The sequence below is a fragment of the Lobosporangium transversale genome, assembly GCF_002105155.1.
Source record: "Lobosporangium transversale strain NRRL 3116 chromosome Unknown BCR41scaffold_42, whole genome shotgun sequence".
Lineage (NCBI taxonomy): Eukaryota > Fungi > Mortierellomycota > Mortierellomycetes > Mortierellales > Mortierellaceae > Lobosporangium > Lobosporangium transversale.
In genome coordinates, this window is record NW_019029020.1 from 255,443 (window position 1) to 377,492 (window position 122,050).

Below are 122,050 nucleotides of genomic sequence, written 5' to 3' on the forward strand. Positions count from 1 at the left end.
GCACGCTTGTTACATTTGGACTTTGACAAACATAAAAGCATGCATCGCTGAATCAATAAACAAAAATACTGGCGCTTAAGAAAATGGAATATAAAAAGCACAGGTTCTGTTCGCGTCATGAAGCATTTAATAACCTTCCATGCAACTCAAGATGGAATACAAAGTACGATTCCTCCTAAACATCTTGCCTACATTACATGCATTACACACTTGTCAAATATAACAAATACACACCTTAAAAAATAAAAACCACCTCCCTGTTTCGATTGATCCCTGCTATGTCTTTTTCACAAACTTGTCTAATTTTTTTTTTGTTTTTTGTGCGTGTGTCTGTGTGTTGTCTTCATCCTTGATTTGATTCGACATTTGCTTAATAACTCCTGTGTGTCCATTACCGCCACCGCACCACATTGCTCTTGTTGCTCTCGCTACTTCCCTATACCTGCGTCTTTATTGACAATCTATCCCTTCCCTACCCTTCTCTTGCCTTTGTCCTTCCTTTCCTCCTTTTCTCTTTCTCTCATTCTTACTTTCTGTGCACAAGTGCAGAGAAGCCCACTGCATGCATGCAGTAACACCACCTGCTTGCATCCACTCTGTCCGCAATCCTATTACTACTTCTGCGACTGTTTCATCATTGTGTTTTCTTCAATTTTGCTTGATTTACTTCTTTATCCCTACCCATCCTCCTATTTTCGCCCATTGTTCATTCTTTTTTACCCCTCACTCTCTCGCGCATCCTCTTTTCTCTTTTCCTTTTTTTATATTTTTTAATTTTTATTTGTTCACCTCACTCGTCCTCATCTCTTTTTCCCTATCGTTCTCATTCTTCTAGTCATCAGGGTAACATCTATAATACACTATTCTTAGCCAAATAACTGTTAAAACAACCATCGCCTCGTACCCCATCTTTCCTCTTCTAGTCTCTCTTTTTTTTTCTTTTGTTTACTGCATCTCATTTTCATTAAACTTCATCCAAAGCACACATCGGTCGCCCCTTCCTAAGCATCATGTCAGTAACACCAAAGCCAAAACCGAAACTTTCGTACAAAGCACAAAGTTATCCATCTATCGATAAGCCTTTTGAGTGCACGGTAAATCACCATTTACACCAATGAGTCTTATTAGCAAACCCTTGTCTCGCGGCGTGATAGTTTACTCATCTTTTTTTGCTTCTCTCCCTCGCGACTTTACATTCATTCGCAATATATGGATCCTTGGTCTACGTAGGCCTGCCAGTTGTATTTTAGGCGTCTTCATGATCTGAAACGCCATGAGCGTCTGCATACTGGTGAAAGGCCGTATTGCTGTAACAATGTAAGTCTTTTCTATTCCCAGTTTGCTGTTGTTGAATAAAAGAAAGAAACAAATAAAAAAAGTCTGCTCATCATTGTGTATTTACTTGCTCAAAAAAAAAAAAAAAAAAAAGTGCCGTAGGACTTTTGCTCGGCTTGACGCGCTCAAACGACATCTGAGTGCAGAATCCAACGTCCATTGCTCAGAATGGACTTACCAACCGGGGCTTATATCTACTGTCAGCAGGCCTGCAGCGCGACATCATAGGAGTGTCTCACTCCCACATGTGCAGGGATCAGACGTTCAGACCGCCTTTCATGACCAGTTTGATAGTGTGGAACGAACACTCACCACACCTACTCTTAAGGACCGTCCACCGTCTCATTATCATTACCACCACCATGAGCACTCTTCGCCCGAGTCAACTATCCATGGCCACCATCCTGAGGACAAGCCTAATGATTATTATCAGGAAAATGCTACTCCTCACGCCTTCGCTGTTACTGAAGAGCAACGCCGTCAATGCCTATCAGTGTGGGAAATTCACTCAAAAAGATCATCTCCGGAGCATGGCGGACGACTATCGCCCTCAGACGCGACCATTGACGAAGATACAACAGTGATTGATCAGCCCAGACCGCGCGCACATACTTCCTCATTCGACTCAATGCAGCTCTCGTCCGCACATCAGCCGTATCCACACGCTTATTCCCGCCAGCATACACGTTCATATTCACATCAACAAAATTCATACTTAGATCCACACCCTCAACACCCCCTCTCCCTCTTTGATAGATCACAACCTCAACAGCGTCACGAGAGCTACCCTGTCTCTCCTTCCAGATCAACTCTCTCTCCATCCCCTCCTCCAGGACTATCACCATCAATGTCTGCATCGTCTTTGTCCAGTCCCACAAATGTATGGTCATATTCAAGAGGCTATGATGGCAATGAAACGACTGCGCCCAAAAGAATAGGCAGTAATGCCTTCAGCCATTATGATAGTCGTTCACAATTCAAGTCAGAGCCCACATCGATCTCAGCACGGATGAGCAGTAGCGCTTATCGGGAGCCTTCGCCATACCAAGAGGATGATACCAGTCAGGGGTGTCGTTCACCACGGGAGCTCGAGCATCGTCAAGGTCCGTCTTCGTTAGCCTTAATTTTGAACAATCCACCCGTCAGTAATTTTACTATTACTGCTAATCAGGCCTCTTCTCCGCCTCCCGTCCCAGCATTATCATCGCGGCCAGTGCAGCCTCACTCTTCACACTCGCAATCTCACCCATATTCGCTTCCACAACAGCCACAGCAGCCTCACCATCGCTATGTCCAACAATGTTCATCTCAACAGGAGCATGAACACAGTTGTGATGCGATGGCTGAGATCCAAAAATTGCGCCAGGAACTTCGCTTGGTGACTATGCGATGTCATTCACTTGAAAAGGAAAGAACTCGCCAGACGAATATTAACGGTATTAGCGGCAATAGCACTGGAATGAATGGTGGCGACAGCCGAGATGATAGATCGGTTATGTCTGTTTGAAATAGGTATTTTAGCACTAAATCAAAAGGAATAAAATGAAAATAGAGAGCACTCAACTTGATTGCGCGTCGCGCTCAAATAATTCCTCTTTTAATTATTACTTTGTTTGATGGGATTGGAGCAATTGGGCAATTGGACAATCCCAAGCATGAGAGTGTGATAAGCAAGTGTTCTCTTCTTTCTTTTCTTCTGTTCCTGTTTCTTTATCTCTTTTTTTTCTTTTTATTTTTGTTTTTGCTTCTCATATCTCCTCATCACTTATTTCTCATTATTGTTGTCGATCCCTTACCCCTTCTTACCCCCTCTCTCCCTTCCTCCTTATCCCTTAGTTCACGCTTTTCATTTCTTTCATCCACCTGCAGCCAGCAGCAATTATGATGCTGAGAAAGTTAAACTTAATCACCATTTTATTCTGGTGCCTGAATTTCCTCAAATATATCGAAGCATCGCCTTTGAGCAAGACCAATTCGTCACTCGCACTTACCGCCAGAGACACACACCGTTTACAAGCTAGGGGCACACTCCAGAAGCGTTATGACGCCTGTGACAGTTATTACGGTACCAAGTAAGGTTAATTGTCTCTCATACTCCACCATTCTATAATTCAGGTCCAGATTTATTCTTTTACATTTCTTCATCTCTCATCACTTTCATTCCACCCAGTTCTCAAATATTGGAGACTTTTTTTTTTTTTTTTTTTTTTTTGTTGTTGTTAATTGAAAAGAGGACTGGAATGTAATATTCTGTGCTCAGACCTTGACAAATTCTCCTTCGCCAAACTTTAAGAAATGACATGTCTTCGCCACTGCTCACAAAAATGAATGAATGCATACTTTCATTTTATTTTTTTGTCCAACGTATAGTTTTTTTTGCTACTATACCAAATACATCCTGATCATGTTCGGTATCGGCCTCATCGCAACCTTGACCTACTATTGGTTTTGTTGCCGCGCTATTACCTCCATAAGAACCAGCGATGATTATAGCATCAGAACTGCTACGACCACGACTATGGCCATGACTCGAGTATACCCCATTACAACCCCGAGCGACTCCCATATACTCTTAAACGAGACCATTTCCAATGTCCATAGCCCAGAGTCACGGTCAACTCGGGTGCCGCAAGTAGTAATAACATCGCATGACCAACGGCGGCCACAAAGACCACAAGGACAGCAACACTCAGTGGATCCGCCTCCTTACTTATCTGTCTCTGATTTTACTCCTTATACTCAAGAGAGAGACACTCAAGAGGAAAGAGACATTCTAGCAGCAGCAGTAGTAGTAGTAGTAGCGGAAGCATTAGAGATAGTGGAGGCGCTAGAAACAATGGAGGCAACAGAGGCACAAGAAGCACTAGAAGCAGTGAGAGCACTAGAGGCAGCAGAAGCAGCAGAAACAGCAGAAACAGCAGAAACAGCAGAAACATTAGAAAATGATCTTAACCTGCAGGGGAAGGCATATCAGCTATATCGGCAGAAACACAACTTTGGGCGGAAACAACAGGAGCAATTAAAGGCAACACATGATGGGGACAACACAGATTTATCGTCCAGAAGTTCATCAGCCTCAGCCTCCGCCTCTTCATCTCGAACCCTTCAGGACAAAGATATTACCACGTTTCATCCACTAAAGTAATAGCATAAATATTAGTAGGATTAATCTAATTGGCAACTCAGGTGCCAAATATCATTTGGCAGCTCATACTAAATGTAGTAAATTTTGCTATTATTTGGGAGTCTATTTTTTGGGGTTGCCACTTAACCTCTCACACTTGGGTAGCAACTGGGCTGCCAAATAATGAAGTTACTTGCACAGGTTATTATTTCAGTCTTTCAATTAAAACTCGCCTCTAATTGGTGGGCTTCCTCAATAAAAATACCATTAGGTAGGAAACATGAAGAAACATTGTTTTTATCAACTTCATCACATTCCGCAAAAAAAATAAAAAAGTACAAAACAATACACCCTTTGCCGAATCTTTTTCTTCCATCTTAATCGCATCAAAATGCCTAAACAGCAACCAAAGTGCACTCTTTCGTCGTGTGAATATGGACATAATCACCGCCTCAGATGACAGAAGTATCCAAGACCATATTAGAAATTACCATAAAAGTTCCTATAAATGTCATGTTGGAGACGCCATTGTCAAGTATATTCGAACCAATGAAGGACTGTTTGTGTGCGAATGCCGACCGAAATGGACGTGTAAACGGGGAGATACATTGCGCTACCATGCCAACAAATGTGAGGTTATTAGAATATTGGTCGACGCCGTCGTCAGGACTTTGGAGCCTTTAGTAGATGCCCACCTAAAAATCTTAGTACCCAAAGAGCTGCGGTCCAGTAAAAAAGATAGAAAACGAAATGAGGAAGAGGCGAATGAAAAAAACAGCTATTGTGGTAACAATCACCATCTTAGCAACAACTACTACCTTGACAACAAACCAAGCTTGATCCTACAGCAGTACAATAGGCTCGTACAACATGCCTACCCAACAAAAAGAGGATGGGTTCCAAGAAAGGGGAAAGAGGTAGTTGAAGAGGATGGCAGTTCAGAGTCAAATGAGAGTGAAGACTATAAGAGTCAGGAGGAGGAGATGAATGTTAGCTACAACAAGGTTCACCTACAGCAGCTACCGCGCCTACAGCATTTAGAGGACAACAGTAAGACGGAAGAGACCATATTGGCAAGATTACAACAGCTCTTAGAGGAAAGGGACAAACGTTTAGAAGAAAGGGGCAAACTTTTGGAAAAACATTCAGGGGAAAAGGAAAAACGCTCGAGGAAAGGGAAAAACGCTCGAGGAAAGGGAAATGCGTGCAGAGCAAAGAGTAATTCAGATGGAAGAGGTGGTCAGAGCCATATCAAACAAGACAGCCGTCTTGGAAGACGAGATGAAGAAGAATAGCGCAGATGCCGAAAAAAAGGCGGCCGCCTGGCAAGGCAAGATTGAGAAGCTTAACGCAATTGTCGAAAGTATGTAAAGAATGTCAAAGCAAAAACAAAAGAAAATGTAAAACAAAAAAAAAAAAAAAAAAAAAAAAAACTAATCTGGATTTAATCAATAATAGAGGAAGTGGTTCGGGTAGATCATTTGCAGGAGCTTCTGGCATCATTATTAATGTCAAAAGCACAGCTTCCATCATCATCATCATCATCCAAGAAGCCGTACAACCCTTATCAAAAAAGGAAGATAAACGCAAGCATAAACCAATCGATTTCGACCTATTTCAAGCGTCGTAGACCAGAGAATAATAAGGACAGTAAGTTAGAGGACGATAACTCAGAGGACGGCAGCCCAGAGGATGACAGCCCAGAGAAAGACAACCCAGAGAACGGCAACCGAGAGAACAAGAAAGATAACCCAGAGAACGATAACCCAAGTTCCGAATAACACTGTGTTCTGTTGCGGTTTTTATGGTCTAAGCATAATTTAGTCTCCATGAATAGTTTATGACCATGTTCGTTCTCTTTTTCTCTAAAATACTAAATAAAACGAAGAGGATGTCCAATGCCTTTCTAAATGAAATTGGGAACATAGGGTTATACGTTAGGGCAAGTAGATAAAGTATAGATAACAGCGCAAAACTCACCCGTAACGAGTAAGGTCACTACTTTCGTTACCATTTACCTTCATTAGTTAATAGTTTTACTGAAAAGACTATCATGTTTTCTCGTGCTTCCACGACATGGCATTTTGAGGTGTATGCCTAGGAGAAATAGCTGTTCTTCTGTAAAGCGAAAGTTACCAGGATCATAATATGAAAAGAAGATGTGCGTATGGCGCTATGATTCAGAATCTTTCCTTCAATAGAAATAGTATAAATATCTTGGCTTTAGTGAAAACCCATACGAAATGACCGCTCAGCGCAGCATCTGGCTCAGGAAGCGGTAAAAAATGACAGTTCTCAGTAAACTTGGTCGAAATGGGGTTTCAATCTACTCACAAATGGTTTGATAAAAAGAAAGAGGAGTCTGACTTCTTTATTCATGATGAGAGACAATACGATATATGCTCATGTACAAAAGATTACGATTGGTTCCTTCTCGCTGAAAAAAAAATGGTGACAAAATTGAAGAATGGACGAGAATACATGCGTAATGGAAATAGTACTTTGCTGTCCATTAGTGCTTCACTCTCACATTCCTCTTTATTTTAACCAGTTCGTTTGCACTATTTTAATTTTCTTTGTCAACATTTTCCGTATACAATGACTTTGTAATAAGACAAACTGTCGAAATAGGATTCCTGTAGATAGTGACAGGCAATGGAGCCAAAAAATGGTTTATTTAGCTGTAACTTAGTGAACTAGAACTATTTATTCTAATAATTAATGCTAGGTTTGGGCTCCGGTGTCTTGTCACCTGGGATATGCGTGATAGTTGAGCCATCAGAGATTTGGGCTCCAGTGTCGCATGACATTTTTAAAATTCCATACGCTCCGTAGGAGGCAAAGGAGGCATAATCTGGCAGTGTTTTGAGGCAACAAGGGCCCCACGAGCAATAACAGGGCTTTAGAGATAACCATTCTAATATGTTGACAATTTCAAATACTTATATACCCCATGGGGGGGTGGACCTACATCTTATTCTCACTTACTTGACTACTTACCAACTTATCTGCCATATCTGTCGCATAACTTTTCATACTTTCCAACATGTCAAACAAAGCTTTACACATCTCATTGGTCGATTCTCCTACCATGCCACCTAATGCACCTATTGATACCTCCTTCTGTTTTGGTAGAGACTGGTGTGATCAGAAGACTTGCGAAGTGGCGACCTCAAATTCTGAAATTCAGTGCCGAACCGTTGCTTCTGATCGACAAGGAGTCTGAAACAATCCTGTCGCCCTCAAAGTTCTATCTCCTCCCTACATCCCAACCCAGGCTGAATTTGACAGAGCCAAAAAAAGCATGGATATGAGAAAGGCTCCGTGCTGGGCCTTAATTGACAATGCTGGACTCGATTGCTCCACGTTCATGCTAATATCACAAGTCATTGGAGCTGCGGAATTTGTCGACAAGCTCCACCTAATGGAAGAATGGCTAGAAAGAGAAGTACCCATATGTAATCCTAAATTTGGGACATCATTCAAGCCCGACTTAGCTCATATACATGGACGCATCATTTCACTTCCTACGGAGCATCGGTCCCCATACATGACGTTCTCCCATTGGCTGGTACCCAATGGCTAAATGATGGAACCTTAGATGGTATCTTGATGATATTTCGGTCCCGCTTCAAGGAGTTCCTTTTTATTCCGCAACATCAAATATTATGCTGGGGAATCTCAAATCTCAGAGCAAGTGACGACTGCGGTGAAGGCTGGAAGCAAGCGGAAACTATGTCGGGCCGGTATAGAAAAGCGTATGCCTTTATACACATTGGAAACCACTGGGGTGCGCTTTCTATCGACTTCAAACGTTATGAGATACACTATCATGCAAAACTGATTCAATAATTCATTCCCATGTGCATTTCTTTTTTTCATTCCTAGAAGCCGTATATGCATACACCACTCATACTTTGGTTTAATAAAGCTCCCGTCTTCTTCTACATCATAGTGATGCGTTGTGACATTAGCTTGTCTCATTTGAATAGCTAATGACTTTTTTTGTTCATGCAGGTCATTGAATCAGTTTCACATGTGCCCATTCGGTGGCCAAAGATCTTTATTCTTTTGTGAGGCATAACCTTACATCAATAGATAGTATTCCAACCATGGGCATCACTGACAGCTTGGAGTCTCTTATGGATACCTATGACGAGTTTGCGGCAGAAGTCCACTGGGATCCTGTACCATTCAACCGATATTCGCTCCCATAGTTCATCACAACTCTTAGCTCGCTCCGGATACCTAGAGAGCCGCCTATCCAATTCTGCCCACATGTGTTCAATAGGGTTGAGGTCAGGGGATTGTGCTGGCCACTCTAGAAGTGTACCTTCCTCTTCTGTCAGATGTACTGACTCCAAATACTTCCTAACAATCTTCGCCGTGTGCTTCGAGTCATTGTCGTGGTGAAAGACGATATCGCTTTTAGTTAGGCCCCAGTCATCAAGCGACATCTGTAGATCCTCCTGCAGTAGTTTGATGTAAAGTTGTGCGTCCATATTATTGTCAATCTTTGCAATGTATCCAGGTCCGTACCATGAGAAGCATGACCACACTTTAACATTACCACCCCCAAACTTGACAGTGCCTTGCACCGACCTGCGAGTGAGGCGTCCCGGATTGTCGTCCCAGATCCACTGCACGCCATCAGAGCAGATTCGGTTTATTTTCGATTCATCTGACCAAATAACCTTTTTCCAATCCTCCACAGTCCATTCCTTATACTTATTGATAAAATGCAAACGAGCTTTAATATGTTGTCGACGTAAAGCTGGCTTATGTACACGCCTCTTTGCTGTCAATCCTAACTCCTTGAGCCGTCGTCTAACGGTGGTCTCAGAAACAGCCGCTGGTATGAGCTGGTTGGCTCTGACGGTGGCCTCAACTGCAGACTTGAGTGTACCTCGTTTCATGTTCACCTTAAGATACTGCATGACACCTCTAGGTACTTTCCTTGGTCGACCCCCTTTATTGACAGGCATGTACTCCTTATTATGTGCATAGATCCTGGTGGCCGTCGCTATTGATATACCAACACTGGCAGCAGTTTCTCTAGTAGACATGCCTCCCATCATTAACCTCCTGGCTTCGTTGACTTTCCTTTGTGGAGTGGGTCTCGTATTCTGTGAAGGTATAGTTAAGAGAGAGTTAAGCAAGTGTTCATAAAGGAAAGAGAGAAAAGTCCTTTTTTTACTGGCATTAAATGACGTCCAAAAGTTGTCATGGGCAACATTTTAGACCACATGTGAAACTGATTCAATGACCTGCATGAACAAAAAAAGTCATTAGCTATTCAAATGAGACAAGCTAATGTCACAACGCATCACTATGATGTAGAAGAAGACGGGAGCTTTATTAAACCAAAGTATGAGTGGTGTATGCATATACGGTTTCTAGGAATGAAAAAAAGAAATGCACATGGGAATGAATTATTGAATCAGTTTTGCATGATAGTGTAAGTTTTGGGGATTCCTTGAACTATGCCACGCCTCTTGAAGCAATCGATGGCGTCCACCGATGGCTAATGATGTGCTTCGATAGCGAGGGTGCGTAAGAATGGGACAAACCTGTTGCAAAGATGTTTGTACACCCACAAATAGATCAAGGTTCATGTGGCATCTATGCAGCGCACGCGATCGAGTACGATATTCTCAAGACTCTCAACATTGAAGACAAATTATTCAACCGTTGGGACCTCATGCAAGCGACAATGCTAGGAATCAATTGTTACACCAACAATGATAAATTTATCAACTATACCTTAAACCGACAACCTGGCAAATTTGCCATTATAAATGGGCTTAAAATCCAGCAATTCATGGGCATTGCCTTGAAATTTTATTTCGATGTCGAAATAAATGACCGAAAACTAAACTGTCATGGAGCTATCCTGGCTTCTTTATCTGTGCCAATAAAAAACTCTTGAAGGCTTTCGCATGACACTAGCATCCTCTTGTGGGCCCATTGTGTTGTTTATTTATTGACTGGTGTAATAGAAGTGATAATATTCGCTGAGATGTTTTTCAGATGTTAGAAGTCAAGGAGATCAAAAGTTGTTTTTATTATTGTCAAACGAGAGCCTTTTATCAAGGACTCTCTATGACCGTCACATGATATTCTGACCTTATGAATAAAAATGGAAGTGCACCTGAGGTGCACTCCCAAGCCTCGGTACGTAACAACTCCCCCCCAGATTTTAAGGTAAGGTTATTGCCGTTATAACTCGAGGTAAGAGGAAAAAATAGAAAAACCTCTGAATGCTAGAGAAAACTATGAGGAAAAATGGACTAAAAACCTCTCTATGAGCTACACTGTAATTGATTGGAGGAAAAAATAAACCTCTTAGAGGGTAAAAAAATTTAAACCTCACGTGAGACCTACTAAGGTCTGCTATAACAACCTGTCTTTCTTTTTCTCTTGTAAAGATTAAAGAGACAAATACATCATGGAAACCATAGTCAGCGAATGAGTCATGGAGCCTCTACAACGTTGTGTAATTTAGAGCAGCCATTGGATAAGGATATGTTTTGCGGGGAATGCAGGCGGTTAATTGTATAGCATGTCAAAATGTAGAAATCTCATTGGACCTTTTTGTCAAACAGAGATCACAAAAGATCACGCCATCTGCCTCCCCCAGAAGGACGAATGAGGTTTCTCAAAGCGAATGATGAGGAGCAAGGAAATGAAATTAGAAATCGTCAAACGATTGCTCATTCCTTCATTCCTCATTTCAACTTTAGACACTCTCAAACGCCTTCTTACACAAACAAATATACCTTGCAATTCAGACCACAGCCTTTTGTAAATCATTATCATTATGTCTTCTAACAGCACCCCTTCTTCTCCATCGTCTGGTGCCTCAACGCTTTTTGAGCGTGAGGACTATGAATTCATTCCAGCGGAACTTTCTTCAACTTCGTCTTCGCCCGTATTGGTAGAGGCTTCAGACGTGGAGGGTGTCAGCAACTCCGAAGAAGATAAGGAGGACGAGAGCAGCTACGACGCTGAGGACGACGAATATGATTACGAGTGTGAGGAGGATCTGTGGGATAGCGACGAGGGAGTTCGTGCCTGGAAAAAGGCACATCACCAGTTTTACCACCCAGAGTCACGGAGCCGCTCAGCCTCTCTGGAGATCCCAGGACCTCGTCCTAGCAGGAAGCGAAAGGAGCCCTCTAGCGATGAAGAATCATCAAGCAGCGAAAGCAGCGAGGCAGAATTGTCAAGCTGCGGAGTATGCACGACTCTCGGGAAGAGAAGACGTTTGATGGTGGAGAGTGGCGATGATTCCGCTAAGAGTCGCCTTCAAAGAGAATTTGCATGGGCTAAGAGGTATGAACGCCTCTATAAGAAATATATGGTGCGTGCCAAAACTGATGCAATAATTTTCATTTTTTAATATTCATTCCTCATTCTCCTTTTCCTTTCTAATGATCTTCCCTACCATCACCGCTTCTCATTCTCATTTGTCTCACCTTCGTGGACTGTCATCGCTGTTCTCATCAATGACGCAATTAGCGAATAATCGCCATTTGTATAGTCATGTCTCATTGCATCAGTTTTGGTAAAAAGTACATCTCAGGTTTGTCCATCCCTTACTTCTTTCTTATTCTTTATTCTTTCTTTATAGCACCATCACCACTGATACACCAAGCGACACTCTACATATCTGCCATATCTTTATCATAACATGAAATCATTATCCAAATCAACTATCCAAAATGCAACTGCTCTACTTCATCAGGGAAAGTCTTCCAGAGAAGTGTCAAAGAGTTTAGGGATATCTGTTACCTCAGCTCAAAGGATTAGGAAAAGAGGCAAAGAAAGTATTCCAGTGCTGAGAGGGGGCCGACCCTGCAAAGTTACTAAGAAAACGAAACAGCTTTTATCAAGATTTTTTGACATGGGTGTATTGGAGACCCTAAAAGATGGCCAACAACTTGTTCAATTGAGGGAAGGAGTGCAGGTTAGTAAATCGAGCATCAGGAGGTTCCTTATGCAGGATGATATGGGGGCATATGTAAAACAGAAGCAGCCTGGTCTGACGAAGAAGCAAATCTATGCTCGATATAATTTTGCAAAGGATCACTTGGACAGGACTCTAGAAGACTGGAAGAACGTCATGTTCTCAGATGAGACCATCTTTAGCAGAGTTGGGTCCTGCGGAAGAAAGTACTACTACAAGCATCGATGGGATAAAGCTCTACGAGCACATCATATCAAAAAGACAAGGCAAGGCGGTGGAGGCAAAATGATGTTCTGGGGTTGTATAACTTACTACGGACCAGGCGATGGCTGCTGGCTCCAAGAGAAGGTGGATTCGGTAACATACGTCGACGTTCTCAAGGATTATATCTTTAAGTCCAGGGATTACTACTTGATGGATAAGGACAAATTTATATTTCAGCAGGACAATGCTAGGATTCATACCGGAAGAATAGCAATGACCTATATCCAAAAGTCTAAGATAGCTCACATGGAATGGCCAGCAAACTCTCCTGACATCAACCCAATAGAAAACATATGGGCATACATGAAGGTGCAGTTGGATCATTATCCAGACAAGGCAAAGAATATGGAGGATCTCTGGGAGAGAGTCCAAGACGTATGGACACATATCCCTCCTGAATTCTTACACAAACTATACTGCGGTATGCCGAAGAGGATGAGGGAGTTATATAAGGCTAAAGGAGGGAACATCGTTAGGGGAAAGGAGAAGTAACAGGAATAAATAAAAACAAGAAGTTGTTAATTGCCATAATAGATGCAATGAGATGCTGAAAGCAAATTGCAATTAAATGCTAATTAGGCCACTGATGGCGATGACGATGAGACTCCATGGAGGTGAGACAAATGAGAATGAGAAACGGTGGTGGCAGGGAAGATCATAAAGAGGAAGAAGGAGAATGAGGAATGAATGTTGAAAAATGCAATTTATTGCATCAGTTTTGGCACGCACTATACTAAGCTGCGCAGGCAAGCAGAGAAGTATAAAACTATGCGAATGCGTGTAGAGAAGGTTGTGGACTCTCTTAGCTCTCAATTACCATCGCATCCAGTCGCTAGTTGCGATTGCTGCAAAGGAAAGAATAAAGCTGATGGTTGCTGAGTAGGTTGTAGAAAAAAAAAATAATAAAAAAAATAAAAAAAAAAAAAAAAAATTATTGCTATGAGGACATGTATCTATTCTTTTGTCGTCATCTTGGAGAAAATTTATTTGCACAAAAACTCCATTGCTACACGCAGTGTATACTTCCGCGTAGTCTTTTATTTATTGCATGCGTTTGCTTTTGGACCTAGTGTTTCTGGTTCTAGATTGTGCTGGCTGTCTAATCAGATTTTTGTCTTTGAGCTTTTGGATTCTTGCTTGAGCCCTTTTCACTTTATCGTCTTGTTTAGCACGAATGTGAGGGTTGCTTTGATTGAGACGTTTCCAGTACTGTCTGATGATTAGATCAGAATCGAAGTCTTCATACGTTAACTGCGAGTTTTCTGAGGAGTCATATCCTTTCCACTTCACAGTGTACTTCACTTCCCCTGATGTGAAATCGTGGTCAACTATAGATTCGACTTCATAGGACTCATCACTTGGAACATCAAGTGCCTGTGTGACTAATTTGAGTTGCTCAGGGGCAAAGTTGCGTAATAATTGACTATTGGTGGCATCTAGTAAAGTATAGCTACCATTTTCTGTTCTAGCCATTACTTTGTATGGTCCATGATATTTAGGCGCAAGCTTGCCTTCCGCTAATGGATCCCTCGTCATGACAAATGACCCTGGAGGAAAATCATAATGCGGTGGGTGCGATTAAATTTGGAGATCATTTTACGTTGTGTGTCTGCACTCTTTTCAGCGATGGCTGGATAAACCAAATTGGTTAAATAATCCAATCGATCATTAAGCTCCTTGTCAGACAAAAGATGGGACTCAGCTGATGAAAAGTCCGTCAGACCCGCAAATGATCTGCCATAAAATAATGAGAATGGTGTAGAGCCATGTAGGCTGGCGGCCTTGACGTTTAATTGTAGTTGAGTCATGGGTAAATATTTGTCCCATTCTTCCTCATGGCCTTCAAGCTGCTTCTGGATATTCCCCTTGAGAGCTCGAACAAACCTTTCGGCTACACCATTCGATCTGGGATGGTATGGAGTAGATAGTCTGTGATCTATCTTTAGCTTGTCATTCATGAGTTTGGAAAGTCCATTGACAAATTCAGTGCCATTATCGCTTTGGATGATCTTGGGGAACCCAATCATGCAAAATAACGAGAACAATCGTGCAGCAACTGTACTTGGCTCTTTGTTCGGTAATGCCTCTAGTATGACGAATCTTGTACAAACGTCTACCATCACTAACGCGAAATTGTTGCCCTTCGTGCTGGTTTTAAAAGATGCCAAATCAATGGCGATGTGTTCTCCTGGTAGATTCGCATGAATGGCTTTCAGGGGATGATACCCTTTGCGTACAATATTAAAATGCTGACATTTTCTGCACTGACTAACCCATTTAAGACAATCGTCTCTCAGTTTGGGCCAAGTGAACCCTTGCTCATGAATTGCTTTGACCATTGCATTTCCTCCTAGGTGGCCAAATTCATGTACTTTTTGAAGACATGCTACTCTTTTTTCTGCATCTAGGATGGTGTGCATGGGAGTATCCTCATTTTGAATGACATGAATATAGGAAGGCTCTGGACCGGATTGGGGTTGGGATATTTCTGCTACGACTTCACTTAAGTTATGTCTTCTGGCCGCTGCAATCGAGGGACTATTACTACCACTAGAAGCAATTAAATCAGATTGATTTTGCCATGGTTCCTCAGGGAATGCACGCGACAGAGCATCAGGGATCACATTTAATAGGCCGGGTCGATATACACATTCGAAATCATAATTGAACAGAGTTTCTTTCCAATTTGTTAATATCTGGGGTAACTCTTTTTGTTCATGAATGTACGTCAAAGGCCTGTGATCTGTATAGAGAGTGAATCTTCTTCCCCAAATATACTGATGAAACTTCATTAAGGCGAACACTATGCCTAAAAGCTCCTTTTTGTACGCGGGGTAATTCTTCTCCGATTTATGTAACGCTCTTGCCTGAAATGAAATGTAGTTGACTTTAGAATGGTCATCCCTGCCCATCGGTAACTGATAGAGCACTGCACCAATGCCTACGTTGGACGCATCTGTTGCAATATAGAATGGTGCCTCAAAATCAGGGAATGATAATACTGGTGCTGAGGCTATGAGGTTTCTTATTGCATCAAAGCTTCTCCTCTGTAAATCATTTAGCTCGAATGTACCTCTCGCATTACGTAGCTGATCAAGAGGAGCGGTGACAGTACTATAGAGAGGAATGTACTCTCTGAAATAATTAAAGAGACCAAGATATCGTTGAATCATCTTTTTGTTTGTAGGGTATGCCCATGATTGCACATTGGCTAATTTTTCCATGTTGACACCCCTGCCATGTTCGTTAACGACAAAACCCAACAACACCACTTCTGTACTCAGAAATTTACTCTTTTCTCGATTGATGATGAGCTTTACTTCAGTCAGTCTGTTTAGAACGACTTTGACATGTGCAAGATGCTCATCTACTGTTTTGGAGAAAATAATGATATCATCTACATAGACTCCACAATAGTGAAGATCACCTAGTAAATGAGACATTCCTCTTTGGAAGATGCTGGTGAGAGGCTTAAGCCCAAAAGGGGCTCTAGCGAACATGTATTGATTACCATTGTAGGTAAAAGCCGTGAGTGGCTGACTCTGTTCAGCTACAGGCATGCGATGATACGCTTGGGAAAGGTCAATGGCAGAAAAGAATTTATGACCAGCTACCTTTTGTTGAACCTCAGTGACTAAAGGTAGAGGGAAGTTATCTGTATCCAATAGCTGCCTATTCAGCGTTCTTGGATCAAGACATACTCTATACTTCATAATATTGCCTTCTAGATCCCTCCTAGCTGCCATCGTTAGATGCAAAAATCAAGGTAGTGTTCTAGGGGGATCTAAGGGTGCAATAAAGGTATCTTTATTCAGGGGGAACCATGCTACAGAACTAGATAGAAAAGTAGACCTATTTATACTAGTTAATATCCTGTTGCAAGGAATGCTCTAGAAATATGGGCGAAATACAATGTTGCACAAAATTATTATAGTGATTTCGCTTGCATTAGAGAACTGTTGTATGGATTACCCTTTGGAGCAGGTACAATAACTCCTGTATCCCACCATTTCTGCACTGTTTTATCGACCTCATCTTTTTCGATTTGTGCATGAAACGGTCTAGATCTTTCTTGAATGACGCAGTCAGACTTCACTTTGAGGATCACCATCATGGAATCAAGCGTGCAGTATGATCTCGGGTCTACATTGGCATTTGCTTGAAGACATGGCTCAATAGCGTCCATGAATTTTTGTTTGATATCTAAAAACCCTTGTGTTGTCTCACTGGTAGGTGCTTCTTTAGGGATTACTGTAGGTTTCTCATCATTTGGAACCCAAGGAAAATCCTCTGTGATAGCTTGTGGTTGAGTTATCCCCGTGATAGCAAAGCCAAATCGGCTGAAAAGATCCATACCAATGATAAAATCGTAGTACTCTATGTCCATGACATATAGCTGACTCTCGGTTGATCTACCATTGCATGATAACTGCACCTTGTCACACGTAATGACACTTGCAGTATCTAAACCCTTTCTGATCATTGCGATTTTGGAGTTAGACAATTTACCACATCTGATATTGAGATCGTCTGCTACCTCTAATGCGATGAGCGATATAGTAGCACCCGGGTCTAGCAGGGCTGTACATTGCTGCCCCATGATATAAATAGGAACAGCTATGCGATTGTCACCCTTTGCAGGTCCTTTGAATGCATACACATCATTACTACTAAGTTTGGGAATCAAAGAATACTGTGAAAAGAACATGGTCTCTTTATTGTCACTGGAGCTAGCTAAATGAACTTCATCGGTAATGCGGGAGAAAGCACCAACTGTTTTGTTGAAGCTGTTCCCCTCACTCCTGCCTTTAAAGATGCCATTGCCTGTATTGGGCTGGCTCTTCGGGCCGTTCTTCTTTTCGTCCATTCTTTTATACCAGCATTGACGAGGGTCATGCTTCTTTTGCATCTCTTCACAGCGCTTGGTGTAGGTACATGGCTTGAAAGTCAGCTTTTGTTTCTTGCTGCTGTCCTCTTCGCCCTTCGAGTCATGTACATAACCACGCTTAATTTTGGAACTTCGTCTCTCGACTTGTTCCATCTTGCCAAGGTTAAGCATCTTGTCTGCGGTAGGTTTACCACAGAACCTCTTGATAATTCTCAGACTGTGGTTGGTTTTCGTACCTGGCCACGCGCCTGGAACCGATTGGAGGTATTCCAGATACTTCTTGATGGAACCCACGTTCCGAAAGGACTTGTACTTCGATTTGATGGCTTGATAGCCAACATCAGACAAGCAATAAGCTATGCGCCCTGCAAGCAAGGTACACATATCATCCGACAAATCTAGTGATTCAATCAAGGGTAGAACTCGTGCTGCAAAATCAGGGATTGTTTCACCATCTTTGAGACGTACCTCTAACAGCTCGTTCACAAGATCGAGCTCGATCTTGTCAAACTCAAGAGTTCTATAGACGCAATCCTTGACGCGATCCCATGTTCTCTCAGATTGAGGAAACTTCTGGATACGCTCCTCGTAGTCTAGCGTGGCCCTGTCTACTTTGCTCAACGACAAGGACATATATATCCAAGCCATCTTCTCAAATAGGATGCCTGGTAAGCTACGTTGGTAGAACGATTGAAAGGTTTTGAGAAAATACCTGACTTTCCTAGCCAATTCCTTCATTATGTCCTCTCGAGCGGTCCTTGACAAATCTAACTCAAGAACTGGGTAGTCCTTGAACTTCGAGCCGTTGATCTGACTGTAGTCGACATCCTTGGATTTAGGGTCAAGTGGGATGTACTCCAACTTGAAGGTTTGGTAAATAAGGAAATATTCCTTGTTGTCGGAACTATTCCATTTAACGTGGAATTCTTGTCCACGCGGCTTTGACAGCGCTGGTGGTTCAATTGACGCAATCGGCCTTGAACCACCGTCCAAAAGGGCCAGATCGTGCTTCATGCAATTGATCTCTTCCTTTAGAGGAACGATGTCGGCCTCCAAACTGTCCCATATTTCCTGTCTCTTGTTCTTGAGTCGCATCAAGGCATCGGACTTGAGGTTGGAGTCTATATTAAGACCCCTGATCGTGCTACTAGCATTATGATACCTGGACGCAAGCAACAGCCGGATTGAAAGCAACTTCTTCAATCTTGCTTCATAGCTCCCCAAGACTACAACTGGATCGTCCTGGTCTGGTCCCATGACTACTTCCTCTGAAGTTCTATCGCCAACCTGCTCTTGTATATCGATCATAGCCATGAGCTTGTTCAGTTCTTGCACTTTGTCCTGCAAGTTAGCATCGTGATCAGCGACAGCTTGATCTGTCCCGTGCTGAACAGACTGTCGTGGACTTTGTGCTCCCTCCGAGTAAGCATTGGGCCCTGAAGGATGATCCAAGTTCTGCTCGTTTGAGGAAGAACCGATGTTCGCGAGGCCGGATGGATTCATTTTTTGTTGACAGGGATGGATTTACGACGGATGTTTGAAAAAAAAATTTTTTTGATACAACTCTGTGTAGGACCTTGAAAAAATGAGATGTTTTTCAGATGTTAGAAGTCAAGGAGATCAAAAGTTGTTTTTATTATTGTCAAACGAGAGCCTTTTATCAAGGACTCTCTATGACCGTCACATGATATTCTGACCTTATGAATAAAAATGGAAGTGCACCTGAGGTGCACTCCCAAGCCTCGGTACGTAACATTCGCCATAGTATCGGCTTGAAAGGAGGGCAATCTGAGTTGATTCATTCTACCGCATCATAGAGCTTGCTCGGCAAGACTTGATTTGTCACATCATTTGCTTCCTCGTCTTCTTGATATATCTGGGTTGGTAAACACTGCCAATAGAGTTTGTTGGGCCTGTTGAAACCAGAGGGAACCAGAGGGAACCACAGCAACATATCATACCCAAGATGATACAATATCTCTGTTGGAGTGAGTGGTGACCTGTGTGTGGTTCAGATGTAGTGGACATAAACGACGAAAGAATGCATCGAAAGGATGTGAGAGCAAGGAAGAAGGGGTTGGTATGCCTGTTCAAGTCCTTGGCAAGAGGGCATGAGTAGCAGTTGTGATCACAAGTTGATTTCGGTGAGTCTGCATAACAATGGTAAAGTTTCTAGACCAGTGCTCCTATTCGAACCATTCGAATCGAATTTCACTGATATCGAATTCAATTCGAATGAGGTAAGCTCAAATTCGATTCGAATTCGATTAGATAACAAAATTCGAATGCTATTCGAATGGTTCGAATGATTCGAGCCTTCGATTTATTCGAACTATTGGCACAATAGTAAATGATAATTTTAAAGATTTTTTTTTTTTTTTTTGATTGGGTGTAAAGTACAAGGACCATACTTTCGCTACGCGTAACCAGAGGTCCTATTCTAACCATTCGAACCATTCGAATCGAACCAGGATATGGCTTATTCGAATCGATTCGAATTTATCACGATTCGAATTTATCACGATTCGAATTTATCACGATTCGAATTCGAATCGAATGCATTCGAAGCTATTCGAATTTGATCCGTTCGAATCGAATAGGAGCACTGGTGCGGAGGATGTCGCCTGAGGAACTGGATGCATTAAAGGAGCAATTAGAAGAGCTGCAGAAGAAAGGCTTCATTCGGCCCAGTATTTCCCCTTGGTCAGCGCCCGTTGTATTCGCTAGGAAGAAAGACGGAAGCCTCCGTCTGTGTGTAGACTACCGCGCGCTCAATGCAATTACCGTCAAGAATAAGTACCCTCTGCCACTCATTGATGAATTCTTCGACCGACTCTCAGGTGCAACCGAGTTTTCTAAACTCGATTTGCAATCAGGCTTCAATCAGATTCGAGTTAACCCCAGCGACGTGGAAAAGACCGCTTTTGGTACCCGCTATGGTCACTTTGAATATTTGGTGATGCCTTTTGGTTTGACTAACGCACCTGCGTCCTTCCAGGGGATGATGAATGAAGTTCTGCAAGGCGGTCTAGATAAATTTTGTTTAGTCTTCATGGATGATATCCTAGTATTCAGTCGCAACCCTGAGGACCATAAGGAACATTTGCGTTGGGTACTTGAACGTCTGGCGAAATATCAACTCAAGGTCAAGATGTCCAAATGCGAATTCGGCAAGCCTGAACTCCTCTTCTTAGGCCACGTTGTGAGCGGTGAAGGCTTGAAAGTCGACCCCTCAAAGACAGAAAGCATCCAATCATTGACGGCGCCCACCAATGTTCAAGAGGTTCGTCGATTTTTAGGTATGGCTGGCTACTACCGCAAATTTATTAAAAATTATGCCTCTCGGGCCGCTCCCCTCACAGATCTCACAAAAGAAAAAGACAACAACAAAATCAAGACCAGACCTCTCCCCTCGCCGTGGGGCGAGAGAGAACAAGCTGCCTTCGACGACCTCAAGCAAGCCCTCGCCTCAGCTCCCGTTCTACGCCTTGCCGATTTTTCTCGCCCCTTTTTCATCGAGACTGATGCGTCCCTCACTGCCATTGGTGCCGTCCTGAGTCAGGACTTTGGTTCAAACGGCCGGAAGGAAATGCACCCTATCGCTTTCATGTCGAGGAAATTAGATGAGGGTCAGCAGAAATGGCCAACACATGAGCGCGAATTGTATGCAATTGTGCGCGCTTGCGACGAATGGCGTACTTATATCCAGGGCAGAACAGTCAACATCTTGACCGACAATCACAGTTTGGTGTTCTTAAAACGAAAAAAAGGCATGAGCAGACGCATGGCGGGATGGAGCCAACACATGGAGCAACAAGATCATGTTATCATCTATCGTCCGGGCAAGGATAACCCTGTTGCCGATGCTCTTTCTAGGCCTAATGAGGAGAATACCAAGGACGTCACCTGCAACTTCATGGAACTCGCCAACGGGGAGCTCGGAATAAAAGAGAGTAACCACGACGCAGGTGTTGAGGCGTTCGAGGAGGCATTATTGATGGCCATGGAAGAGGCAGAGTTTGACGAGACATTGGAAGATATGGATTGGCCTCTATTAATGGTCGAGTATAAGGAAACGGGCACCCTCGCTGACCCCGCACACCAGGACTTCCTAGGTTTAATGAGGGAGGAAGAGGATAATTTTGTGGTGGAAGACGGGAAAGTGTTTAGAGTGATGGGTGATACGCAAGTAGAATTTTTAAATTTCGCTCGGCGCGCAGATTACATGGCCAAAATGCATGAAAGTATGGGACACCCCGGTGCGCAAGGCTTATTTGAACGCATCCAGCCTAGACATTGGTGGCCTCGTATGCGTGAGAGCATTCAAGAAGCATGCCGTACTTGCAAGGAATGCCAGCTGACTCGCGGAGGAGCAACGGTCACCGAACCTCTCCACACTTTCTCGGTGGCTAAACCCTTCCAACGCTGGGGTATCGATTTCATCGGACGCTGTCCCAAGACTAAGAATGGAAACATGTGGATAATAGTCGCTGTAGATTACGCCACTAGCTGGACAATAGCCAAAGCTACGCCTGACGCCACTGCCGAGACAGTCTCAAATTTCATTTATGAGGAAATTGTCATGAACTTTGGTTGCCCCGCAGAGCTGATTTCCGATAGAGGCAGTCAGTTCATGTCAGAGGTCCTGCGAGAATATCTTAAGAAGATGAAAGTTAAACACCGGCTCACCTCCGCGTATCACCCGCGCACAAATGGCAAAACCGAACGCACTAATGGCATCCTCGGCGCCGCATTAACAAAATACGTCGGTGATAAGATGAAGCACAAGTGGGACCTCTTTCTAGATCAGGCACTTTTCGCCTGCCGCACCAGAATACATAGCGTATCTAAGAAGTCACCATTCTACCTAGTCTATGGAGTCGAGCCCACGATACCTGGCGACCTCACTCGTCCTTATGTATTCGATGGAGCGGTTTTTACAGAGGTTCAAGCTGCGAGAGAGGCCGAGCTTGAAAGATTGAGACTTGAGAGGCTATCAAACGAGGAGCGGCAACAGGAAGCCGCAAGGCTCATGGAGGAAAGGTATAATGAGAGACATGACATCGACCCCGAAGCTCCGAGGCAAGTGTACGAGATTGGCGACTGGGTTTTAGTAAAAAACATAGCGAAAAGGAAATTTGAATACCCTTGGTATGGACCATTGCGTGTCGAGACGATTACCCCTTTTGGCGCCTACAAGCTTATCTGGCCCAATGGAAAAGCGAAAATGGACCTTGTGCATAAAGACCGTCTGAAACCAGTGAATCTACCCGCGGGTAGTCCAGAACCGACGCGCGCATGGTATAAAACCCGCAACAGTCGCGATGAACTCACCATCCCCATGGAGACCATTCAAGAAGAAGACGAGCGAGGGCCTCAGTCGGAGCCAGAAGTAGGTACAGCAGTGCAACCCATACCCCTCGAAGGTTCATCGCGTACAACGGCCCCATCATCATCAGCAAGGCCCGCAGCTACCGCATCGCCCCCTCCTGCGCGACCACCACGTTCCCTCTCAAGGCCCAATCCAAAGATTGACGCCGCAGGGGCGGCTTGGATTTCTCGTGGGGAGTCTGTCCTAAATCGAGGCAACTTAAGCTCACGTCCTATAACAAGTGACGTCATGGTAGGTATGGTGCGTGCCAAAACTGATGCAATAATTTGCATTTTTTAACATTCATTCCTCATTCTCCTTTTCCTTTCTAATGATCTTCCCTACCATCACCGCTTCTCATTCTCATTTGTCTCACCTTCGTAGACTGTCATCGCTGTTCTCATCAATGACGCAATTAGCGAATAATCGCCATTTGTATAGTCATGTCTCATTGCATCAGTTTTGGTAAAAAGTACATGTCAGGTTTGTCCATCCCTTACTTCTTTCTTATTCTTTATTCTTTCTTTATAGCACCATCACCACTGATACACCAAGCGACACTCTACATATCTGCCATATCTTTATCATAACATGAAATCATTATCCAAATCAACTATCCAAAATGCAACTGCTCTACTTCATCAGGGAAAGCCTTCCAGAGAAGTGTCAAAGAGTTTAGGGATATCTGTTACCTCAGCTCAAAGGATTAGGAAAAGAGGCAAAGAAAGTATTCCAGTGCTGAGAGGGGGCCGACCCTGCAAAGTCACTAAGAAAACGAAACAGCTTTTATCAAGATTTTTTGACATGGGTGTATTGGAGACCCTAAAAGATGGCCAACAACTTGTTCAATTGAGGGAAGGAGTGCAGGTTAGTAAATCGAGCATCAGGAGGTTCCTTATGCAGGATGATATGGGGGCATATGTAAAACAGAAGCAGCCTGATCTGACGAAGAAGCAAATCTATGCTCGATATAATTTTGCAAAGGATCACTTGGACTGGACTCTAGAAGACTGGAAGAACGTCATGTTCTCAGATGAGACCATCTTTAGCAGAGTTGGGTCCTGCGGAAGAAAGTACTACTACAAGCATCGATGGGATAAAACTCTACGAGCACATCATATCAAAAAGACAAGGCAAGGTGGCGGAGGGAAAATGATGTTCTGGGGTTGTATAACTTACTACGGACCAGGCGATGGCTGCTGGCTCCAAGAGAAGGTGGATTCGGTAACATACGTCGACGTTCTCAAGGATTATATCTTTAAGTCCAGGGATTACTACTTGATGGATAAGGACAAATTTATATTTCAGCAGGACAATGCTAGGATTCATACCGGAAGAATAGCAATGACCTATATCCAAAAGTCTAAGATACCTCTCATGGAAGGGCCAGCAAACTCTCCTGACATCAACCCAATAGAAAACATATGGGCATACATGAAGGTGCAGTTGGATCATTATCCAGACAAGGCAAAGAATATGGAGGATCTCTGGGAGAGAGTCCAAGACGTATGGACACATATCCCTCCTGAATTCTTACACAAACTATACTGCGGTATGCCGAAGAGGATGAGGGAGTTATATAAGGCTAAAGGAGGGAACATCGTTAGGGGAAAGGAGAAGTAACAGGAATAAATAAAAACAAGAAGTTGTTAATTGCCATAATAGATGCAATGAGATGCTGAAAGCAAATTGCAATTAAATGCTAATTAGGCCACTGATGGCGATGACGATGAGACTCCATGGAGGTGAGACAAATGAGAATGAGAAACGGTGGTGGCAGGGAAGATCATAAAGAGGAAGGAGAATGAGGAATGAATGTTGAAAAATGCAATTTATTGCATCAGTTTTGGCACGCACTATAGGACCAGAGGTATACCTATAGTGGTACCCTCAAACCCACCCCGTCCTGCCTGGACGTGAGCTCAGCCACCCGATCCTCCCCGCTATAATAAATAGTGGACTCTCCGTCCCTGAAGTGTTCCTTACCTTTATCTTGGTACAACACTTCAGGTATGCAACCTCATTCATCTCAGCACTAGTTACTTGTATAGTATTATATGTATCATAAACTAATAAAGACCTTTATCTTGGTACATTTTTTTTTTCTTTTTTTCCTGTTAACAAGAACCCACAGAGGTGAGGAATTTTATTTCATAATCTCGCTCTAAAGTAATGATATCGCCCTCAACTATGAAACAAGCGAAACTCTCAAAGTTCGCACGGGATGGCTGTGAAGAGCCAATTCGTATCCATGTTTTTCTCTACCAATGTACACCGTGATCGGTACTCGAAGTCCATCCTTCCGATGTGGCCTGTTGCGCCCGTGAAAAGCCGCGGAGGCTGGCGTGCCGACTCTAGCTAAGGACGACTTTTAATTTTTTCTATTCGATCAAATCCACTGGCATGTGGACCCAAAACTTGCGGAATTGGTCTGAAATTTCTACTTTGGACTCCGTCAAACTTTGTGATCATCGCTGTCCTAGTCAAGTGGGTGGATGGGGGGATGTGCTGCCAGATATACCGCTGGTTCGGCTGGGGGGTGGAATATATACCTAAGACATGTGGCCAGCCAGGCGACTTAGGGTAGTGCACCCACGATCTTAGCCTTAGCGGAGAACACTAGGCTGTCTCGGAGAGAAAGTATAAAAACTCAAGCAAATCCCTGACCTGGCACATGTTTGCTTCACTTTATGTGCCTTAACCAGGACTCGAACCCGGCCCCTGGGCTAGACAGGAGGGTGCCCTGACGAGTATACTACTCAGCCATTGGGCCAGACCTTTATCTTGGTACAACACTTCAGTGTGTTCTATGTATTTGCGTCTCGTTGCGGTTTTTAAGGGCATCTCAATATAACCCCCCGGTTCTTAAGACAGTGATTTTTTCAACCCCTCCATCGGAGGCTCGTTTAGCTTAGTCGGTAGAGCGTCGTGCTAATAACGCGAAGGTCGCAGGTTCGATCCCTGCAATGAGCATTTTGTTTGGCTTTAGAAAAAAGATATTTGCACGGGGGCCGTACAAATATTTAAAAAATCTATTTGCACTGCCCCGTACACACCTTATTTACACCGCTCCCCCCGTGCAAATAAATAAAAGTTATTTGCACGGGGGGTCTTTTTTTTTATTTGTACGGGGTCTTTATTTTAGCCCTAAACACCATAACCAGGAAGCCTTCCATGACACAGGCTTAGATCTAGAGTCGCTGCCTAAGCATCAAATACTGACCAGAATATCTTATCAAGTTCGTATGTAGCTCAGAGTAGATGTTGGCATTCTTTATGCGACTGGGACTAAATACAGAATTACAAATGATTTATCTATAGTTGAAATATACTATGCAGCTTTACTTTGCACTTTTGGTGGTTGCATTGTTATGGTTCCCCGATGCTTTCTTTCATTTAACGCGTGCATACATCTTAGGTATTTCCGTACACTATTAAGCACACAACGATGAATTCAGTTATTAGGAATCTCTAACGTGTAGTTTGTGTCGGTAGATGTACAACCAATCATACTACCATACTCATTGCTATGATGCATAGCGCGCCATGTTACTAGTCTCTTTCTTTCCTCTTAGATGTCCTTATCTCTGTCGTCCTTTATTAAGAACTCAAGCGCCCTCGGTACTATTTTGTTTATCAAATTCATCAAAATACAATGGGTAGACCTCAGCTTATTTTGTGGAATATCTATCCTCTTACCCGATATTACTTGTCTTTTGATAGTTGGTGACAGTTCGCACTCAAAGCCGATCGTGCCACAATCACCTATATCTCTATATCTAAGTGGCTAAGATACTTTAATACAGTGGCTTCCAATATTGTCCAAGTGTTTCATTCTTCCAAGGGAAAACTATAAGTGTTCAACAGTGAGCAGCGCATGTGCCCTTGAATCTTAGATGGGAGTAACCTTGAAGATGTACTTTATCTGCTTTAAACCTATTAGCGCTCCTGCTTGTTTCTGATAGCTTTTCACTACTTTGAAATTTTCCTCTCATTTGGACAATTTTTTAACCAGCGGTTTTTTTCACCTATCAAAATCTTGTATTGCCCCCTTTCGCCCTTATGACTGCTAACATCCGCTCAGGCATACTTCTTATCAGATTGCGGCAGACCTCCTTCGGTGTCTCCTCCTCCCATATCTGGCTCACTCTTTCCCAGAGTTCCAGCATGCCTTCTGGAATGGTCCCATGTTCGCGAATTTTTTTTTTAAATGATCCCACAAATGCTCAATAGGGTTTAGGTCTGGTGAATTGGCAGGCCATGTCAGTATTCTACCTGACGCTCTTGTCAATCCAATAGAGGCAAGGTAGGTTGTGACTCTCTTAGCCGGATGCTTAGAATCAATGTCTTGTTGGAAGATAAATTGCTCTGGATCAATGTTGTACCAATTCACAGTATTCAATAGCTCGTCCTGGAGGATACGAATATACAGCTCGGAGTCCAGCGTGGAGTCGATCTTGGCCAAGTAGCCTGGCCCATCCCACGTCATGCAGCCCCAAACCATGATCGAACCACCACCATGTTTGACTGTGGGCGAAACTAACTTTGGGTCAATATCGGCCGCCTTCACCTTTGGTTCTTTATTTGTTTCCACCCAAACATAGCGCATGCCATCAGAAGATGTCCTACAAATTTTGGACTCATCGGACCAAATTACTCGCTTCCAATCAGCTTCGGTCCAGTCTTTGTGCTGGAGAGCAAAGTCCAGTCGAGCTTTCTTTTGACGTTTTGTTAGCCTAGGCTTCTTGACGGCTTTTTTAGCTTCCAGGCCTATATCTCTCAGCGCCCGACGCACCGTATTAGCTGACACCGGATCTTCGTTCTCATCGTTATAGAGTCTGGTAGCATCGACTGATGAGATTATACCACGGTGAAGCAACAATCGAATATAATATGCATTCCGGTAATCGAACTTCCGTGGCCAACCAGCTCTACTTTTACTCCTGGCAGGCCCTAATGTCTTAGAGATATTATGGACTGAGGACTTGGATATGCCTATTTCTGTGGCAACCTGACGGATGGACTTGTGCTGCTCGAGTAAATGGAGAGCATGCTCAACAACGGAAGCTTTGATTGGCTTCATCTTTGGAGTCTTTAGAAAGAGTAACGTAGGCTCCTAGAAGAGTGTAGGTGAAGAGTATCTACTCAAGTGTGTGGGAGATAATTTGAAAAAAATTCAGCAAAGGTGCGTAAAATAAGTGATGGTTATATAATTGTCCAAATGAGATTAAATACTTTTGTCAATTAAAAACCATGATGAATGAGACTAGGGATATTTTAACTGGACCAGTACACTTAACATTGGCATACTTGTTTATTCTGATATAAATAAAAGTGCAAGCAACCATCGCTATTATTCTAATCAAGATGGAAAACATGGGCGTGAAACATGTGGACAATTTTGGAAGCCACTGTATAAGGCTAAAGGAGAGAACATCGTTAGGGGAAAGGAGAAGTAACAGGAATAAATAAAAACAAGAAGTTGTTAATTGCCATAATAGATGCAATGAGATGCTGAAAGCAAACTGCAATTAAATACTAATTAGGCCACTGATGGCGATGACGATGAGACTCCATGGAGATGAGACAAATGAGAATGAGAAACGGTGGTGGCAGGGAAGATCATAAGGAAGAAGAAGGAGAATGAATGAATGTTGAAAAATGTAATTTATTGCATCAGTTTTGGCACGCACTATAGACAGTGCTCCTATTCGATTCGAACGGTTCGAATAAGCCATATTGCAAAAGTCAAGGTAGTGTTCTAGGGGGATCTAAGGGTGCAATAAAGGTATCTTTATTCAGGGGGAACTATGCTACAGAACTAGATAGAAAAGTAGACCTATTTATACTAGTTAATGTCCTGTTGCAAGGAATGCTCTAGAAATATGGGCGAAATACTATGTTGCACAAAATTATTATAGTGATTTCGCTTGCATCCTTCCCGTCATGAAGAAACCTATTATCTTGTTTTTCTTGAAGCCTCAAAGACGGCAAGCGCCTCTTTAGCGTTTGCGAGCGAAGATTTTGTTTCCCAAGTAGCTTCATCTAATGGATAGCCTTTCCAAAGAACGAGCCACTTAGGAGTTTTGCCAAACATTTTGAAGTCAATGATTTTGTCGACTTCATACTCCTCTTCTCCATCTACAAGCTCGGGGGCAGGGCGTGGTGGTGAGCGGTCGCCGAATTCACGAGGTGACTCAATATAGGGGCGAAGCAGATCGGCATTAAAGACTGGATGCTGATGCATGTCAGGCGGTAGTTCCAGCTTGTAGGCATTTTCATTGACCTTCGAAATGATCTTGTAAGGGCCTATGTACTCAGGTTCCAGTTTCTGCGACGGCCTATTTTTATGTCCCGCGACAGAGATGTTTTCCGAGCTTAAGAGCACCATGTCACCCACAGCAAACGTAGCAGGCCTGCGAGTTTTGTCCGCTTGGGCCTTTTGCCTATTCTGCGCTTCGATGATGGCATCCTGAGCTAGCGCCAAATTCATCGACTGGGTTCGAACAAAATCACTGACAGCCGGAACATTGGTATCAGGTGGCTTTAAAAGAGATCCAGGGACTAGTGGATGGTGACCATAGTTCAGAAAGAATGGGGAGAAGCCTGTCGTAGGATTGACAGAGTTGTTGTATGCGAACTCCATCATAGGCAGTAAAAGATCCCAGTCGTTTTGCTTGTACGATATGTAAGAGCGGAGCATTTCTTCTAATGTTCTGTTGGCGCGCTCTGTTTGTCCGTCTGATTGTGGATGGAAGGCAGTAGACATGTTAAGTTTGGTGCCCATGAGCTTCATCAACGTTGTCCAGAACTTGCCGGTGAAACGTGAATCTCTGTCTGACACAATTGTCCGAGGCATGCCGTGCAGTCTAAAAACATTGTCGAAAAAGAGTCGTGCAACATCAGAGGCAGTGTCGGTAGTTCGGCTAGCGCAGAAATGAACTTGCTTGGACAGTTTGTCCACAAAGACCGTGATCGCGTCAAAACCTCTGGCTGTCTTCGGAAGCTTGACAATGAAGTCCATTGTTACAGTATCCCATCGTTGGCTTGGAATTGCCAAAGGTTGGAAAAGCCCTGCAGGAGGCTTTAGTGAAGGCTTGTTACGCTGGCATTGCTCACAGGAAGCAATGTATTTTTTTATATCCCTCGCCATGCGTGGCCAAAAATATGTTCGTCGCATGCTACTGTACGTTTTATCGAATCCCAAGTGGCCTGATATAGGAGCGTCGTGAGCGTCATGCAAGAGTTGTGAACGGAGTCCGTCGTCCTTGGGTATGCAGAGGCGAGGGCCTTGTCCAGCGTTGATCCAGAGTAGACCATCCACCACGAAGTAACGATCCGAGGTAGAGGCATCCTTATACTGATGCACGAGGGGACCTAGAATTGGATCGTGTAGGTAGCAACTGGCTAGTTGTTTTCGAATGCCATGGTCTAGATTGATATCCAAGGAGTTCAAAGTAGTAGGTGTAGCCTCCAAGTCCTTGAGGTCCGGTCTTCGTGAAAGAGCATCAGGGACGACGTTATCTTTACCAGGTTTATACTTGAATACGAAATCATACTCTTGAAGCAACTCCATCCATCTTGCTTGTCTGCGAGTCAAGTTCGACTGGCTAGGAAAATGTTGTAGAGTGGCATGGTCGGTATAAACGACAAAGTGAGAACCATCAAGGTAGTATCGCCATGTCTTCAGAGCATGCACCACAGCCAGCAGTTCTTGTTCGTGTGTAGGATAGTTGCGTTCCGCTGGGTTGAGCTTGCGTGAAGTAAAAGCTACTGGTCGTGATTCACCATTTTGGTCCGTCTGGAACAGGACAGCACCAATTGCAAAGCCTGAAGCGTCTGTTTCGACTGCTGTAGAGAGGGCAGGATCGAATATCCTAAGAACTGGTGCTGAGCTCACTGCTCTTTTCAAAGTCTCAAAGGCGTCTTGTTGAGATTTTCCCCAGTGGAATTCCTTATTGGAGCCTAACAATTGTGTGAGGGGAAGAGCAATATCAGCGTAATGAGAAATGTACTGATGGTAAAAATTAGTCAAACCAAGGAATTGCATCACATGTCGTTGGGTTGTTGGTACTGGCCATTCCCTTATTGCCTTGACAAGTCCGCCATTCGTCTTGAGTCCATCCTTGGAGATGACATGGCCTAGGAACTCAGTCTCTTCCTGCATGAAGGAACACTTGGATAATTTATAATAAAGCCCAGCTTGACGCAAGAGGGAGAGTACTTGTCGGATGTGCTCTAAGTGATCTTTCTCGTTATCGGAGTAAATTAAAATATCATCGAGATACACAACAACACATTTATCAAGAAGTGGATCAAGTACGTTACGCATCATAGTCGAGAACGCTGCAGGTGCATTTGTAAGACCGAAAGGTACGACGTTAAACTCGTAGTGGCCATAGCGAGTTCGGAACGCGGTCTTGTGTTTATCATCAGGATGGACACGCATTTGATGATAGCCCGAGAGTAGATCCAGCTTGGTAAAACATTTAGCTGTTCTGAATCTGTCGATCAATTCATCGATCCGTGGTAAGGGGTACCTGTTTTTCTTTGTGATCTTGTTCAGGCCCCGATAATCAACACACATTCGAAGCGAGCCATCCTTTTTCTTCACAAAGAGGACTGGAGCACCGTATGGTGAGGTGCTCGGTGAGATTAATCCTTTTTGTAAAAGATCAGTTAGCTGCTTCTTCAGTTCATCAAGCTCAGCGATCGACAATCTGATGACAGGTCGGACAGGTGGGTCAGCATAAGGGTCAGTCTCTATACGCATGCTATCACCTCTGTCAGGGGGAAGGCCATCGGGAAGCGTTGTAGGAAAGACATCAGGGAATTCGACTTGAACGATTTGCTTGATAGAGTCCGGTAGTTCAGAACTACTGCTAGAGACAGGTACTGGAACTCGAACTTGGGCGAGGAATACAGAGGCATCAGGTTCCGAGGCAACGGTAAGGAAGTTAAGAGCAGATATGACGGAAGATCGCTGTCTAGGCTCCCTGTCGATGCCAGTGCAAGCCCACAAGACCGGGGTACCTTGGTATTCAAAATGCAGATCATTTGTTCGCCAATTGATGCGAGGGTTGATATCCGTCAGCCATGGTTTACCCAAAATTAGGTCGTATTTGGATAGAGGATAAACAATGGCGTTGATTTTATCCTGATACGCGTTGCGGGCGAGGGTGAACGTGGCTGTGTGCTGAGCAATTGTCTCGGTACCGTTGGGAAGAATGACAGGAATGGGTCTACCCTCAATTAGCGGAACATGTGTGTTCTCGCAGAAAGAGGAACTTATGACATTGCCTTCGGCCCCTCCATCTACAAGAATGCGCGCAGGTCGACCATTCACTGCTCCAATGAAAGTAAGGAGTCGGCGAGAGTTTTTATGTTTGTCATAGGTAAGGCTGAAGGATTGAAGGCGAATTTCGTTACGACAATGGGAGTGGCGATTGGATGAACTAGGGGTAGATGAATGAGTGGAAGTGAGTGAAGTGGAAACAGTGAAAGGATCAGTGGAGGGGAAAATAGGGTCGGAGAGGGGATTGTTTTTTAGCAATGAGGAATGAGTAGGGGAATGGGGATCAGGATGAGGTGAATACTTAGAGAGTAGATGTAAGGAAGTAGATGCAGTGGGAGCAATAGAGTGATCAGAAAGGGGCATGGATGTTATATTTGTGCACAAAGGATTTTTATTTGTAGTCATCAACTGTAACTGACCATGCCCTCTATTATCCAGGGCTTGAAGGCTGGGGCTAGAGGGGGCGAGGCAGGCCTGGTTTACTGCTCGCCCTCCTCTTTTCCCGACTCAGAAAGCGTATGGTCATTGTTTTCTATATTAAAGACAGAGGTGCGTTGGCATTGTTCGGCTCTATGACCTCGGTTCCGGCATCTGAAACAACGCCCCTCACGAACGCAACGTTCTCGTTCAGCTGCTGTGAGCTTGGGTAGCGAGCTTGGCTTGGAGTGGTTTCTGTTTGGTCGTTGCTGATGGAGAGAGGTGTACAGGTTGGCAACCAACATTCTCATGTTATCGAGATCCATTGGTGTAGGGCCAGAATTATTCTCATGATGGGGTGATAAGGCGTTCGGGGCAGCGGATACAGGGGTGGCATCGATGGGATGTAGAATACTGTGGACAATGGTCGCCTGCTCAATGGCATCGTCCAACGTCTCTGGCTGTCTAAGTCTCACCTGCTTGCTTGTTTCAGGCTCAAGGCCTAGCATGTATTTTTGCAAAGCAGAGTCTTTGTCGAGATTTGTAGCCAGACGTAGGTGGCTTCTAAACTTGCTCGTATATTCTGCCACACTCATCCTTCCTTGGCGAAGTTTATCCAACGCTCGGCGAGCTGCATTCGCAGAATCTGGAGGGGTGAACTGACGGAGGAATGCTTTACGGAAGTCAGCCCAAGGTGTATCGAGATTCAACCCGGAATCTCTCCACCATGCCTTGGCTTCGCCATTGAGACTGAGGACAGCGTATCGAACCCATTTGGATGGCGTGAGTGTGACAATAGTGTAATACTCCTCCAGGCTGTCGACAAAGTTTAAGGCTGCAACAGCGTTAATAGCTCCTTCGTAAGGCGTAGGCTTCTGTGGCTTTAGGACCGTGGCGAGGGTTCTGGCTAGGTCATTCTCAGCGGCTTCGTTGGCTTTGGCAGTAGAGAGGGCCTGATTAAAAGCAGTAGCTATGGCTTCGCGAATGTTCAGAGGAAGATCGATGGACGAAAGGGCGTTATTCAAGTGTTCCATGGCGAGGGGTGAAATTCAATGGTAATTGTAGTTCTCTGGGTGTGGTCGTGGTTTCCTTTGCTACCAATGCAAAAGTCAAGGTAGTGTTCTAGGGGGATCTAAGGGTGCAATAAAGGTATCTTTATTCAGGGGGAACTATGCTACAGAACTAGATAGAAAAGTAGACCTATTTATACTAGTTAATGTCCTGTTGCAAGGAATGCTCTAGAAATATGGGCGAAATACTATGTTGCACAAAATTATTATAGTGATTTCGCTTGCACATATCCTGGTTCGATTCGAATGGTTCGAATGGTTCGAATGACGCGGATTATTCGAATAGTTCGAGTGTCGAATGGCTCGAATGATTCGAATAGGAGAGTGGTGGTTTGAATTGCGAAGTGGTATGAGTGATTTAGTTCATAGCCCTGGTTCAGAGTTGTATTGTAAAAAGTTTTATGATTTGCTAGTTTTGAGAAATACTTATACTCTTATTAGAAAACTATATAAGTCTCAATCAAGGCATCTCTTTCAACCAGTGCTCCTATTCGATTCGAATGGTTCGAATGTCGAATGGTTCGAATAGCATTCGAATCCTGATATCTATTCGAATTCGAATCGAAGTTGAACTTACCTTATTCGAATCGAATTCGATATCAGGCAAATTCGATTCGAATGGTTCGAATAGGAGCACTGCCTCGAACTTGTCGGGTTGGGGGTACTTGAAAGCGGGGGTCATCACAGGGTTGTCGGTAGTGAGCGTCATGGAATCAAGGATTAGGGCTAAATCTTCCACAGAGAGCAGGTTGAAAGTAAAATCGAGGAGGTAGGGTGGTGCGGCAGGGGACAGGGGGACAGGGAAACCAGGGTCAGGGAGGCAGGGGACAGGGATGAAGGTCGGGGATCAGAGTAGCTTTGCTACCATGTAATAATTAAGAGAGACAAAAGATGATTTTATTATAATTATTAAAACAAGCCTTTTTATAGGCTTAAGGCTATATACTGTCACATCCTAGGATCCATTCCTCGTCGGAGCCTAGGCAGAGTCGTTTCCCGATTCGGCTTCAACAACCGAAGCATGGATGGTTTTCTTGGTAGGGCAATTCAGGGCAATATGGTTAGCGCCACCACAGTACAGGCAAAGACCCATATCTCTGCGGCGCTTCTTTTCTTCGGGTGTGAGGCGCCGAGCGCGCATAGCATCTACATCCATTGCCATAGATGGAGCTGAGGAGGAGGTTGTTGTAGCAGAAGTAGTCGCTGGGGGAGGGCGACGAGCAGGTTGATGTTGAGACTTGAAGGAATCAAAACGAGGTCGCTGACGACGATGCGAGGACAGATTTCTATACGCATCGATCGCAGCGGTCTGTACCTCGTGCACAGTCTTAAACTTGGACCATTGGGGTAACAGGAGGCCATGGATTTCGCTCGACAGGCCTTTCTTGAAGCGAGCTTTGAGAGCTCAGTCATTCCAACCACTGCGGGCAACAAGGCGGCGGAACTCTGTCACGTACTCGATCATGGAACCTGACTGGCGGATACAGGATAGCTGGTGCTCGACGTCTTCTTGTTCAAGATGATCACCAAAGAATTCTTCAAGGGTTTCGATGAATACCTCATACGAAGTCAAGACACCAGAGACATCCTCAAGTTCTCCATTGATGTATGGAGCGAAGTGCCGAGATGTGTCGCCATCTAGTCACTGGAGGGAATAATTGATTTTATCCTCATCGCTGGACAAGGCATCGGGGAAGCGGGCAAAAACAACTTGGAGGCGGGCACGGAAGTCGGAGAGAGACAGCTCCTCACTGTTGCCCTTGAATTTAGAGGCACTATAGTTTAGAAATGTTTCATCGTCGATTAATCCAAGTTGATGTTGTTTTCTGATATGTTGGAATCGATCAATGTGGCTTGAGACAACATCAGCATACTTAAGGAGTTCTCCCTCAGCTTCTGTGATGAGGTCATAAGCAACCGCATTGTCGAGTTGTGTAGGATTCATAGTGTGTGTAGTAACTAAAGTTGGGTGTCAGAATGTCAATTAAGAATGGATCTCATCGTTGCACCAGTGCTGATTTGTATACATGGATTACACTAGCTTTACCTTTTGTTCTTTCCGCAACAGTAGAAATCATGAGGGCTTGAGACTCAGTAGACTGGAGAGGTTCCTCTTCAGTCGGTTGCGGACGACCCTCTTCCTCGTCTCCGCTTCCTACATCGTCTTTATCGCCTTGTAAGGCTTCCTCGAATTCTTAAAAGTCTAAGGCCTCATGAGGCTGTGGATCATGTTGAATACGACCTTGCTCCAGCTCATGGATGACATCCTGGAAAATACTCTCATCTGTTTCTGTTGCCTTTTCTTCCCAAGGCTTCGCCTTCCTCTTTTCTTCGCGGGTCAACTTGCCCTTCATTGCTTGTTTGGCTGTCTGTGATGGGGCTTTCCAACGGCACCAATGAACCCCGCGTTTGGATCGATGTATTTCTTAACTGTCCGCAGGAAGATAACCTCTTCGAAATACTTCAGCATTTTTGTTGCGCCAACGCTGCAGTCCCCTTCATAGTTGGTCTCGCAGAACACCTATTATTTATTTATATTGTAAAAACAATCAGTCTCATCCGAGAATTTGAAAAATAAACAAACAAACAAAGAACAAAAATAAAAATTTACCAGCCAAAGTTTCAAGTACGTTCTGCACTGCTTCAATGTTTTCGAGGGACTATTGTTGGTCAGAAGAGAATGAAGGACATTGTTAGCGCAGATCTTTCTCTGTTCTTCGATTTCCTCAGCCGAATAAGACGACTGAGGATGGCTAGAAGAGCTACCTGATACTGGGTTTATCACCGTGTCTTGGGAACAGATCCGTTTGCGAGGGGTATGCTCCTCGACGATATCACGGATGTCTACAGGGCAGGCCCTTTTTTTGCCCTCGTGGATCTCCCTCCTTTTTTCTCTTCCATCCCTGATTTCCTTAGCTTTCCGTGCATACCCGCTTCTTCCTTCTTTCCCTTGGTTCACGCTAAATGTAAAGAAGGTGCCGCTTGGATCTGCATTGATGTCATGGCCGTTGCTAGAAGATGATGATGCGGTAGTATTTTTGTGAGGCATGTTGATAGGTTGGTTTGTGCTATTTGTTGAAGTTGTAGATCTACAAAGCGGATATGAGCAAGTGCTGCTGCAATGAGTAGCTACTGCAGTAGTTAATGGCAGTGATATATCACAGAAAGAAATGGAAGAGAGAAATGTAAGTGAGCATGGTTTTATATATTTAGCGGACATTATCAAAAGTAATCGCTATCTTAGTGAGCCAAACACTTGGCTTCTCTTGGACGTGCTTTTTTGCTTTCTTATGGGTAAGGAATGAGGAATCAGGGAATGAGGAATGAAGGAATGAAGAATTAGGCCTAGAGCATTAAACTGATTAGCGCGCGCTTCGCGCATCTAACAAATGAGTTTCTACTTTCCAGATCGATGTAGTGAAAAGACCTGTGCAATTTTTCTATTAATGGGCATACAGTGGAATTTGACTTAATAAACTATTACGGTAATAATTGTTTAAAAAAGGTGTTTCTACAAGTATATAAATGCATGGATGTGCTTTGATCAAGACTTGGTAGAGTTACAGTTACACGGCGGATATTATGCCTAAAGGAAATAAAGAGAGAAGGCAGCTTTTGGTACGATAATTGGATAGTAACTCCAGTAGTGGGGACAACCCATTTATAGAACTAATTCTCTTAATAAGCCCAAATGACCTCTGCGGCCTTAATTGTCGAAAAAAGCTGTTTTTGCTTCAAGTGAAGTCTCAGCTCCAAATGGGCCACAAAGAAAGTGCGTTTAATGACGTTGCTTTCGCGATTTGGGAACCACTTAAAAAAAAAAAAAAAAAAAAAAGAATCAAATCATGTATGTTTGTATGGTGTTTGAGTTCATACTTCGGAAACAAGCATGATTATGTCCAAACTAAAATATAAACTATACATTCATTCTTGCGTTTTGAATTATATGCGTTGTGTTGTATCCTTGATTATGGCTATCTATTGTTATTATTTTTTTACACATACTTATATTTATATTTAACACTAATTTTACCGGAATAAGACTAAAAAAAAAAACATTTTGTTGTCTAGGCCCATTTATCGGGATGTTATTAAAAAAAAGAAAAAGAAAAAAAGGAACATGTATACAATCAACTAAGAGTGGCCCGCGTTTAGTCATTTCCCAATGGTATAGAGCATATATATATTTTTACAGTTTATGAAAGCAGGAAGGAAACTTTAGTTTAATTAAGGTAGGAGGATCCTTCTCGTCGAATTGTGGATTAAGGTAGTTGTAGTTTAGATATAGCAGGGTAGATTCTACATATTAAATAATACATGCAATATGAAAAAAGAACCAAGACTAATCATTGAATCAAAAAACGAAAAGCCTTGATGGTCGTCCAGTAAAAAAAAAAAAAATGAAAAAAAGGATGAGTTTGACCTAGGGAAACGGCCTCCAATCTTTTTTTTTTTTTTTTTTTTTTAGAAAAAAGCATAACCAAGAACAGCGGTCAAGCCCATAGCCCAAGCGCCGACCTGGACAAAGCCAGCAGAATTATCCTGCGTGTTACTGTTGCCTCCAGTAGCGGCCTTGGCAGTGACATCAGCGGTTGCCTCAACAGAGGGGACAGCACCAGAAGTGACGGCGGGGGGAACAGCACCAGAGGTACCATTAATAGGGTTGGAGGCAGCAGAAGGGATAGTGGAGCCAGGAAGGTAGGCAGGCTTACCAACGCATACATCCATAGTGACAAACTTGTAACCCTTGGCGAGAATGGCATCAATAAGGCGCCCGGCCAAGAGATCGACAGAGAACTTATGGATCTCGTGTTCAAGCAAGATGAAAGAGTCAGTAGCAGGGTTGCCTGGGAGGATGACTGAGTTGATCTCGGTCATTGACTTCACAGCAGCGGTTTCAGGAGCCAGTGCCTTGAAGCGCCAGTCGTTGGTGTCAACGTTCCAGTGGGAGATGACCAAACCCATTGACTCCATGACTTTGGTGCAGAGTTCGCCACAGCGACCCTCAGGGGGACGCATGTAAGCAGGGCGGACACCAGCGTTTTGGAACATGATATCGGAGGTCATTTGGATTTCTTTCTTCAGCTGCTCCTCGTTCATGGTATCCATGTTGCTGTGACTGTATGAATGAGAGGCCAACATGTGGCCACCATCAAGGATCTTCTTAAGAGCACCAGCCTGTTGAGGGTTCTCTGCAACCATGGATCCACTATATATTTTTATTCGTAGAGAATGTGACAATAACAAAGGTCAGCAAAAAAAAAAAAAAAAAAAAAAAATGGCAATGATTCCTTGATGATATTTGTACTTGTATTGATTCAAGGACAATGGAAGATGAGAATGTAGATAAACTTACATGACATAGAAGGTTGCCTTGACGCCTTTTTCGGCCAAGAGCTTCAGGAGTTGGTCGTTGTAAGGACCTGGGCCATCATCGAAGGTCAGAGCAACCACACCAGGCATGACACAGGTATCAATTTTATTGGGGAGATCTGGCATGACTGCCGAGGCGACCGAGGCGAGGAAGATGGCGGAGAGAATGGAAGTGAACTTCATGATTATATGTATTGTAGTGAGAGTAAAATGGAGAAGGTGTAGGAAAGATGAAGAAAACACAGGTTAAAAGGGCTGAGACCGTTGGATGAAGTGGAGGGGGACGTGATGAGTGTATCGTTTCAAAGTAGGGGGAGAAGCAGGTGTATTTATATTTGAGAAAGTGGTAGAAAGGTCGTTTGCTGGCTGGTATATGAAAGTGAGTGGACAGAGATAAAAAAGAAACTAAATATATTATACCTATTCCAGGGGGAGCTATTGGGAGCCAGGAAAGTATAACTTGAATAAAAGTATCTATATCTCACACTCTGCTCAGAAAAAAAAAAAGAGCTGGTAAAGCCAGTTAATAAATATAGAGACGACTGATTAAAAAAAGAAAAGAAGTTATATATGTATATAGTATTATATATATATATATATGCGGTATATACCATACTTGCAGCATAGTTTAACGCGCATTTGCTTTTGCTTGCATTTCAGGCAGGTGGAATGGACATGGACTGATTGGGTTATAAAATGATCGTACTATTTCTCCGTCTATTTTAGGGTTCCTCTTTAGCTCTCACTTGGCTTGCATACCGGGAAAGGATTTTTGCTCAAGCATAACCTGTGCTCATAGGATGCACTTATCTTTGTTTTACTGTTGATTACCAGGAATCTAGATTACTCTTTATCACAAACACTTTAATCTTGCAAGTGTCCGTTGGAGTTTTATTTCAGGTACAAATGCTATTCATTAATTTGTTTAGAGAATTTGATGTTTGGGCCACTTGTTTCTTAATTCGGGGATTTTTTTTTTTTTTAAGCTGTATTATTGTCTTACGAAACCCGTGCTATACACAATTCTTTTTACACTCTAATTGGAGTATGTCATACACATGTCGCACCTTGATGTTACAATAATGGAGATCATTTGGAAATTGGTTTAATTGGATGTTTGCACAAAACTTGGATGTACCATTATGTTGCTGATAAAATGTTTTTCGTCATCATAGTATTACATACAAATACTGAAATATCTCTTTTAATAAGCAATGGCTACGGTTAGACTATCCGAGTACGAACAGAAGACTTTATATTGGCTAGAAAAGTAGGTGATATAAATGGTCGGAACAGAGGCTGTGATGCGAATGTAGAGATGAATGGGCGTAAAATTCGAGATGAATGATCAATAGCATCGGTTGTGCAACAACACACTAAATAAAAGACACATGGAGATAAAGAAAGTGCAAGGTATTTGTATGGATGTGAGATAGTGTATGTTATCGAACAATAGCAGCTGAATACTATAAAAAGATTCATCTGTGCGAAATCCCTTCACGCGATTATTTCCTGAAAGGATGCAGAAGGTCAATTATGTAAATAGCGCAACAGAAACGTTTATACGGGATGTTGCATTTTAGTGTTTTATACGACGGACCAACAGCCATGTGCGCTCATGTTGTTGTCTGTCTCTCATCTCCATCTTTCTCCACACAGGAGCTCATTCTATCCCAATCCTCCATTTTTTTTTGTGTTACTTCACCAATTCATGGCAGCAAGCTGGTCTTTGGACAATATGGACGAGAAAGGCGATAAACACTATATATTCCATAAACATCATCCCACTCTCATGTGTACTACAAAGTGTTTGCACGTACGATTGGATCGGTCATACTACGCCTTGTTTACATACTCGCCACGTAATAAAGGACAGCGGTACCATTCGAACATTCGTGTAAATTGGCCTTGGGCGTAGATGTAAGTTTTACAGAAAATATACATGGCTTATTCATTGTTTTTTTTATTTATTTTTCTGAAAAATACAAAGAGACGCCGGTGGGTACTAATATTGATCCAAAAGCCCAAATGGTCAAGTGACTAAAGATCAAGATGGGTGTAGGACCATTTGAGACGTGTATTTACAGGCAAATTAGCTGCTGTAACAGTAGGAAGCGCCGTGGTCAAGTTTACCCAGAATGACGAAAATGCAAGCGGCGCCAGAGGCTCAAGGCTCAGGGTCGAGACTTGTGCTTATTTCATTTATGCCATTAATTGCTCATTGTAGAGTTATAGGGTATCCGCGCCCTTGCCTAGAATCTGTTAAGGTTTATGCAGCGGCAAATATCTTTTCTTTAGTTGCTGCGTTCCATCTTTGACTAATATATTCTTTTTTTTCATTTTTTTCATGTGTGTTAAATGTTTACCTGCTTTTTTTTCGAGGGTATTGATTTTGGCTCCCTCTTTTTTTCGATTCTGTATTGGATATCCCCTGTTATTGTGATCACCGCTCTCCTCCAATACGATCATCATTTTTTACTGTTGGTCCAATAGCCTTTCTCTCACTTCCACAGGCATCGTTTGTTTATATGAACACGGCTCTCTTTCTGCATGTGCTTTCATTTTTTTTATTTTTTTTATTTTTTCTCACTCTTGCTCTTCGATAAACTGAGATGTAAAAAAAAAAAGAAAAAGAAAAAAAAAAAAAAAAGCTGCTGTTCTATTTGTTGATGTTTTTGAATGCTAGACGTGTTTGGTCTGTTTCTGGTGGTTTACAGGCTTTTTTTTTTCTTTGTTTGTGTTCTTGATGGTTTGCATGTTTGCTTGGGTGTCTGTGTCTGTGTGTCTGTGAGTTTGACCATCTGACCAGCTTTTTAATTTTCATGATGAAAATGATAATTTGAAGAGAGATACAATAAAAATGTTTTATTTATATTTTATGATACATAATATATATAATATTGGACAATACAATTCTTATTCAAAGCCACAATTGATCAAAGCCATCTTTGGAAGTTATTCTAAAATGTAACGAATGAATTGTGTCAGTGACCCCAAATGAACCGGTTTTATTTCATATCGATTTTTTCTAAACCTCTGTTCCTTTTTTTTTTTTATTTCTTCACCCCCCCACAAATCCAATCTGTGTTTGAAAAAAAAAAAAGTGCGGCTATTGCATATTAACACAAACACAATTACACAAACTCACACAACATGCGCTTACCTTCACTCTCCTTTCCCATCTCATCCTCATATTTCTCACCCACGTTTTTTTTTTTCCGTTCCACGGTTCTCACTTCTTTTTTATTCTTTTCTCTTTCTCTTTTTATCTTTTTCATCTCATCTTCGCTGGGACATTCGTACTTTTTTCATTGTCCTTGTCTCATTCCATTGGTTTCATCCATCATTCACACACATTCTTCACATTCTTAGTTGCATTGTCTTATTTTCCTTCTCCATAACTACGCCTTCCCTTCTCATACTCCAATATCCAACAACAGTATTAAATACATATTCTTCTTCGACATCACAATGGGGAATGTATCAAGCGCTGACCATGACAAAGTCAATGAACTACTTACTAGAAGAGCAAGGAAGAAGATCGATCGGAATAAAAGGTCGCAACATCATCAGCAGCAACAACAGCAACAACAACAACAACAACAGCAACACCAACCGTATCGAAATTCAGGGGGAGCTGCCAACGGTGCCCATAGCCCCAGCAATATGAATGGTATCCAAGGTACTTTCATGCAACGTCAGAAATCTGGTTCTCGGTCTCAGCATTTGCCCCATCCGCTCGACCAGGCAGAGTTTTATACCTTGGCCTCCAGCACCTCACTTACTGCCACAAACCGTGCTGCAGACCAACCACCCCACAGCCCTGCATCGCCTTCTTTCTCCATCCCTTCCTCGGCCACAACTCCCACGTCTGCTAGTTACCAAGGTGACCTGCCATATCCCACCACTCGATATGATGGTGAAACAATCTCCGCCACCGCCTCACCAACTTCACAACGGCATCCATCTTATTCCAATCCGTCCCTGAATCAACATCACTCTACGCCGATCATCATCTCTCCACAGCGCCATAATTATACGAGTACTAGCAATGATGATAACCAACCCGTCAAAAGTTCTGCTTCCACAAATATGCCCTCTAGACGTGGCTCGGAACACCATCAACATCATCAGCAGCAACAGCAGCAGCCCACATCTGACTTGCACCTACTTGGCACCTCACCCGAGGCAAAGGATTGGCTTAAGCAAAAGCCGACCCGATCTTCGGCTCATATGATCCATCAGTACAACTTTCAGAGCCACCCATATTACCAGCAACCTGGGTCTATTGCCGTCAAAATTGTTAACAACACCTGTCGCAACATGAGTGACTATCCTAACGTACCATCAATACCTAGTCCGGGTACGCGACTATTGGGTAATGGTGTATGCCAAACCCCAACAACAACGTTACTGAATGGCAGTAGTTATCAGAGGAGCAAGAGTATCTCAGCTGTATCGAATAACGAAAACAGTACCTTAGCAGTTAACGGTTCCCGAACATATGTATCGGCGCCCATCCCTAGCTCGCGGTCAAGGGGAATGAGCCAACCTGAGACAATGTCCCCAAGTCAACTTGGGCCCCAGAATGATTCATCGAACGGTCTCTTGCACGCTCAGGGTGTATCATCTCACAAGACTCTTCAGGAACCACGCGTGGGTAAACTTGTCATGTCTCGATCCAAATTGGCTTCACCCCTAGCTACATCGGTCTCTCCAGTGACTACTAGCAATTTAATGATACCATCGCCTCTGGGCTCACCTCTAGAGACATCTTCACCCAACGGTTATTTAACCTCTGAGACAGACAGCTATGCCTCATCAACCCCTTTGGTATCACGGCAGCGTCGACTAAGCTCAACTCTATCCTCTCTCCGATCCTTAATCGGCAATCATCCACAAGGACTTTCATTGATCGATTCATTGGAAGAGGAAGAAGATGACGACTTGGAATCACTTTCTGAAACTGAGACGGGAGATTCTGAGACGGATCTCGTGCAACGAACACAGTCCTTGACTACTGTCGACACCCCCGTCATCGCCGAGCCTACATCCGATAGCTCAGTAACTCCACCAAGTCAAGAGAAGCGGAATGTCCGCAAGAGACCTCCTCCTCGACTTGAATGGATGGCAGACAGAAGACGATTCAGTGTCTCTAGTCTTTCAACTATCAATCGAGATATTCAGGACAGGTACATATCATACAGCATTTGATTTTTTTAAACTTTTTTTTTTTTTTTTTTTTTTTTCTTCTTTGGGGCGTATGGCATGATAATTGGGATTGATGACTAAAGTTTTATTGAATGTTGTACACCTTCTTGGTTTTTATTTTATTTTATTTTATATACTTTATTTCCTTCAGCCAAAAAGGGCAGCATGCATTATGGAAGTATATTGGTGGCGGTAATTCACATGCGCCTCTTCGATTTGATATCGATCGCATTCTGGATTCTGGCTGTGGCCTGGGAGAATGGACTATGGTAAGCTGGGTCTCAATGTTGGTAATGGGGCGAGGATTTCTTTTGCCTACCATTTTTTTTTTTTTTTTTTTTTTTTTGAACAGCAAAGAAAAGGGCTCACATCCCACAAATATTATATATATACCATTTATCCCACACCGACACGTGGCTACGATGTGTGTTTACTCCACACTAGTTCGCTGCAGAAAGGACGGGGGAGACATGAGACAAGGAAAGATTATCAATTTCATGTGTAACGGTCATGGTCTGACTTGATGCTTTTGTGCCTTTGTTAATTTTTTCACAGGAAATGGCCAAGGAGTTTCCTAACGCAACCGTCTATGGAATCGATATCAACCCAGAGTTGTTTCCTAGTGCACAGCAACCTGTTCCAAGTAACTGTCTTTTCACCCAATCGAATCTCCTTACCCGCCTCTCGTTTCCAAACAAATACTTTGACTTTGTTTACCAACGTTTCCTATACCTTGGACTGACAGTTGACGACTGGCCAGTAGCGCTTAAGGAACTAAAGCGGGTAATGAAGCCCGGGGGCTATATCGAGCTTTTTGAACCCTGTATGAGAGTCCATCGAGCAGGAGCCCGGACGCGAGAAGTGATGCGGTGGTGCTCACGTTTGTTACAGGAGGAGCGCGGATTAGACTTTGACTTTGCAGGAGAAAAGATGAAGCGACTTTGTGAGTCAGAGGAGATTGGTTTCCAGAATGTGCGACTGGAACGCCTCTCGATCCCAGTGGGTGGCTGGGGAGGACGTGTTGGTCAAGCAATGGCAGAGAATATGGTACTGATTTTTCAAAACTTGCAATCAGCTTTAATGCCTGACGATACGACGCAAACACCGAACGGACCCGCACAAAAGGCATTTGACAATATGGTCCAGAGTTGGGTCCGAGAATGCGAAGAAAATAAGTCGTACATTGATTATTATATCCTTGTTGGTCAACGACCCATGGAATAATGTTTTGTAAGCAGTGGCTTGCTTGAGAGAGTAATGTAGATTTTTTTTTTTTTTTTTTTTTTTTTACACTTGTAAATATATTATTAAAACGCGAGAAACTTCTCGCAGTGCATTTGCGCGCATGTTCTGTCTCCAATATTTTAAACGACACATAATTATTTGATGAGCATTGACCATGTTCGATCATGAATGTTTTATTCTTTTATTCATCTCTTCCTTGTATTTTATCAATTAAAAAAAAAAAAAAAAAAAAAAATACAGACTGCCCAGTTAGTGCTCAATAGAAATTGTAGTAAGTAACAAGGTTACACCACAAGGTCCTCGATAAAAAACAACAACCAAATGTGCATAATCATTGATTCGCATCAAGCCTTGTTACACATTATATTCTCTGTTTATGCTTTTTTTCTTCCAGCACTTCCTCCTTTGAAGGAAAATTCAAATCAACAAGATCATAAAAAAAAATAAAAAGAAAAAGAAAAGAAAAGTTTTCTAAAACTTGTTTTGTGTATGGATGAGATATCTTCGATATCGATAAAATCATCTTGCAAAAAAAAAAAAAAAAAAAAAAGATACTTAATGAGAAAAAACAGTTTTTTATTTTATTTTATTTTTTTTATTGCTTCTTTGTTGTTGTTTTTGTTGATGGGAGTTTTGAAGAGTATGATGACTATGCTCTCATATTTGCCATCTGACCCTGCTTCTAGACTATTTTCAAGTGTTAAAGGAAAATAGCAACAACAACAACCATCGTTATTCCTCTGGGTGAGCAAACCGATGGGAGCAAAAGAAGAAAAGAGACAAAGAGAATGATGACAAAAAAAAAAAAAAAAAGAGAGAGAGAGAAAAGAAAATATAGATCGGTCACAAGATAAAAAGGAAAGAGAGCGCTTCAAAGACTTTGAAGAGTTACAGGGAAAAGAAGCGCCCCAACTTTCTTTCTTTTAAGAAGAGAAGTGTTGCTTTGAAATGACAATGACGAAATAAGGTGGTGAGAATTGTTTGCAACAACAACAACAATAAAAAAAAGATCTTATCAGTGAAAAGTTGGGTACACAAAAGTGGCGCCAGTATTTGAGCGTTTCCTTTATTTTATTTTATACTATTTTGTATTTTAATTTATTTTGTTCCCCATATTGTCATCCCTATTTACGTTGTGCAAGAAAACAGTCGATCTAGACAGAGACTTGGCAGAGCGAAGCAAGACGATCAAAAACATATTCAGCCCAAGCTATGTCTCAATAGAATAGCATGCATCCTTCCCAAAAGTTGCTGTATACATAAAAGATGAGTATATTTATTTAACAGTTGTGGCAAAAAAGAGAAGAGAAAAAAGAGGGCAGTAAAAATGTATAGAGATGGTCAAGCATGCACTAAGTCAGATAATACAAAGAATTGAATGACCGATGTTGATAATTGAAATAGTGAGTGGGCTCTGCGTCTGAGATTTGTGCGATGTTTGATAAGATTTGTTATCTGCTGCCAGTCAGAAGCCGCATCGCCCTTTTTTTCATTTTTTTTTTTTTTTTTTTTTTTTGGTCTCATGCTCTCCCAGTTCACACACACACAAAAAAAAAAACGTTATCTCTCTCTTTTTTCTTCCTCTTTTCTTCTTTTCCTCCACATTCTACTTTCTTCTTCTCTTCCCTTCCTCACCTCCTCCCTCAATAACTTCCCTCTTTCGAGCCATTGCTCCTCTTCTAGATTATATCCTCGCTCTCTATCTAGCTTCTCCTTCTTTGTCATCCTTGGTTATCGTCCAACCTCACTCTTCCCCATCCTCACGTACATATAACTTGTATCTTCCCTCCATCCACTCACCCATTCAGATATTTCTATCCTTCCAGACATGATGCAATACCCCGTTGCTTTACAGACATCTCATTTGTCCTCAGCTCCTGCCTCACCAGAGCCACACACACCCATTCCCGATAATGAGCCTAAAGTGATCAAGATTACCAACTGCAAGATCCTCAGGGACCACAAGATTATTGAGAACGATGCCGTCTGGATTCAGGGCGGAAAGATCATCGACCCCCACAAGTTCTTTTGGTACCAGAAGCGTCTACCTGACCAAGTCCTGGATGCTAAGGGTTTGCTTGTTGTCCCTGGTTTCATCGAAGCACAGATTAACGGTAAGAGACAAAGAGAATGAAAGAAAAAAAATAGAGCGAAAAAGAGGGAGGGTAATCGAGACAAGTGGATTCGACTTCTGTTTCTTTTCTTTGTATTTGTTATTCCCCATCTCTTCAACATTCGAGAGCAAATGATGCATGCTTTGAATCATTTCGTTTTTTTTTTTTTTTTTTTTTTTTTGTTTATGGAAAAAAGAGTACATCCGTTTGGAAAAGTATTTAATGTTACACACTTTGCACACTTTTATGATTCATTTAAGATCCTATGATCCTTTGATCCTATGATAAACAATAAGCCCACCTTTTATCGGCCCCTTCAGGACTTATAACGATAGTGTCAGCAACAACAATACAGCTGCTTCGATGCTGGTTTTTATACAGTATGAAGGGAGTCTATGGGTATGAGAGGTTAGCAACAAGGGCTGATCAGATTCATTGTTTTATTGTCTTGATTTTGATTTGTTGTGATTCCTTGAATGATGTCAGTTGCCTTTTTTTTTTTTTTTTTTTTTTTTTTTTTTGGTGCGCCCATCTGTTGTCTCTGACTTCAAAATAATTCCAAATGAAAAGCACGGCGGAAGAACGAGAATGGAAAAGTTCCTCTTCATATTTCTTTATCTTGTTTATCCTGTTAACATCCATGAGGATGAATCATACGGCGGGAAGGGTGGAAGTTGGGCCTGGTACTTTCAATTAGCCTTTTGTGACCCATGGACAGAAAAGATTTTTGACTGACCTTTTTTTTTTTTATGATTTCATAGGTGCCTTCGGTGTTGACTTTTCTGTTCCTTCTGACTATGATACCTATGAGAAGGATCTGTTGAAGGTCAATCGAGGCCTTCTCAAGTATGGAACGACCTCTTACTGCCCTACCATTGTCTCGTCTTCCGCATCAGTATATCACAAGGTAATAAAAAACGTTGTGATACAGTACTAGACATGTGGACACAGAGACAAAAAGGGGATCTATTAAATAGTATACTAACCTCCTTCCCCAAAAAAAAAAAAAAAAAAAAAAAAAACTTGAATTGTTTAGGTTTTGTCTCACTTGAAGCCAAGAGCTGGGTCCGCCAAGACCGGTGCCACTATGCTTGGTGCTCATGTTGAGGGACCTTTCATCAATGAGGCCCGTATTGGTGCCCATGAACTGAAGGTTTTGCAAGCTTCTGCAAAGAACGGTTATAAAGACTTCAAGGACGTATACGGCCTTGAAGGCGAAACCCCTGAGGAACAATATAAACTTACTCAGGAGAATCAGAGCTCGGTTAAGATCATCACTTGTGCTCCAGAGTTGGATGGTGTCATGGATACCATTCCTGACCTTGTCCGCGCTGGTATCACTGTCTCTGTTGGTAATTTTTTATCCCGGTGTTGTTCAATATCTTGTAAGGTACTCTTTTTATTTCTTTCAACTGACACCACCTTTTTAAATTTCCCAACATTTAAAAAAAAAATAGGACATTCAATGGCCAACATTTCTCAAGCAGAGGAAGCTGTTGAAAAAGGAGCAACGTTCATCACCCACTTGTTCAATGCCATGCCACAGTTCCATCACCGTGATCCCGGTGTTATTGGTTTGTTGGGCTCACGTTTTGATCTTCCACGCCCTTATTATGGATTGATCTGTGATGGTATCCACGTCCACCCCAACTCTGCCAAGATTGCATATGACTCGCATCCAGAGGGTGTGATCCTAGTTACGGACGCCATGTCCGCTATGGGCCTTGCTCCTGGTAACTACCAACTTGGTAACATGAATGTCACCAAGGAGGAGGATCGTGTTTATATCGAAGGTACAGATACACTTGCAGGAAGTGTCATCACTTTGGACGCCTGTATCCGCAACTTTATCCAGTTCACATCCTGTACTCTGATCGAGGCTCTCGAAGCCGTCACATTGCATCCAGCAGTACTCTTGGGAATCCAAGAGACCAAGGGTGTCATCAAGCCTGGTGCTGATGCCGATTTGGTCTTCTTGAGCGATGACTTGTATGTAAAACGTGTCTTTGTCGCTGGCGAAGAGGTCGACCTGGATGCAATTGACGTTCAGATCACTGAGAAATTTTAATAAAGCAAAAGAAAAAAAAAAATGGAAAGAAAAAAATGAAAGTTTTGTGTGTTGCGAACCTACAAAGAATTGCTCATATACAAGGATTCACTCTTAGTCATTAACAGCACCAACATGTCTGGATAGCTAATCTTGAGCCAGTCCATGGTCATACTGGACTACTCTGGCTCCGATATTTTGGAGTTATTCGCGAAGGAAACGCACTACAAAATGCTGAATAGATTTCGAAAAAGATGGACAGCCGTCTGACTGTTGCTCATAGAAAATTAGACAAGATGTGACTGAAATGATTACAGTAGAGCGATCACAGGAAGGTCCTGAGGGGATTGCCAACACACTACATTGGATATCTGGACAATTTACATATTCTGATATTTGTTTCTTGAACCATAAAATGGGCAAATTTGCCCATTTAGCTTACATTCATATACAGTGGAATCTCGATAATTGTACACTTTTGTACAATTTTCGAATTTGCTATATTTCTCGGTTATTGATTGGCTAAGAAGCCCACAATTCATGAAAAACTATTCTAAAAATCCTCTGCTGATTCCCCTACTCCAGTTGAGTGTGGGTTTTTTAGAATACTTTTTTTTAAAAGAGTAAGGCTCTTAGCCAACCAATGGCCTAGAAATATATCAAATTTGAAATTTGTACAAAAGTGTACAATTATCGAGATTCCACTGTAAATACTAATGCAAGGAAGCATTTTTTTTAAAAAAAAAATGGAATAAATAAAGGCAAAGTCAGGTGCTTCATTATTCACTTTTTCTGCTCTCTATTTTTATGTCTTTCCTGACTCGTTATGTATTGTGCCTCTATACTATCGTAAATACGCAATGTACTTTTAATCGTGATATGACCGGCGTAGAAAACATTGGTAGAGTGTGCCTTGCGCATGTGTCCTCTCTCAAATGCAACCCGAGGAATTCAAATCCATCACAGCGGCAACACCGACTGCGGGGGGTTTCCTTAGTAGCACCTACGAAGCGCTCGCGACAACAATGGTTGGAGGGGAGATAGATCGACTCTCCTCCTCACATATTTGTAAATGAACCAATCATACTTTTCGTATTCTCGAGATATCGCAGCTATCCGTTCTTTCTGTCCATAGTTATTTAAACTGATTTCGACCTGTTATTAGATCAAGAGATACCCTTCTAGTGCATCATACTGAAAGTAGATCACCTTGAGCGATGGTTTTTAGCGAAGGCTCATTCAGTAACTGCGTCTCATATATTTATTTTTGGGCACTCAGAAGCCTTAGAAGTGTCAAATCCATACAAACATGATATAGCTATGCCGCTTAGTGATTTAAGGATTTAAGGAGCCTGCCATATCTGATAATACACTGAAACAGAAAGATGGCCAGAAAAAAAAAGATAGTGGTTACTCTGCTTCAAGCTGCCTCCTCGTGTCCGATCAAGATTTGGTTAGATACGAATGTTTGAGGCCTTGATCGGTGGGTTGTCAGTGTCACTATACGAAGTACAGTGATCTGTTAAAGGCAAAATTGGGTTGAATGAAGTTGGACATTTCCATTTCAACTACAAGTGTCAAGAGTCAAAATCTTACAAAAGTTCTTTTAAGAATGCCGAGAATGCTGAAATTTACAGCAAAAGCCAATGCTTCGATCAACAAGATCAAGGAACTTTTTGCGGTGAAACAGCCCAAAGGTCTCCCCTCTCACGTCCTATACGATCCTTCAAAAGAAAAGATACAACGCATGGTCAAAGCCTTGGAGTTCTTCCAAAATGATCATATAATATCTTTCAACAGCTCGAACAAGAGAAAAGGCGGAGAGTAAGGACAAGGAGCCGACCACGTTGAGGCGCGTCATGGAATAAGGAAACGCAGAAAGGTACTGGGAAGAGCACAAGGGCTATGATCTTTGGGATCGATTTCTACCTTTCATCGTGTCTTAGAAACTTTTTATTCTAACACTTATATACATATTCAACTTTATTTTCTTCATATTTTTTATTTTTTATTTTTCAATAGAAGCGACATCATCCTACGGAGATAAAAGAAAAAAAAAACAAAATGCATATAGTATTCGTCATGTAGGGAAGATGGGTATAGAGGATTAATGAAAATAAACAGCGATAATGTCGAGCAATGATGTTTTTCGTTTGTGTGTTTGTGTCATCCATAATACAGGTGTGGTTTAGTTCGTTGGATTTAGGCATAGAGGGCCTTAATCTGACTGACATATGCCTGGTTAATCTCCTTGCGCTTCAACTTTTGAGCAGCAGTCAACAAACCACTTTGAGCAGTCCATTCCTCGTGTTCCAAGTACACACCCTGCAATAACTCAGCAGGCTTAAGGCCAGCACGCTTGGCGGTGGCGAGGCAGGCATCGAGAACAGCCTTAACGATGACTTTGTCTTGGCAGAGAGCGGCAAAATCCTTAGTCTGAATACCCTTCGATTTGGCTAATTCTAGAATGCGGGGTTCACTAGCAACAACAATGGCAACAGGCTTTGACTGCATAGAGTCAGCATAGACGCAAATGTTATTGCAGTAGGCTGTGCTCTTGTAGACAGATTCGAGCTTCTCAAGAGCAATGTACTCTCCGTGCGACAGTTTGACCAAATTCTTCTTACGATCAATGATCGAAATGGTGCCATCGGGGTGCCACTCTGCAATATCACCTGTCTTGAGCCAGCGGTCAGCAGTCAATGTTGCGGAAGTTTCCTCTGGGTTCTTGAAGTATCCAGCAGTGATGGAAGGTCCACGAATCCAAACCTCACCACGGGCATTAGGCTTGTCCGTCGAGAAATATCCAGCATCGGGCACATCCACAAGTTTAACTTCTGTGCAGGGTACAGGGGAACCAACACGGCCGTAGTTGAAAACATCGGGGGTCAAGATAGCGCACATTCCACAAGACTCCGTCATGCCGTATCCTTGAAGAATAGGCACCAGGGCAGCGGTCAAGAAGCGCTGAGTTTCCTGAGAGATGGGAGCACCTCCAGAAAGAGCAAAGCGAAGACGTCCTCCGGTCTGTTGCTTGACCTTGTTGAAGACAACAGCATCAAAGATTCCAGTCAATGCATTCAATTTGCGATCCTGGCACCAAGCCTTGGCATTCAAGGCAGCATGGAAGACCTTCTGGACAAGGGGCGATCCCTGGTTAACCTGGGCCAAGATTCCCTTACGGATGGTTTCCCAAACAGCAGGGACACCAGTCATAAGGGTGGGACGAAGCTCCTTAATATCACCTTGGCACTCGCGGACTGAGGCATCAGTCAGAGTACGTACAGTACCGTATCCAAGAGTGACACCCCAGAACAAGCAAACATTCTCGACCAAAAACTCGAGAACGTGAGCAAGAGGCAGATATGCGAGCAGGACATCTCCTTCATGAATATATTTAGTCAGCATCTTGTTGACTCCACCAACTATTAAACATTGATAAAAATAGTAAGTATATGAAATGTGAAGCTAAAAGCATAAAAAAAAAAAAAAAAATATATATATATATATATATACATACTAGCAGCAACCAAGTTTCCGTGGGTCAGTAGCACTCCCTTAGGGTTGCCAGTTGATCCAGAGGTGTACATGATACAGCAGTAATCCTTTGCAGCGGGAGGAGTGGGCTCAACAGGGTTATCAACACCAAGCTGCTTCAACTCCTCGAGGGTGATGAGCTCGAGGTGGGGATGTGCCTCCTTGAGAGCAATGACATCAGATGCCTTTGCATCACCATCGTAGACGATCTTCTTCAAAGTAGGACACTTGCCAGCAACATTCTTGATGGTGTTGAGCAAGTCAGCATTGGTGTAGGCAACAGTGATCTCAGCTTCGTTCATTGAGTGCAAAAGACCATCTTCACCAAGGGTGTCGTAAGCAGTGACAATGGTAATGGACTGGGTGAAGGCACCATGAGCGAGCAAGAGCCAGTTGGCGCTATAGGTAGAATAGAAATAGAAAGTAGGGTGGACGTTAGTCTAATCGCACGATGGTACACTAATTTTCAACGGCAGTTGTCATGTTGACAGAAGTTTCTTTCTCCAGGCCAAAAAGCACATGACTCAACAGGGGCTCTCATCATCCCATCCACAGTTGGTCGCCCAAATGTCTCAGGACATCGCCTAAATTGGTTCTCACGCATATCAATCTCCCCGTTCAGGATGTCTTGCCAAAACTGGCACTCGAGATCTGATACTAGCCATATTGCACCAGATCTCGATTTTTTCGCTTTTCCTGTCATGCACGCCCTTGATACTTGCAGTTTTTTATACAGTCCACACAATTGTCTCGACCCAGACCCTGAACCAATTTTCACTTTTTCATTCATGGGCCCCAATAACCATGCTCTTTGCTCAAAAACCCCTAATAAATTGCTTTGCCATGATGTTCCATACCTTGTAGCACCGAAAACGGTAATCCTGTCCTTGGGTTGAAGACCGAATTTACGGAGACCACAGCCAATGCTATCGACAACCTGTTTAGCGTCTTTGTACGTCAACCAGTGGTAGCCTGACATCTTGAAGAACTTCCAGGTCTTCTTTTCCTTAACTTCTTCGCCTCCGACAATCTTGGTTACTTCCTTTTCCTCTTCAACAATCTTGACGACCTTGCGATAACCAATTGCGTTGAGGTTAGGACGGACCTTGACAGAGTAATTGAGAACATCATAGAGAGTCTTAATTTCGTCTGAAGGTGTGGACATGAGACGCTTGGCTGAGAGGACTGAGCGGCGGATACGGGTCTCGCCCTGGACGTCTGTAGGGCCGACTTCAACGGTAAGGCACTTTGTCATGATGAAAATATGTATGGTATGTCTAAACGGGATGAATGAAATAGATGAAGAGTTCGAATGATGAAATCACAAAGGCGAATGAGGAGAAATGTCGTAGGTGGGGTGAACGGATGATGAGTTGGGAGAGAGGATCTAGTCGAAGAGATAAAAAAAAAAAGAGAGAAAAAGAGAAGAGAATAACGTCTTGACCGGTCTTTATAATGTCAAGAGTTGGGGAGGTAACGCACCAATTGTATTTAGTAGACTGGAAGACGTGGAGTTGTCAGACTATGCTCTTCAAATTAATAAGTATTGAGAAACATGTGCTTTCTGTTCCGTCCTAATTTTTTCCTTTCACAAGGATGTAATGTAAGGTGGTAAGACATGTTTGTTACATATTAAGGTATTTTGTTATGGAGCAATTGCTGAGGATTAAAAAAAGAGCATTAAGTTTGTCCTAATAAATAAATAGAAACTGAACTAATGCACAGAGGAGACTGAATGAAGTGCACCGAAAACACCCAAAGTGGAGGCGGATGAGGGGACGAGAGCACTCAAGCTCTTGCATAAAACGCACACACAACAAACATAAACATATTCTATTTACACAAACATCTTTGACCGGACAATATTTTAATTCATCATGCCCATCCACGAGACCAACGAACCAGTAGACAGATTATCCATCGAAAGCAGCCCCTCGAAGAGGCCGAATAAAAATACATCTTAAAAAAAAAACTAGTAACATGAGCTTGTCCCTATTTCACTAGTCTCACCTTTCATCTCTCCAGGCTCCAAGTTCTATCGGCCCTTGCAAAAAATGAAAAGTAGGAATAGTCGTGTCAGTAGTTTAGTGACCTCGATTTTTTTTTTTTTTTTTTTGGTTGAGCAAGTACTATTAATGCATTGCATCTGAACGTTGCACGACTCGGAGCCGGGTCATATTTTTTTGCGTGGCGGATGTAAGATGGAGGATTTCGAGATAGGAGGACCACTTTTTTCAAATGTCAAATGTCAAATGAGAGCCCAAACGCGAGCATAAGCATTTTTGCACAGATGCATGGGCACATCTTTTTCTTCTCTGGAACCCTCTTTTTCAGATGCACATGAAGCCTTTCTTTCGAAAAAGGTTAACGCCCACTGTCGGTTCTTACTAATAGCGAAGATTGATCAGTATGTAAGTATGTATATAAGTATGCGCAACAAGTCTCTCTTTGTTGGTTACCGTTATTTCACGTGAGGGGTACAAGCAAGTCATTTGGAAGGAAGGTTGTGGAGAGAGAGAGAGCCGGTAAATAAAGAACTATTGGCGCTTGTTAATTGTACTCCATCTTTGACTAATCACATATCCTAACGAACATTCCAAACATGCATGTCTTTTGTTTTCTCGCACGGTTCATCAAGTTACGAATGGACAGTTGAATACGACACATCAAATATATAATTGATATAACGATGTCGTAGTGTTCCGAGACTCCGTTAGTATCTTTTTTTTAACTAGCAAATGGTGCACATGAAAATGCGAACGAAAGAGTCACTTATAACAGTTGATTAGTCTAGCATAATGAACTCTTGTGCTCTCTTCAAGTGTATTGTTGAATAATACAATAGGGTTTCATGATTGTATCGGTAATAAAGTCCACGATCAAAGGAATCTTCGCTAATTTGCACATATTAATACGATGCATAGATCATTGCGAGCGACTATGAGGCTCTCATGGATTTTGCAAACAACGTTCACTCCTGCTATATCTCATCAAGCGGGGTCTGACCGTAGAATAAAAAGAGTTCGAAATCCGTTGGATAGACTTTTAATTTTGCAGCAAATATGGCAAAAAATGAGCACTTTGCGGAAGAAGGAATCAGGCTTTTTGTTCCCAGTTGGTTGACTGGGTCCTGATTTAATTATTTTGTCGGTCACATCACATATCCTTTCATTCTTATCTCCGTTGAAAGAGCCACAAAATGCTTTAAATAGCAGAATTTTTCCCTGCTGAGTTGCCATAACTGGATCCCCCTTTTAACCAATCAGGTGAAGGCCTAGTCTTTCATGGTTGCAATAGTTTATGGTGCCTGAATGGATGCCGGCCTAGTATTTAGGAGAGAAATCCGATTCGTGTGATACTTCGTGTGATACTTTCATCATTCCTCATGTTCCCGGGTCTCCGAATCATTTGGTATTGTCCACGTGAGATCAACTGACATCAAGCTTTTATTCAATGGAGGAATGAGACATAGAGCTGAACAGCTGGAGTCTCTTCACCCGGCTTTCCAGGGAGTTTCTACACCTCGCGTCATGTTACTGTTGAAGTTTTACGCTTGTTTGAAGAAGCCTGTTACAAGGGATGGATTGGGTACCTCTTTGACCATATTTACGTGTCTCTTCATGACAGTGCGTGCAATGGCCTCCAGTGAGTGCTCCAGACAACAGCAACGTGATGAGGTGTGTAGAAGCAGAGACAGTTTCGATTGATTCCATCGAATCCCATCCTTAAACAAAAGAGGGGCTTCCACTGTAGTTTTCTATTTTTCTCAACAAAAACTTAAAAAAAACAACAAAATCAAAAACAGCACACCATTCAGTCATTATTGCTCTTATTCATTCTCATTTACGTATTTCTTTATTTCACAACTTGTTTTGCTACAACCACAGCTTTTAATTACAGTACACGAACATTCTACTCCTCTAATTCAACTACATCATGGGCAAATCGCAATCAAAATTGACTACAGAAGAGCTTAAGGACCTTCAGCGCTGCACTCGCTGTAAGCTTTATTTATTTATCAACGTTTTTTTTTTTTTTTTATTTTTTTTTAGTTATCTTTCACGATGAATGAGTGTCTGTAATAATAATAAAAAAAGACTATTATTAATTAACATGTTGCTTGTCTGTTTTTATTCTTCTATCAAACAGTTGACAAGAAAGAGCTTCAGCAATGGTAAATGTGAGATGCCATCCCAATGCATTCTCTTCGAAACTGAAAATGATAGCAAGAGAGTGGAGCTTATTGTGCTCTGGTCAATTCAACTACATCATTATCATGGCGTCATTGAAGAGTAGAAAGTGTTTTTCTTTATTTTTTTTTTAAACTTTCAACACTTGAATCCTCCATCCCTGTCGATGCATGCACTTTTTTTCTCTCTCTCCTTTTTCCATTTGTATGGGGGTATGAGAAAAGAAGGTGAGTCTGGAGCCAACAATAGTCTACCGACAGGATATGCGGGCGTGAAGAGAGAATTGTCTACAAAAGCGTGAATAATTCTAAAGTGGTTTATGGGCCATGATATGGGTCGTTTATCGTGGAAAGCTTGTGGCTAGGATCACTCTTGAAGCCAACATTCTGTTATGAAGATTTCGGCCATCAGTTTTAACTTGATTAATTTAATACAACAGGTACAAAGGTTTCATTAAAGACTGCCCGAGCGGCGAACTCGACAAGCCAGAATTCCAGAAGATCTATAAGCAATTCTTCCCCTTTGGAGACCCTTCGACCTTTGCAGACTACGTCTTCAATGTCTTTGACTCAAACAAAAATGGAAAGATTGACTTCAAGGAGTTCATTGTTGCCCTGTCCGTTACTTCCCGCGGAGATCTTGAAGACAAGTTGCAATGTAAGCAGACACGTCATTCGACAACACATTACATCGGGCTCTCTATTTCTGGACCAAAAGGTCATTTCTTTAATTTTGCTGCTCTAGAAGCAGCTGAACAACATCAGTGAAGTCATGTATCACTCATTATCGCCGACGTCAAAGTCAAGGCGCTTGCAGTGTCACTTTGATAGACTGATGCAACAATTTTGTGTTGGTATTTCAGCTTGCTTATGTGTAATCTACTCTATTTTTGGATTAGGGGCGTTCCAATTGTATGATATCGATCAGGACCAGTCTATCACATATGATGAGATGCTGAGCATTGTGGACGCCATTTACAAGATGGTTGGCACAATGGTAAAGCTTCCTCCGGATGAGGATACAGCTGAAAAGCGCGTCTCGAAGATTTTTTCACTCATGGACAAGGACAGAGACGGAAGATTGACCTTTGATGAGTTCAAAGAAGGTTCCATGAAGGATCCCACAATTGTACAGGCACTCAGTTTGTATGATGGTCTTGTTTAAGTTGCTATAGCAATAAATTGATTTGACTGCCCATTGTCCATTGACGGCAGCACCATTCAGTCCTTTGCTTTTTTTTATGGTTATCAGAACTTAAATAAAATTCTGTTGTAAAAAATAAAAATTTTGTAGTAGAGTCCTCGCCAAAAAGTCATAAACTGGATATATTTTACAATACTCAATTTGAATTAAAAATTTGAAAAATAAAAATTTACGTACGAAGACAAAAATGCATATATTTTTTGAATAGAAGGAATGAATTAGATGCATGGCCACCAAACCAATTCAATCTTCGTTTTTAATTAGAAATATTAGAATTTGCGAGAAATGGGCAACATCATTCTCAATCTCATTCTCGATCTCATCCTCATTGTCAACCTACTTTATTCGCAATCTTCAGATAGTAAAATGTCTTTCCCTTTTGATATCAATAACCTACTCTCATACAACGATCTTGGTGGTTGGTATAGCGAAGGAAATATCGACCAAATGATTTCAGGCACACCCTTCACTCCGCCTCGAAGATCGCCACAACTGCCCACTGAAGCCGATCTCTCCCCTATTAGGTCTCCTACCGAATATCAATGGATTACTCCTCCCAGAAACGAGCCAAGGAGTTCTACCTCATTAGAGCAATTCGGTGAGCGTCCCAATACCCTCGATTTAAATCCATTCTTGTCAGACAAACAAACTGGAGAGAGAAAAAAGGCATTTACACGCAGTAAAGCGTCCGTTACTAAAGACGAATACGCGATAATAGCTCATACATATAATGCTATAATGAATGCGCCACCAGCAGTCCAAGACTGGTTTAAGAAGACAGACAACAGAGCAATGGACCTTTCTATTCTGATGGGTGTAGGGAGAAACACTTGTGTGGCAGCAATTAAATATGCACAAACAGGCATCGTCGAAATGACAGGGCGAGGAAGAACTGGACGCCCTAAAAAAGAAGCGGACAAGGATTTAAACTCGAAGGTGCTGAATATCATAGTTGAATCAAACAAGAGCGGGACTCCTAATTCTGCGGGTTTAATTGCAAACCAACTGAAAGAAGACTTTGAAATCGACAGATCAGCAAGATCAATCACTCGCGACCTCCGTAAAATGGGACTGTATTGGGGCAAAGGGATCCGACAGAACTTTTTGCACGACTCCAAGGAGAATATTGCCTTCCGAGCTACTTACCTGAAGCGCCGTCTTAAGAATTTAAAACTAGTAGACGGCAGTTGGGTGCCTAGGACTCCAGAGGTCTTCTTGGACGAGTCTTACTGCCACATTGACCATGCTGCAGCAAGACGTTGGGTGCAAAGTGGCGGTGGTGTCATTAACGATGCAGGAAGGAAACCAATCATGGTTATATTTGCAGCCTTCATTGTATATTATGATGAAGCTGCTAAAAAGGTTGAAGGCAAATTCGTTAATGATAGCGTGTATGTTTGGCCATCAAAGGGACCAAAGCCTCAATCAAAAAAAGGCCAAGAGCAGGAGGCTGAACTGTGGGATGACGTACCTGAGGAGATCAGGAATGCAGGGGTCGTGGCAACAGATCACGATTATCATGGAAACTTCAACGCTAGTTTGTTCGATAGTATCTTTAAGCGACTTTGTGAGAATCTCAATAAGATGGGACTTGGCCCTTGTAAAATCCATCTTGATGGCGCTTCATATCACTTTCACAAGAAAAACAGGAAACCAACCAAGAGCGACACTGTGAAAACTATCAAAGAGTGGCTCACGGGCAAGGAGATTGTTATTCCAACAAGGGAAAATGGAAAAGCACTGAACAAAAACGAGCTTATGGAATTGGTTAACGCTCTTCCTGATGAGTCGTATTTCTCTATCAGTAAAATAGCCCAGGAGAATGGTGGACATGAAATCCTCAAGACTCCACCCTACCATTGCGAGCTACAACCTATTGAGAAGATCTGGGCAGTTGTGAAAAACATAATTGCCTCGAGAGCAATGGTGACAATGACATCCATCTTGCTGAAAAAAAGGCTACTAAGCTTGTTTTCCCAGATTCCGTGTAAAGTCTTTTACTCTGTATGGAAGAAGTCTGTGAAAATTGGCATGAGATACTATAACGAGAGGAGTCATGCACAGGAAGAAATAGTCGAAGAGGTTTATCAAGAGGTTTTTGATGAAAACGAGCCTATTGTGGACCTTAGTGACACTTTCAAAGTCGACAATAGTGAGTGGGATGCAGAACTCATTAGAGTACTAAATCAAGAGCGAGCTGAAGCTGTTACCCTAGGCCCTGAGATAGTGGATCTTACACTAGATGCTGGAAGCATGTTTAATGTGATAGAGGATAGCGAGTCTGAGGACGAGCCTCTTATCAATCGAAAACGCTCTCGTAAAAATTAAAATTTTGAGTTTGTACGTATTTTTCCTGCGTCTAAAAGTGGAAGTATTCTATTCAATTTAAAAGCCTGAAAAATATATCCAGTTTATGACTTATTGGTGAGACTCTAGAAAGGATTTGGATCACGTGCTCAATATTCTTAAACGTTTATTGCTCAGCCTTCTAATTATGGTTGTTGCGTCTATTGAATCTAACCAATGCTTGTTTGTGTACGTGTTGTTTGCTTGCTGTGAACCGTGTCTATTATATCCAACAACGTTATTCTCCCTTCTTCCCCTCATCTTACGAGCTCCTACTTGGAACCCTCGATCGCAGCATCCTGTCTTATTCATCTCCTTTATTATATTTCCTATCCTCATCTTTTTTTCCCTGCTTCTTCTTCCTTCTGTCCCTCGCATCTATTCCAATTTTATCATTCTCATATCACGGACAGGTAAATGAGGGGGTGATGTTGAGTATCTTTTTTTTTTTTTTTTTTTTTTTTTGAGCTTGTTGAGTCTCTTCGATTCTATTCTTTTCATCCATCCTCTTTTTATGTCTTTTTTCTTTATTCATTTCCCACGAAGTATCAATAAGATTATGAACTTCTTTACTTTGTATGAAGCGCTTGTTTATCCAGCATCCTCGATTCATCTGCTTTACCGGTAGCTCTGCTCTCCTTTTCATTTCTTTTGTCCTTCTAAGCGCCACCAATTTCTTGCTGCATCAGAGGTGTCATTAGACTATCTGCTTTCATTTGAAAAGAAATTCTTTTTGTCAAAATTGTATAGTCTTACCATATTTGTCTGTAAAAGAGAATTAATTTTGGGTGAAAGTCGACAACTGGCGCAGTCCAAGGGGGTTCAGGGTGCAATGACCTTTTAAAGCATGAATATTCTTGAGAAGAGTTCTTTTTCGTTGGAGCGCATGACCGGCTAGTTTTCCCTTCTGCCCTTGCAAGCATTCATGCAAGCAAATACTATTCGTTGTTTGTCGTCATTGTGAGGGATTGCTTGATTCGGTGGACTCGCACAAATTCCTTCTTGCAGAGGGCCGTGTCTTTTTTTTCTTTTGCAGGAGCTAATGAAGCCTTTTATTATTATCAGGGGTCAGGAGTCATCCTTAGTATTATAGGTTTTAATAATCCCAGGACAGCATTCACAGGTACGTCAATATAAGTAAACTTTTCTTCTTTTTTCTTTTTCTTTTTCTTTTTTCTTTCAAATACGGCTCAGCGATGCTGTTGATGTTGCCTTGCTTCAAATCTTTTCTTGTTCTAACCGCAGTGCTCACGAGCTAGAAGCACACTGACATATATCTGCTACTTGGCTCATTTTTTTGTTATTTCGTCCGCCTCCTAAACTCGATTTACGTACGTCTCTTGACTTCCCTCATCAACTTTTAAGACGCACTGTTAGTTGATCCCTTTCAGAAGAGGTTACATTCCGCTTACTCTTCATTAGTTTCAATACTCTATTTGGTTTATTCGTGCGTCCTATAGCACAGCCCATCTTCCATCCCGCTCACTGAACGCGCGCCTCGGATCCCTGGAGGGCCTCAGTGCTTTAATCACTAATAAAGCCGAGGCAATTTGCAAGCGGCTTTGAATTTTTAGTGTGTCTGGGATCACGCTGGTCCAGCCACATCTGAGGTTTGCTTTCCGTATCATCTGAATCCCTGACTTAAGTCTGACACTATTGACGTGCCCAAGCGCTACTTTACATTAAAATTAAGACCCAAGAGGACCAACTGTCAATATGTCAAACGAAAGCCAGTTTTTCGGATCCTCTATACTGAGATACATGATGCAAGACTTCAGCCAATATCCCCCTCGAAAATCTTCTGCTCTCAGGTTACCGCTATCCGAGGCATTTAAGCCTTCAAGCGAACCTCAGTCGCCAGCACTGGCACAGGCATTAGCCATCCCCGGCTCACCCAAGTATGGAACCAACAGCTTTTTATTCACCGTAAGTAATTTTGTATCATCACCATTGCCGTTCACAAAGTCCTCGATTCCGCAAAGAGAGCATAGCTGACCCTGTGACCAAAATTAGGACAATGAAAAGCATAGCTGGCTGGGATACGGTCAAAGATACAGAGCTGCTTTGAGTAAACACTACTCTGAAAGCATACATAACCAGGCCCCCGGTATCAATGATAACGGAGGGCAAGCTCGTGATAGTGACATTAAAATGTCACTATTGGATCGAAAAGCAAAATCCCACGTACAGGTTGGCCCCCAAGCTAGGAAAAGTTATCTCGCACAGCCCTCGAGTGTTGATCTAGATCACGATGCACAACAGAACCTATTCTTGCCTTGCCTTGCCGCTCAAAGCTTATTTTCGTCAAGAGCTTCTTTACTCGCATCTGAGTTGCTGCCGCGAGCCATAGATGCTGGTGAGGAGAGGTCCTTAATGCCTGGCCCTTTGCTCTTCGGGCCATGCCTCCTTCCAAAGTATAGGTGCGCTCACCCTAGGTTGGTCGCTCCATCAAATGCCTTGAGCGAGCAGCTGTCTGTGCTTATCGTTAAGAAAGGTATACCTATACCAACTCGCTGGCTTCAAGTCTCAAACATTCCTCGAAGCATGCCTATTTGGCGGGCTCGTGCTGCTTTTAAGGTGATTAGATGGCTTTGTTGATGTGAAATGGTATTTTACTATTGTACGAAAGTAGTACTAAAACCAAAAAAAAAAAAAAAAAAAAAAAAAAAAAAAAACGCTTTCATTATTTCAGGGCTATGGGGATTTGAGAGGGATTTTTACAGCCTATTTAAATGGCGAAATGTCCCTATTTATCGAGTTCTTTGACATCAGGAATGCGGTAAAAGCTTCTAGAAACTTATATTCAAGTAAATTGTTTGACATGACAGTCAACAAAGTGCGGTTCTGCCCAAGTGCTGTATTATTTCAAGTAAGCGTAGACCTTAGCTTTCTCAGAGATTACGCTCCTGGTTGTAGCCATATGAACTAAATTAATGATTGTCGAGCTTAGGTCTCAGCGGATTACGCAAAAAACCCAAACCAAGGAGTCCTGAAAATATCACTGCAAGCGCCATTACTTAATGAGAGTGACATGCTGGTAAGCATACAGATGAGCCTGAGTGCCTCATTGCGAAACTATCGCCTTTGCCCAACAGCCCTGTTAGGGTGCTAATAAGTCCTTATTTGGTATCAATATAGCACCTCCTCGGTTCTTATGGTGATATCCGATCGTTTCGAACTGAGTTGACCTGTTGGCCACTTGTAACATTCGTGGAGTACTATGACGCCAGAGACACCGCTACTGCAAAAGCTGGTTTGGAAGAGGCGAGCAACAATGTACGCAATAGGTTTTATGAGATATTGAGATAAGGTTCCTTTATTATAGACTATTAATATAACATAGCATACTAATTTTATTTCCTTTCCAGAAACAAATACTATGCCATGTTCAATTTTGCGACAGGAGCATGGTGGAGCTCGTGGCACGAAGCCAGCCACAGAGCCAATCTAGAGACAGAATAGCGCCGGCAAAATCGACACTACCATTGGAGCGATCTACCGATGTATTAAGCTTGCCTTTGCCTTCTGGTGTCCGGCAAGGAATCAGTGCTAAGAGCTCAAGCTCCCCGACAAACATGGCAAATTCTGAGTTTTATCCGCAACAAAATGAATCCTCATGTCCATTTCAAGGCTTGAGCGATATTAGCCACGCGTTACCGACAGTTGCTTTGAGCGAAGTTATCAGCGATGAACTTTCAACCAAGCCATCCAATGAATGGTCAAATAAGTCACCCTCAGGACCAAATTCGATAGTCCCGCTTCAGAACAGTCATCATGAGGTGAACCCAAGGGCTATGGGACAGCCTAAAAGCACGTTTGAGTCTGTGAATGCTGCTGGCGTAAGCAGTACAAAATCGAATATTGCCGTGGTTTCAAACAGTAAGCACTGTCAAGAGTATTTATAAGGCTTATAGCGGTTTAAAAATTGTGTAGTCTATTCATTTATTAACCCGGAGCATCAGGTTCCGACAAACGCACTACATTCATGATTCGGAACATTCCTAATAAATACACGCAGGTAAGATTATCTCTCTCTCTCCCTTTTTTTTTTTTTTTTTTTTTTTTTCGACATACACTAATGTGAGAGCAACATGCCATTTTGTTCATAGCAAATGCTTCTTGAGTGCATAAACGAAACCCATTTCGGAAAGTTCGATTTTTTATATCTGCGAATGGACTTTAAGAGCAAGTGCAATGTCGGCTATGCATTCATAAACTTTATCAACACTGAGTAAGTTGAGAAGCGCGTTGCTGTTCATTTTTGGTTTTATTCTTTGCATTAACTGTCGTGGATTCCTTTAATATATTTTGCTAGTGTCATTCCATCATTTGTGGAGCAGTATGTGGGTAAGAAGTGGTCTCGCTTTAACTCGGACAAGATTTGCAGCCTTTCATATGCAGTAATTCAAGGCAGAAAGGCTTTGATCGAAAAATTTCGGAATTCATGGTATGAATGCGTCGAGATTTGTTTTTATTTTAGTCTGTTTTATTTAAACGTCGAGCTCATCCACCATTGCGTATCCGACAATAGTGTTATGAATGAAGAGCCACATTATCGCCCCAAGCTCTACTACACTAGTGGAGCAAACAGAGGCCTAGAGGAGCCGTTTCCTGAGCCAACTGCGCACAGGAATGCAGCGCACAGGCCTCTGCGGCGTCGGTCTTCAGGCTGCCGCAAAGGGGCTGCCACCTTTTTTGCGTAGCAGCCTGTGCCTGAGGCAATTGCATCGAACACCTTATTAGGGAAAAAGGTGGGAGACGCTAAAGGGGGATGGGTTGTCTACGAATTCCTTGCCCCCTTAGAATAATTAATGCTTTGCCTCGTTGCGCGATAATAAAGAGCTCGTAAGCTACAACAGAGGAGTGGAAGGATTATCTTGAGTCTTCAACGATCTTTTTATAGTGTGTGTGCTTTTTTTGCAATGAGAAGGATAAACGTGCTTTTAGATTAATTTATTCTTCGTCACAAAGAGTTGTTGTTGGTTGTTTTTTTTTTTTTTTTTTTTTTTTTTTTTCGCTTGTGCTCAAGCCAAGCCAAAGGCAACATCGGAAGGCCCATCGCCCTCCCTCTGCCTACAGATGCTTTAGCAAGACATCTAACAGAAGGCTTCCATCCTCCGAGTTTCAGTTTGTTGACACCAAGATCGGATCACATGGTCATCAATGGCGATCACAGTTCCTACTTGTCACATGCGCTTTTGATGATCAAAGTCACCCAGGGAAAATTTTGTGCGACGATCCAGGTTCAAATGAATATTTGATCTCAAAGCGGATATTTTCTTCTGCGACTTCCTCACGAGCTCCTGCAATTAAGACAAGCCAATTCTCAGCACTTCTGATAACCGTAGCAATAACCAAAAGAAAGGAAGCTATTATCATAGACGCCAAAAATGAAAAAAATGCCAAAGCCTTACATTTCACGACCTTTCAAGTCGCGCTAGACTATCAAATGAGTTGCCATACGCAGTATCGCCTTACTGAACTAAAATGCGTATAAAAAAAGAAATACATTTAAAGATCTATAAGTTAAGAAAAAATTCCATGACTGATGACTGATGTTTTATTTTGGTGTTCTACATCGCTAGAATTATGTAGCCTCGAAGAGGAGTCGAGATAGAAGAACGCAAGACATGTTTCTTAAAAAAAATTAGATGATCAGTAGAGCGTTACTGTGGCTACATGACCATTAAGCATCGCCTCAAACACCGCGCCATCTGTGCCATACAAGGTAGTATGCTTGAATGGGTTTTGGGTACTTGAACCGCGATTAAGGATCAAGCCTTGTTTGTTAGGGATACCGGCGGAAGAAGGTGAACCACCAACAGCACCAGAGGGATCCAGAAGCGCCATAATCGTGGAAATCTTCATATCCGGGAAAATTCCTTTTTCAGGGGACACTGCGGTTAATCCACCACCTAGCTGACGCTGCATATTATTATTGTTAGCCATATCTTGATCTGATCCAAAATTATCCGGCGACCCATGTGGGCTATCTGTTGAGGAATATGAGGCCCGAACGGGGTCCAAAGAATCGGTAACTGATGTAGAAGAGCCTCTTGACTTCTTTCTGGTAGTCTTCATAGCTTCAGGTGTTGATGGAAGTATTTGCATTGTTTGAGAAGGAATTGAGGACAATTTAGCTGTTTCTGCGTCATAGTTTGACGGAGGGGATGTTAGATGTAACACAAACGGACACCTTTTATAACTATTAATTCAAAAAAAAAAAAAAAAAAAAAAAAAAAGAGTTAGCAGAACACTTTTTTAGTAAAAAAAAATCTAAAGCACACTGCCGTACCTTTGAAAGTCAAAATGCCCAGGAATATTGGTATGCATTACAATCTTCTTGCATCGATGCGTACTTCCATCAAACAGAACATCGATACCAAGATGGAAATAGTTGTAAAAATAATCATTTGGTTGATGGGAACCTATTTGATCGTTTGTAAGAAGAGCAGAAAAATTATGAGTGGAACATGGGGCTCCTCAAACACCTAGCAATCCCTTCTGGGAGCATCTCATGTATCATTAGCTTAGCATATACCATCTGCTGGATGGCTGGATCTATCATAGCCTACGTCCTCCATCTCGCCAAGGATACCATCATCCACCTGCTGGGACTGAGGACTGCCATCCGTGTCGTTATGAATCTGCATTTTATCATCCTCCTTATAATATATACTACCTGGTGAACCCAGGTCAGCTAATAAATCCTGAGGCGTTGTGACATGTAATTGAATAAGGCATTTTTGAGACTGCATAGGTCCTGGGAATTGAAGCACTGCGCCATAGTTGATCTTAAAAAAGATAATGAATGGTGATATCAGTAAAAATATCCTGATTTCAATTCGTTAAAAACAAGGAAATGTATATAAGCCATACCCTTGCTACGACCTTCTCAACTTCTGTCCTATTCTCTCCGATGCGACCGTTGTAAAGATTGGGGCTGCTACTGTCCTGGATATTTCTTGCAAGCGTGGTGACAGGAATAGGCGCAGCTGTTATCCAATCAGCTCCGTGGAATATGTACATATGAGTGGCGACAGGTGTGTTACCATCAGGAAATTCTATAGGTAGGTCTGGTAGTACAGATATGTGTAGATGTAGAGATACAGGTGAGCCATCTTAATGCTGGCTCGCTAACATCAAGAGAAGACCGATAAACTCTTCAGAGCTGCCTAGTATTCCTTTATGTGTTACCTGCAGAGGTCTGATATAAGAGAGTGTGTTTTTCAGGGATCGGAAACACCAGCGATAACCCCTATATAGCGATAGTATGGATGACTCATAGGTTACCTCGATCATATCCAATTCAAATTTCAGGTTGTGGTATCGTATCTTAATATATAAAGAAACATCATAGATATTCTTACTGGATAACTCAAAGTATAGAGATTGTTTGAAGAGTCGAATTCTCCTGGGAACGTTGGTCTAAAGACAGTCATGGCAGTAACAAGAGATTCAACATGAATTCCTGTAGACGTATGTCATAATCAAACCCCAGTATTTATAGTAGCATTGAGTGTTGGTGTGTTACCCGATGAGCTGATTGATGAGTAGGAATGTTGGGAGAGCTTTCGATGAGCAGACTTCGCCTCCTTTGTAAGTTAGGCGTAGCCTCGAAAAATCATAAACGTGAATCAATTTCAGCCGCTGTAAATAGGGTTCAAATCGAAGCTCGATTCCATTTGAAGCCAGCTTGAGGACAATATCAGCTGCAAAAGGGTCCTGTAGTAAAGAGAGATACATGAGCTACAATAAGTAATAGTTATAGGTTGATTTACACCCAGGTACCGCAAAATGCTGAGCAAGTAAGAAAAAAAAACTAGTTTTTTTTTTTTCTTTTTTTTTCTTTCGTGCCTCTTCGCTGTATTTAAGTTCAACTGCGGGGATCAGCGCTGCTTGATCGCGAAGAAGACGGATAATGTCCCAAAGAGACATACCTAGAGCAGATGGATTTGGGAGTCAGGCATATATTTCATCTACACATTATCCATTTACGTAGCCTCCAGCATACACTCCATCCTAAAACATCTTCCTACCGAGCCTGAGCCAGCCAAGGTGTTTTCCTGGAGCGATTGATAGGTCTAAACGCTGAGCCATGATGGGTTTTTAGGATTATTTTTTTCAGTACAATATTGTATCTGAGGAAGAATTTTATACAGTGAGCTTGGAGTTTGAGTTTTAGCGTTCAATGCTTTTGAGGATACTTGAGGGTCGCAGGGATTAGAGGGTGATGAACAAAGAGTGGGCCAGAATTATAAGGACGAGAATCAACAAAAGCTTCATGCCCCATCATTTCAAGTTACATGTATGCATGTGTACACCAACATTGTGTTGTGTAGGGTCACGAGAATAATAAGCACGTGTACACCTCCTTTCTCTTTTATTGAGGCAACCTGTTTTGTCGTAGGTGATTTTAAAGGGACCGGTACAAGATGGGCTCACGCTAGATAGTTGTATATTGTCCTAAGGGAAAGCAAAAGGAATATATAGCGTCAGCTTACATTTTGGTAAAAGTAGTGCAGTTGTTCCAATATTCCGACAGGAGCTTGTGCCATTCACAGTTACCTGTCTCCAGGAGCTCTCTCAAGGTATTCTCGGTCGATTAGAGCTTCAATGCGCTTTTTGATCATAGATGGAGCTGGGTTAAAGCGCCCTTGTAGCTGACTTATGACCTCAGTAATCAAGTTATTGTGATCCAAGGATTTGCGGTTCTTCATCACTCTCACAATTGCAGCTTCGGCTATGTGCTTGCGATCTTCATCTACCTTCTCCTGCGTCTCCTTGAGCTCTACTGCCGACTCAACCTTGGATGCAATTGTTTGAATTTTGATACGTAGCTGTCTCTCTGAAAATGCTGCATTGAACTTGAATGTATCTGTTTCTGCAATCTCTCTAGATTTTGGATCCTTTATCAAAACTTTAAATTTCCCGCAGGCTACAGACTGTAGTGTCCGCTTCAAATTCTCTGCAGGGAGTCCAGTCTCCTGTTCGATGGTCGTATAAGAAAGGGATTCACCCTCTGGTACATTATTGAAGAGAAGTAGAACAATGGCAGCCATAGTTGACACATTGAGCTCATGCTTCTTGTTATCGAAAGTTGCTCGCAGATCCACATTGCCCTTTATAAAAGAATCGTAATATAGCGGTATGGTTAGACCGTATTTTTCCCATCCTCATAAATTTAATTGATGTTGTATGGTGAGATACATACCATTGTCATGTGCCATGTTAATTTTCTACCATTATGTCGTGAAGTGTAGAACCTCTCAAAGACTTTAGTGGCAGCCAAAAAGTCCACTGGGAGATTACATGGCACAGGCATTGATGAGATTGGCCAGAACGTAGACGTCAACACTGTGACATTCAGCTCAAACGGTGGAGTATCAGCTACTTTTCCAAGGAATTCTTTGAATGATCCCATGGTATCTGTCGACAAACGCATGTCCGTGAACATTCCTTCAAGTTTGGATGTGAACTGGAAGCCACACTCGATCTTCAATTTAGAGATCATACCACGTTCTGCTTCATCACTAAGGCTCTTTCCATGTAACAGTCGGTTGGACAAATGTTGTTTATAGTATCTCTCAAATACATCCTTATCTGAGAGGAAGCGGAAAAGCGTTGTGGTCTTATTAAGGATCAAATCAACTTCGTCATCTGATTTCTATAAGGCAGATAGGGTAGCGAATGACGTTCAGACAATGTGACAAAGTGGTCAAGAAATAAATCACGCAGCAACACTGAGCCTCAGCAAGTTGAGGATAAAGTAAAACTTACTCCTTTGAAATCTTTCTTAAGTTTGTTGTCAATAAAAAGCGACATGAATTCAGGCGCTTTGAAGTTCAAGTTTATGAAAATTTCGAACGCAGAGTTGATCGCTGTTTCAAACGATTTATCTTTGGAAAAGGCTGAGTTCAAGATGGTGTCGAATTTATCTTTTAAATCAAGAACTTCCTGTACCCATCTCAGCGCCAAAGCTACGCCCAGCGGTATTCCTTTCTCTGTATTTTCAATCGCTGATTCCTTCACATTTGTATTGATTGCTTTGCCACATTCTTTAATGTAGCTAGAAACGCCAGACTGGAGCTCCTTCGCTCCGTTGGGTACTCTTGAAAAAAGCCTGTACATACGATCCAAATCTGCCATGGAAATTAAGATATTAGGTATTTAAGTATATAAAACTAAACATAGATCCACCAATAAACTAATAAAATTCGCCTTCTATACCTTCTAAGCGATTATTGATTAAAAGTTGCTTCAGACCCCAATTTTCCATTTCCATGACTGTTTTGAGATGCTTTGCAATCATCTCTTGCTCAACAATCATGCGAATCTTCGGTTCCGTCTTTTCCGTCAAATAGTGGGAGCAACGCTGCTGTTCTTCATCCAGTCTATTCTCCACCTAGTCGGCAGTCAGAAAAAATATTAACATATTAGTATATGTATAGGACAAGGAAGGGAGCTTAGTGTGAACAGACAACCACACCACTTCATTACCTTGCGCATATACTCAGGCGGGTCAAACCTTCTGACAAGATCATCGCTTTCAATCCGGTAAAACTCGCGGCTCGTCTCCACAAAACGGGTTTCAAAGTCTGACACATAGATCGAGTCTGCTCCGTTGTTCTCCTTCATCTCAAGTAGCATATCTGTGCAAGCCTTAATGGCTCCACGATCAATCATATCTCCTTTTCGCTCTAAGGTTATTTGCTCAAGTAAAACCTTCTGCAAATGTGATTGAATGGGATATTTTTGCGATCGAATAACTGTGTCTCTGAAGAGGTAAAGGCCCATGTCATATGTTCGAGGTAATCTACTCTGAGGCACATAATTCTTGTCCTATTGATATGGTATCCAATAACACTTAATTTCTGACATTATCCAAGGAATCAGGTATCGAATGACGAGGAGATGGAACCAGATTGAGTGTCGCTTCTTTGACCAGTATTATCCTGACTTACCATGTGCACAAGGATATCGCTAATCATTAGAAGGCAAGTCACATGGTGCTTCCAGAGCCTCTGTATTGCTTTTAAGACCTGTACTCCTTCTGAGGGCGATGTATCTGCAATACCCAGTATAGGGACGATCTTGCTTTCGGCTTCTGACATCAAGTGCTTTTCGATCAGCTCCTTAGTGCCATTATAAAGGCGCTCGCCACACTTATGAATAACGAGGTTGTATCCGCATCGGTAGACCTCTTCATAAGACAGAGTATAAGCCTTTTGCTCATGGATAGTCGTAATAGCGTTGGCAAGAGTTGACCAAGTGCTTTCAAAATGCGACTCTGCTGCAGCCTGAAATAAAATAGAAGCATGGGTTGTATTAGTAACTTGTATTATGACTTGGCTAAAGTTGTGCTAGTATGGACTTACCTTTCTCTGGGGAGGCCTTATTTTCCCTCTAACAGGTCTTCTTCCTTGAAGAGAAGCCATTGAAATGTTGAAGGTCTTAGTGGAAGCGTGACGGATTAACGTGCGAACAATGTGAACCGAGGAAGAAAAAAAAAAATGTAGCGAGACGAGTTTAGGAAAGAAAGAAAGTATACCGGGCGATGAGGTTAGGAAAAGATTGGAATCTTGACAAAGTGGTCAAATGAGTGTGTCGATGTGTCAATGGAAAAGCACTGAGGGGAGAAGGGGGTGCAAGTGGGTGACCAAGTGATTGAAGAATAGGTACAATGCACTGTTCACAAAAAAAAAAAAAAGCGGACAGTCACGAGAACGAATATTTGGTGGCACCAAATGACAAAAAAACATGCCTTTCATTCTTTCCGAATCCAGAAGTTGTTTCTCATGAGCCTTCGCATGCGAAAAGAATTACATTTTAAACATTAGCGTTGACCAGACTGTCATTCTAGCGCAAGAGCGTATTATGCACCAATCACTGAAGCATAAGCTGGTAGGACAAGCAGCTGCATTGGAATGGTTTTTCTGAAGGGAGCCCAAGAAAAGTACTATATTAACAGACGTCCTTTGTGCGTCTAATAGGATGCTCCAGAGGACGAGAATTATCGTCCACGGACGCGTAAATCCATAGGCAGGCCTTCGCCTAGTTCTTATCACAATGTAAATGATCCAAAGCAGTCGACGGCCACAGTGCTCCATGATCAACTGACGTCTACTGTGGAATCTGAGCATTTGTCCCTGCGGAACTTAGTGGCGCCCCCTACAGGCTCTATAACATCTCACTCGAATTCGGCAACCTCACGCACCAACCAACGCATAATGAATGCGAAGACATCATTTTCACGACCTGAGCGTAAAACAATGGCTGTATCTCAGGTCTCGAAACACTTCGTCTTCGAAGCAGCTATCTCTGGAAAACCAACCCAAAGTACACAAAGATTTAGCCAATTTTCCATCCGCCCAGCCATAACAGACACTATTCCTGTCTCTCGAGCAACAAGGCGACAATTTGATCCGTCAAAAATCAAGAGGTCATCAGAGTTTGCAAAAAACTTCATCCTCCCAACCCCTAATAACAACGCCACCGCCACAAAAAGCAAAAGGAAGGATAAGTTCAACCCGCCGCTTGTGAGGTATGAGCTGTAGACAAACCTTTTTTTCTTTTATATTGAATTGTGATTCTAGTGTCCACCATCCACTAACTGGGTTTTCGAGTGTTTTCTAGTGGAGGCTATGCAGAAACCCTGGTAAACCTGATGGCATACCATAAATCTGAACACACGATGTGGGCAAATGCAGCATTTAGACAAGGTATGAGAATGATATTTCATTAGAATCAGTGGGGAAAACAGATCTGTCATTAATATATACATACATGTACATGTCCCAAACACTCTGTAGACAAAGTATTTGGATCCACAGAACCGATAGGTATAATTGAAATCACATACATTTCCAAGAATCATAATCTACAATGGGCTCTATGCAAAATTATTCAGAGTAAAAACAGCAAACCACCATTCGATATTACTTTTAATCAGGAGGTACAGGCAGAGTTTCATCAACCAATAGATGCGAGGACCCAACCTATCTGTGAGGGGCAGAAGCAAATGCCCCAGACTGCCGAATATGAATTTGTGAGCTCGGCGCCATCACAAGATCAAAGTAATATCATCGAGGTCGATTCTGACCCATTACAGCTTGAAGAGGAAGACTCAATTAGTGGAATAGACAAAGGAATGCATAAGATGGACGTGTTGTTGAGTTCAAAAAGCCCAGTACTCGATAACAGTTTTGACGTTTTTATGGAGGGTCAGCAAAAAGTTCGAGTGCAGCCTGATTCCAATCTGAACACTATTTGTGAAGAAGAGCCCGACACAGTACATCAGTTGCAATTCTTGATGAGCTCACAAGGCTCGGAAGAAGGAGCTCAGGATGAGAATGAAAATGAGATAGACCAGATACGCAAGGAGTTTATGCAACAACGGCAGTTGCTTTGTGAAGCAAAACATACATTGAAAAGTACTACCATATCGTGCGGAAGTAAAACCAATGTCAACGACGAAATCCGGAATGGTAACGCTGCCTTTAGTAGTGATTGTGCCTTGTCAAAAGCAGCAGAAGCGATTAGCGGTACTTACGATAGGTCATTGAATCTGGGGAATCGATACGTGTCGGAGTCCGTCCAAGATGCTACAGAGAACTCTTCTTCCTTCGTCGAACCTAAGAATCCAGGATCAAGTCTCGTTATCATATTTTCAAATCTTTTTGACTGGTCTGCGCTTAAAGTTAATGATAAAGTTGAGATACATGAGCCTTGTAGAAAAATCGCGATACCTGGCCTCAGTATGGTAGCCTATGGGTCCGCAGTGTGGATTGCTGAGCGGTACAAAGTCATATCGAATCAGCGCTGAGTATGCACATTTTACAGTTATATGTGAACCTCGCATTCATTATTTCATAAAAATTTATGATACATTCATGCCCAACTTTTTGTCCTGTTGCTTCTACATCTTATTATACTTGCATTAACCGCCGTTGTCGAGCGTCCTCTGAATTACTTTTGGATGGTCTCTTTGCCATCTTTCATTTAAAACCGTGTCTGCACAAACGTGTCCAAGCATTAGACCACTATCAACATCATCCTTAGGAAATTCTGGACTTGACATCTATTTTTCTGTGGCATTATTCAAGACCAGAGTGGGCTTGGTCTCAGATAAGAATAGAAGGAGTTTTGAAAATCATCCGCATTGAAATATTTTGATGCTTCTCACCACAATGACAGTTGTTGGTGCAGCTATATTGGTTTCATATTTGTACCTGGTTTGATATCAGCTCATTGGAACCTGAATTGATCCTGACTTTAGTTGATGAGCGAAACATCAACTGGAGTCAAGTCTATCCAAAAAGGAAGCCAACACAAGTTCCTAAATTCTATCCCAGAGTAAACAGAGTCGTCATCAAGGGATAGCTTTATTTAGTTATAAAAAAGAACTATTCATAATATTCACGTATTTGCCATAACAGAAAGGGAAGCCATATCTTTCTGATAGAAAGCAACTTCACATTCTCTAGTAATACTTGAATTACGTCTTGGCAATGAGTTGCGCACGTGGAGCCAATTTGGCCTCTTCCAGCGTTTGTTGCAAAGCCGAGCCCTCATATACCCTAAGTAAAAGGCGGCAGACATCAACGATGTCAAACATGTACAACCTAGTATTCATTAGCGTATAAATACATTGAGCCTATTTCCTTAAATACTTACATCTTTGGAAAATTGGTCATTAATGAGAACCCGGGAGCATTGATTCCTCTAGCGTTCAAGTTGGCCCTGACAAACTCATAGACCTGTTGTAACGTGTGTGAAGGCTCAAAGTCACCACGAACCATGGACCCATCTGGCAATCGAATTTGAATCTGGCAAGCGCCACCTGGTCCATCTACGGTCTCGGTATTTACAAATGGAGTCGCGCCATCGTAGGCGCTGCTACTGCTGCCACTGCTACTGCCGCCCAACGTCTGCCCCACACCTGAGAAAACATTGCCATCGTCGTGCTTCTTGATTAAGGCCTGAATCTGGCCTACATCTGCTCCTACAATTCGCCCAACTTCTGAACCATTCTTCATAAAAACGATTGTGGGCATGGCGGATATTTCATATGATCCAGCGCATTCTTTTGCCTGGTCCACATCCATCTTTGCAAAGATAACTGACTTGTGCTTCTTTTCAAGCTCTTCAAGTATGGGAGCTAGAGTCCTGCATGGTCCACACCATGTTGCAAAAAAGTCGACAACAACCTACCATTTAATGGATACGCCAGTGAAAAGGAAAAAAAAAAAAAAAAAAAAGCAGTGAGCCTTTAGTGAAATGTAGAGTACAAGTGCTTGTAAACGTGTCGAGTTGCCTTTATCCCGAATGTTTTATTTACAAGTTTGCGGCCTGCTGAATTCAACACATTGTTGAGCTCGGATCCCGAGCTAACTTGTTTCATTAGGAAGGATAAAAGACGTAAGAATAGAGGAAATGAAATAGTCGATGATGTAGAAAAAGTGGATGTAAAGGTCCATTTCTAATTCAAGAATATAATGTTATTCGAAGGTCTGTGCGACAGTTGTCCTATTTTGCTTTTTATCCAGTGATTGATGCATCTGATGCACAGAATATTACGAAAACTTTGGTAAACGTGTTCCAGACATTTCTTGGGTAATTAGCTTTATGAAATAAAAACAAGAGGCGAAGAATATAATATACAACGTATCGAGTCAATTAAGTAACTAAACGCACCCAGTAATAAAAAGTTTTGATGGCAGGCCGCGTGTAGACTTATAGCTGATGGATAATATGTTTTTTTTGAAATTATACTCAAGCGATGGATATGATAATAGAAAAGGATTCTACACGGCCATGTCTCTGGAGTCTGCCAGGGACATCCGAGATATGAACCATTCACATTAAAATTTAAACAATATAATCGAACTTAATCTGAGCCAATACAACAAACACTATGTATTTATTTATTATTGTTGCTAATTCGTTGTTCTTGATTCTGCTTTATAAACCTTTTGGGCCTACATAATATTCATCAAAGTTAGGTTAGCGTCTCGTCCCCGCTAGGGATCAGTGAGCCTGTTGACTCTGGTCCAGCCGAAGCCAAGGTCATTGTCGAAGGATTCGCTGAAACCGCTTGTTTGGATTCTTCATCTGCATGTTCCGAGATGTTATCAACTACGCTGTTCGTGTTAAGCGCTCTCGTCTTGTCTTCAGAAACCTTGCGAGATGATGCGCGCGATGAAAAATCATCGATTGCACTAGTAGATTGTGGTCTTGAAAGTGGTTCCGCCCGTTCATTTTTGGGTGTTGTAATTGGTGTGACAGACGCAATTGATCCTGAATCACTGGCTTCTGCTCGATGATAAACCCCTTCTGGCCACTCCCCGGAGGGGCCCATATTACCAATAGATTGTGTGGCTATACCAAGCTCTGCAAGCATGATTGGGAGCACTCCTGAACGTGCATAGAACATTTGTAGTCGAAGACGAAGGCATTCTGAGTATAGGTCCTCAATTGCACGAGATGCATATAGGCCGGCGCGGACGTTCCGAATGAAAATGTAGAACTCACAAACGGCTACCAAACGGTCTCGACAAAATCGATCGATGAACGACCATTCGTCGGAAGTCGCTATGCGATACCGATGGCTTAGGGGTCCTGCGCGTCCACAGGCCTGACAGCCTCCCTTAGGTGCCTGATACATAGCATACTGCGTCTGTAGTCGCTCCCAGAGCATGTTCTTGTTAGAAATGGAATTGCGCGCAGGTGAAGGTGGTTGTTGAGCTGCTAGAATCATACGTTCGTATTCCTTGACTTGCTCTGGCGTCGCTTCCTCGATATAACACGTGTTGGAACAGATGCCTTCTGTAAGTTTCCTAGCTGAAATCCTGGGGTTGTTTCCGAATCGTAGGCACGGTTCTACATCCTCGTCTTGACAATGTCGCATGAAAGGCAAACTATGAATCTTTGCCAAGCGCACTGACGCACTTTGCGTAACAAATTCCTTGAATTCTTGGATTAATTGGCCATCGATAGCTATTGCAGTCTCCGGCCCCGGTGATGCTGGCTGTTCAATCTCCGAGATCCTGCTCAAGCCAAATAATTGAGCAAGATCAACGCTTCCACGGTCTGAAGGATTGGTTGAAGAGCGTTTACTCTGCGGTCGTGACTCCATCATAGACTCCATTTTTGCCTTAAGCTCCTTGAGCTGGGAAGTCTCGGCTGCGAGTCGCTCCTGAGCGTCTTTCAGCTCGAGTTCGAGATGTTTCCGTTTCAACTCAAGTTGATGCCTTGCTCTCGCCTCTGATGCCACCATACCGTTGGCCTCTTCAAATAATGTGCGACTGAGCTCCTCCAACTCATTTTCAACCATTTCTTTGGCATGTTGCATCTCGGCGACTTTCTCGATCTCGTCCACATATTTGTCGTTCAGGATTGCTAGATCGCGCTGAACGTTTGAGTGTTCAGATGTTTTTACAGCGAGTGTATTTTCAAGCTCTTCAACTTTTTGACGGAGCATCCGCGTTTCTGCCGACTCAGACGTAGCTCGTGCCTGTGCCTCCTCCAGATGTTTTTGAGTGCGCTCCTGCTCCTCAAGCAATCGCGCGTGTTCCATCGCTGCTTCCGCCCAAGCAGGGATTGTACGCTGACAAATACCGCAGGTCCCATTGGCGTAAGTCCTGTTTACCCTGTGGCAGGGACAGCCTCCTTCAGTGGGGTTATGCACGCTTCCATTTATGTAACCGGAATTGCCACTAGTACTAGTGTTGGTACTGATGTTGCCCTGCTCGCTATTCACACTGTCGGCATTGATGGCATGCGAATCAGCGGTCGAGTCATCAATTGCAACTGTAGCAGCATCGATTTTGTCAGAGTTCATGACGTGGCAATAAAAAGGCAATTGGGTATGTCTCTGTCCAACCTTTCTATGTTTGTTGCTAGCTGTGCTTGAGTTGGCTCCCTTTCGTTAGTTCTGTGATTGAATGACTGAGAAGTGCGGTATGATTTACAAATTTTTGAATGAAGTCAAGATCCTAATGGCAACAGACCACTTTTGCAGATGGCTGCGCGTGATGGAAGAATCAATCGGGTAAGATTCTGTAGAGGGAGTGAATGGGGGTGATAAAGAGAAATAAAGGCAGGTCGAGTCAACACCCACTCCACAGTCCTCATCCTATTTGGCTCTTTTGAACTTCTGATGCGCTCTACCACACACACACACACGACAGAGCTGCAGATCCATTGCATGAAATCAACTAACCAGAATGCCAATCCCACGTTTGCATGCACGACATGCAAACAAGTAACTTCTTACTGTTAACTTGTCACTGTGCACAGGCGCGTCTTGTCATACCAAAGCATTAAAGACGGTTTTTTATTATTTGCTTAAGTGAACAACTCATTAATGGCGAAATTGCTGGTGCTGAAATACACCCAACTGGCTAGAAAAGTCCTCGGTGTCTCCTGTACCGAATGGAATATCACCTGAATTGACGTCTTCTACCTTCGTTATTGAGGGAGAGTGCGGTTGATTTCCAATAACCGACGCTTGTGGTTGGCAGTATTGTTGTTGTTGCAGGTTTTCAGCAGGGTCCGTTGACGCTAGACTAGTATGCGGAGTGGACATGCTGGAGTATTTCTCTGCTGTTACTCTTGTGCTTATCGCATTAGGAATGTGATCGTTTCCATGAATGCAAGGTGCTTGTAGCTGCTTCAAGTCTGTGGGTGAAGCGGATTGCCTTGTAGTTATGCCTTTCCCCTGATGCACAGCAGATCGACCATTCCTGGGAACGAATTCATCCTCTGATTCAGGCTCGTCCTCAGCGTCTGGTCGCTCCCCCCGACCAAATCGGAGCGGAGGCAAGCCCTGTTCTCCAGCTTGCTCATGTTCCTCTCCTGTAGCGGCTTTAGCGACCGTACTTTGAAGCGAACCTTCTAGTACCGCACCTGGGTTTAGCCATGGAGGTGAGTGAGGAGGCCGAGGTGTAGGAGCCACAATGTCCAATGATTGTTCACCTGATTGAAAGGATGCAGGCATTGTGTTTCTGTACGAGTTATCAAGAACCATCTCCTGCGATGGAGGATAAGGCAACGATGGAGTTCTTCTGGGGGATCCACCTGCTCCATGATGTATAATAGATCCTTGCCTTGGGAGACGGTGTAGATATCTATAAGCAAAAATAAAAAATAAAAAAAAAAAAAAAAAAAATCGAGCATTAACTGACATTGAGATTCCTTAGGATATAATAATCAAAATAGCATTTCTGAGAACTTCGTACCCGTAGCCAACATCACATCCCAGCAATCCTTCTCCGCCCCATTCTTCATTTGGTATGATGACAATCTATAGAATGCAAATAATAACGACATGATTAATATTGAGGCATTATATGCATCCACAAGAAAAACATATCGAGTGGTGCTCTACTTGCCTCTCTGACATGGTCTGTTTCGGAATTATATACATGCAAGCGAAGTGGCTCGCCTATATTGTCCTCGATGAGATCATATAGATCCCCTTCGCCTCGCATAATGCCATAAGGTGTGCCAATAACATAGTCCGTATGCGCGCACAGTCCTGCCTTTTCAGCTGGTGACCCATGAGCAACATCCTATTGAATGACAAAGCGATTTTTGTCGTTAACATATGTGCAACCCACACATGGTACTCACAAGCTGATTAGCATCATTAGTACCAGAATATGCCAGACGACATCATTCGCTGCATCAAACATGCAAAATCGAATGCTACATCCGATCAATCCACCTTTTCCATCCCCCCAGTTCCTTGTAGGGATCATCTCAACTCCTATTTTTGATAAAAACATGGGATCATATATGATCAGTGTACAATGTAGTAGCCGAACAAAAGACAAGGTTTTTCACTAAATCAGCTGCCTACTTCTACCAGCTTGCTCTCGAGTCGAATAAACATCTAGCATGACAGGTCTGCCTTCGTTCGCTTGCATCTGTTCTTGAAGATAGGTACTTTCGGTGTTTAGACGCACACCATTAATTGCCACAATGTAGTCAAAAAAAGGGCGGATGCCTGCCTTGAATGCGGGGGAGCCCTCTTTGACCTTCATGATCAACGAAGAATTGGATATCCAGACAAGTAGTGAGAAACCGAGGTAACGCGTAAGAACGCGCACTAAGTACAAGGCTCGCGTAAGGTGGTCAATAATTCTTTTAACTTGAGATTAAAGTTGTTTTACCCTGAGGACATGATATCCCAGGCGGTGTCGACCCTCCTCCCCAGAAGTTGTGTTTCCCATGTTCCGACGCAGACTCTTGGCTGGTAATGTTTAATGGGTGAGAAAAAATTGTTCTAAATGAGATTACATTCTGTCTGCTTCTTGGGAGCTTCACGTGACCAATGGTATACTCCAAAAGGAGGCAAATGGTAATTCAAGTTCTTGAGAAAAAGGCCCTCATAGATGCAACATGTGCTTGCTCCCCAAGCTATGTGAAAGCACCGCTCCGCCCATGCTTAAAGAAGCTATTAGCAAGTTACCGAGCAATGAAAAGTTCAAGCACTTTTCCCTCTTATTGACGTGGTTGGCGAGAATAATGGATACAACAGTGATTATGATATTAACTATCATATTGCTCTGATGCTATGCTCCATCAGTCTAATAAGCACGATACAGATCGCTTATCTTACCTATAGCCCTCCTTCTAAAGAAGCGGTCGAAATGACAACGAAAAACTAAAGATCAATGGTAGACATAACATGACCTTGTCGTCCATGTGTGTCTCCATTTCAGACAGAAATACATGTTGAGCTTGTTACTGATAGATGAGAGAAAATTTTAAGTATGACAAAATTTGACAGTTGCAACTTCATCTTTTTCTTTGAATCATTATTCATCACATCATCAAAAAAAAGATCCTTCGTGTTAAAAAATGTCATCTACAAGAGTGCCTTTGACTGAAAGGCCAAAAGACCTTGCCATGTTTATTTACTTTGTCACGCATATCCCTACTACTATATTAATGGATATAGTCCCGCTGTACCCAAGCTTCATGAAGCCCTATGTCCAACCGTTGGTTCAGTTCACTGGTAAATATTCAGTGTTTTACTAGACTTTTCTCTGAATCATTTGACATGAACGCTGAAGGACATTTTTTTTTTTTTTTTTTTTTTTTTTTAATTTACCCATACAATTCAACAGAGTATTATGTCGACACCTACAAGGACCCATTTATTGCAGATAGATCTCTCATTTGGTTTAACACGTTTTTGCACATGGAGGGACTTATTCAATTGCCTATCTTTTTCTTTGCTGCTTGGGGCTTATACCACAATAAGAGAAGTATTGCTCTGTGGATCTGCGTTTATGCTGCTCATGTTATCACGACGGTATTGCCTTGCATCGCTACCCTGAACTTTGGCACGGCTAAGGATTTCCCATTCCATATCACGGATAAACAAAAACTGTTTTTGATCAGTCTTTACACGCCATGGTTCTTGTTCCCAGCCTGGATGTTGTATGAATGCTTTCACCGTGTCCGATCTAACGAAAGAAGTATTGTCTCCTCCCAGGCCGACAAAAAACAACAATGACGATGATCCATGACGAGGACGAAAACATTTGTTCTAGATGCTATTAGCTACGCGCATGAATTAAACGAGTAGATAGTTGGCATATCTGTACGTGTGTGTAATTTGATTCTTTTTTGTGCCAAAGCGTGGGTGTTTTTTCTTTTTTGGTGTTTATTGATGCAGGGTGCTTGACTAGCTCAAATATCAAATAAACATCCCAGCTTGTTGGGGCAACACATTCCTTTTTTTTTTTTTTTTTTTTTTTTTTTTTTTCGCACACATTTTATTTTCTCTCTCCACAACCTGTCCACACTTCTGAACATTACATCCACTTCGTTGCTATTCACAATGACCACTGTCAAAAGTAGATTCGACGCTACCTCTACAGGCGCTCAGCAACAAACAGATGATCCTTGGCTATCGACTTATTCACGAGCACTCTGCTCCATTTATCCTAAAGACGAGGAGGACTGTTGGGATTACCTTCTTTCTTCACAACCCACAAGTGTCTTTTCAAAGTCACTTGATGAGTCCACTCAGCCTTCTAGTATCCCGAATAAAGCTGACAGGCCACTGTTAGGCAGTTCAGAGAAGATGAGTAGTTCTCCCTCCAATATGTTATCGCTTTCATCCTCCTCGATTTCACCACACCCAATGGACTCTGGCAGTACAAATTTAAGTAGTAGTAAGGGTATTGATTCACTACTCGCACCTTTGAGTCCTGGAAGCATTCCCCATACGTTATGCAAAATTGGATTTGACTGTATTGACTACTTCACATCCACACAAGACGATCTGGAGTCCGAAGTCCCTAAGCCAACATCCTCACCCAATAATCCCCACATGACCGGTCCAGCATATACAAGTCGTATGCTAGAATGTCTCAATGAAGCTGATTGGAGGACTGATATTGCTGCTGCAGTCTGCGGCAAGCGGACTGCGGCTCTTGAACGAAAACGAGCTCTATCACGGACCACAAGTCAAGAAGATGTCATGGCTACATCTGAAACTTTTGCGAGTGACGATCCCTGGTTACAAACACTTGATCGACTGGCACGGTGGGAGGAGGTAGCCTATCGCTGATTCTTTTAATAAATTTCTCCATAAAGTTATATTGAACTTTGTTCGTGATTTTTATACTCACCTTAAAGGTTGAGTTGCAGAGTTTTTGATGTGCTCTATCAGTTGTATATACTCTCTATGCACCAGCTCTTTCACAACTTATGCCGTTTCATTTAGAAAAATGATTAAGACATAAGTGAATGAACAGTTTTAATTGACTACTATTCAATTCAAGTAATCAACATTATCCAACGCTTGACATAAGGAAAGAGGATATTCAAATTGTTGCTACATCTTAATGAGAGGAGTCATAGAATTAATTCAATTTGAAATGTAGAAATCTTATTATGATATCACTTTGTTCAATACTTGGGCAAAGCCTCGGAAGGTACCCTTAATTTTTTTTTTTTTTTTTTTTTTTTTTTTGCTCCACGTTACTTGTAAACAACGCCTGTGTGAATCTCTACAGTTTGCATCTCTCGCTACCTGAAGTATAAACCATCGTCATGTCAACCTCAGTTAGTGTCTCAGTAAGCTCATGTAAAGGCTCTAGCTCCCGACTACTCGTTTACATTGATTGTAAGCGACCCATGAGGCTCGGTCAAGCGACTGGCAAAAGCGTGCCCTCTTACATGCAACAAAAACGCCTTGGACACACATGGATCTCGGGCCACCCTCATAGTATCCTTTACAAACCTTTTACACCCTGCAATAAGACTGCTGTAGCCGGAAAACGAAATAATATCAGCAAATGTAGCACTGGTACAAGTGAAATCCATGGTTTGAACAACAATGGAAGCTCGTCATCCTTCTCTTCCTTTTTCTTGGACTTTGCTGGAAACAGCCGCTATCAAGCTTATAACCTTGCACGCTTCTCAACATTCTCAGTTGCATCGTCGCCCTCATCACCAGCTTCATCACTAAAAGCTTCATCCTCGATAAAAACGTCCGAGACAAAGGATACCGATGCGACACAGGGCACCGGTGACAAAACTTCTACAGGTTCCAGTACGGAAGGATCTCATTCAAACTCCGCAACGGCCGATTCACAATCACCATCAACTTCAACTTCCACAACTGCATTCAACAATGAACAACACTATGACGATAAGGACGATGCCTGGGCAGTTAACGAAAGTTATTCAGGACACAGTGGCCACAGTTTTTCGTCGTTGTCGACCCCCACAGCAACTGCCCATCCTGATGCGACTTCAGAGTCTTCATCATCAACATCTATTTCGAATGGTACGATATCAAGCAGTGGAGCAAAGGACGAAATTGATGTCGATTATAAAGAGTCTCAGGTGCTGCCACAACCATCAATGTCTTCATTTAAAACTCCTGCTGCTATTCAAGCGTCATGGCACCGCACTTCCGAATCCTTGCCTTCTGTGACTACCCCGAATGGAACTTCAGTCTTATCAAACTCTTCGAGTAAAGCAGGAGGGCTCGATCTGAGTTCCAGTACACTTGTTCAACAAATGCTCTTTAAGGAGCGTGTACCCCACGTAGATAGTTCAGACGATGAGGAAAATAGTTGGAGGAAGTCAAATCAAGGTAATCTAATGGACAGCAGTTATAAATCTCAAGAGCAGCTAAAAAATCCAAACTCACCTATTCAGCATGGCGATGACAGTCATTCGGTCTGGGATGATGTGGATCATTTGCTGGAACAAAAGCGAAGCCATGCCTGAGATATGTACATTTTTGAATAACTCATCAGAGTCACATCGTGCCTATAATTGTTGTGTCTTTGATTGCAAGCACACTACAATAAAATTTTTTATTGGATGTTGTATATGGGACTTGTCAATAGTGCTTTAACATGCTTTTATCCTCTATTACCTAAATACTCTGGTTTGTAGAAAATTTTACAGACAACAATGAACCTGACGAGGGGACTGCCATAACAATGGGTTCTTCTGCTGTGAGTCCTTCATTGACGTCGATGATACTTAATCAAGGCAATAGCGCTGAGCCCCACTTAAGTGATGCAGTAACCGCCATCGTCAAGGATCAAAACAATAAAGCGAAAGCTGAAGATGGATCTAATGAGGAAGATCATATTTCAAAGCTAGATATTAGAGTTGGTATTGTCCGCTCAGTTTCGGCACACCCAGGTGCTGAATCTCTTTACATTGAGCAAGGTTAGAAGATCCAATCATACGTAGCTCTACGATACACGTTGCAGCTGAAAGCAGTAATTGATTTATTTCTTGCTGCCATTTAATTCTCAGTGGATTTAGGCGACAAAGAAGCCGACGTGCCAAAGGAACCTAGAACCATTGTCAGCGGTCTTGTGCGTTATGTCCCCAAGGATTATCTAGAAGGCCGCGCTGTAATTGTAGTTGGAAATATGAAGCCATCCAAGCTACGAGGCGTTGTATCAGAGGGTATGCTTTTATGTGCCATGGAGCAGGACTTGAATGGCGAGGTCATCAAAGTGGGGTTATTAGAGCCTGCAGAAGGGAGCCGGCCAGGAGATAAGATCACTTTCGAGGGATACACTGATGAAGGTCAGTGTTTTTACATGGGATGTGACCACGCTATACTCTTTCAAGTTATTTATTTTTATTTTATCCACGTTATGCTAATTCTGTCCGTGTGTTAACGATTCCAAATAGCCACTATACCAGCAGCTGTACTTACTCCAAAACGCAAATGGTTTGAGAAATCACGTGTGCATTTCTATGTCAAAAATGGTGTCGCATACTACAAGGGGTCTCCTTTTAAATCAGCTCAGGGCCTTGTTCGCTGTAAAACTATTTCTGAAGGACAAATATCGTAGAGTCAGCTCATCTAGTTGATATAGGTTCTTGGCGACACTTTTGTAGAACATGACAACATATTAGACTGAAATTGAAATTGTGAAAATTGTTGGTGGCTCGAGCACCAGGATGCTTGTGATTGGCCCATAATTAGGACTGGTTTAGGATGGCGAAATTTTTTTGATTCATTTCTGATGCGATTGCGCCATCCTATCGCTCAAAAAAATTCGCCCAAACGGAGGCTGTGTGTGGAAGGGACTTGAATCTTGTCCCTGGCATCTGTTTCTCTTCATCATTCTTTTTTTTTTTTTTTTTTTTTTTTTTTTTTTAAAAAAAAATCTCCTTCGTCCATTCTTTTCATGATTTTTCCTTAAAATTACCCCTTCATTATTTTTACACTTTCTTGCTTTCTTACCGACTCTTGCCATATCATTACCATCTCTTCTTATCATTTGTTCCGTCCGCTCTTTCAGTAGACATGAACTACGATTCCCTTCTAGACTCATCCGAGTGGCTAGCTCCTTCGCTCTGCCTCAATGCCGATGCAAATGAAGACCTTGCACCTGTTCAACCTACAAAAGACAATCTATTACCTGCCTCTTTTCCCACTCTCACCTGGTCTAAACAATCCTCTGATATGAACAATGCAGAAAAGGCAGAAAAGCGACTGTGTTATCGGCACAGACCAGATTTGCGGTCTAAGCGAGCAGCGGACGAGATTCAACTCGAGGCATTGCAACAAGTATGTTTGAGTTATGCTTATACTCGTACTTTGTCTTCAACGCAGTATCAATTCGAAAATGCGACTGAATACCCAGTATTAATATTTTACTTTTGTTTTGGCGTCTATAGGATATTGGGCGTCTGCCACAGCAAGATCAACAAATCATTTCTCATATTTGGTCTCTCTTCGGATCTGCACCAGCTGGTCATCGTCAGTTGGTTCTTAGTGGTCTGCTTACCCAATGTTGTGTTCCTCAGCTTTCATTTCTTTCAAATCACCTTCAGCCTTTACTCCGAATCGACTTCCTGACCATCCTTCCAACCGAAATTACACTTCGTATTCTTTCTTACCTTGATGCCAAGTCGCTTTGTCATGCAGCCCAAGTATGCAAGGCATGGAGGCGCTTAGCAGATGATGATGTTGTATGGCATAGAATGTGTGAACAGCATATTGGCCTGAAATGTACAAAGTGTGGTTGGGGCCTACCACTCTTGGAAAAGAAGAAAGTTAGATCAAGGCGTCAATCAGAACAACAACGCCAGCAGCAACAATTTCAAGCAAGTCAGGACAGTCAAGATGAAAGTGATCTAGAGATACACCCGTATGTGGCTCATTCACTGCCATATCAGCCTGCGTCAACCACAGCTTCACTTCCATCCCCCCCGGCATCCCTCTCTCCTACAGAAGAACGAGTATCATATAGCTGGCCTGGCAGGCGGCGTAGGGCATCAAGTGATTTCGAGAATAGGGGACGACTACTGAAGCGTGCTCGCAACGACTTAAGGCCATTATCTCCGGACTCCGATGACATAAGTAGCTGTCCAACGCCCTTATTCCAATCTCCAGAACCGCCAGCTAAACCTTCAGGAGCAACAAAACGGCCATGGAAAGAGATTTATTCAGAACGCCTGATCGTTGAACGCAACTGGAGGAAACGAAATTGCAAAGTGAGGGAGTTCCGTGGCCACACTGATGGAGTCATGTGTCTACAATTCGATGACACTTTCCTTATCACTGGGTCCTATGATAACACGGCCAAAGTCTGGAACATCGAGACTGGCGAGTGCCTTCGCACTTTGAAGGGACATGCTCTTTGTGTGCGAGCACTCCGCTTTGATGAAGCCAAGCTTATTACAGGATCCATGGATCGCACTCTTAAGATTTGGAACTACCACACTGGACAGTGCATTCGCACTTTACAGGGCCATACCGATGGCGTCGTCACACTTGATTTTGACTCACGTATTCTGGCTTCTGGATCGGTAGATTCAACAATCAAAATCTGGAATTTTGCGACCGGAGAGTGTTCAACACTCAAAGGGCATACTGACCTTGTCAACAAGGTACAGATTTATAAGAAGACTATGCTCTTCTCTTGCAGCGACGACACTACTGTTAAGCTTTGGGATATTGCCTCTAGGGCCTGCATTAGAACATTCACTGGTCATGTTGGCCGTGTGCAATCCTTGCAAACCTCAAGGGATGCATTGATCTCTGTTCTCGCAAATAGGCGACATGTCAGGTCGACTAGTGGGGCATTATCGCCAAAACTCCTCGAAAGTGGTCGCCAGTCACCATCCTATGACGGTACCTCATCTGATGGCGAGATGCGGACAATGATGCCTATTGTTGTAACTGGCGGGCTTGACAATACACTCAAGGTTTGGAACGCAGAGACAGGAGAGTGTCTTAATACGCTTTTTGGTCACGAAGAGGGCGTTTGGAGTCTAGCCTTTGACAAACTCCGTGTTGTCTCTGGAAGTCTTGATAAGACAATCAAAGTGTGGGACACAGAAAGCGGTGAGTGTCTGTACACACTACCTGAACCAGAAGGCCCCGTCACTTGTGTGGATCTCGGAGACACTAGAATTGTGGGAGGATCAGCGAATGGCAATGTTCTTATGTGGGATTATGGTGTTCGTTTGTAGTCAGAGTAAATCTTTTATAAAACTGTATTTTATTTGTAAAATAAATTGTATTTCTCCGATTCGTGGAGCATCAAAGTAAAGTTAGTTTAATAATTAATGGGTGGATAGATTATTTCACTACAGATGGCAAAAGAGGGACTGACGCATATTGCCAACCCTGGGCGCCACCGAAAATTGGCTGTTTGTATGAGAGACTGCTGGCATGACAAGCCTGTGCTTATCGGGTCTCTTTTGAAAGAGAACCCGGGTCAAGTAGACACAGGCGATGTTTTCCGCTTCGATCACGTTGCGGCCGAAGCAGATTTGGCAAACTGGGATAGTATTTTGAGCGCGGCTTCGAGGAAGCTGCATTGGGTAGCTCACACTGGTAATCTAATGGCCAAGATATTTTGTTTATTCGAACCGTCGTTGTTATTAACAGTGATGATAATAATACACCATTCAAAATCATCGAATTACCCGCTACATCAAGTGGCGTATATGGATGGAAGCTTGGTAATGGTATTTGAGTTACGCAAACAGCTGCTCATCTAGTATGCGCCACCAAAATTACAAGTGCGGCAATTGTGATATCTCAGCCACACCAAGGAATCTTGTAGCGTGCTCATTTTTGCGAAATCATTAATCCTTCTCATACCTCTCGTATAAAAACACGCACAATGTCTGCCATTCTCAACACTCTGACTAAAGTCGCCATCCCTATTGGAGCTACTGTGTCATTCTTACAGTACAGCATGTACGATGGTAAGCTCTTTTTATACGCAACCAAGCATCAAGACACAATTTGATACAGCTCGGCCTACCTAATCCCGAGAATGCACTGGGAATCCCTACTACTTTCTCTCACACGTTTCTGAAAAAACTGGAATACTGTCCTATCCTTTTCAATTCAACACTTCAACAGTTTCCGCTACTACCTAAGAACCAGGGATCGTATCAACAAGGGTTGTAAGACGACCCACCCTTTAAATGTGGGGCATGACTGCCCTGAAAACGCAAAATTATTGGAGGGCACGTAAACATTGTGGCTTACGAAGACCAATATTTGAGACTAGATTGGCGGCGTATGTAAAACCAACAAAAGTCTGACCATCCTGCAGAAACATTAGAACAATATATTTTTAAGACTGGTGACTGGGATCTATATTTGAAATAGCAGCCGTTTTTTTCACTAGAGAATGATGGCTTTGGCGAATATCTCTTAGACAACTTGCGTTATTAATTTTTTTTTTTTTTTTTTTTTTTTTTTTTTTTTTAAAAAAAAAAAAACAATAATAGTTCAGGGAGGATACCGTGCTGTCATTTTCGACAGGCTAGAGGGAGTTAAGCCCAACCCTGTGGGCGAAGGTACGCATTTTTTGATCCCTTGGCTGCAGCGCGCCATTCAGTTCGACGTCCGCACTAAGCCCCGCAACATTTCTACAACAACCGGGTCCAAGGATATGCAGATGGTGACTTTGACTCTTCGTGTCCTTCACCGCCCTGATCTCAAAAATCTTTCTCAGATCTACCAGGGCCTCGGATTGGACTATGATGAACGTGTTCTACCCTCAATCGGTAACGAAGTCCTGAAGTCAATTGTAGCTCAATTTGATGCTGGTGAATTAATTACTCAGCGCGAACTTGTTTCCTCTAAAATCCGCGAGGACCTCGCCAAGCGCGCAAGAGAGTTCCATATTGAGCTTGAGGACGTTTCGATTGTAGGTATAATGTTCTATTCTTTGACACAAGTCGGATAATCTTAATGTATACGACGACCACTACTAAAAATTATTTTCTGTTTTGTATCTTGTCTGCATAATAGACCACTATGACATTTGGTCGCGATTTCACCAACGCTGTTGAGCAGAAACAGATCGCCCAGCAAGAGGCCGAGCGTGCCAAGTTCATTGTCGAAAAAGCAGAACAAGAGAAAAACGCCTCGATTATTAGAGCCGAGGGTGAAGCGTACGTTAGTTGTAGCCCACCTTATCGTCCAAGCTTGGCTCTCATTTATGACTGTTGCTAATTCCATTTTTTTAAAAATATTTTCCTTCATTCTTCAAGCCATGCTGCTGAGATTATTTCCGCATCTTTGGAGAAGGCTGGTGCCGGATTGATTGAGCTTCGTCGTATTGAGGCCTCCAAGGATATCGCTGGCACCCTGGCCAATGCTAAAAATGTTACCTACCTCCCTAACCAGAAGGGTAACAACATGTTGTTGAATATCCCTGTTTAAACATAGCATGGGGGTTTAGGGACGTCTGGACAGGAGGAGTTGCAGGGCTGCAACCGCCTAAAATTGAATTTTAGAAACATCATTAAAGCCAATCATTTCTTATGAATGTTGTGACAGCTGGTTTGTTTCAGTGTTGAATTAAAAGTGAAATAGAAGGTTGACTATTGCCACGGTATCACCACAGGCTCATCGGTTTGTTCTTGACATTCAACGATCCACATTTCTGGCGTAGTAACAAATAGAAAGTCGTCATGGCGGTTCCGTCGCTTCTCCAACTTGAAGAGGCATGTCACATGGATTAACTCCAGTCATTAAAGATCATGGTTGCCTCTGCAATCCGATTAACAATTGGGACTTTCTTCTTCAGACTATGGATAATACAATGACGTGTTTTCGATGTGGCAAAAAGCTTTCAATGATTTTAACATATTTCGGGTCCAATATAGGTGATCCAACAATTTTATGCGGGTCAGGATTCAGCTTACCAAAAATCGGCACAGGAGTATCTTCATAATTTGCAAAAGGAACCATTTGCTTGGGAACTGGCGCCTCGTCTGCTCTCATCTCAGGTACATTTGACAATCCTACATATAATCATTTTCGTACCTTCACCACGTTTCAGCAACTGAAACTACTTGTAACTCCTTCGAGTAGAGTGAGAACAGTCAGTTTTTTGGTGCACATACCTATCAAGTCAAAATTGCAAGGGATTGGTAAGCTTTTCGGTCAGAAATGAGGCATGTGGTACAGAAAAGGTGCTTCAGGAAGATCTCATCAATAGTCCTTACAAACATTGTTTGCCTCATTACACAGGAAAACAATTCCTGAGGATAGGATTGAATGGGTGCGCGGGGAGCTAATTAGATGGATTGCTCGCTACTCTAATGGGCCAGCTTTCATCCGAACAAAGCTATGCTTGGCAGTAAGTCACTCGTTTGAGTAAAACGTTTGATTAACCCCCAATTGATGTCTATACTCCCTGGCACTGAAAGTTACTTGCCTGATTTATATCAACAAAAAAAAAAAAAAAAAAAAAAAAAATAGCTATCGGCATATGCCATTCGTGCTGTTCCCACATATTGGTCAGACTTCATTCGCAGCTTCTACCAGGACCTTCATGCACATCTCAATCAAAATATTGATGGTGTATTCATGTCACAGCAAGCAATGGAGGCTGCGTTACTTGATTTTATGACAATTGTTGCTGAGGAACTTAGTCGTGCTGAGATTGAACCCATGCAAAGGTTCGAAGACTTTTACTGCAATAATAGATCGTAGTTATAGGCGGTTAGATACCAGGAAATGAAACCGATGTTACTGTGGTTATTGAAATTACTCTTCCCGTTCTTATGTCCTACACGATCGAAAAACAATAGGAGTCGGTTGTCTGGCGAAGTATCGACAGGTATTCCATTGATCATGTCCTTTATTCAGAAAATCCTCGTTGGCAACGATTCCGCATCTAAACAGAAGGCTCTTATATGCTTCAAGAGTTGGGTTCAGTATGGAGTCGCTTTCGAGTAAGTCTATTGCCCAGTATATAATTTGGAAATACCTTCATATCTACGTACTGCTTGAAAGGACCAAACTCTGGTTATTATTCACAAGAAACTCATTGTTGATGTCTTCAATATGTTGGCAGCGTAATTCAGCCTGTTTTGGGTTTGGCATTAAACTCCTTGCTGCATGACGAGACATTCGATGCTGCAGCAGATGTTTGGTCAGAAATCATGTCTTCTACAGCTGCGGCAAAGCACCAAAATACTGTCTGCGAAGGCCTGATGCCGTGCTTTGCAAGCGAGTGGGCGAGGGCTAAACATCTAGAGTCTATTCAGGGTATGTATAGCTGTGTTATTATTAGCATGGTATATTCCAACTGTCTAATCCCTTTTCTTTTCCAATGTTAGCTGAAAATGAAGATATCAGTAAAAGTTTGTGTCAGCTCCTGTCAACGTTCGGGGACAATTTTTCAGATTGGATTGCTGCCAGATTCCTTAGGTCAGATATTGTGGTCTACCTAGAGATGATGATGGGTTTCGCAGGATTCCCTGGATACTACGCCGAAGATGAGACAATTAGTGATTTAACTCTCAATTTCTGGTATATGCTTCAGGAATCCTTAAGTGAGTTACAACCTGATGACGCAGATGATGAAGATCAAGGCGGTATGATGAGTCATGAAAGCTTGGATGATGACCGGCATGTAATCTTGTCAACCATTTCGTCTGCGTCCTCCATCACTGGTCTGAACAAAGAATCCCTGCAAACAATCAAGGAAGCCTCGGTCCATGTTTATACCCGATTAGCAGAAGTTCTCAGGAAAAAGTTGGAATATCCACCACACAAGGAGTGGATATCATGGGCGCGAGACATCAGACAGGAATTTACTGGTCACCGACAAGAGATTGCAGATACTTTGATCAACTCATACCATGTCCTTCATGATCAGATATTGTCGCTACTTATAGACACATGTATCATTCAGCTGGACGAAATTGGAAAAGTCTCAATATCAGGTAGCGACATTAATGAAAACTTACCGCTAGAGACGGCTTTTCTGCATCTGGAAGCGACTCTTTATTGCCTGAAAGCTTTATCAGAGGTGGTACCGCATAGTGAGAACATACAACTGCCTCGCTTCTTCAGTAATCAAGTGTTTGGAAGGCTCCCTACAAATGTCATATGTCGAGCTCGTGAAACTGCTCTGGGCCTTGTTGGTAAAAAATGTCGCGAACTTTTCTGCCGGAGCATAAATCACTAAAATTCATCCAAGAAGTACTTAGTTTGTGATTCGTTCACTCCGTTTTAATAGGCTCCTACGCAGATTGGTTCAAATCCCACCCTCAATTCTTGCTGTCGAGTTTAAACTTTGTCATTCCAGCTCTTGAGGTTCCTCAACTAGCACCATATGCAGCCAAGGCTCTCAAGAATATATGCGATACATGCCGCGAGTTGCTTGTGGAGGCCATTGATGCATTTATGACTGTGTTTGCGAACGTAGAGCGCGCTATCGATCCTGCGATCAAAGGCAGCGTTGTTTTCTCAATCGCGACTGTCATCCAAACTTTGCCTGTGGAACGCAGCATTAACCCACTTGTGGTATGATAGGCGCCTATGTTACTCAAAGATGAAACTGATTTACCAGGCCTTGACCCTAACCAAATGCTTGATGTCTAGGGCCTATTGGGTGACATCTTTACAAGATCAAATGAATGTCTCGAAACTAGGAAGCAGCGTTTAGCAACTGGCGGTAACGAACTTACCGCTACGCATCATCAAGGTGCTAATGGCGAAACAGAATTGGAGCCACTTTCAGCCATGATGTTGCAGCAGCTTGAATTCCTATTGTCATGCTGCCGTGGACTCCAGTCGCCACTTGAAGAAGAGATCCGGACTGAGGACGAAAGAATCCAGATTTATCAAAAATCAATAGAGGATAGGAACAAAGTACTAGCTACAGGAGGCATGGCAGTCGAGTTGACGCGGTCTATGGAGCAAGTTATCCAAGGAACTATCATGGTTTGGCCGCATGAACCGATAATTATTGAGGTAAAAATATAGGGTCGTCTGTAAGAGTTTGTAACTCCATAAACTGCCTATCTACTCACACTGAAATAATTCCATTATGTTGCGCTATTTAGAAGGTGTGCCAAGTCGTGAAGTCCATGATGACAGTATCGCAATTCTCTCCGCTGTATCTTCCGTTTCCCACCTTAATCCATATTGTCGAAACCGGGTTTCGACAGCATGCTTTTCCATGCTGGCTTGATGCAGCTGCTAAGATTGTATCTGTGTATTACTTTGAAACTACTGGAGGTTCATTATTTTCCAAACTTGGGTCTGGTGCTGCTGCGACTAGTTTAAATGAGAGTTCAGCCTCAAGTTTATTTGACCGTAATGGGAAATCATCCATGGTGCAAGTAGTGGATTTGGAAGCCCATTCAAACTCCATTAACATGCCTATTAAAGCAAGAACTCAGGCAGAACTAGAGAGTGAGACTGTGTTCACACATTTTCTATCAGCCCTTGTGAGTCGTACCATGGAAGGAATACAGTCTATGGCGAGTATGTTTTATCCTTGTTTTTATTTATTCTTTCTTTCTTTTGCAGAAAAATGATCTGAAGTCTGACACGAATATTCCAAACAATCTAGACATGGAGGAAAGCCCGGACATTGTTCACTCATTCTTTGCAGTTCTATCGCAGGTATGAGGCCAAATGACTTTGACTCAGTTTGCTGCGATGTAGCTTTGCATTATGCTATTTTAAACTGAATACTTACCATCGTGGTACAGTTCGTTCGCCATGCACCGCTTGCATTCTATAGTATCCCTCCAGAGCAAACAGATAATTTGATGAACTTTGCCATAGCAGGACTTGCCCTCCAGGAACGCCTGGCATTAAAGGCTACATTATTATTCTTGGTAAAGCATGACATTAAAATAACTATGATCATAAATGCTTTTTTAATGCAACTAATTTAGGCTTGTCATATTGTTATCGAGCAGGTAGAGTTCGTTAACCAGAACCATGACTACCCTGCGTTGCAGCAACGAGTAGATGCACTCATGACCCGGATAGGACCTCAGATGATGCGTGGCATTCTGTTTGTGAGTTGTTTTTTCGCGCTCCCTCTATTATGCTATAATAATGAAAGATGACCCGTTAAACTTACCCATCTGTCTTTGCCCTAGGGTATTGGTGGACATGTTCCTAGGAGTATGGTGCCACAGTTGAATGATACGCTATACCCACTCATTGGAAAATATCCTCAGCAATGCCGTAACTGGATGCAGTCCTTACTTGCAGAGGTAGCATAGAGTCCTTTGCTTTGATGCTTATTTGAAAAATGCAAGCAGTCGAACTCACCCTGTTGTTATTTAAACATTAGCCTGGCTTTCCGTCCAAATATGCAGATCAAGCATCCAAAGAAAAGTTCATCAAAGGCATCATGGGGTATGTACATTATTTAAAACCCTGTATTTAAACAGAAAATAATATCATAGATATTTGTATAGTTATCAATTCTTGGCCAATTTTTTCCACACTATGGCCTGCTAGAACTCGGAGCCCCAAACGGTTTAAAGATGAGGTTCATCAATTCTCCAATAAGTGTCGGCAATTAGACGGATCTGTGTTTGGCTCTGCAATTTAATAATTTATAGCATCTTCCTTTTCTGGAGGGACTCGTATCCAACCTACACATGCTTCCCAGCTTTGAAACGGATCATAGCTCCAGCATAATCAGGACACTGCTTATATGAGACTCCTGAATGAAATAAGTAGTTCTGCGTAAAATGGTTATAAAAGGCCTCTTTTCCTTCTTTTCGTTCTTTTGAATTGTTGATTATTTAAGAATCCTTGCTACCACGTCCGGAAATGATTCTAGGATATATGTCGTAGAATTTATTGGTTTTGTAATTGCTGTTGGAGTTACACTATGGTAGAAGTTTGAGGGGATGCTGTCCTCCCATACTGGAAAATGTAATGCCAGCCTTGTTCAGGCCATAAAAAGTCCGGGCGATGACAAATGGGTACTGTCATTTATGGATCTCTTAAGTACGTTATTCATATGTTTAGTGAATCTATTGGTTCTTTTCTAGTTCCTATAGTTTGCTCTGGTGAAGCACAAGACCGCGGGAGATTCTGTCCCCCAAATGACATGTAAATTTGCCACAAAGCAGGGTGAATAGCATCTTTCGTCTTTCAAACATTTATTTTTCTCTTTGGGAATAAAACGAATCTTATCATTAATTACCGTAGCTATTGTTTTTTATCGGCTTCAACTAAGGTTTCGCACAAATGCTATCAAAAAACCTTTTAGTGGTGTAGCCCTTGCTAAAAGACGTATACATCTTTTGTCAGGAAACGGAAAATAATTTACTCAATTTAATATACTTTTGGTGATGACTCAATGTCTTATCCATCGTCATGGCTCTCTTCCATGAACTCGGTTTCAGTATTTCAGGTCTCCTTGATTCTGACATGCCTCTTAACTACCGCTGACCAAAGTTAAGTACTCTTCAGTGCCTATAGCCGTATTAAAGCATCGAAGCAAATGCACTGCCACAAGGTCGTTTCTGGATCCAACTCGCATATTCCAACAAGCTTTATTCGAGCTATGCATCGCTATATAAAAGAGGTATATATTTATCCTTATTCCGCAATCCTTATCATACCTCCACCGCCCCTCCCTTTTTCTCCTCTTTCTGGGAAACACACAGGTGGAGATCACAAATCAAGAATGCTCGCTTTTACTACAGAAACAAGCGCAAGAGCGTGCTCTTGCTCTGGATGAATTGCGGTGACTGATTGCATCGAATCTAAGCCTGGACAATATAGCGGCATGTGCACTCGTCTCGAAGCAATGGCACCAGGACTGGAACCCAAGGTTATGGAGAGATATCCGCACGCATGTGCACTGCGATTTTATACGTCATGGTCACGGTTAGCACCTTAACATGGTCAAGCCTAAGGATTCCCAAGACCGGGGAACCATCATAGGCCACTGTCCTAATCTACAATCCCTCAAATTTGTAGACTATAATCTGACACCTGCAGAGTTTGACTATCGAATATTTGGGATCCAGTCAATTATACTACCATCGCTGCAACAGTCTCTATCCGCTTCCACCACCGAAGGTCAACAAGAAACTTTAGAGCCACCACATCTTGAAACGTCACCTAATCCATTTACAGATGGCTCTCGGGCAATTAACGGCGGCTTTTGACCGATAGTCAATTATTTGAACTCCACTTGCCACCCATTGTTTGTGAGTTTATCTTGCCGCGACTCATTCAGGCCGGTCATGCTGGTTGATATCAAGGGCTAGAATCGTTTTCCATGGGTCGGGCAGTTATGTTCTACACTTGTATCGAAATGCCGCCAGAAAGAACCATTTACGTCAAGCTTTCGAGTTCCCAAAATTAACTAAATGTTCGACTGGTGATATTGAGGTCATTGACGATGTCGGTATTAGCTCTGGAACGACTTTTGAACGAGATAACAACAACCATACGGACACATCTGACTTTCATATCAGCACTCCCCAGTATTCCCTAAAAAGCCTTTCGATTGCACCAGCTACAGGGCCTTTGCTTGAAAGCGTCATTACACATGCACCTTATCTCACATGCCTTACAATCTACAAAGGCAGTGAGCAAGCTTTAACTCGAGCCATCCCAAAGCTTTGTCCGTATCTTATCTCCTTGACTCTAAGATTGGATGGGTATAGATATGATGATCATGTTTGGGACCTTTTATTCCAGGGGCTTCCTCAGCTAAAGGAATTCAACATCACAGACGCAATTTTGTCGACTAACACTCTTATGGTCCTTACTCAGTTTTGCCCAAAGCTCGAGTCCTTTAATACGGACGATGACTGTAAGGTGTCATCTCCAGGCATCTCTTTTATGTTAAAGAAATGTCTTGCACTAAAAAAGCTCAGTCTGGATCAGAGCTACGGTGTCGATCTATTTAAGCCTATTACTATTGCTGCGCCTACAATCAACACTAATAGTAACAATAATGGCAGCGGTGCTATCGAGAAAATTGCTCAGTAACCGTGGAGAGCTCCTCTAGAGTCGCTCCGCATTGATATAATTATCCTGTATGGCGAGGAAGAAAACAACCTATTTCGAGAACGGATGCGACAGCTACTAAAACTTGAAAAGCTTGTCATCACATATGCGTTCAAGATGTCTGGGCGAGCATTTTTCATAGATAGCGCTACTACTATCACCGGAGACAATGGGAATGGTCTACATGTGAACCAAAAGACCGAAGCAGATGGGAAAGATGGCGGTAATAATGTTCTGTGCCGTGGCTATAGTTGCTGTTACCCAGATTTGGAATATTTAAATGTGGGGGGTTTCAGGGATGAACAAACAAAAATGCTTATCAAATTTGCGATAACCATGCCGCGATTGAATACTTTCAGGAAGAAATTGAGCAGATGCGAAAGAAGCATTTATGACGAGGATAAGGAGGACTATTGCCAGGACCTCTTTGGCATGAACGTTGAGATAAAAAAAATGATAATATACGAAATATGGTTTAGAGTAACTTCCTTAGTAAAAATGGCAAGTTATTATTGTTATTACTATCCTTAAAAGAGCTAATTGGGAGAGTATTGAGTTATAATCTAGCTTGTCTGGGAGTCAACACGATGCCTCAGTCTAACGGGCAAGCCATGAGCCATAGGCAAGGTCAATGATGGGTGGTAGGCAGGCTCCTTGTTAGGCTCCACCAGCTCGAATGTAAACTTTTGCATAAGCATCGACATGACTGTAATAGCCTCGATCGTTGCGAACTGTTGCCCCAAACTACATAAATAAATAAGGATAACGCGGTTATAATCATGATATTAGAAAATTGTAAATACATGATAAGACGGTTTAAAATGAAGTAAGGCAAGAGGAATTTTCCTTACCAAGTGCGAGGCCCCAGATGGAAGGCTACAAACTTTGCTTGTGAAGGCTTTTCTCCTGTGAGCCAGCGCTCGGGCTTATAATCGGAAGCATCAGGGCCCCAGATAGAAGTACTACGGCCCATAGCCCACGAGCTCCATGCAACTTTTTCGTTCTTGTAGACTTTGTATCCACCAGGCAAGACATCATCCTCGACACAGGTCTTGATGTTCTTGGGAACGGAAGGATAGAGCCTCAATGCTTCATGAAAACAAGATTCTGCGTACTTCTGCTGCTTCGTGGACTCATATGTAGGAGCCCCACCTTGAAGGATAGTGTCTGTCTCCTCTACCAACTTTTGAACGATATTCCTATTGGCTCCTTGACGGTGTATCAGATAAAAAGTCCAAGACAGTGCCTGTGCGGTGGTATCACGGCCTGCCAAGATAAAGTTGTTGAGGGTATCCTTCAACATTTCGTCTGTCAAAGGTTCGCCATTTTCATCTGCGGTTTCCATAAAGAGCTGCATCAGGTCCTTATGATCTTTTTGGTTGCCATGTTTACGACGGTGACGGATGACACGATATGCAAATTCATTGACGACCTTGGTATCCTTGTCCACTTGATCCAATTCGCCATTCCACCAATCCTTGAGCTTCCAGATAGGGATCATTAGACGTTCTGAGAGCGCATGATTTAGGCGATCGAAGGCCGCAGCAAATGGTACTTCATCGCCGGGTTTAGTGAGAGTCCCGAATGACTGGCCGAACGCGATCTCACCGAATGAATCTTGATAGCAAATGAATAAACATATAAACAAAACAAAACAAAAGCAAAAAAAAAAAAAAAAAAAAAAAAAATCAATGCTTCTATTCAAGTATAATAACAAGCTCGTCATCATGGAATTTTTCAGCATCGTAGTTGACTACTCACCCAAAGTATATTTATAGAACAAGTCTTGTAGGTCAACAACTTCACCGGAATCAGCCTTTTTGGAAAGGTAGTCTATGACCAACTGTGCCTCTTGAACAAAGACTGTGCTGGTGTAGTTACGGAATGCTTTGACGTTAAAGATATGACTTGCAACTTTTCGTTGCCATTTCCAGTGCTATTAAATATGCAAAATTGATGAAATACTGATTAGAGGCACTTATAGAAGGGATTATAGCCTCTAAGACGAGGAAGTGAAAGTCATTTTTACCTCGCCGTCTGCGCCAAAGATTCCTAATATGCCCAAAAAATGTAAAGATTAGATCAATTTATTTCTATACTCCAACACTTTATTTTATTTTATTTTATTTTTTTTACCTCCACCAACCAAGGGTTCCAACGCCATTCTCAGATGAGGACCCTTCTCATATGCCCAAAAGTTGACTCGCAGCACATGGTCAACCATCTCTGGATCCGCGATGTTCAACACACGACCAACACCTGGAACTGTCAAAGCATAGATTTTGCCATAGCGAGCATGATTGGCCGTCTGTCTCTGCAAAAGCTGGTTTCGGGGAAAGAAAATGACTTGAAGCAAATTTCCGATCAAGGGAACAGCGAGTGGGCCAGGAATATCAAACCGGCTGGGTAGGCCATAGACTGAGTTGCGGTATTTGAAGATGATGTAGAGTAAATAAGCGCCAATGGCCTTGGAGACATTGGATCGAGTCAAGAGCTGAGCTAGCAAGCGCTTGATCTGCGAGGTTTGAGTTAATGCAGTGGACATGACTAGAATAAATATACTGTGCCTTTGTATCTGTATAAATGAATATTGTGTATGAGATAAAAGAATGAGAAAGTAAAAAAAAAAGGCGAGCCGAGAAAGTGAACCGGCTGACTTTTTTGTCTGTTTCAGGAAATAAAGATATCAAGGATACTCCACGTTTTTTTTAAATCCGATAAAAGAAAATAGGTGAACAGAAGGGTTGAGTGCTGTGGAATAAACAAGACAAGATAGGAGAGAGATGTGCGTTTAAAGGATGTGTGCTTGGTTTATATATTAGTTGACAAGGCTCTGAGAGCCGACCCATGCGAAACGAAAATTTCGTATTCCGATCGATCACTTTGGCTTTATAAAGCATCATTGCCAGGTTTGTATAATATATAGTGCTGCCTTGACTTCGCAATGGCTCGCATCGCCCTGCTGCGTTGACTTCGCAAGCTCGCATCACCCTGAATGACTTCAACGAAAAAAAAAAAAAAAAAAAAAAAAAAAAAGCTTTCCTCATTTTAATAAGCTTGAATTGTCCAAAAAGGAAATCGTCCTTACACCGGGAAAAATTCAACCGCACTGTATCACTCAGGAAATATCTTATCCCATCGTTCCGTCATTTTGAGGTGTAGTTACAGCAGGTTTTTTTTTAAAAAAACTTGAATGTTGGACAAATGCAGTATTTGTTTTTTAACTGATCAAAGCAAATGCAAGATAATTTTTACCACGCTATCCTTACAACAGCGCCCTTGGAGAAAGGTTGGACAAACCTTCATCCTCCACAATATTAAACACAGTACGAAGAATAGATGATGAAGATGCACGACTGAAAGTAGATCCTGATATCGATAAGATACTCGTCCTTTAAACTCATCACATTCCATGACTAGAACAATTCACAGGGACGTTATTTAAAGTCTAATATACATACATGTATTAAAAAAAAAAAAAAAAAAAAAAGTGGCCATTTTCTAAAGTCCAGGTACGTAAAAGCGAACGAAGATTTAAAATACTGTTAATCAGGGACGCCATATGAAAGAGTCGCTATCCACTTGTAATGTGAGCTAAATGGGATCCCATATTTACTCTCGAAGCAAGCGAGAAAAGAAATGTCCAATGGTATTACCAAGAACTTTATACTCGGCATCAGATAAATTTTTATTTTCAACATTCCATCTCCCCACCCTGTTTTCCATGAAAAGTTGGACCCGCCACCCCAATTCTAGAGTGTATTACAAACACGTGCCGTCTTTTTTTCAGACTTTTCGTAGGTCAAATACGCGTCTACTAGGCAAAGCGTGAAATGTACCAAATGACTAACTTCTACAAGTAAAACGTTTTAATTCCTTATCTAGCATTTAACTGCTTTGCTTAGTAGCTCCTTGACTTTATTCTTTCATGAGAAACATGCAGAGATGGCCAAGGCACCGAAACCTTGACTGGCAACAAATGTTCTGATTTTCTGATTGGCTGATGAAGACAGAAAAAGGAAGGGTTTTCATCCGTGCATCTGAAAGATGCTGTCATTTGTAAAAAGATAACCAAAGGACACAAATCTTTGATCAAATGTGAATATGCCGAACAGTCTGTTTTCAGCATAAAAAGATGGATCTAATGACGACTGCGATGTGTCTGACAGTGAACATTAGCTGCAGAGGTCAGGTTAGGGTGCATGGGTCGCTTGCCGATGTTCTTGAATGAAACAAGTGTCCGAGAGTAGAAAAAGTGGTCCAGTGAGAAGGAAGATTAAAAGAGAGCAAAAAGAATTTTTAAGCTATCAGGCTAGCCTCGGGCAAAAAGATAGATGAAAAATAAGGATGCATGGCATGAATTCAAGGATCACTAAAGACTTAAAACAGCTCAATATCACTATCTCCATTCCTCTTAGCGACCCTTTTTAATTGTTTCTGTTTGTGTCTCTTTTTGGTGTCTGTTCCCCTGGCTCACAGAAACACTTGTTCTCTTTTCTTCTTTTTCCTCGTTTTCAACTATAGAACAGCATGAGCCTTAGCATAGACTGCATTCATCTGTATGTCCAGCATGTCTTGTTGTCGTATTGTCTTTTCTCTCCCCGTCTGTGTCTGAATATATGTGTTTCCGAATGTGTTGCTTCTAAACTGTTGCTTCACAACCTTGATCCATTTTCTTGACATCCCTCTGCCTTTCAAACACCTCAACAAGTAACAATAACAATACACCCTCCAAAGCAAAGCACACGGAGAGTGAGAGCGAGAGAAAAGACAGAGAGTTGTTTCCGATGGTTTCGCACAGGCTTCTGACAAAAGCTTCTTCATTCTCTCTCGTCAAGGATCGTTCATCATTTTTCTACATAAGGATCGCAGCTTCTTCTGCTTTCCTTCTCCTTCCCTCAACGCTTCTCCTGGGACGCAAACCCTAGCCCTTTTTTCTGTCTTTTTTATTGTACATACACACTCCATTAAAATAGAAATCGACCCTATATTCCTCACCACCCTTCTGATAGTCTCCTCTTTCCTGTATATATTTATTTCTCCTCATTTGCTTCCCATTTGCTTCTCATTTGCTCTTCATTGGCTCATTCAACATTTAGTTGCAATCTATTGAAGAGAAGAAAATTTAGACCCTGCAGTAAGTCAATGTGCTCCCAAAATAAATAGTCCGTGAGCACAAAATAAAAAGAAACTCATTGTTGATCTCTATCTTCATTGTCTTCAGTATGGTGTTAGAAAAACACACAAACGTGACCTGGTTCACTCCTTTGACAGCTATCACGACAAAGGCGAGTGCTTCGTTGAGGCTCAACAATGATTCCCTTCTTAATACTCCATATGAATCTGAGCCTTCCAATGGAATCTCAAAGTCAGTCATTGATCTGTCTAAAGATCTACACTGTCCTTCACAACAAAATCAGAGCCTGACTGTGTATGGCCCTGTGTTCAACGCCAATAATACACGAGCAGGACATACTATCGCCATGTGGCCTGTGTCTGAGTCTACGGCCACTTCCAATAGCCAGCAAGAATTAGCCTATCCCGACGATTCAATCCTGGTCCCAGTCAAAAAAAGATGCGGCTCTTACGCTTGCAAACCAGAAGACGAGAATTCGTTGTTATGTGACGAATCAAATGGCTCAAATGACTATGAATATGGCCACTATAATGTTTACAGTATGTACTCTGCTACAAATATACCTTTGGAGCTATTAAATAGCATCTTCTTAAACCTACTGTATGTCCCAAGCGACAACCTCAAACGACTGGCTGAAGAAAGGGATCGTGCCAGAGTCATGGCTGGCAAGCGATCTTACTGCCATACCGGGCTTATGTCGCTGTCACATCATCTCCAGCCGTACCTCATGGATATCGATTGGCCTCACAATGACTATATTGCTGCTAAATACACTAGGCAGGTGTTAAACGAGCAATACCCCCATCAATACCACTCATGCCAGTGCTATTCGCCCCATCAAAATGAGAATAGATTGTACAGCTGTACTTTTTATGACCACTACCATCAACAGCAGTTAACAAGTAATCAAAGCCCCTTTTGGCCTGCTCCATCCACCTCTGGTAAGGTGGACCTCCACGATCATGCCAATCAAGGGTTCGAATACGGCGACGAAGACTCCGAAGAGTATGAGGATTCGGAAACTCACAGCGGTGACGGAGCCAGTCAAAGTAGATCTCAGGACAAGGAGCCAACTCTAAATAACATGATGTCAGACCTTACTGTCGAGCATCAGAATAGTGTGGCTGGTTGGGAAACAGATCACAGCGAAGACAGCGATAGTCTTGGCTATTCGAGCTCAGAAAGCCAAAACACTCGATTTGAGCTCCAAAGGATAAGTTCAACTAGCTCTTACTCGAATGAATCCGAGCCTGAGGACAGCAGTAGAACTCCCAGTGAAGGTGGGAACACAACTGATACGGAAAGCTTTCTTTCGGATTCGTCAACAACTATTGCTAGTCCGTGCAGCAGTAGCAGTAATGCAGAAACAATCACACAAACCTACTATTCTCGTCGCATCCACGATAGTTCCTTCATTGGATCCGCTTTCTGTACAAATCTGCCATTCCTATCCGTACCTCATAGGCGAGGTATTAACAGAGTAGATGATGATCTAGGACAAGAAGAGATGATTTACCAGCTTCACCGTGACCAATACTTTCATCCCACAACACACACATCCTTGCGATCCGATCTATACATTTGTTCTCTAGTGAATCGTCAGTGGAGAATTGCAGCACTGCAGCTTCTTTGGCAGAGTATCGTTTTAGATTCGGAAAGCTGCCGCATAGAGCCCTCAGACCCCTGTTTCTGTTGCGGAACATTCGAACAATCAAGGTAATTTAAACAGATCATAAGCCGAAATGTAGTTTTTATGTCAGAATACCATACGCATTTTTAATGACTTTTTCAGTTGAGTGTATTCACTTTATGCACTGTTTCTTCCCTCTATATCTTAATATCCTTATCTTCCTAAACAGAGCTGCTCGGACGCGTCTCGAGGCAATGTTGGATAGTTATTTAGAAGTTTATAGCCTAGACCTTGCAAAGTGCGTTCAAACCGTAGAGCTTGATTTACGTGTGTTAATTGGAGGCTCACAGGTGGGGATCATAGCTCGTATTCTCAAGAGACTATCTCCATTTACGCATCTAAGGCTGATATGGACAGATATAGAGCCCCCAGAGGATGTAGCAAGGAAATTTGCTGGGACAATGACATCACTGAGTCCTCAAATTCGTCACGTACATTTTTCTGTCGGATTTGTGATTTCGAAAGTCTGGACGCGAGAGCTTGACAAAATGTTGAAGTTAACAACGATAACGCTAGAGGACCTAGGAAGTATGGATAGTATTGAGCACGACTGGTCTAGGATCGAACGTCTTAGGATGAATGCTGTAATCCCTTGTAATATCTTTGGATACCCTGCTACACCGGCACTTGACCCAGCACATCTGACCTACCACATAGCGACAAACGCAATTTCAGGGCAGGCGTGGGAGCTAAATGAAAACCAGGTAGCCTTTGCTGATGGGCACACGTCCAGCTCGGTAGCGCAACCCATAGGGCATCCGCAGCTTACAGAATCAGCTGTTTTGTCTTCTGGTTGGTGGCGATGGTCAAGCTTGCGCAAAATCGAGATCCAAATGCAGGATACTATCCTCCCGCGAGAATGGCTGCAAGATTTGACAGCTGTTATTGCGAAAAACTCTGCCGTTTTGAGGAAGAGACCACAACAAATTGTAGCTTCAGGCTTCGATGCTTTTACTATCGATTCGCAGATAGTCGCTGACCCGCAAATGGCTGCCACTACTTCTTTCACATCCCTAGGCCCACCATTGGAAGTCCTTAACATTGATTGTGAAGTCTCCCATCCACATAAGGATATCTTTTTTGATCTCATCCATGCTTGGGGAGATCAGCTCAAGGAATTCCACTTTACAAAAAGCGCTGAGCTGACGGATGACTTTTTCTTACTATGTCTCCAAAACATGATCAGAGTCAAAAAACTAAGTCTACGAGAATCCAGGGGCATCACAGGCGAAGGTTTCAATCCCATTAGTAGCTGTTGCAGTCCCGACGGCAGAGGCAGCAATAGTTTGTACACAATAATTTGCGATGACAAAAATAGCAATACCATTTCAGGCCGCGTACCCTTATTAGAGCCAACTATGGGTATGAACCAAGCGTACCTGCATAACTCCATGCACAAGCCAACTAAGACGTTTCAATGGCGACGCGACTTCCTGGAGCTTAATTTGGATCAATCGCGCGTCCGCAGCGATTTCTTAGACATGCTTAAGCTTCATTGCCCATGTGCACGATACACAGTCCGTGAAGTCCGCCACTATCTGTAGCGCTGATGTTCCAGTATGTACATGTACATTTTGTCCATAGTAATAAATGTTTCAAAAGCTGAAATATATGAGCTTTTCTGCTCCTTCTCTCAATTACCATTATTAAACCATCCAAAGTTGGTCTGTATTATTGCACTGATAGAATATCAGTTGTATCCAGTTCCCTTACCCCCTCCCCCACAAAAAAAAACAGACTTTTTTTTATCTCTCCTTTGATCCCCATGGTAGTCAAGGATAAGATAGTGCTCGAGAGTGGGCTCTTCTGGAAATTGGCGATCAAGCCCACACAATTCAAAGGATACTTCTGTGAGCCAGTAACTCGCCAATTTGAGTCAGAGTTGGAGCCATGTAACCGCCATGATTACCGTTGGAGATGCATTTTTACCGAGAACATGATTAACGGCAAGACCACCATTGATATTGTAATCCAGCCTGCCCAGGTCTCTTCGGCACAGTCGCAGAGAAGCCAGCAGCAGAGATCTGTCAACCATGAGTCTGACTCAAATGCAGTAATGAGTCAATCTGAAGGCGGTTGTTTGGGACAGGGAAGGGAGTCGCGTCAAGAAGCACAGTCGCAGCTGCGATTGCGAGAACATTTTGTTGCCAGAGGAACCGAATCGCTAGAGGCTAATGGTAACGCGCAACAGCCTTGCCAGCGCCCCGCAAAGATACACTCTGGCCCTATACAAGAAAACGAGCTACCTACGCCACCAAGGATTCGGTATTCTATCATAGCGATCCACACCCCTAAACAATGGGCACCTGCAATTTCTACAACTCTCAACCATACCACTGATGATGGCGCATCTATTCATGGCAAGTGCATCCACTCTCTCTTTTTTTTTTTTTTTTTTTTTTTTTTTTTTGCACAGCTGATCCTGATCTGCTGATCTGATAGGATGCATACAAAAAGGGTAGCCTATCAGTAAAGGATCTGATGGTTTGGTCCACAAACTGAGTGTGCTGCACAAAAGAGGCTCTATTTAAAAGACATGACTCCCCAAATACATATATACTGAGGCTCCTTCTTTTACTTTTATAGTTGGCCTTGATGCCGATGTAATTCTACACCGTGGTATGTATCATTTTGAAATCGTTTTTCTCGAAGACATTTCATCTTATCAAGTTCCAAGCCTTTGTTCATGCCATCGAATCCTGGACTCAATGTTCCATGAGGTCATCGCGGAGCCAATACCCGATACTACCGGCGCCGATATTTGGTTTGAATTTACTTCAGAGGATTTGGCTCGGAGCGGTCATGGTAATGATGATGATCGAGGCAGGAAGGCCACGACAGTTGTGGGTGCTCACATTAGCGTTCTCTCGCGGCACAAATATTTCGCTATGTGGATTGAGCGAGAAAGGGAGATGCAGAAACAGCGCCGACGCCAGGAACTGGATGAAGAGTGGCGCATACATCGAGAGAGTCAATGGCTCCTTGGACAGCATCGGCAGCATCGGCATCAGCAACAATCACCAAGATATGGCATAGATGATGAAGATGAATTAATACAACATGGATATTCTCTGCCGTATGGGGATCTAAAATATCAACAAACATTTCCAGCGCTCGAACAGACAACCCATATATCTTCATCTTTTCTCCCACATCCACAGTCGCGCTCATACATTAAGGAATCAAATGAGACTGAGGGTATAGACCGTAGGATTACGTATCCAAGTTTTACTCCGACAACCTTATCGCACATTCACACACAGCTGCTTCCAGCATTAAGGATTCCAGTCAAAGATATATCCTTGGGCACGTTTCAAGTCATTCTATATTTTATATATATGGGACGTATTGGCATTTCAAAACAACAGATAGCTGACATTGACTCTTACTGGAATGAAAACGCCGAGGAATATCGGCTTCCAGAAGAGGACAGTGACAATCTACAGAGTCTTTTGGAGAAGGGTTGGTCCGCATATCGCCAGTATGATGGATCCAAGGTTGAAGACCCTAGAGGCTATCCATGCTGGACCCCAATCAATCTGCCCCCACTTAAACCTTCGACAATAGCTGTAGAAGACTATTCCGACGGCGATGAAGTATTTGGTAAAGTTGCTGGTACTACTGATGACGATAACCGTTCAGGGGGGCGGACATTTACAGCGCCACTCTTTGCTGCGTCTGATGGGCCTGACTGTAGTACTAATAGGCAAGGCAATACTCCATGTGTCTATACCTTCCCATCCGCGTGGATGTTTTTGCCTTGGATCTCTTGTACTCGTGGAAAGCAGGTTTTTCTAGAAAATTTAGTTGATGAGCAATCAAGATCGCCCCAAGAGGGAAATCACCACTTTAATTTGCCTTCTACAACTTCACAATTGCTCCCTCAGCCTCTTCTTGCATCTCGTTCTGCGAGTTGTTCCTGGGAAGACCTTTTAATGGCCTCAACTCTTTATGAAATACAGGACCTTCGTGCGCTGGCCATTAAAGCGGTGGAATGTCATAGTCAGATGACACTAATTCAGGCATCGATCAGTAGCCATATGGCTGCAAAAGTAGCCCATAATGGCTTTGATGAGAGCACTTTGGATCTTCAGCTGGCTATATGCGAACAGAACTTACGTGCCTTCCTAAAACTCTATCGGTGTCCATTACTAAAGGCCAGTGGCGAGGGTCTAGCTTCCAGAACAGGGGAACCCCGTCATGCCATGTATCAGCGTGAGCAAGATTTAGATGGAGTCCAAGGGGAGATCCGCACAAGGCCATGGTGGGGAACACGAAAGGATCAGCAGCAAAGAAAAGATATGGAAAAAGGATCGGAGCAGGAGCAGCAGCAGCAGCAAGAACAGGTGAAAGAAAAAGGCCAAGAGTCAGAGTCAGAGTCAGAGTCAGAGTTAGGGACAGGAGAGCCAAAAGTCCGGGGTTTTAAAAATGAAAAAAGTGACCAAGTCGGACAAGATGAGCATCAACAACAACTGAGATCAGCACCTACGTTAGAGGCCATTGAAAAGGCGTTTGCGGCGCCGGAATGTGATGCAGCCATTGACGAGCTCTGTGAAGATATTCAAAGCCACTATCAGCCCTTGTATGATATTATGCAAATGCGATATTGCACTGGAACTGAGTAAAAATAAAAATTAGCATAGACACACATTAATGAGAGGCAACAAATAAAGGCACAGGACTTGTGTTCTTATCATGACATCTGTTTCCAGAGATGCTTTATTGATTAGTTTTTATTTATTTTTCACTTTTGCTAATTTTTTTGTTGTAGTATACATTTTTTTTTTTTGAATATCAGAAACAAAGGATGAAATGTTGTTCTCTCATCCATGGGACGTTTGACAAATGTAATGATGGTGATGATATGAACAGCAAGATAGAAAGAAGAGAGCAAGTTGTCATCGAGCAAGCATCAGTCCCAGGTTGAATTAATATGAGACTATGTTTATTGCTCACGGTCCGTCATTTGGTTTGGTTGCTGTTGCTGCTTAAGCTGTTGCTTCTTTTCCGCTGCTGCAATGCGATTGATCTCCTCCTCCAGTTTATCAATCTTAATCCATCCCACAGCCCCATCCTGAACTGGTTCAAGCATGACCCAGCCACTCTCTTGGCCAGTCGTATGCTCAATGCATGTCCATGGGAATACTTCATCCAATGACTCCTCGGTCCTTGTCAAAAGATCCTTGCGTACCACACCTGGTGGCAACTTCTTCTTCTTTGTCAAATTGCTGCTACTCAAATTGCTATTAGTGATTCCCGCTCCGGACGCGGGGTGATAAGACGTCGACACTCGATTTGCCTTCTTTGCTACGACTGGTTTTGGTTTCGATCCAAATAATCGGCTTTTCTTTTGTGACTTCGCAGCTGCTACCGCTGGATTGGGTAAAAAGCCCTTGGGGTCCCTATCTATGATAGGGTTTCGTATCAAAGACGAGGAAGACGAGGAAGACGATGAACCAGCATTACTCGCAGTTGTAATTTGTTTGCCAGATTTCATGATCTCCTTACCATCTGATGAGGTCGATCCTGTTGCTGACGGTGTTGCCGATAATCTGCCGGATATATTCTTCTGAGGCTTGCCTGGGTCTGACTTAACGTAAGGTGGAGGCGCCCTGTTAATAAACCCGTTATTGCTCTTACTGTGGTCCCAATCGGAAGGACGTGGGTAAGGCAACAGCTTTGGCGAGAGCGTCGATGTTGTTGAGACTGCACCCGTAATTGGAGACTTCGCCATGACTGGGGTCGTCGTCAAAGGTTTTGATGTCGAGGATCGTGCCTTTGGAGCCGTCGCATTCTGGCCGATATTCGAGAGCCTTGATTGCAGTACTGGCTGGGTAGACCCAGCAGAGAAGGATCCAGTTGCGATAATAGTCGCTTGGCCATTCCCATCGGTAGAGCCTGCTTTCAGAGCTGCTAACGCCTTGGGATCTTTGGCGAGGGCCATGAAGCTCTGCCTTGCTGCTTTCATTGCGGCTTCTCTCTGCGCACGGCTTGGGCCTGGATCTGTATCTCGACTATGCCCATGACCTACGATCGCCTCCGATGTATGGTCCCCTGATGTTGTCGTGTTCGTCCCAATTCTGGACATTCGTTTCTGGTGGAGACCCGTCAGATACTGTTCCGGCTCAGAGAAAAAATCTGATTTGAAACCTGATTCTGAAAACGAATCCCACTGTAACTGGTAATAGAGCTTACCATCCTTCAAAAGCGTAGCAGTCGAGAATCGGTACTCTCGTTCGCCAGCCTTCTTGGGATCTGTTGTTGAGGATTGGAGACCGTCCTTTTTGGAACTATCCTTTACAGATCCGCTATCATCTGTAGTATATGAACTCTCAGACAGGGTCCGTTCACTCGCACTCCGATGTGGGCTACGTTCGTCAGATGCTGTTACGGTCTTGCTTCTTCGACGCTGTTGCTTAGTATTGACATTACCGGGACTGGTTCCTTTGGGAGGACCAACTCCTAGATGATCTGTACTTGTCGCAGGGACTGGTAATGAATCTTGAGCTGCACGTCTCCAACTTCCTAAGGTGCTCGATCCAGAATTGGAGCGCGCATGAAGCATTGTAGCAGGCGCAGATGTAGGAGGCAGATTGTCCTCTGAACTGCCCGCATTGGATATGCCAGTATTGCCCAAAAAGCTGAGTTCAAGGCGGGGAGGCTGGATTGAAAATGATGGAGGTGGTGGGGGTGGTGGAGGTGGCGGGGAACCTCCTACGACTTGATTATTCGTCTTGGAAGATTTGAGCTGCTCCTCACTTGGCTTTGAGCGAAGCTTGTAAGAAAGCGCACGGATAAATCCCGCGGCCTTGGACTTGCTTTCAGAGCTATGTGAAGATGCTGAAGAGGATCCAACAACTTGTTGAAGAGGAGTTGTAGACGCCGAATGCTGATTGGGCTGGCTCCTACTATTAGATCGACTAACAGGCTGGGACTGTATTGGTGAAGAAGTACCGCTTTGACCACCCTTTGTGCTAGGAGACTTTTTATGAGTATCTTTATATTGGTATAGACCTTGAGTGTAGCCCGGAGGCGGAGAAATTGGCTGTTCAGAAAGGCTCTCTTGGAATTTGGATTTGTGGGGAAGAGGCGCGATGGGAGTAAAGTGTACGCTAACTTCGCCATCTTTGGGACGAGAGACAACTTCGGGCTTGTATTCATCACTGGATGATGAAGACTGGGAGATAATGGAGGCGTTTGAGGAATTGGGAGCAGATGTAAGCTCATTTGTATTTCCAACTGATAATTTCTTTGAGTGAAGGCCATCATTAGCCCCTAGCTTAGCATTCGTCTTTGCGGACTTGGCGATGGTTTTGGAATAGGATCGTCCAAGGCCCTGTGAAGCGCTCCTTGAAGGGATCGCAGGTCTTTCCAGATCCTGCGACGCTGATTCAAACGAAAAAGTGGAACTGGTAGGAGATGGAATACTCTGGTCTTCGTCATTTTTAACCTGCAACAACTGCGTACGAATATCCTCAGCAACCTGAGATCGCTCTGCCTGGACTGCCAGCTCTCGTGTAAGGATTTCCTGTCGGAGTTCATTTGGTTTCTTGTGTACTCGGCCATGCATAGTGTGTGGATCCAGTGAAACTGAACGGCGTAGAAGAGAGCTTCGTTTGGCACGTTGAGGGCTCATAGAAGGGGAGGCATGGTCCAGAACAATACGGACCTTTGCGCTTGCAGACTGCTGCGTTGAGGATAATGGGGACAAAAATGGAGACGAGCTAGCGTCAGTCTGGCCTTGCTGTAGGGCAGATGCTGAATTTGATGAACGCTTTGAGGGAACTCCCGAGATCATAGGTGATGGTGGGGCTTGTCCTACTTTGGTTGATGCGCTGTCAATGCTACTGATGCTGTTGGATCGATAGATACTCGTGCACTGTGAGGGAGATGAGGACGGCAACTCCTCTGCATGAAGGGCATCCATCTTTGTAAAGTCCCAATCTAGATCACCTGCAAAGTCCGGAGCAAGTCCTTCAAGAGATGGCTCTGGTTCTGATTCGTAACCATCTGTGGACGTATCAACAGGCAACATGTATAGACTCTCCACATCGCCCACGGAAGAACGACGACGATTCCTATCTGCGGGGCGCAACAACTGCGAGTTCCTTGATTGGCGGCGAAGATAACTTAAATGGGCCTGATCTTGCATAATCTCTTCGTATTCTTGGTCATAAAAGGGTAATTGTGTTATTGGTCCTGAGCGTGTCGAGTTGGACTTTGCTAGAGAATGCGGTGATGCGGATCGTGGAGTGGCTGCAGGGTCATAGACCCCGCTGCCAGAGCGATTAAGGGAGCCAGTGGTGGGTCCAACCTCATTCCTTTGGCGTGCGCTCTTCACCTTACGAGTGATATTATCAACATAACGGTTTTCGTCGATATCGTCTTCTTGTTCAATCTTTGCCAGGTCGTGAGTGGTTTTGATACGAAGGAAAGCACGAAGTAAGTCCTCACAGGCAGCACCCCACAAATTACGCTGCTGTAAAGATGCATCAAAAGTTGAAAACTGCTCTGGCTCGGCCATGATACTGAGCGAGATGGCCTTGGCAACGGTGACAAGTGTCATATTGTTGAGATGGGCGAGCAATGTGACATCTGCGCAAAGTGAGAAGAGGTCTAGTAGGATAGCACGATTGGTCGGCGGCAAGCCACGCACAAAGCAACTGAAGCTTCGGTCTAAAGAACAAAATAAAAATCTCTTTCATGAATCAATCACACTACGAGAACGAAGAGAAGAGCAACCTTTCATTCCTCCCGTTGGTCGCATTGACAGCACTCCTGCGTTGAACTAAGAAATTAAAAAAAAGCTTTGTCCTGACAGCAAATATCCGGGTGTTTATCCTTACCTTGATCAAGATAAAGTGTCTGATAATCTGTATATTTAACTAGGGTTTCTTCTGAGCTACGGATAGCCCATTTCATAGCATGAGCTACCAAATGAATGTCAACTCGATGTAGTGGCGAAAGCTCTGTGCTGGCATCATCGTCCAAGATCATCCGTATCGTATCCATGACCACTTTCTGATTGTAGCCCATCTGAACCTGGCGAAGGATCCCCTTCGTGGTCAGACCTAGATGGGTATTGAACAACCCATGTGAGGAAATGTATGAAAAAATGTGAGTTCGTCAGGCCATGAAGATTAAAATAAGAAATAAAAAAACTAAGTGAGTAACACTCACCTCGCTCGCGAATCTCTCTGACACAGCGCTTGACAACCACCAATGTCATTTCCATTGAGAGCTCTGTCAGGTCTCCGTCGTCTGTAAAGACCTTTGCCATCAGTGTCTTTTTTTGGACACTCTTTGCCCGTCGCAAGTTACCGTTGCTACTAGATGACCGTAAAAGTGTGCCTTGTCGTGAAATAGATGAATGAGATGAGCTAATGCCCTGAAATTCTATTGTCCTTCCATTTGGATTCCCATTGTTTGCTGTGCTGCTGCTGCTTCCGCTGGATGCAAGATTACTGTTTGCGCTGGTACTACTGCCGGTGCCTTTGAACTGCTCTCGTAAGTTCTTGGCACTAGAAACTAAGCGCAGAGACATGGTTGCTCAAAATGTGCTGGTTTATATACTGCTCCTTTTCTTGCTTTGCGTTGCTGTGCACAGTTGTTGTTGTTTGTGTTTTTTTTTTTATTCAGTGCAACTAAGCAGTTTGAATGCAGGGCTGGTTTCTTGTTCTCTTTCTTTTTTAGTTAAGGAAACTTGAAAGAAAGGAGAACTCTTGTCTTTGAAGCTCAAAGTTAAAAAAAAAAGAGAGAGAGAGAAAAAAAAGAAATAAAGATGAACCTGTTGAAGGAGCAGAAAAAAGAGTGGAAAAGGCGTAGGTAGGGGTGGGGATGAAGAGATGAAAAGGAAGGGTAAACAATAAAGAGGTTGGTTGAGTTTATGTTTGTCTGGTATAGATGGCACGCCAAGCAAGGTTAATAAGTGGGTGAAATTGAGCCGCGGAATGAGAGCATCAGATTTGACCAGACAGGGGACAACAACAAACGAAGTTAATAGATTAAAATAATTATTATATCGGGTCAGTTATCACATTAATCGGAGCAGCATGCCATTCAGAGCGAGCGGATCAAAATGACCCCCACATTGGATGACAAGACAGCCAAGGCAAGTCAAAGAGAGAGAGTGTGTGTTAGTTGGAATCAATAGTATATATAACAAATAAATTAATGATAAAAGGGGGTTCAAATCGGAAAAATAACCACAATGGTGAATGCGATGTGATTCGTGGTTAGTGGTTAATTGTCATTAGCATGGGATGGTTTTACAGACCCGACATGAGAACGCGGCAGAAAAGATTCATGGATTTAATCCGGTAAGAAAGAGGACAAAAAAAAAAAAAAATACGTGGTTAGCTGAAGGACAAAGTAATGTTCAAAGGATTAACAAAGGACTTCGGGTTGCAAATGACAGGCACACACATGCGCAAGGTTTTGTGGTCCAAGAATTGTCTGAATGAGAAATTGTTGAAAACGTGCAAAGTAGCTCGTCGTAAAAAATTGTGTGAAACAAGGAACATTGATTATGACCGAGAGAACCAAAACAAATCAGAGGCAAAGGGATGTGACACATGCGACGGATGGACTACATGCTGTTAATGTGTTACAAACTACACGTGTTTATAGATATGAACATGAATATGAAAATGAAAATGGAATCTGAACATGAAGAAATACTAAAAGACGATTCATGTCTCAATGGGTAAGCGAGTGAAAAAGGCTTTTCTTTAAAATTAGCAACAAATGAGGGTTTCGGAATGATCCTCCTTCAGGAAAAGTGCACCATGCTATTGATGGAACGATGGGATGCAAGTGACTAGTTAATTACCTTTCTTTCTTTTGTGTTATGCTCTATCAGCTACATGTAGAGGATTTGTTGGATCACCTCGATGTATCAATTGTTCGAAAGGGTACTATCGATACTGAATTGTCCAGAAATTTAGAAACATAATGATTAGCAAAAATGTCAGGGGTCAATAATGCTCAACAGTCTAGAATCATTACTCCAACGGCATAGAGGATCTCACAGTCGGATGAGAAGGAAAAAGTTATTCGTAGACAAATTTGAAGGGAAAATAAGCACAGACTGATGTTTTTCAGTGCACTGCTGAAGAATGTATATATGACAGTCGACGAACGACTATGCCTCTTGATCTGCCTGTACATGTTACTCAGGCAGGCGTTTAATACCTACAGTGATCTTGTTTTAGATCGTAACCTAACAGTCCTGCCAATGTTGGAGCAGGTAAAAAAGTTCGAATCGACACAAATCAAACTTGAAGTATATATTTCTACAATGGATAAATAAGTTGAAAAAGTGAGGATCATACAAAATGAAATGGGGTCAAGAAGAGGAAGTATTATTTATGAGCGAAATAAAAGAAAAATAAGATTTGCCATGCTCTCCTTTTTTCCTGTGGGCGAAAGGGTTGCAAATATTTACCCTTGCAATATCAGTTCTTCATGTTTACACAGCTCAACCAAACATTTTATTTCTCCAGAAAGGCTGAACGTCAATCTTTTTTTTTTTTTTTTTTTTGCGACTGAATTGTATTGATGAATAGGACCATCTGAATATGGAAACCCTGCTTTTGGTAAAAAAAAAAAATAAAAAAAAAAAAGTGTATATATATACAAGTGTGAGAATCTGGGGTCTAAATCTGTCTCCTTAAAAAGTAAAGATCACAAGAACTATACCGGCTCCCATGCCCATTTGCCAGTTGCTGCAATTTAGCCTCATCGCTCAAATGTATTTATAATATCACGTATTTTTGTATCCATCAGTTTCTCACAGCATTCAGTTGTGCTCTTTGATTTCAAATGGTCCCATACCAAAGATATTTTTGTTGCAGAGGACAAACAATCGCCACATGGCAGTTTTTCCTTTGTAATATAGCGATACAGAAATACAAGGCTACAAAGGTTTATTCCAGACAACAGAGATGTTGTGATCAACAAAGCTGTAGTCTGTTTTCCTTTTTATTTTTGGCTAGTTATAGACATAGAATAATTGAATGTTCAAATCTGAAACAACTTCAAACCTCATCCTGCCCTGCGGTCCTGCTTGTACATTCAGAAACTCTCCATCGACACAAAGACGACCCACCCCGGAAGATTCAAATTCAACAGCCTTAACTTTGTAGTACTCTACTTTTTCCATCTCAATATGCTTTCCTTCCTTGGCTGCAGCGCCCAGTATCTTCAAAATTTGAGTACGACCTACATTCTGGACAGCCAACACATCCAGCCATTCGTCAGACGTCCTTGCAAGTGGTGTCGGTTGAAACCCTGTCTCCAGTGAGCCCTGCTTTGTGAACATAAGATATGTAAATGGTCCTGATAGCGTCAATGAAGGCTCAGTTGAGACAACGCGGCTGTTAACATGGGTAGCTGAAGAAAATTCCTTTGAGGATCGATCGTATCGCTGAACAGGACCATAGAAATCCACACGCGCCCTGTACTGCTTTAGTATAACAATATTCTTGAGAGTGGCAACCTTAAATCGTTCATTACCTAGAAAACGAAATCCGTCGGCATCATGCACTGTTGCGCAATGGAGGCCGAAGCTGTTGACAACGACTGTGTACACATGAGGCTCCCAGCGGGGAGGTACGGACGAGAGTAAATGCCCATTGTTATTGTTCGCCGAATCCGTTTTTACAGCTTCATGTGCTTGCTTGGAGACTTGAATAACACGTAATGGTGTAGAATTACCAGCGAGGAACCGGTCGACCGCAGTTTGAACTGTAGTAATATTTAGACTTGTTGCGATAGCATTCCCTGTTCCTGTTGGTACCACCGAGAGTACTACCTTGGGTCTGAATACATCTGTGATCAATGGACTTTCTACCAAGCCAGTAAGGATACCATTCACTATCTCATGTACGGTCCCATCTCCGCCTAACACCATGATACGGAGCGTTGCACTCGAGGAGTGTACTGCTGATGAGGTAGCATGGACTTCTTCAGAACCACCAGTATGGGTGCTCCTAATGCCAAAAGATTGCGCAAGCTCAATAAGGATTTGTTGGATGTTCTCTTTAAAGTAGCTTTGGGCGTGACCATGATGGGTAGTTTCGATCAAGTAAAACGTAGTGCTTGACTGATCAAGTGCAGGCCGGACCACCTTATTAAACTGATCTTGACCCTGTTTTCGTCCTGCAAAGGGATTAAACACCACCAACAAGGGAAATTTGTCATATGTAAATAATATTCCCATAGTAATTGAAAGCAAGGTAGAAGACAAAAAAAAAAAAAAAAAAAAAGTGTGAATGTGTGATGTGAATGTGTGCGCTTTAGGGAAAGCGATGATGTTAAATGAGAAGAAACTGATGTGTAGATGCAATGAAATGTAATGAAAAGGGTGCAAATGCCTAGCTGGCAGATAGACCCTGTTTCAATCCAAAAATGATAAGAAAGCCGGTAATGGCTGTCAATATGCTGAATGCTCATGGAAACAGATATCGTTGTGCATCCTTGTTGTGATCATAGTCCTTCAATATGCAATATGCAGATCCTCTGTTTGATCAATCTGCAATATATGACTCCTTCATGCCCATTGTACCTTGTCTTCGGGATAGAAAAGAAACGTTCATTATTGATATGATAAAAATATACAAGGTTATCTCTGTTATGTTATATGTCAATGAATATATCCAGCGCTTTTTTCCTTCTATATGTTTAAATTTTAAGAAGGAGCTTTCCGGTGGTCTTGCGTCCTTCCAGATCATCATGAGCCTGCTTGACATCCTGGATAGGGTAAATCTTGTGGATTTCAAAGTTGAGCTTGCCCTCCGCCACTAATTTGAACAAGTCTGTGGTCAGAGCATCAAACTCTTCACGTGTTGTAATGTACTGGAACAAAGTTGGGCGCATCAGGCGGATGTTCTTCTCTGCTAGACGCATAATATTCACCGGTGGAACGGCACCACTCGCGTTTCCAAACGAAATGACTGTTCCAAGACGACGAACAGCCTTCAGACTCACGTCAAAGGTGGCAGCGCCCACACCATCAAGAACCACATGAACGCCCTTGTTATCCGTGAGCTCATTGACCTTTTCAATTAAAGCATCGTATCCATTTGAGTAGTCAACAACATAGTCAGCGCCATTTTCTTTCGCAAGTTTAGCCTTGGTCTCATTAGAGGTTGTGCCAATGACATTGGCTCCTAGAAGTTTGCACATCTGACAGAGAAGAAGGCCGACGCCACCGGCGGCAGCATGGATCAAGACCCAGTCGCCTTTCTCAACTTTATATGCCTGACGCACCAAGGACCAAGCTGTCAATCCCTGGATGAGAAGAGCTGCACCCTTTAAAAGCAAAATTCAAAATATCCGTTCAATCATAATTGAAAAGTATGAAATAAAAATGTGAGCATGTTTTTCATCATTTCCCACGGTTCAATGATGGAAAATTAAGATATTTTTTCCCATACCTGCTCCAGAGAGATATTATCGGGCAGCTTTGCCAAGGTGGTCGTAGAAACTGCATCATATTCAGCGTAACTTCCAGGGCCCAAGAATGCGACGCGGTCTCCAACCTTGAAGTCACCTTTGGCTTCAGGACCAACCTCGACGATCTTACCAGATCCCTCACGCCCAAGAATGAAGGGCATGGTCTGAGGGTAGAGTCCGCCACGTTGATAAGTGTCAATGAAGTTCACGCCAGCATACGAGACCTTGACAAGGACTTGATCGGGCTTCGGAGTGGGCTTGTTGACGGGTACCCACGCAAGGATAGAGCTGTCGCCATGTTTTGGAATCTGAACTGCATGCATGGACGTCGACATGGTGCGGATCAATAACCTGTAGCCAATGCGTGAAGAGATGGGAGAAATTAGACGTGAAGGTGGTGTACAAGTGACAGATGTAGTGAATGCTGCTGAGTAAGACGAGAAAGAAGAAGAAAGACAGAAATGTCGAAAGGAGCGGAGCATTATGCAATAGATCAAGCAGGCAAATGAGAAGTGAATGCTTTATTCAACTCTGACATTATTCAGGATGTTTGAAATTTTATGGACATCTAGCTAGAACTTTGAGATCTTAGATGAGGGGCATTCACAGCAAGCCACTCTATCGCTTCACCATTAAAGCATCCATCCATGCAGACCTCTTGAATATGCGGTACTGCCGCGATGAATTGACGTGTCTGATCCAGAGTCATTGGGGAAACCAAGCGTCCAATATTAATAAACTCCAACCTTGAAAAAAAAGGCTGTTGCTCTTGTTCTTGCCTGCACTCCAAAGTTGAGGCGACTAGTATCATTTCAACATGTATGTTGCTACCCCAGAGAGTCAACCGTTCCAAGTTGATCAATTGTCCAAGCCTTTTTCGAATTGCTGTATGGTCTTTGGGCTGTACATGAAGTCGATTCATACTCAACTCTCTCAGTGTCAATTTGCATGCCCACTCAAATTGTCCAGCGAATACCTCTGAAGACAGTTCAACTGCTGTTAGGTCCAGTACGACAAGATGAGAGTACGACCTGACTATCTCCTGTATGCCTCGATAGGTAACATAGGCGCTATGAAAAAGCGATAACTCCTTAACTCTACTACACAGTCGAGAGAGAGCACTCAGGGTTAGATCGTCCATACGTGATCCACCCACATGAAAACTTTGTAGATCCGGGAATGATCGGAAAAGAGCGATCCACAGGTCGTTCGACATGCTCTTCTGAGCTGCCAGCATTGTGAAGGAGGTCATGTCAGGACAATAAATAGGTAATGCATCAAAAATAACCCGGATGTCTTGCCCGGAGTAATGGCCACCTAGCTGGATGCTTCGTAATCGACACAATCCTTTTAAGGCGATCAGAAGATTAGGGATATCCATACAACAATGAGGTAGACGTAGGTCTTCCAGAGGATGCAAAAGATCACTAGAATCCCATTGAAGGGTTTCGTCCTTGCTTTCACTTTCAGTAAAGGAACTGGCATGTATTTTGAAGTTCATTCCACGTAACACTAACTTGTGACACTTGGGAAAAGCATCTAAAAATTCCTGAAGAGAAAAGTAAACCGTATTGTTGCCTTGCCATTGTGATGAGAGAGTAATTTCAAGTCTCTTCAGATGACTCCAAGAACCATATCCTAATTCGTTTGCCTGCAGGCTTTTGGTAATGAACTGCTGGCACTCTCGGCCTGTCAAATATAGCTCCAATGAGCGCAGTGCATGAAATACAGGGAGTGATGCTCCACTTGTAGTGCCATCAACAAAGACTCTGTTCTCCTCAGGAAGTGCACGATCAACGGCAGCTAGTGAGGTGACGTTGGGGCATAGTTGGTGGAGACGTGAGGGGAGGTCCTTATGGCCGATCCAGCCTGTTATTCGCACATCACGGATGAGATGACCATAGAGTGGAAGGACATTAAGGAAGGCATTGATCTGAGTGGACTGAGTAATCCGAACGTGGCGCCAGATATGGGAGAA

At 42.7% G+C, this 122,050-nt stretch overlaps 32 protein-coding genes and 1 non-coding gene across 33 annotated transcripts; 21 read left to right on the forward strand and 12 right to left on the reverse strand.

Moving 5' to 3' along the window:
- The first annotated feature begins 628 nt into the window (after positions 1-628).
- On the forward strand, positions 629-2,847 carry BCR41DRAFT_388976 (hypothetical protein). Its single transcript, XM_022028071.1, has 3 exons — positions 629-1,094; positions 1,231-1,317; positions 1,430-2,847. Exons 1-3 carry the CDS (start codon positions 1,011-1,013, stop codon positions 2,840-2,842), a joined length of 1,584 nt encoding a protein of 527 aa, XP_021877949.1. The 5' UTR covers positions 629-1,010; the 3' UTR covers positions 2,843-2,847.
- An 892-nt stretch (positions 2,848-3,739) lies between these two features.
- On the forward strand, positions 3,740-4,480 carry BCR41DRAFT_399780 (hypothetical protein; the record flags this gene model as incomplete). Its single annotated transcript, XM_022029092.1, has 1 exon — positions 3,740-4,480. The coding sequence occupies one exon, from the start codon at positions 3,740-3,742 to the stop codon at positions 4,478-4,480; it is 741 nt and encodes a 246-aa protein (XP_021877950.1).
- Positions 4,481-5,686: 1,206 nt separating this feature from the next.
- On the forward strand, positions 5,687-6,240 carry BCR41DRAFT_399781 (hypothetical protein; the record flags this gene model as incomplete). Its single annotated transcript, XM_022029093.1, has 2 exons — positions 5,687-5,822; positions 5,918-6,240. The coding sequence occupies 2 exons, from the start codon at positions 5,687-5,689 to the stop codon at positions 6,238-6,240; spliced, it is 459 nt and encodes a 152-aa protein (XP_021877951.1).
- A 19,611-nt stretch (positions 6,241-25,851) lies between these two features.
- BCR41DRAFT_t123 lies at positions 25,852-25,924 on the forward strand. Its single transcript has one exon. It is a non-coding gene; the product is annotated as a tRNA-Ile (tRNA).
- Positions 25,925-35,170: 9,246 nt separating this feature from the next.
- On the reverse strand, positions 35,171-35,811 carry BCR41DRAFT_360378 (hypothetical protein; the record flags this gene model as incomplete). The annotated part of the gene is made up of 2 exons (XM_022025348.1): positions 35,171-35,692; positions 35,781-35,811. The coding sequence occupies 2 exons, from the start codon at positions 35,809-35,811 to the stop codon at positions 35,376-35,378; spliced, it is 348 nt and encodes a 115-aa protein (XP_021877952.1). The 3' UTR covers positions 35,171-35,375.
- A 2,386-nt stretch (positions 35,812-38,197) lies between these two features.
- BCR41DRAFT_310987 (hypothetical protein) lies at positions 38,198-39,196 on the reverse strand (the record flags this gene model as incomplete). The annotated part of the gene is made up of 2 exons (XM_022021010.1): positions 38,198-38,942; positions 39,090-39,196. The coding sequence occupies 2 exons, from the start codon at positions 39,194-39,196 to the stop codon at positions 38,198-38,200; spliced, it is 852 nt and encodes a 283-aa protein (XP_021877953.1).
- A 3,576-nt stretch (positions 39,197-42,772) lies between these two features.
- BCR41DRAFT_373719 (hypothetical protein) lies at positions 42,773-45,541 on the forward strand (the record flags this gene model as incomplete). The annotated part of the gene is made up of 3 exons (XM_022026807.1): positions 42,773-44,298; positions 44,469-44,586; positions 44,873-45,541. 3 exons carry the CDS (start codon positions 42,773-42,775, stop codon positions 45,539-45,541), a joined length of 2,313 nt encoding a protein of 770 aa, XP_021877954.1.
- A 1,604-nt stretch (positions 45,542-47,145) lies between these two features.
- On the forward strand, positions 47,146-49,750 carry BCR41DRAFT_340391 (hypothetical protein). Its single transcript, XM_022022190.1, has 4 exons — positions 47,146-47,676; positions 48,438-48,583; positions 48,713-49,028; positions 49,134-49,750. The coding sequence occupies exons 1-4, from the start codon at positions 47,391-47,393 to the stop codon at positions 49,742-49,744; spliced, it is 1,359 nt and encodes a 452-aa protein (XP_021877955.1). The 5' UTR covers positions 47,146-47,390; the 3' UTR covers positions 49,745-49,750.
- Positions 49,751-51,689: 1,939 nt separating this feature from the next.
- On the reverse strand, positions 51,690-54,675 carry BCR41DRAFT_381876 (hypothetical protein). The gene is made up of 3 exons (XM_022027330.1): positions 54,118-54,675; positions 53,244-53,659; positions 51,690-53,148 (listed from the first exon to the last, which is right to left on the reverse strand). The coding sequence occupies exons 1-3, from the start codon at positions 54,513-54,515 to the stop codon at positions 51,926-51,928; spliced, it is 2,037 nt and encodes a 678-aa protein (XP_021877956.1). The 5' UTR covers positions 54,516-54,675; the 3' UTR covers positions 51,690-51,925.
- A 2,239-nt stretch (positions 54,676-56,914) lies between these two features.
- On the forward strand, positions 56,915-58,718 carry BCR41DRAFT_360384 (calcium-binding protein NCS-1). The gene is made up of 4 exons (XM_022025349.1): positions 56,915-57,260; positions 57,410-57,434; positions 57,890-58,107; positions 58,349-58,718. The coding sequence occupies exons 1-4, from the start codon at positions 57,197-57,199 to the stop codon at positions 58,612-58,614; spliced, it is 573 nt and encodes a 190-aa protein (XP_021877957.1). The 5' UTR covers positions 56,915-57,196; the 3' UTR covers positions 58,615-58,718.
- Positions 58,719-64,984: 6,266 nt separating this feature from the next.
- Positions 64,985-65,956, forward strand: BCR41DRAFT_381878 (RNA recognition motif 2-domain-containing protein; the record flags this gene model as incomplete). The annotated part of the gene is made up of 4 exons (XM_022027331.1): positions 64,985-65,017; positions 65,109-65,230; positions 65,315-65,446; positions 65,531-65,956. 4 exons carry the CDS (start codon positions 64,985-64,987, stop codon positions 65,700-65,702), a joined length of 459 nt encoding a protein of 152 aa, XP_021877958.1. The 3' UTR covers positions 65,703-65,956.
- A 585-nt stretch (positions 65,957-66,541) lies between these two features.
- BCR41DRAFT_360391 (hypothetical protein) lies at positions 66,542-69,283 on the reverse strand. The gene is made up of 9 exons (XM_022025350.1): positions 69,039-69,283; positions 68,857-68,939; positions 68,534-68,724; positions 68,370-68,427; positions 68,197-68,257; positions 67,879-68,075; positions 67,541-67,793; positions 67,295-67,427; positions 66,542-67,204 (listed from the first exon to the last, which is right to left on the reverse strand). Exons 1-9 carry the CDS (start codon positions 69,097-69,099, stop codon positions 66,655-66,657), a joined length of 1,587 nt encoding a protein of 528 aa, XP_021877959.1. The 5' UTR covers positions 69,100-69,283; the 3' UTR covers positions 66,542-66,654.
- A 49-nt stretch (positions 69,284-69,332) lies between these two features.
- On the reverse strand, positions 69,333-72,675 carry BCR41DRAFT_162701 (Cullin-domain-containing protein). The gene is made up of 8 exons (XM_022019666.1): positions 72,378-72,675; positions 71,964-72,299; positions 71,500-71,820; positions 71,230-71,404; positions 70,780-71,141; positions 70,214-70,666; positions 69,568-70,121; positions 69,333-69,465 (listed from the first exon to the last, which is right to left on the reverse strand). The coding sequence occupies exons 1-8, from the start codon at positions 72,435-72,437 to the stop codon at positions 69,441-69,443; spliced, it is 2,286 nt and encodes a 761-aa protein (XP_021877960.1). The 5' UTR covers positions 72,438-72,675; the 3' UTR covers positions 69,333-69,440.
- A 96-nt stretch (positions 72,676-72,771) lies between these two features.
- BCR41DRAFT_162729 (hypothetical protein) lies at positions 72,772-73,588 on the forward strand. The gene is made up of 2 exons (XM_022019668.1): positions 72,772-72,903; positions 72,993-73,588. Exons 1-2 carry the CDS (start codon positions 72,877-72,879, stop codon positions 73,554-73,556), a joined length of 591 nt encoding a protein of 196 aa, XP_021877961.1. The 5' UTR covers positions 72,772-72,876; the 3' UTR covers positions 73,557-73,588.
- A 221-nt stretch (positions 73,589-73,809) lies between these two features.
- On the forward strand, positions 73,810-75,086 carry BCR41DRAFT_162723 (hypothetical protein). The gene has a single exon (XM_022019667.1). It carries the CDS (start codon positions 74,021-74,023, stop codon positions 74,822-74,824), a length of 804 nt encoding a protein of 267 aa, XP_021877962.1. The 5' UTR covers positions 73,810-74,020; the 3' UTR covers positions 74,825-75,086.
- A 277-nt stretch (positions 75,087-75,363) lies between these two features.
- Positions 75,364-76,453, reverse strand: BCR41DRAFT_360394 (thioredoxin-like protein). Its single transcript, XM_022025351.1, has 3 exons — positions 76,340-76,453; positions 75,676-76,208; positions 75,364-75,578 (listed from the first exon to the last, which is right to left on the reverse strand). The coding sequence occupies exons 1-3, from the start codon at positions 76,400-76,402 to the stop codon at positions 75,497-75,499; spliced, it is 678 nt and encodes a 225-aa protein (XP_021877963.1). The 5' UTR covers positions 76,403-76,453; the 3' UTR covers positions 75,364-75,496.
- Positions 76,454-76,897: 444 nt separating this feature from the next.
- Positions 76,898-79,220, reverse strand: BCR41DRAFT_340409 (hypothetical protein). The gene has a single exon (XM_022022191.1). The coding sequence runs from the start codon at positions 78,839-78,841 to the stop codon at positions 77,000-77,002; it is 1,842 nt and encodes a 613-aa protein (XP_021877964.1). The 5' UTR covers positions 78,842-79,220; the 3' UTR covers positions 76,898-76,999.
- Positions 79,221-79,329: 109 nt separating this feature from the next.
- Positions 79,330-81,264, reverse strand: BCR41DRAFT_360398 (GRASP55/65 PDZ-like domain-domain-containing protein). Its single transcript, XM_022025352.1, has 6 exons — positions 81,177-81,264; positions 80,864-81,041; positions 80,658-80,770; positions 80,394-80,573; positions 80,241-80,305; positions 79,330-80,129 (listed from the first exon to the last, which is right to left on the reverse strand). The coding sequence occupies exons 1-6, from the start codon at positions 81,234-81,236 to the stop codon at positions 79,364-79,366; spliced, it is 1,362 nt and encodes a 453-aa protein (XP_021877965.1). The 5' UTR covers positions 81,237-81,264; the 3' UTR covers positions 79,330-79,363.
- Positions 81,265-81,800: 536 nt separating this feature from the next.
- On the forward strand, positions 81,801-82,739 carry BCR41DRAFT_424886 (transmembrane protein 6/97). Its single transcript, XM_022030499.1, has 2 exons — positions 81,801-82,024; positions 82,137-82,739. The coding sequence occupies exons 1-2, from the start codon at positions 81,868-81,870 to the stop codon at positions 82,526-82,528; spliced, it is 549 nt and encodes a 182-aa protein (XP_021877966.1). The 5' UTR covers positions 81,801-81,867; the 3' UTR covers positions 82,529-82,739.
- A 44-nt stretch (positions 82,740-82,783) lies between these two features.
- Positions 82,784-83,609, forward strand: BCR41DRAFT_360401 (hypothetical protein). The gene has a single exon (XM_022025353.1). It carries the CDS (start codon positions 82,856-82,858, stop codon positions 83,588-83,590), a length of 735 nt encoding a protein of 244 aa, XP_021877967.1. The 5' UTR covers positions 82,784-82,855; the 3' UTR covers positions 83,591-83,609.
- A 466-nt stretch (positions 83,610-84,075) lies between these two features.
- Positions 84,076-85,263, forward strand: BCR41DRAFT_399807 (hypothetical protein; the record flags this gene model as incomplete). The annotated part of the gene is made up of 1 exon (XM_022029094.1): positions 84,076-85,263. One exon carries the CDS (start codon positions 84,076-84,078, stop codon positions 85,261-85,263), a length of 1,188 nt encoding a protein of 395 aa, XP_021877968.1.
- Positions 85,264-85,481: 218 nt separating this feature from the next.
- On the forward strand, positions 85,482-86,357 carry BCR41DRAFT_373737 (hypothetical protein; the record flags this gene model as incomplete). The annotated part of the gene is made up of 3 exons (XM_022026808.1): positions 85,482-85,716; positions 85,807-86,085; positions 86,194-86,357. The coding sequence occupies 3 exons, from the start codon at positions 85,482-85,484 to the stop codon at positions 86,355-86,357; spliced, it is 678 nt and encodes a 225-aa protein (XP_021877969.1).
- A 311-nt stretch (positions 86,358-86,668) lies between these two features.
- Positions 86,669-88,995, forward strand: BCR41DRAFT_360405 (WD40-repeat-containing domain protein). The gene is made up of 2 exons (XM_022025354.1): positions 86,669-87,079; positions 87,190-88,995. The coding sequence occupies exons 1-2, from the start codon at positions 86,816-86,818 to the stop codon at positions 88,987-88,989; spliced, it is 2,064 nt and encodes a 687-aa protein (XP_021877970.1). The 5' UTR covers positions 86,669-86,815; the 3' UTR covers positions 88,990-88,995.
- Positions 88,996-89,606: 611 nt separating this feature from the next.
- Positions 89,607-91,301, forward strand: BCR41DRAFT_360407 (band 7 family-domain-containing protein). Its single transcript, XM_022025355.1, has 4 exons — positions 89,607-89,733; positions 90,268-90,689; positions 90,794-90,936; positions 91,036-91,301. Exons 1-4 carry the CDS (start codon positions 89,649-89,651, stop codon positions 91,205-91,207), a joined length of 822 nt encoding a protein of 273 aa, XP_021877971.1. The 5' UTR covers positions 89,607-89,648; the 3' UTR covers positions 91,208-91,301.
- An 85-nt stretch (positions 91,302-91,386) lies between these two features.
- On the forward strand, positions 91,387-96,498 carry BCR41DRAFT_360409 (armadillo-type protein). Its single transcript, XM_022025356.1, has 17 exons — positions 91,387-91,491; positions 91,654-91,776; positions 91,862-91,920; positions 92,021-92,129; positions 92,252-92,451; positions 92,584-92,727; positions 92,850-93,043; positions 93,115-93,924; positions 94,020-94,306; positions 94,385-94,756; positions 94,849-95,272; positions 95,361-95,413; positions 95,503-95,631; positions 95,716-95,817; positions 95,902-96,018; positions 96,099-96,163; positions 96,269-96,498. Exons 1-17 carry the CDS (start codon positions 91,459-91,461, stop codon positions 96,360-96,362), a joined length of 3,315 nt encoding a protein of 1,104 aa, XP_021877972.1. The 5' UTR covers positions 91,387-91,458; the 3' UTR covers positions 96,363-96,498.
- A 1,170-nt stretch (positions 96,499-97,668) lies between these two features.
- On the forward strand, positions 97,669-98,770 carry BCR41DRAFT_399810 (hypothetical protein; the record flags this gene model as incomplete). The annotated part of the gene is made up of 2 exons (XM_022029095.1): positions 97,669-97,886; positions 98,035-98,770. The coding sequence occupies 2 exons, from the start codon at positions 97,669-97,671 to the stop codon at positions 98,768-98,770; spliced, it is 954 nt and encodes a 317-aa protein (XP_021877973.1).
- A 491-nt stretch (positions 98,771-99,261) lies between these two features.
- Positions 99,262-101,560, reverse strand: BCR41DRAFT_360413 (cytochrome P450). Its single transcript, XM_022025357.1, has 5 exons — positions 100,925-101,560; positions 100,818-100,840; positions 100,550-100,724; positions 99,640-100,405; positions 99,262-99,532 (listed from the first exon to the last, which is right to left on the reverse strand). The coding sequence occupies exons 1-5, from the start codon at positions 101,331-101,333 to the stop codon at positions 99,352-99,354; spliced, it is 1,554 nt and encodes a 517-aa protein (XP_021877974.1). The 5' UTR covers positions 101,334-101,560; the 3' UTR covers positions 99,262-99,351.
- A 2,453-nt stretch (positions 101,561-104,013) lies between these two features.
- Positions 104,014-107,159, forward strand: BCR41DRAFT_373742 (hypothetical protein; the record flags this gene model as incomplete). The annotated part of the gene is made up of 2 exons (XM_022026809.1): positions 104,014-105,641; positions 105,785-107,159. The coding sequence occupies 2 exons, from the start codon at positions 104,014-104,016 to the stop codon at positions 107,157-107,159; spliced, it is 3,003 nt and encodes a 1,000-aa protein (XP_021877975.1).
- Positions 107,160-107,380: 221 nt separating this feature from the next.
- BCR41DRAFT_388998 (hypothetical protein) lies at positions 107,381-110,240 on the forward strand (the record flags this gene model as incomplete). The annotated part of the gene is made up of 2 exons (XM_022028072.1): positions 107,381-107,792; positions 108,202-110,240. 2 exons carry the CDS (start codon positions 107,381-107,383, stop codon positions 110,238-110,240), a joined length of 2,451 nt encoding a protein of 816 aa, XP_021877976.1.
- A 139-nt stretch (positions 110,241-110,379) lies between these two features.
- Positions 110,380-111,014, forward strand: BCR41DRAFT_360418 (hypothetical protein). The gene has a single exon (XM_022025358.1). It carries the CDS (start codon positions 110,549-110,551, stop codon positions 110,771-110,773), a length of 225 nt encoding a protein of 74 aa, XP_021877977.1. The 5' UTR covers positions 110,380-110,548; the 3' UTR covers positions 110,774-111,014.
- Positions 111,015-111,251: 237 nt separating this feature from the next.
- On the reverse strand, positions 111,252-114,895 carry BCR41DRAFT_373745 (hypothetical protein; the record flags this gene model as incomplete). Its single annotated transcript, XM_022026810.1, has 4 exons — positions 111,252-111,445; positions 111,811-114,291; positions 114,462-114,686; positions 114,796-114,895. 4 exons carry the CDS (start codon positions 114,893-114,895, stop codon positions 111,252-111,254), a joined length of 3,000 nt encoding a protein of 999 aa, XP_021877978.1.
- Positions 114,896-117,605: 2,710 nt separating this feature from the next.
- BCR41DRAFT_424895 (ATP-NAD kinase-like domain-containing protein) lies at positions 117,606-118,837 on the reverse strand (the record flags this gene model as incomplete). Its single annotated transcript, XM_022030501.1, has 1 exon — positions 117,606-118,837. The coding sequence occupies one exon, from the start codon at positions 118,835-118,837 to the stop codon at positions 117,608-117,610; it is 1,230 nt and encodes a 409-aa protein (XP_021877979.1).
- Positions 118,838-119,298: 461 nt separating this feature from the next.
- On the reverse strand, positions 119,299-120,395 carry BCR41DRAFT_311028 (hypothetical protein; the record flags this gene model as incomplete). Its single annotated transcript, XM_022021012.1, has 2 exons — positions 119,299-119,928; positions 120,054-120,395. 2 exons carry the CDS (start codon positions 120,393-120,395, stop codon positions 119,299-119,301), a joined length of 972 nt encoding a protein of 323 aa, XP_021877980.1.
- Positions 120,396-122,050: the final 1,655 nt, after the last annotated feature.

Coding starts and splice junctions, on each gene's coding strand:
- BCR41DRAFT_388976 (XM_022028071.1), top strand. CDS start 1,011: ATGTCAGTAACACCAAAGCCAAAACCGAAACTTTCGTACAAAGCACAA. Junction 1,095..1,230: donor ATAAGCCTTTTGAGTGCACG/GTAAATCACCAT, acceptor TGGTCTACGTAG/GCCTGCCAGTTGTATTTTAG. Junction 1,318..1,429: donor GGCCGTATTGCTGTAACAAT/GTAAGTCTTTTC, acceptor AAAAAAAAAAAG/TGCCGTAGGACTTTTGCTCG.
- BCR41DRAFT_340391 (XM_022022190.1), top strand. CDS start 47,391: ATGATGCAATACCCCGTTGCTTTACAGACATCTCATTTGTCCTCAGCT. Junction 48,584..48,712: donor CCGCATCAGTATATCACAAG/GTAATAAAAAAC, acceptor TGAATTGTTTAG/GTTTTGTCTCACTTGAAGCC. Junction 49,029..49,133: donor TGGTATCACTGTCTCTGTTG/GTAATTTTTTAT, acceptor AAAAAAAAATAG/GACATTCAATGGCCAACATT.
- BCR41DRAFT_381876 (XM_022027330.1), bottom strand. CDS start 54,515: ATGACAAAGTGCCTTACCGTTGAAGTCGGCCCTACAGACGTCCAGGGC. Junction 53,660..54,117: donor ACCGTTTTCGGTGCTACAAG/GTATGGAACATC, acceptor TTCTACCTATAG/CGCCAACTGGCTCTTGCTCG. Junction 53,149..53,243: donor CGGAAACTTGGTTGCTGCTA/GTATGTATATAT, acceptor AATGTTTAATAG/TTGGTGGAGTCAACAAGATG.
- BCR41DRAFT_360384 (XM_022025349.1), top strand. CDS start 57,197: ATGGGCAAATCGCAATCAAAATTGACTACAGAAGAGCTTAAGGACCTT. Junction 57,435..57,889: donor AAGAAAGAGCTTCAGCAATG/GTAAATGTGAGA, acceptor TTAATACAACAG/GTACAAAGGTTTCATTAAAG. Junction 58,108..58,348: donor TCTTGAAGACAAGTTGCAAT/GTAAGCAGACAC, acceptor TTTTTGGATTAG/GGGCGTTCCAATTGTATGAT.
- BCR41DRAFT_360391 (XM_022025350.1), bottom strand. CDS start 69,099: ATGGCTCAGCGTTTAGACCTATCAATCGCTCCAGGAAAACACCTTGGC. Junction 68,428..68,533: donor CTCATCAATCAGCTCATCGG/GTAACACACCAA, acceptor GACTGTCTTTAG/ACCAACGTTCCCAGGAGAAT. Junction 68,076..68,196: donor CTTATATCAGACCTCTGCAG/GTAACACATAAA, acceptor CTGTACTACCAG/ACCTACCTATAGAATTTCCT.
- BCR41DRAFT_162701 (XM_022019666.1), bottom strand. CDS start 72,437: ATGGCTTCTCTTCAAGGAAGAAGACCTGTTAGAGGGAAAATAAGGCCT. Junction 72,300..72,377: donor TAAGGCCTCCCCAGAGAAAG/GTAAGTCCATAC, acceptor ATTTTATTTCAG/GCTGCAGCAGAGTCGCATTT. Junction 71,821..71,963: donor GCGATATCCTTGTGCACATG/GTAAGTCAGGAT, acceptor TATGTGCCTCAG/AGTAGATTACCTCGAACATA.
- BCR41DRAFT_162729 (XM_022019668.1), top strand. CDS start 72,877: ATGCACCAATCACTGAAGCATAAGCTG. Junction 72,904..72,992: donor AATCACTGAAGCATAAGCTG/GTAGGACAAGCA, acceptor TGCGTCTAATAG/GATGCTCCAGAGGACGAGAA.
- BCR41DRAFT_162723 (XM_022019667.1), top strand. CDS start 74,021: ATGCCCCAGACTGCCGAATATGAATTTGTGAGCTCGGCGCCATCACAA.
- BCR41DRAFT_360394 (XM_022025351.1), bottom strand. CDS start 76,402: ATGAAACAAGTTAGCTCGGGATCCGAGCTCAACAATGTGTTGAATTCA. Junction 76,209..76,339: donor ATTCAGCAGGCCGCAAACTT/GTAAATAAAACA, acceptor ATTAAATGGTAG/GTTGTTGTCGACTTTTTTGC. Junction 75,579..75,675: donor ATGACCAATTTTCCAAAGAT/GTAAGTATTTAA, acceptor CCTTTTACTTAG/GGTATATGAGGGCTCGGCTT.
- BCR41DRAFT_340409 (XM_022022191.1), bottom strand. CDS start 78,841: ATGAACTCTGACAAAATCGATGCTGCTACAGTTGCAATTGATGACTCG.
- BCR41DRAFT_360398 (XM_022025352.1), bottom strand. CDS start 81,236: ATGGGAAACACAACTTCTGGGGAGGAGGGTCGACACCGCCTGGGATAT. Junction 80,771..80,863: donor TCGAGAGCAAGCTGGTAGAA/GTAGGCAGCTGA, acceptor TATCAAAAATAG/GAGTTGAGATGATCCCTACA. Junction 80,574..80,657: donor ATGTCGTCTGGCATATTCTG/GTACTAATGATG, acceptor GTCATTCAATAG/GATGTTGCTCATGGGTCACC.
- BCR41DRAFT_424886 (XM_022030499.1), top strand. CDS start 81,868: ATGTCATCTACAAGAGTGCCTTTGACTGAAAGGCCAAAAGACCTTGCC. Junction 82,025..82,136: donor ACCGTTGGTTCAGTTCACTG/GTAAATATTCAG, acceptor ACAATTCAACAG/AGTATTATGTCGACACCTAC.
- BCR41DRAFT_360401 (XM_022025353.1), top strand. CDS start 82,856: ATGACCACTGTCAAAAGTAGATTCGACGCTACCTCTACAGGCGCTCAG.
- BCR41DRAFT_360405 (XM_022025354.1), top strand. CDS start 86,816: ATGAACTACGATTCCCTTCTAGACTCATCCGAGTGGCTAGCTCCTTCG. Junction 87,080..87,189: donor AACTCGAGGCATTGCAACAA/GTATGTTTGAGT, acceptor TGGCGTCTATAG/GATATTGGGCGTCTGCCACA.
- BCR41DRAFT_360407 (XM_022025355.1), top strand. CDS start 89,649: ATGTCTGCCATTCTCAACACTCTGACTAAAGTCGCCATCCCTATTGGA. Junction 89,734..90,267: donor ACAGTACAGCATGTACGATG/GTAAGCTCTTTT, acceptor AAACAATAATAG/TTCAGGGAGGATACCGTGCT. Junction 90,937..91,035: donor ATTAGAGCCGAGGGTGAAGC/GTACGTTAGTTG, acceptor TCATTCTTCAAG/CCATGCTGCTGAGATTATTT.
- BCR41DRAFT_360409 (XM_022025356.1), top strand. CDS start 91,459: ATGGCGGTTCCGTCGCTTCTCCAACTTGAAGAG. Junction 95,632..95,715: donor AGGCTACATTATTATTCTTG/GTAAAGCATGAC, acceptor GTTATCGAGCAG/GTAGAGTTCGTTAACCAGAA. Junction 96,019..96,098: donor TGCAGTCCTTACTTGCAGAG/GTAGCATAGAGT, acceptor TTTAAACATTAG/CCTGGCTTTCCGTCCAAATA.
- BCR41DRAFT_360413 (XM_022025357.1), bottom strand. CDS start 101,333: ATGTCCACTGCATTAACTCAAACCTCGCAGATCAAGCGCTTGCTAGCT. Junction 100,841..100,924: donor GGAACCCTTGGTTGGTGGAG/GTAAAAAAAATA, acceptor TGGGCATATTAG/GAATCTTTGGCGCAGACGGC. Junction 100,406..100,549: donor GTTCTATAAATATACTTTGG/GTGAGTAGTCAA, acceptor TTTGCTATCAAG/ATTCATTCGGTGAGATCGCG.
- BCR41DRAFT_360418 (XM_022025358.1), top strand. CDS start 110,549: ATGAGACTATGTTTATTGCTCACGGTCCGTCATTTGGTTTGGTTGCTG.